Here is a 144179-nt window from a genome sequence, read left to right as displayed (position 1 = left end):
GCTTGTGGCATTATCGTCTTGGACATGTCAACAAGAAGCGCATAGCCCAACTCCAAAAGGATGGAGTGTTGGAGTCATTTGACTTAAAATCGGATGACACGTGCGAATCTTGTTTTCTTGGAAAGATAACCAAGTCACCTTTCACTGGTACTTGTGAAAGAGGTGAGGGTGTGTTGGATCTCATACACACCGATGTGTGTAGACCCTTCCAATCCGCCATAAGGGATGCTAACCGCTTCTATGTAACCTTTACCGATGATTATAGCAGATATGGATATATCTACTTAATCAAGCACAAGTCAGAAACCTTTGAAAAGTTCAAGGAGTTTAAGAAAGAAGTGGAGAATCAATGGGCAGGAAGATAAAGATGCTCCGATCCGATCGAGGTGGTGAGTATCTTAGTATCGAGTTCCGCGAACATCTTAAGGAATGTGGAATTGTTTCACAATTGACGTCGCCTAGGACACCGCAGCTGAAGGGTGTGGCTGAGAGGCGCAATCAAACCTTGTTGTACATGGTTCGTTCCATGATGAGTCGAGCTTTATTACCTATCTCATTTTAGGGGTATGCCTTAGAGACTTCCGCCCATATCCTTAATCTAGTCCTAACTAATAAGGTTGCCAAAACACCTCACAAAATGTGGACAAGGAAGATTCCCTCGTTGGCACATATCAAGGTTTGGGGCTGCGAGGCTTTTGTAAGACGAGAGACTCACGACAAGCTCGAACCTCGCAGTGAGCGTTGTATTTTCATCGGCTACCCACAGTAATCCTTTGGATATTTGTTCTATAGACCTAGTGAGAACGTGGTCTTCGTAGCACAAAGGGGTGTCTTTCGTGAAAGAGAACTCATATGCCAAGAGGATAGTGGGAGGAAAATTGACCTTGAAGAGCTTCAAGAGTTAATCGATGAAGGAACCTCTAACACCAGCAATCAACCTGAGGATGAGACTCCTGTTGAACCAGTTGATGAGTCATTACCTCTTCGACATTCCTCTCAAGTTAGGATGGCACCAGAGTTTTATGGTTTTCATATTACTACGGAAGGTGATACGTTTATCAATGATAGTACACTGGTAAATTTGGATGAGCCATCTAACTACAAGGAAGCCATGGCCGGCCCTGAGTCTGCTAAATGGAAAGAGGCGATGCACAACGAGATTCAGTCCATGTATGACAATCAAGTTTGGAACTTGGTTGAAAATGTACCAGGTCGTATGATGGTCGGGTACAAGTGGATCTTCAAGAAGAAGACCTACATTGATGGGAAAAAGACCGACATTGATGGGAAAGTACACACATATAAGGATCAATTGGTTGCGAAGGGCTTTACTCAAACTCCTGGTGTTGACTATGACGAGACCTTCTCACCAGTATCGAAGATTAAGTCTATAAGGGTTATGGTAGCCATAGCTGCGTTTCATGATTATGAAATATGGCAGATGGATGTCAAAACCGATTTCCTTAATGGGAAGTTGGCTGAGGATGTTTACATGAGTCAACTAAAGGCTTTTGTAGATGCGAAGTACCCTAATAGAGTGTGTAAGCTTGAGAAATCTATTTATGGATTAAAGAAAGCATCTCGCAGATGGAATCTTTGTTTCGATGAGAAAGTCAAAGAGTTTGGATTTTGGAGAAGCGAGGATGAGTCCTGGGTATATTTCAAAGCTAGTGGGAGTATAGTTAGCTTTCTGGTATTGTATGTGGATGACATACTACTCCTTCGAAACGATGTTCTAACCTTGCAGGAGGTTAAGTCCTGGCTTGGGAAATGTTTCGCTATGAAGGACCTCGGGGAAGCTGCTTACATTTTGGGGATAAGGATATTCAGAAATAGGAGTAAAAGACTAATAGGACTTAGTCAAAGTACCTACTTGGACAAAGTGTTGAAATGTTTCAACATGGAGAATTCCAAGAAAGGAGAATTGCCTATCCAGAGCAATACCAAACTGACTAAGACTCAGAGTCCGAGTACCGATGCCGAAATAGCATAAATGAGTCTAGTACCATATGCTTCCACCGTTTGCTCGATCATGTATGCTATGACATGTACTCGCCCTGATGTGGGTATTGCTTTGAGCATGGTTATTCGATATCAAGGGAATCCTGGTAGAGCACAATGGATTCCAGTAAAGAAAATTCTTAAGTACCTGCGGAAGATTAAGGACTGGGTCCTTACCCTCGGTGGGAGTGATGACTTGAGAGTGACAGGGTATAGTGACGCCAGCTTTCAGATTGACAGAGATAATTTCCGCTCTCAGTCGGGCTGGGTATTTTCCCAAAATGGAGGAGCAGTAACTTGGAAAAGTTCCAAACAGGAGACTGTAGCTGATTCAACATGCGAATCAGAGTACATAGTAGCAAGCGAAACATCTAAGGAGGTGATATGGCTAAAGAACTTCATCGGAGACCTTGGAGTTGTACCAGCTGTAAAGGAGCCAATGGAGATTTTCTGTGACAACGAGGGTGCGGTCGCCTTAACCAAGGAACCAATGGATCATGGCAGATCCAGGCACATCGACAAAAATTTCACTTCATAAGACATCGAGTAGAAGAAGGACTCCTTGTAGTGAAGAGGGTATCGACAGAGGATAACCCAGCAGATCCCCATACGAAGGGACTGAGTAGGGTTAAGCATTTGATGCATGCTAAGAGCATTGGCCTAAGGGACGATATTAATTTTAGTGATTAGACTGGCAGTTAGAAACTTGTAATAAATAAATGTAATTGACATTTGATAATTAAATAATAAAGGTTTTATTTATAAGTAAAGCTTACTGTCTTCTGTCAATAGTTTATTTTGTGTTTCACTTTTGCATGGTTTCACTTCTAGAATAATAAGATTATATAAATTATCCACAGTCAATCATACTTTGGAAGTAGGTACTGAGGTTAGACTGTCATGAATTGGTTTGTAGATTGTCTAAAGTGTTTAGACATAGCAAAAGTTTCCTACAACATTCATGAATGCTCCTGAAATAAGATTTGAGTATTGGATTAAACCCACGCTCACATGAATCACTTCATGGAATTTATCATGAGTGATTGTGAGACGATAATATCGTATAATCTTCAAACCAAGATATATGAGTTGTTGATTACGAGTTGGTTGCGCATTGACAGTACGAAAACGCATCAGTAACTTGATGTTATAAGACATTTTGTTGTGTATAATTTAACAAGTAACTAGTACAAGCATATAAGTCGAAATTTATCTGTTCCTTTTACCCTAAGAGGATTAAAAGCGATATCTTAGGCCCCTCGATGATTTTGTTCTGACTTATGTGTCGGGCCCGGTCAGGACTCAATTGATGTGTTCAATTAAATTCTATGTCAAACAAATCAGAAGTCGGGAAACAAACTGTTGGACAATGAGTATGACTTTATTCCATGTCTTTCTCCACACGATATCTTGAAGAATAGAGGATTATATGATCCCTTATCTAAAGGAAGCGTCATTGACTAGGTCCGTGTTCGACAACGGCTTTTGAGAGCTACGATTGCTAATCGGATTTTGAAGTTACATTGGCAGTTATAGTTATTAGACTTATCCAAGTGGGAGACTGTTGGATTAGGTGTCTAAGCCCATAACTATAATTGGAATGTACTTGACCCGATAGTAGCATGATCCTTTTGGGTTGCCTTCACTGGAGCAATTTGATAGGATGGATATTTGAGAAAGAGGTTATTTGTGATTTATTAATATACTATATGAATAATATATTAATTGATAAATCATATTATTTAATTGGTATTGATCAAGAATTAATTTGGAATTAATTTAGTGATCAAAAGAGACTGATTAAATTTACAGGGACTGATTAGGTAAATCAATAATATTTATAGTTTGGGCTAATGATTTATGTTGATTAGGGATGGGCTAAACCTATATGAGAGTCCATGAAGGTTTAATCCAAAGGGCCTATGAAATGTGAAGAGTCATCGTGAATTAGGGTTTGCATGGGAGAAACCCTAGGAATTACACATTATAAATGTAGCACCTAGCTTCCCAAAATCGGCCTATCTCTTCCAAGGTGGAACCCTAGCCGATTTTTTGCTTCATAACCTCTCTCTCACAAGCCTTCTTTTGCTTTTGGTGTTTGTAACACATTAGAGGTATCACACTTGAGGTACTAAGCTCTTGAAAGGCCAAGAACTACAAGCTACAATAAATAGGTATTCATCTAACTAGTTTAAATGTTGTATATCTTCAATTGCATGCTAGCTAGGGTGTATGATTTGGATAAAATGATATTGCATGTATAACTTGAGAAAACTTAAATCCAAAGCATCTAGGGTTGTATGTGCACCACAGGATTGTTATAGTGCTCAAAACCCATCAAATAGAACTCCTTGAATTTATAAATTTTCCTTTCTACACGCTGAAGAAGACCTTATAACCAACATCACACAATTGACTGCTTGAGATGAGATTATTTTGAAGGCCTTCAACATAAAACATATTCTTCAGATTCATGGATTTGAATTTAATTACACCAAAACCTTTTGTTTCTCCTTTGTTGTTGTCTCCATAAGTAACTATAGGGCTATCCTTTTTAGCATAATCATCTAGAAGAGACTTAACTCATGTCATATGTCTTGAGCATCCACTATCTAAGTAGTTGATATGCTCCTGACCATGCAATGCTTAGTCAAATAGTTAGCACTTGTTGACCCATTTTGCAATGGGTCTATTAAGATATAAGAGATTATAGCATTCATCAGGAAGGCAATTTAAGGAGTTTTTCTTTTTGATCCATTTGTTATTTCATGAAATGATATTATCATCACATTTGGCATTCTCTTTAAAAGTGCACTCACTGAATTTGTGAGAGGAGTCTTCGCATCTATAACATACCCTGATTCCAAAGTTTTGTTTCTTTAGAATTATAACTTTGGTTTCTTTTAACATTCGACTTCTGATGAGTGGAATCATGTTTATTTAATTTAAAAGCTCTTTCTTTTGTTCTAGAACTAGGTATACTATTGATGGTGCAATGAGAGGAGACGTTAGTGCCAGAGGATAGTGAATGACAATCAACTTCAAGATCACTAATAGTGCAGCGATGAAATTCACTAAGAATTTCATTCAATGAGTGAATTTCACCATTAGAAATGTGAAATTTCAGCAAAACCTCAGTCTTAGGCAACACATAATCACGATTAGGAGGTTGTTGAGAAGGATCAAGAGCAGAAAAGTGAGATTTACATTTGGTGTGACCATTAGAATCAGTTATGCAATATTTGTCAATCAAGGTTTGATTTATAAAAGAGTTACTAACAGATCTAGTTTTAAAGTCATTTTCAAGATCACCAACATTATAAATAATTTGTTCATTTTCAATACGTTTAAAAATAGAGACAAATTCATCGATATTACCACCGAGAATTTTCTCACACTGATCAGGAATCTGAGCATTAGTTATTTTAGTTACTTTAAAATGAGAATGCCCTATTATTTATAATAAGTTGAATGTTTTTCGCACACTCATCAGATTTTTCCTTTTTAGTGAAGAAAAATTTATTTGATAGTGAGAGACTATCATTTTTTTACTCAAATGAGAGAGATAATTTTCAGTGGCAATAAGCTTTTCTTTTAAAGATTTCGTCTCAGATTTGAGAGTAAATTTTTCTTGATTAGAGTGAAAAAGATCAAGACGCAAATAATCGAACATATCAACCTTTTCTTTTGAAGAATATTTAAAATAACTCTTAACTTGATACATGGAAGAGGAGTCCCAATCTTGAGCCTTTGATTCTATTGCAACATAAAAGATATCAACATCGAATGTGTTGGATTTGCTTTGAGAATCATCAGTGTGAAATTCATCGATGCGAGCCATTAGATATTTTCATTTTGGCTCCTCATACGAGTAACTTTTCCAGCATCTAATTAGCCGACTCACAGTTTTGGACCAAGCGATAAATGTGATAAAGAAGAGAGTTTCCTATGGCAGTTCTTGCCTTTACATCTAAGCTTATGAGTCTTATGTCCTCTTTACTGTAACCGAGCGTTGGCTTCAACTTCAATGCATTAATGATTTCAATCATATCATCATCCATGATCTCGAGAAAAATCATGGCTTGAGTCTTCCATGAGGCACAATTTTTTTCATCGAAAACATGAATCTTGTTTGCAAGAGAGGATTTAGGGTTGTATTGGGATGAAGATGACATTGTTCCTTGAATATATCAGTAAGCCCGCTCTGATACCACTTGTAGGTTTGTTTGATCAGATACAAACAAGATATAATAAAGAAAAAAAGAAGAAGAAAATTATCACAAATATTGTTTTCACTAAGAAAATTTATCACCAAGAGAACGAGTGCACAAAGCAATTGGCACTAAGCCATCACAAAGACCTTATTAGGGTTTTACCCTAATACATGATTATATACTAATCTGTTCTTGTGAATCCCTTTAATTAAGGGATTGATTCTAATCTATTCTAAATATGTAAACTGATTCTTATAAACAAGATATCAGATCAGTTATTTGAAATACAATATAATACTATAATTACATACAACAGAAAATACAACTGTATATAACATCACATGTTGGTGTTGGTACTTGAAGTCTTGCATTGATGCTGTCGCTGGTGGTCAGCATATGAGAGTATTTTGACTCATTAGATCATCAGGATTGACCTTATAGGGGAGTACTGTCCATTTATGGTGAGGGTACTACAGTAGGTTCTGCTTTTTGTTTTGCCGTCGGGGATATACAATGTCTTCAACATGGGTGTCTATGTTATCTTGCGTATGTGGTTGACATGCGGGCCAAGGGTAAGAAGTCAGTCTTCGATGTCCCGGTTGTGCGGTAGTTTCCCAATGTTTTTCTATATGATCTACCTGGGATGCCTCCCGAGAGGTAGGTTGAGTTCAGGATCGATCTGATCCTTGGTGCTGCCGTGATTGCGAAGGATCCTTATCACCTTGCTGTAACACCCAAAAATTTCAAGCCAAATTTGAACTTTTTTAAAAATATTTCAAACCATTTAAGTCATTACAACTTTGTTTTCAAAATGTAAAACATCAGAGTTTTCCCATAAACATAAACAAAACATGAGGAGTTGTACGATCATGCCTTCGCCTTGCCACGATCCCCTGATGTACCTGAAACAATACACTGAAACTGTAAGTCTGAGACTTAGTGAGTTCCCCCAAAATACCGATACACATACAATCCTCATAACCATGTCAAGAATATCATGACATAACAAACTAAACAACATGCAATGGGTCCACAACTTATAGACTGGATTACCAGTGGGCCCACAGTTTGAGTCTGGATTGCCTTTCGGGCCCACAGCTCACATCTGGCTTGCCATCGAGCCCACAGTACGAGTCTCCCTCAGCTCGTATCTGGAATGCTCCCGGGTTTGTTGGTTACCGCACAGAGCAGTATCACCTCAACCCATCCCACATAATATATCATCATATAATATAATCACTGAGCATGCAGATAAACATATAACAAAACAGGTAGTCCTACCAATCTACCTAACTGGCATAACTACTAGCATGCAACACTAATCTCATACTCAACGTACTAACACTGCTAGGATAACATATCCAATGGGCCGGCCTTGGTGCCTTAGACCCCTTAGTAAAGTGAGTTAACTCACCTCATAAGTAGTGCTGAAATACTGCAGATCCCTGACTGCTGTCTCACCGGAAATCCCGAACTGACACATATTAATAAATACTAGGTTAATACCCAATATTACCCCCTTGATTGAGTGTCCTCATAACTCATTAAGTCCATTCCCTTTTTGTCGGGCCAAAACCCCACACCAAGTCCTTTACTTGTAAGTCCATATCCACAAGTCCATTGTTGGCCCAATTTACTAAATTGGGCCCAACCTCCTTATTGCGACTAACCCCATGATTCACCAACACTAATTAACCCAAAACATCTTATTTACAAAGTCCAGCAAAGGCCCAAATCCATTAGTCTATAAACAGCCCAAAACCAGAAACCCATTTGTCAATGGCCCATCAGAGGACGTACGCGGGGCGTACTCCTCTGGGTACGTGGGGTGTACTCATCCAAATCGCTGACCACCATCGGGATGGTTGACCCAGTATGCTGGGCATACTGAATAGTTTGCCAAATCCTTATTAAGTGCTTAATGGCTTAAGCACTTAAGCCCAAACTTCATATCCAGAGGCCTAACATGCCTAGGATCCATAAAGTCGTGAACTTTATCGCTTTGGTCGTCCATAAAGTTCTAAATGCTTGGTATTAATCCATTAAGACCTTATCCTTCCATGCATGGGACACAATCAGCTAATGGGACCTCATTTTTATCACTCAAGGTCCCTTCAAGAGTCCAAAAGGATGGTCTTTTACGCCCAAAACACAACATGCACTACCTAGTGGTTTTTGGGACAAGAAATGGGTCTCTTAAAGCAAAAACGGAGAGATCTAAACATATAAGCACAAAGTTTGAAACTTTATACCTTCTGGAGATTCTTGTGCATGAAATAACTTCAGATCTACAAGCTTGGTCACTTCCTTCAACTCTTTGATGCAATGGTTTCCTCTTAAACACTCAAGAACACACCCAATAAGCTTAAACACACAAAGGAGAGGCTAGGGTTTGAGAGAGACGAGTTTGATCTGTGGAGGTTGAGGTAAGAGAGGTGTGGGTGCTCATCATGTTGCTTAAATAGGCCTCAAAGCCTAAATATTAGGGTTTCATCCAGTCATTAGTACGCCCAGCGTACTCAAGTGTACGCCTAACGTACTAAGGCGGACCTTAATACGCTTAGCGTACCCTTAAGTACGCGCGGCGTACTCTCATTTGGCTCATGTTGCAAATTGGCCCTTAATCTTATTTCAGCTCTTCACTTCCAACCTCCAAGGACTATAATGACAAGGAAAATAAAGAAGAGGGTTCTGTAATACCTGCCAAATCTCAGGATGTTACAATTCTCCCCCACTTGACCTAGACTTCACCCTCAAAGTCTGTTGCGGCAAATAGATCCGGGTAATGCTCCCGCATATTGTACTTGGGCTCCCACGTCCACTCGGACCCCCCCGATGCTCCCACTGTACTAGGGATGAGCAATTTGTCCTAAATCCCGATCCCGTACCGATACCGTACCGGAACCGGTACGGCGGTATCGAACCGTACCGAATTTGAAAATATGGGACGGTACTAGTACCGAAAACCGGTACCATTCCCGGTACCGGTACCGGTGATGTTAATTCGGTTCGGTACTCGGGATTGACTTTCGATAAAATTCGGTTTTCAGGAAATCGGGGACGGTACGGGTCGGTACCGGTTCCGTCCCATGCTCATCCCTACACTGTACCTTCACTAAAGGTATCACCTTGTTCCTTAGAGCCTTATTCTTCCTCTCTAGAATAGCCACATGCCTCTCTACGTAATTCAGGCGCTCATCGACTTGAATGTCATCCAATGACACTACTGACTCCTGATCCATGATGCACTTTCGCAACTGCGACACGTGGAAAGTGTTGTGGATCCGACTAAGCTCCTCCGGTAACTCTAGCCTGTAAGCCACCTTGCCAACCCTGGCAACAATCCTGAATGGTCCAATGTATCGGGGACCCAATTTCCCTCTCTTCCTAAAGCGGATCACCCCTTTCCAGGGTGAGACCTTCAGGAGCACCATATCACCCACCTGGAACTCCAACTCAGATCGGCGTCTGTCGGCGTAACTCTTCTGCCGACTCTGCACGGTCTGCAGTCGCTGCCTGATCTGCTGAATCTTCTTGGTAGTCTGTAAAACTACCTCCATCCGTCCCATCACCCTGTGCCCAACCTCACCCCAACAAACCGGGGTGCGACATCTTCGCCCATACAACAGCTCGAAAGGCGGGGTGCCAATGCTGGAATGGTACCTATTGTTGTAGGCGAACTCTGCAAGGGGTAGGTGGGAATCCCAGCTCCCACCGAAGTTAATGACGCACGCCCTCAACATATCCTCGAGGGTCTGAATGGTCCGCTCACTCTGGCCATCGGTCTGCGGATGAAATGCCGTACTAAAGTGCAGCCTCGTGCCCAATTCCTCATGGAACTTCTGCCAGAACCGGGAGGTAAATCTAACATCTCGATCGGAAACAATAGAGATCGGAACCCCATGACGAGCGACGATCTCGCAAACATACACGTCGGCCAATTTCTCGGCCGAAGAACTCTCCCGTATAGCCAAGAAGTGAGCACTCTTGGTCAATCAATCCACGATTACCCATATAGCATCAAACCCCTTCGCCGTCCTTGGCAGTTTGGTAATGAAATCTATGGTGATCTGTTCCTATTTCCACATGGGAATCTCTAGGGGCTGCAGCATACCATGCGGCCTCTGATGCTCGACCTTGACCATCCTACAGGTCAAGCACCTCTCGACGTACCAAGCGATTTCTCGCTTCATGCACGGCCACCAGTAGCTCAAACTCAAATCCTGGTACATCTTGGTCGCCCCGGGTGAATAGAGAAGTGAGACTTATGAGCCTCCTCCATGACTATCTGTCTGACCCCACCAGATATCAGAACCCATACCCGACCACATCGGGTCAATAATCCCTGGCTATCCTGCACAAACTGGGTGTTCTCACCCTTGATCCTCTCCAATTTCCAGTTCTCCGGTCGCATGCCCTCAACCTGGGATCAAACTCACAAGCGGAGAATCCACTGCTATCCTCATACATATCGTTGGGGTGGAAGACCCAGCTGACTTGCGGCTCAAAGCGTCCGCAACCACATTCGCTTTACCGAGGTGGTAAAGGATCTCGCAGTCGTAGTCTTTGACTACATCCAGCCACCTGCGCTGCCTCATGTTCAGGTTTGGCTGATCCATGATGTGTATCAAACTCTTGTTATCCGTATATATGGTACAACGAACCCCATATAAGTAATGTCTCCATATCTTGAGAGCGAACACCACCGCTCCCAGCTCCAGGTCATGAGTAGGATATCTTGTCTCATGCGGCTTCAGCTGCCGCGACGCGTAGGCTATGACCCGACCTCTCTACATAAGGACCGCCCCCAAACCTGTGATGGATGCATCATAGAATACCACAAAATCCTCAACTCCCCCTGAGAGTGTCAAGACTGGAGCCTCGTATAAGCGCTGACGGAGGGTCTCAAACGCCCTCTGCTGCTCAGGGCCCCACCAGAAATCCACCCCTTCCTCGTCAGACGAGTGAAGGGTACCGCAATCTTGGAGAAATCTCGAATAAATCTCCGGTAATACCCGGCTAAACCCAGAAAACTCTTGATATCCGAGGGAGATCTCGGCACCTCCCACTGCATGAATGCCTCGATTTTGGCCGGATCGACCAAAATCCCCTCCTGGTTGACGAGATGTCCGAGGAACTGGACCTCTCGTAACGAAAACTCACACTTCGAGAACTTGGCATACAACCGTTCCCGTCTCAGAAATCCCAACAACTCCCTGAGGTGTTCCTCGTGCTGCTCCCGAGTCTTGGAATATACCAAGATATCATCAATAAATACAATGACTGAGCGATCAAGCATCGGTCTGCAGACCCGATTCATCATATCCATAAAAACTGTCGGCGCGTTGGTGAGCCCAAACGGCATCACCACAAATTCATAATGACCATAACGAGTCCGAAACACGGTCTTCTCCACGTCCTCCCCCTGACCCGTACCTGATGATATCCTGACCTCAATTCTATCGTGGAAAACCAAGATGCACCCTCAAACTGATCAAAGAGATCATCTATCCTCGGGAGTGGATAACGGTTCTTCACCGTTAACTTGTTCAATTCCCTATAATCGATGCACATCTGGTGCGAACCGTCCTTCTTCCTGACGAAGAGGATTGGTGCTCCCCATGGAGAACTGCTAGGTCGAATGAACTGCTTGCCCAACAGTTCCTGCAGCTGTGATGACAGCTCCTGCATCTTGGGTGGCGCCAACCGGTACGACGCCTTGGCGATAGGAGCCGCACCCGGAACTAGGTCGATCCGGAACTCGACCTGTCTTTCCGGAGGTATCCCTGGCAACTCCTCCGGAAACACATCTCCAAACTCCCTGACTACTGGAACCTCTGAAACTGAAATCGGGTCCCTGGCTCGCGTATCCACTACATACGCCAGAAAACGCGTACACCCGTTCTGAATATACTGTCGAGCCCTGGCAGCTGAACAGAACCCTGATCCCACTCTGGTGCCCTCGCCGTATACCATCAATTCTCCCCCACTTGGGGTTCGAACTACCACCCGCTGGCCCTCACAATCTATCATGGCACCGAATCGACTAAGCCAATCCATCCCCACAATCACACACACTTCCCCCATGGGAATAGGAATCAAGTCTATCGGAAAGGATACTCCAAAGATCTCCAACTCGCATCCTCGGTAGACTGAAGAAGCAGAAACTACGTGTTTGTTGGCGATGGAGACTCGCAACGGACACTCTAGCTCACCCACTGGCACACTAAACTCCCTACTAAAAGCCTGAGATACAAAAGACCGACTCACCCCCGAGTCAAATAAAACCAATGCATGCAAAGAGTTCACTAGAAACGTACCTAAACACAGGTACAGCAGATAAGCATAAAACAGATATAATAAATGAGATAAAGATAGAAACATACCAGCAACCACATCTGGTGCTGCCCTGGCCTCCTCTGCCGTAAGCTGGAAGGCATGCCCCTGAATCTTTGGAGGCTCAGCCTTAACTGGCCTCCCATCTGCAATCCTCAATGTAGCCGACACTGGAGCCTGCGCCGGCCTGGCCGCTAGCAACGGGCAGTTGTCCTTCACATTGCCAACCTGATCACAGTGATAACATAACCTCAAACTCGGAACCGGGGCGGCCTGGCGACAATCCTTCGTATAATGCCCCTCCTTGCCACACCTCTGGCACCCACTACCAGCTCGACAAGCCCCAAAATGACCCTTGCCGCACTTTCCACAAGTACGACTCTGCTGTGCCCCGGTCCTATAGTCAGCGGTCTTAGACCGCTTTGGCGCCGGCTGCGACTGCGTCGGGGCCTGCCGCTGCTCCCTCATCTGCAGCTCAATCTCCAACTCACGCCGCTTAGCGGCCTCCTGCAACTCCAAAAGAGTATCACAACGCTAGGTAGACACAAACTGATGGATGTCAGTCTTGAGCATGCTCAGATAACGGGTCATATGAGCCTGCTCAGAAGCAAACTCCGGGTAGAACGTCGCCCTCTCTGTGAACATGCGGGTGATCTCCGTCACTGACTCCCCCTCCTGCCTCAAACTTAAAAACTCATGTGACAGCCATTCCCGCTCGACCCGTGGAATGTATCGGGCGCGGAACATATCCCTGAAATGCTCCCAAGTAACCGCAGCTCTCTGATCATCAGTGTACGACCCAGTCGCCAATCTCCACCAGTCCTTGGCCCCGGACCTTAGCAGGTTCAGAGCACACCTGACCTTCTGGTCAGTAGGACACGAGCAGGTAAAGAAACACCCCTCCACATCTGAGATCCACCTCATAGCCTTGATGGGATACTGCATCCCATCAAAAGTAGGGGGCTTCGTGTTATCGAAGTCCCGGTACTGGAAGCCCCCATGACTCCTCCCCTGCCGCGGATACAGCTGAAGCAGCTGCTGCGCAGCCGTCTCTGCAAGGGCTGCATAGCGCTCATCAAAGTACTCAACCATAGCGGTCTTAATAGACCCAAACATCTCCGGCAGCTGTTCCCGGAACATAGCAGCAACCTCATCATGCAGGATCTCTCGAATCCTAGCATCCAACTCCTCTGTACCCATCTTCACCACAGGCCCAGGTGCTATTGGCCCCTTATGGCCTTTGTCTCCTGCTCCCGATCCTGAACCGGATCCCGTCACAAAGCGTCTCGTCATCACCATTCTGAAACATACCAATCGATATCAGAGAATCCACATAATAACTGGGAACCAACTCCCGACTATACCCTAGGGGTTGTGACTTCCTTGCTATGCGTATGGGTCCTGTGCTTTCAGTAGTAGGGGCCCACACTACCTTCCACACCTACCCATATTTGTCTCATGTATCACCACAACACCCTAACAATACACATAATCATAGCGATCGCTCAATCCTCACTCCTAGAGGAATGCTAAATATCTTGTAACTGGCCTACCGGCCTCACACTACTCACTCATCCATGAAATTTCCACCAACCCTGCAGCATTAGTGCATGCTAAGCATACATAACGCTGGACCCTATAGACTTTCGAATATCTGACCCTACCCTAAGCCCAATCAATAAGAACAGAACATAAGGCCAAATTAAACATTCTCAGGCTATAAGGTCTTAATTACGTATAGCCATGATACATGCACAAGTAACTACAGTAATGATGTTAATTTCATATAAGAAGACCCTAGGCTAGTAGGCATCATGTAATCAGGCAATTCTATCATGCAATTTCCTGAAGATCCCTAGCCTAGTTCTAGCATGCTGTTCTAACATATCACATAATCAATTAACGGTATGGTATTTTGGTGTCTACTTACTGGCTCCGACTGATCGTACACCCTGCATCCTCCTTTACTCATTTTGAAAACCATTTAAAACCATTTTGAAAATTTTTTCCTCGATTTGAGACTGGATTCCAACGAATGTTCCTCCAATTCACTCAAACCAAGGCTCTGATACCAACATGTAACACTCAAAAATTTCAAGCCAAATTTGAACTTTTTTAAAAATATTTCAAACCATTTAAATCATTACAACTTTGTTTTGATAATGTAAAACATCATAGTTTTCCCAGAAACATAAACAAAACATGAGGAGCTGTACGATCATGCCTTCACCTTGCCACGATCCCCTGATGTACCTGAAACAATAAACTGAAACTGTAAGTCCGAGACTTAGTGAGTTCCCCCAAAATACCGATACACATACAATCCTCTTAAGCATGTCAACAATATCATGACATAACAAACTAAACAGCTTGCAATGGGTCCACAACTTATAGACAGGATTACCCTTGGGCCCACAGTGTGAGTCTGGATTGCCTTTCGGGCCCACAGCTCACATCTGGCTTGTCATCGAGCCCACAATACGAGTCTCCCTCAACTCGTATCTGGAATGCTCCCGGGTTTATTGGTTACCGCACGGAGTAGTATCACCTCAACCCATCCCACGTAATATATCATCATATAATATAATCACTGAGCATGCAGATAAATATATAACAAAACAGGTAGTCCTACCGATCTACCTAACTGGCATAACTACTAGCATGCAACACTAATCTCATAATCAATGTACTAACACTGCTAGGATAACATATCCAATGGGCCGTCCTTGGTGCCTTAGACCCCTTAGTAACGTGAGGTAACTCACCTGAGTCACCTCGTAAGTAGTGCTGAAATACTGCAGATCCCTGACTGCTGTCTCATCGGAAATCCCGAACTGACACATATTAATAAATACTAGGTTAATACCCAATATTAACCCCCCTTGATTGAGTGTCCTCATAACTCATTAAGTCCGTTCCCTTTTTGTCGGGCCAAAACTCCACACCAAGTCCTTTACTTGTAAGTCCATATCCACAAGTCCACTATTGGCCCAATTTACTAAATTGGGCCCAACCTCCTTATTGGGCCTAACCCCATGATTCACCACCACTAATTAACCCAAAACATCTTATTTACAAAGTCCAGCAAAGGCCCAAATCCATTATTCCATAAACAGCCCAAAACCCGAAACCCATTTGTCAAAGGCCCATCAGAGGACGTACGCAGGGCGTACTCCTCTGGGTACGCGGGGCGTACTCATCCAAATCTGTGACCACCATCGGGATGGTTGACCCAGTACACTTTGCGTACTGGATTTACGCTGGGCGTACTGGATAGTTTGCCAAATCCTTATTAAGTGCTTAATGGATTCAACACTTAAGCCCAAAATTCAGATCCAGAGGCCTAACATGCCTAGGATCCATAAAGTCATGAACTTTATCGCTTTGGTCGTCCATAAAGTTCTAAATTCTTGGTATTAATCCATTAAGACCTTATCCTTCCATGCATGGGACACAATCAACTAATGGGACCTCATTTTTATCACTCAAGGTCCCTTCAAGAGCCAAAAGGACAGTCTTTTACGTCCAACACACAACATGCACTACCTTGTGGTTTTTGGGACAAGAAATGGGTCTCTTAAAGCAAAAATGGAGAGATCTAAACATATAAGCACAAAGTTTGAAACTTTATACCTTCTGGAGCTTCTTGTGCACGAAATAACTGCAGATCTACAAGCTTGGTTACTTCCTTCAACTCTTTGATGCAATGGTTTCCTCTTAAACACTCAAGAACACACCAAATAAGCTTAAACAAACAAAGGAGAGGCTAGGGTTTGAGAGAGACGATTTTGATCTGTGGAGGCTGAGGTAAGAGAGGTGTGGGTGCTCATCATGTTGCTTAAATAGGCCCCAAACCCTAAATATTAGGGTTTCATCCAGTCATTAGTACGCCCAACGTACTCAAGTGTATGCCCAGCTCACTAATCCTAACCTTAATACGCTTAGCGTACCCTTAAGTACGCGCGGCGTACTCTCATTTGGCTCAAGTTGCAACTTGGTCCTTAACCTTATTTTAGCTCTTCACTTCCAACCTCCAAGGACTATAATGATAATGAAAATAAAGAAGAGGGTTCGGGAATACCTGCCAAATCTCAGGATGTTACACTTGCACCGCCCGAGATGCAGGATTTATCCTCTCAGCTCTGGGATCTATTAGGGAAATACTTTATATGGCCGAGTAGCTCGCCATGGGGAGCACCAATCCTTTTTGTCAAGAAGAAGGATGGTTCACACCGAATGTGCATTAACTACCGGCACACTAACATGGACTTGTGAGAAGTGGCAAAGGTCTAAACAATTGAGACTATGATTACGGCATCCCTTTTCATAGTTCTAAAATTGTTTAGACACACATGTGAGCTATCTAAGAGAGGTGTATGATTTTGATAAAGTTTTATCAAAACAATCTAGTATCAGAAATCTGAACTTTGGTAAGAAAGTCAGCTGATTTCTGAGTACATGTCAAAGCTAATGGGAGCATAAGTGTTATGCTAATAATCATCATGTTAGTGGGAGCATGATAATTATGACAAAGGTTGCAAGTTAGCAATGTTAATTATAGAAAACAAAAGTTTCAATTCGTGAGGTTGCAGGGGTTAAAAAAGTTGTTTTGCTATAATTAAGGGAGAGGAAATTATACTTCATTTCAATTCTAAAAGCTTAGATTGAGATTTTAATCGTATTTAATCAAGGATATATATATGAATTTCATGTTGGAGTGGCTCAACATAAGGAAATTCTATATATGGGTCCATTATTTGCGTTCTAAAATTCGATTATGATTACGACATCCCTTTTCATAATCTGAATTTTGAGAACTTGGCAAATTGAAATGGAAATATTATAGCAAAAGACTGGTTTAGTCTTTATGTGAGACATCATGAATCGTGTCCTATATGCTTCGGATATAGGATCGATTACATGTGCTATATTCATCCTTTCTAAAATTTTCCAAATGCCTGGGGCATTATGAAGGGAAAAGGTCTAGAATTGGATATGACTAAAATGATTAAGCAATTGTCGAGGACAATCTAAGGTTTACCAAAGATTGGTTGCTCAAGGACAGTTGGAAGTATAATGTTAATTCTGGAAGGACCATATTGACATAATATGTAAGGAGGCAACTCTTGTTCAGAAGTGATAGTCAAAATGGAATATGGAAATGTTTCAAAGTTAGAAACTATTCAATCTATGTAAGATTAGGAAACTTAATGAAAGAAGGATGTTTCCAAGGAGCTGATCTCCTTTGGAATGCTCTGTAATGATTGTTGTCAAGTCTTTCTGACTTTGTGCATACTCATTAAGAGGATCAATGCATATAAGTTTAGAATCTAACAGATTTCAGTAAATGGCATGAATTTGGAATTCTTGCATTTGCAGTAAGGATTTGGGACTGTGAAAAGAGGATCATTGGAGTGATGTTCAATTGATCTATTTTACAAAGTAAAGATCATAGACAAACATAGTATGCATACTTGGTGTATGGCACGACTAGTGTTTAGAGAACATAGTGTACATGCTTGGAGCATGGGACAACTATTGTTTTAAATTCAAGTATAAAGTTGATAAAACCGAAACAATGAATAATGAGTAATCAGTATGGTGATAAATAAAAGTGTTTATTTATATTCATAGGGTTTGATACCATATTTGATTCATTTATTCTTGTGTTTCACTTTGCATGTTTTGACTTCCAGAATAACTAAGTCGCTCTTCCTGAATGATTAAGTTATTCAAACCATCCACAGTCGGTCATATGTTGGAAGTAGATATGAATGAAGACTGTCATGGGTTGGTTTGTAGAGGTCCAAGTTGGTGGTCAAAGTGGTGCTACAACACTCATGAGTGCTCATAAGTTCTGAGTATTGGATTCAACCCGCGCTCATTTGAATCACTTCATGGATTTTATCACGAGTGATCATGAGACGATAATATCTTATATTCTTCAAACCTAGAGATATGAGTTGTTACTATGAGTTGGTAATACATTGATTGCACGAAAACGCATTGATAACTCGATGTTATAAAACGTGCCTTTGTGTATGATTCAACAAGTAGTAGAACAAGCCATATGAGTCGAAGTTTATCCATTCCTTTTACCTTCGGGATAAAAGCGATATCTGTGGGCCCCTCGATGATTTAAAGATGATACATGTGAGTGCTTGGCCAAGCCAGGACTGATTTGATTTGTTCAATCAGTCAGTCATCATGAATCGGAAATCGGGAAACAACAAATGGACAGAGAGAATGATTGATAATCCATGTCTCAGTCCATATGATATCTAGAATGGAGGAATATATGATCCCTTATCTAATGGACAAGTCATTGACAAAGGTCAGAGTTCATCGACAAGGTCAGAGTTCGATAGAAGCTTTTGAGAGCTACGATTGCTGATCGGTTCCTGAAGTCATACGCAATAATAGTTTTAGACTTATCCAAGTGGGAGACTGTTGGATTAATGTCTAAGTCCATAACTATAATTGGTAAGACTTGACCCGACCCGGCATGGTCCATTTGGGTTGCATGGCATCATGCATTTGGATAGACTATAATGAGAGAAATAACACTTAAGGTTGGTTAATATATTATAAGTTCTAATATATTAATAAGGTTATTTAATTAGTAATGATCAAGAATTAATTTGGAATTAATTAAGTGATCAAAAGGAGACTAATTAAATATATGGGTTGATTGTATAAATCATTCATTCTTATATATGTGGGCTTGTGATCCAAGATTCCTTATGTTGGACTAAGTCCATGGGGTGACCCATGGATACTCCATGGAGGTTAAAATCCATGGAGCATAAGGAATGGGTAAAGTTATGAGTTACATGGTGTAACCCTAATAGCCACCATATAAAAGAATCCCATGGCTCAAGAAATCGTGCACTAATGTGTGAGTGTGAGGGCTAGACGATTTCAAGGAGTGTTCAAGTTTCTCTCAAGTTATTCCAAGTGTATTTGGTGTTGTGTGAACCATTTGAGGTGTCACACTTGGGGCACTAGGCACTCAAGCTTCATGAAGACATTCTACATCAAAGAGGTATGTATTCTATCTTGTTATATTTATTATTTTGTATGCTAGATTAGGATAATACCTTGGATGTTCATAATTGTATGTATAATAGAGAAAACATAGATCCAAGGTATTTAGGGTTGCATGTACACTTAGGAGTGTTAGAATGCTCATAACCCAACAGTGGTATCAGAGCCTAGGCTTGTTTTCTTGTTATACTTGCAAAAGTAGCTGAAAAATCGAGTTGGATGCATATATTCGATTGTTTTGGCTGGAATTGGACTAGGAACATTACCCTAAGATGTTTTTGGACTTATAAACTTGTTTTTGATGTGGTAATGTTCATGCTAATCCAATTTCTAAGATAATTGTCATGATTTCAAGATTTGTATTAGTTTGTATGTTCATGCTAATTTCTTGAAGATTGATGATTTGAATTATCTTGTTCTTATGAGGTTCTTAGATTAATAGAAAAGTTGTGTGAAATAGTTGTTTTCAATCCATTTTAATCTAAGAGTTGATTCCAAAGTGTGTTTTTGTAACTTGTCCTCAAGTTATATGAAAAGTCACATTTAAGAATCATAAAACTCATAAAAGTTGGCAAAGGTTACAAAATGAAGAGTCTCTTCATTAAATTAAAAAAAAAGTGTAACCTTAATTAGTTCCATAACTTATGAGTTTAAAGTAGTTTTAATTAAAAAAAAAAAAAAACTCTTCAAGTTCCATAACTTGAGGACAAGTTATGGAAGACTTTAAACTAATTAATAAAAAAATAACCTTTTTTTTATTGTAACTTATGGAATTAATTAGTTTTGAATAGTTTCAAAACTTGCCCTCAAGTTTTGGAATTTGAAAAGTTTTCACTTATGAATACTTTAATTCCAAGTTAGCCCTTAGAATTTTAAAAGTTAAAATTCAACCCTTATACTTTATAATATTATAAGTTAATAATATTTATATATATGTATAAGAGTAAAGTCAGTCTTACCGTTAGTAGGCCTCATTCACGAAGCCGGTCTATAAGGGGGGTATAAGGTTACTGCCTATAAAATGGCAGTTTAATGGGTGTCCACTCTCACCCACCGCTTCCTTGACTGGTGGAGGGTCGTTAGCCGAACGGGTAGGACAAGGACTATAATTCTCCTTTCATTAAAAGTATTAATGATAAATACTAAGTAACTAAACTCTTATTAATACCCAATCTTAGTTACTTAGGAAAATGTGAATTTGGTGCTAACCCATGAAATTACACTTTGCACTTTGCTTAAGTCGTTAGTGGAGCGTGTGTGGTTAACCGACACACTAACCTGGACTTAACAAGGTAGGCAAAGGGTAACTTAATATTTATCATAGTATCGGTGGAGCGTGTGTGGTTAACCGGCACACTGATTAAGGGGTAAATATTAAGGGTACCAAGTATATTTGCATGGTTATTCACACCTTGTTTTGTGATCCTCGGCATCCCAGTCACAAAACCTGAAGGGCACACTCGAGATTGAAACATGCCTTTGAACAGTTCAATGAATCTCAAAGATCTAGGACTTTCAAATCCAATTAAAACCTAATAAATTATTTCGTTTTTCATGGTGGAAATTGGTGAATCGTCATTCACCTACCTTCAAATATTTTATAGCTTGGATTACGTCATCCCTCTTCTAAGTTATAAAATAGTTTGTTGGGTCCTAGCCTTAATATTTCATATTGGGTGTCATATTAAGGACTTTAAATCAACTATCTTGAATATCTCCCAAAAAGATGTCTGGTCTAGACATTTATGATCTTCCCAAATCTCTTGAAACAAGCTTTCCTAAATGAAGATGATGTCCCATGGATATCATACTTCTTTCACCTCCTCCAATTATTCTCCCTAACCCACAAGTTCCTAAAAAGTTTAAGGTCACTCAAGCCCTATTGGCAAGGCAAGGTCTAGGTGTGATCACATCTTGGAGATGTAGTCACATATTGACAAGCCGGGAGAGTTGGGTGTCAAAGTCTTGAGAAAGTTGGTGGCTCAACTACTTTCTAAGTCACATAGTAAGTTCTTTTGGGAATCCTATGAAACAGACTAAGACAAGACCCTTAATGATCTTATCTATTTGCTAAGATCAACTTCCTAAAACGCTATGGACATTGACAATGATGACATTGGATATCCAGTAAAGCTCTCTCTTCCCAATGGAAAGGGATCGGCCATAGTCAACTCGGTTGACCCAATGGTAAAGAGAGAGGCGAAGTCTGAGATAGTCCCATTATCAAGGGTCCATAGGTAACTATTGCCAAAGGAAGGGGCATTGGTTATGAAGCTGCCAAATTTACCTAAGGATGTTAAAGTCAATAAGTTTGGCTCTACTTCAGGTAAAGTCCATTGTCTAACTCTATTAAGTACATGCTGATTCTGATCGCGAAGATGGATTTCAATCGCATGGTTCGGAGATCAGAATTTTGGGCTATTACTTAAGAGTTATGATATTTATATTGCTTAGGAATAGATAACAACAAGGTTTTCATATGGATTGTAAGGATAAGTTTTTCCGCAAAGTTTTAAAATAAAAGAAAAAGGTTTTGATTTTTTATTTATTTTAAGTATCCTTACAATGGCATTTGTGAAAAGTTGTTGCTTATAAGATTCCATTGATAGCAATATTGGAAAAATGGATTTGATTCTTTCGGTTGTGGTAGTGTCTAATATTACCAAATAAGGAAAGATTCTCATCACCCAAGGTTCAATTGGACCGAAACTTGGAATCATGCAAGTTGTATAGTATGATGAATGAGAACTTTCAGCTTGGAAAATTAAGACTAATTCCTTATGTGAATAAGGAAAGTACTAAGGATTTGGGCATGAATAAGGAAAGTACTAAGGAAAGTACTAATTCCTTATGTGAATAAGTTCTATAGTATGATGAATGAGAACTTTCGGCATGAATTTGGAATTCTTGCATTTGCAGTAAGGATTTGGGACTGTGAAAAGAGGATCATTGGAGTGATGTTCAATTGATCTATTTTACAAAGTAAAGATCATAGACAAACATAGTATACATACTTGGTGTATGGCACGACTAGTGTTTAGAGAACATAGTGTACATGCTTGGAGCATGGGACAACTATTGTTTTAAATTCAAGTATAAAGTTGATAAAACCGAAACAATGAATAATGAGTAATCAGTATGGTGATAAATAAAAGTGTTTATTTATATTCATAGGGTTTGATACCATATTTGATTCATTTATTCTGGTGTTTCACTTTGCATGTTTTGACTTCCAGAATAACTAAGTCGCTCTTCCTGAATGATTAAGTTATTCAAACCATCCACAGTCGGTCATATGTTGGAAGTAGATATGAATGAAGACTGTCATGGGTTGGTTTGTAGAGGTCCAAGTTGGTGGTCAAAGTGGTGCTACAACACTCATGAGTGCTCATAAGTTCTGAGTATTGGATTCAACCCGCGCTCATTTGAATCACTTCATGGATTTTATTACGAGTGATCATGAGACGATAATATCTTATATTCTTCAAACCTAGAGATATGAGTTGTTACTATGAGTTGGTAATACATTGATTGCACGAAAACGCATTGATAACTCGATGTTATAAAACGTGCCTTTGTGTATGATTCAACAAGTAGTAGAACAAGCCATATGAGTCGAAGTTTATCCATTCCTTTTACCTTCGGGATAAAAGCGATATCTGTGGGCCCCTCGATGATTTAAAGATGATACATGTGAGTGCTTGGCCAAGCCAGGACTGATTTGATTTGTTCAATCAGTCAGTCATCATGAATCGGAAATCGGGAAACAACAAATGGATAGAGAGAATGATTGATAATCCATGTCTCAGTCCATATGATATCTAGAATGGAGGAATATATGATCCCTTATCTAATGGACAAGTCATTGACAAAGGTCAGAGTTCATCGACAAGGTCAGAGTTCGACAGAAGCTTTTGAGAGCTACGATTGCTGATCGGTTCCTAAAGTCATACGCAATAATAGTTTTAGACTTATCCAAGTGGGAGACTGTTGGATTAATGTCTAAGTCCATAACTATAATTGGTAAGACTTGACCCGACCCGGCATGGTCCATTTGGGTTGCATGGCATCATGCATTTGGATAGACTATAATGAGAGAAATAACACTTAAGGTTGGTTAATATATTATAAGTTCTAATATATTAATAAGGTTATTTAATTAGTATTGATCAAGAATTAATTTGGAATTAATTAAGTGATCAAAAGGAGACTAATTAAATATATGGGTTGATTGTGTAAATCATTCAGTCTTATATATGTGGGCTTGTGATCCAAGATTCCTTATGTTGGACTAAGTCCATGGGGTGACCCATGGATACTCCATGGAGGTTAAAATCCATGGAGCATAAGGAATGGGTAAAGTTATGAGTTACATGGTGTAACCCTAATAGCCACCATATAAAAGAATCCCATGGCTCAAGAAATCGTGCACTAATGTGTGAGTGTGAGGGCTAGACGATTTCAAGGAGTGTTCAAGTTTCTCTCAAGTTATTCCAAGTGTATTTGGTGTTGTGTGAACCATTTGAGGTGTCACACTTGGGGCACTAGGCACTCAAGCTTCATGAAGACATTCTACATCAAAGAGGTATGTATTCTATCTTGTTATATTTATTATTTTGTATGCTAGATTAGGATAATACCTTGGATGTTCATAATTGTATGTATAATAGAGAAAACATAGATCCAAGGTATTTAGGGTTGCATGTACACTTAGGAGTGTTAGAATGCTCATAACCCAACAGTGGTATCAGAGCCTACGCTTGTTTTCTTGTTATACTTGCAAAAGTAGCTGAAAAATCGAGTTGGATGCATATATTCGATTGTTTTGGCTGGAATTGGACTAGGAACATTACCCTAAGATGTTTTTGGACTTATAAACTTGTTTTTGATGTGGTAATGTTCATGCTAATCCAATTTCTAAGATAATTGTCATGATTTCAAGATTTGTATTAGTTTGTATGTTCATGCTAATTTCTTGAAGATTGATGATTTGAATTATCTTGTTCTTATGAGGTTCTTAGATTAATAGAAAAGTTGTGTGAAATAGTTGTTTTCAATCCATTTTAATCTAAGAGTTGATTCCAAAGTGTGTTTTTGTAACTTGTCCTCAAGTTATATGAAAAGTCACATTTAAGAATCATAAAACTCATAAAAGTTGGCAAAGGTTACAAAATGAAGAGTCTCTTCATTAAATTAAAAAAAAAGTGTAACCTTAATTAGTTCCATAACTTATGAGTTTAAAGTAGTTTTAATTAAAAAAAAAAAAAAAAACTCTTCAAGTTCCATAACTTGAGGACAAGTTATGGAAGACTTTAAACTAATTAATAAAAAAATAACCTTTTTTTTATTGTAACTTATGGAATTAATTAGTTTTGAATACTTTCAAAACTTGCCCTCAAGTTTTGGAATTTGAAAAGTTTTCACTTATGAATACTTTAATTCCAAGTTAGCCCTTAGAATTTTAAAAGTTAAAATTCAACCCTTATACTTTATAATATTATAAGTTAATAATATTTATATATATGTATAAGAGTAAAGTCAGTCTTACCGTTAGTAGGCCTCATTCACGAAGCCGGTCTATAAGGGGGGTATAAGGTTACTGCCTATAGAATGACAGTTTAATGGGTGTCCACTCTCACCCACCGCTTCCTTGACTGGTGGAGGGTCGTTAGCCGAACGGGTAGGACAAGGACTATAATTCTCCTTTCATTAAAAGTATTAATGATAAATACTAAGTAACTAAACTCTTATTAATACCCAATCTTAGTTACTTAGGAAAATGTGAATTTGGTGCTAACCCATGAAATTACACTTTGCACTTTGCTTAAGTCGTTAGTGGAGCGTGTGTAGTTAACCGGCACACTAACCTGGACTTAACAAGGTAGGCAAAGGGTAACTTAATATTTATCATAGTATCGGTGGAGCGTGTGTGGTTAACCGGCACACTGATTAAGGGGTAAATATTAAGGGTACCAAGTATATAGTATGATGAATGAGAACTTTCAGCTTGGAAAATTAAGACTAATTCCTTATGTGAATAAGGAAAGTACTAAGGATTTGGGCATGAATAAGGAAAGTACTAAGGAAAGTACTAATTCCTTATGTGAATAAGTTCTATAGTATGATGAATGAGAACTTTCGGCATGAATTTGGAATTCTTGCATTTGCAGTAAGGATTTGGGACTGTGAAAAGAGGATCATTGGAGTGATGTTCAATTGATCTATTTTACAAAGTAAAGATCATAGACAAACATAGTATGCATACTTGGTGTATGGCACGACTAGTGTTTAGAAACCATAGTGTACATGCTTGGAGCATGGGACAACTGTTGTTTTAAATTCAAGTATAAAGTTGATAAAACCGAAACAATGAATAATGAGTAATCAGTATGGTGATAAATAAAAGTGTTTATTTATATTCATAGGGTTTGATACCATATTTGATTCATTTATTCTTGTGTTTCACTTTGCATGTTTTGACTTCCAGAATAACTAAGTCGCTCTTCCTGAATGATTAAGTTATTCAAACCATCCACAGTCGGTCATATGTTGGAAGTAGATATAAATCAAGACTGTCATGGGTTGGTTTGTAGAGGTCCAAGTTGGTGGACAAAAGTGGTGCTACAACAGTCATGAGTGCTCATAAGTTCTGAGTATTGGATTCAACCCGCGCTCATTTGAATCACTTCATGGATTTTATCACGAGTGATCATGAGACGATAATATCTTATATTCTTCAAACCTAGAGATATGAGTTGTTACTATGAGTTGGTTATACATTGATTGCACGAAAACGCATTGGTAACTCGATGTTATCAAACGTGCCTTTGTGTATGATTCAAGAAGTAGTAGAACAAGCCATATGAGTCGAAGTTTATCCATTCCTTTTACCTTCGGGATAAAAGCGATATATGTGGACCCCTCGATGATTTAAAGATGATACATGTGAGTGCTTGGCCAAGCCAGGACTGATTTGATTTGTTCAATCAGTCAGTCATCATGAATCGGAAATCGGGAAACAACAAATGGACAGAGAGAATGATTGATAATCCATGTCTCAGTCCATATGATATCTAGAATGGAGGAATATATGATCCCTTATTTAATGGACAAGTCATTGACAAAGGTCAGAGTTCATCGACAAGGTCAGAGTTCGACAGAAGCTTTTGAGAGCTACGATTGCTGATCGGTTCCTGAAGTCATACGCAATAATAGTTTTAGACTTATCCAAGTGGGAGACTGTTGGATTAATGTCTAAGTCCATAACTATAATTGGTAAGACTTGACCCGACCCGGCATGGTCCATTTGGGTTGCATGTCATCATGCATTTGGATCGACTATAATGAGAGAAATAACACTTAAGGTTGGTTAATATATTATAAGTTCTAATATATTAATAAGGTTATTTAATTAGTATTGATCAAGAATTAATTTGGAATTAATTAAGTGATCAAAAGGAGACTAATTAAATATATGGGTTGATTGTGTAAATCATTCATTCTTATATATGTGGGCTTGTGATCCAAGATTCCTTATGTTGGACTAAGTCCATGGGGTGACCCATGGATACTCCATGGAGGTTAAAATCCATGGAGCATAAGGAACGGGTAAAGTTATGAGTTACATGGTGTAACCCTAATAGCCACCATATAAAAGAATCCCATGGCTCAAGAAATCGTGCACTAATGTGTGAGTGTGAGGGCTAGACGATTTCAAGGAGTGTTCAAGTTTCTCTCAAGTTATTCCAAGTGTATTTGGTGTTGTGTGAACCATTTGAGGTGTCACACTTGGGGCACTAGGCACTCAAGCTTCATGAAGACATTCTACATCAAAGAGGTATGTATTCTATCTTGTTATATTTATTATTTTGTATGCTAGATTAGGATAATACCTTGGATGTTCATAATTGTATGTATAATAGAGAAAACATAGATCCAAGGTATTTAGGGTTGCATGTACACTTAGGAGTGTTAGAATGCTCATAACCCAACAGTGGTATCAGAGCCTAGGCTTGTTTTCTTGTTATACTTGCAAAAGTAGCTGAAAAATCGAGTTGGATGCATATATTCGATTGTTTTGGCTGGAATTGGACTAGGAACATTACCCTAAGATGTTTTTGGACTTATAAACTTGTTTTTGATGTGGTAATGTTCATGCTAATCCAATTTCTAAGATAATTGTCATGATTTCAAGATTTGTATTAGTTTGTATGTTCATGCTAATTTCTTGAAGATTGATGATTTGAATTATCTTGTTCTTATGAGGTTCTTAGATTAATAGAAAAGTTGTGTGAAATAGTTGTTTTCAATCCATTTTAATCTAAGAGTTGATTCCAAAGTGTGTTTTTGTAACTTGTCCTCAAGTTATATGAAAAGTCACATTTAAGAATCATAAAACTCATAAAAGTTGGCAAAGGTTACAAAATGAAGAGTCTCTTCATTAAATTAAAAAAAAAGTGTAACCTTAATTAGTTCCATAACTTATGAGTTTAAAGTAGTTTTAATTAAAAAAAAAAAAAAAAACTCTTCAAGTTCCATAACTTGAGGACAAGTTATGGAAGACTTTAAACTAATTAATAAAAAAATAACCTTTTTTTTATTGTAACTTATGGAATTAATTAGTTTTGAATAGTTTCAAAACTTGCCCTCAAGTTTTGGAATTTGAAAAGTTTTCACTTATGAATACTTTAATTCCAAGTTAGCCCTTAGAATTTTAAAAGTTAAAATTCAACCCTTATACTTTATAATATTATAAGTTAATAATATTTATATATATGTATAAGAGTAAAGTCAGTCTTACCGTTAGTAGGCCTCATTCACGAAGCCGGTCTATAAGGGGGGTATAAGGTTACTGCCTATAGAATGGCAGTTTAATGGGTGTCCACTCTCACCCACCGCTTCCTTGACTGGTGGAGGGTCGTTAGCCGAACGGGTAGGACAAGGACTATAATTCTCCTTTCATTAAAAGTATTAATGATAAATACTAAGTAACTAAACTCTTATTAATACCCAATCTTAGTTACTTAGGAAAATGTGAATTTGGTGCTAACCCATGAAATTACACTTTGCACTTTGCTTAAGTCGTTAGTGGAGCGTGTGTGGTTAACCGGCACACTAACCTGGACTTAACAAGGTAGGCAAAGGGTAACTTAATATTTATCATAGTATCGGTGGAGCGTGTGTGGTTAACCAGCACACTGATTAAGGGGTAAATATTAAGGGTACCAAGTATATTTGCATGGTTATTCACACCTTGTTTTGTGATCCTCGGCATCCCAGTCACAAAACCTGAAGGGCACACTCGAGATTGAAACATGCCTTTGAACAGTTCAATGAATCTCAAAGATCTAGGACTTTCAAATCCAATTAAAACCTAATAAATTATTTCGTTTTTCATGGTGGAAATTGGTGAATCGTCATTCACCTACCTTCAAATATTTTATAGCTTGGATTACGGCATCCCTCTTCTAAGTTATAAAATAGTTTGTTGGGTCCTAGCCTTAATATTTCATATTGGGTGTCATATTAAGGACTTTAAATCAACTATCTTGAATATCTCCCAAAAAGATGCCTGGTCTAGACATTTATGATCTTCCCAAATCTCTTGAAACAAGCTTTCCTAAATGAAGATGATGTCCCATGGATATCATACTTCTTTCACCTCCTCCAATTATTCTCCCTAACCCACAAGTTCCTAAAAAGTTTAAGGTCACTCAAGCCCTATTGGCAAGGCAAGGTCTAGGTGTGATCACATCTTGGAGATGTAGTCACATATTGACAAGCCGGGAGAGTTGGGTGTCAAAGTCTTGAGAAAGTTGGTGGCTCAACTACTTTCTAAGTCACATAGTGAGTTCTTTTGGGAATCCTATGAAACAGACTAAGACAAGACCCTTAATGATCTTATCTATTTGCTAAGATCAACTTCCTAAAACGCTATGGACATTGACAATGATGACATTGGATATCCAGTAAAGCTCTCTCTTCCCAATGGAAAGGGATCGGCCATAGTCAACTCGGTTGACCCAATGGTAAAGAGAGAGGCGAAGTCTGAGATAGTCTCATTATCAAGGGTCCATAGGTAAATATTGCCAAAGGAAGGGGCATTGGTTACGAAGCTGCCAAATTTACCTAAGGATGTTAAAGTCAATAAGTTTGGCTCTACTTCAGGTAAAGTCCATTGTCTAACTCTATTAAGTACATGTTGATTCTGATCGCGAAGATGGATTTCAATCGCATGGTTCGGTGATCAGAATTTTGGGCTATTACTTAAGAGTTATGATATTTATATTGCTTAGGAATAGATAACAACAAGGTTTTCATATGGATTGTAAGGATAAGTTTTTCCGCAAAGTTTTAAAATAAAAGAAAAAGGTTTTGATTTTATTTATTTTAAGTATCCTTACAATGGCATTTGTGAAAAGTTGTTGCTTATAAGATTCCATTGATAGCAATATTGGAAAAATGGATTTGATTCTTTCGGTTGTGGTAGTGTCTAATATTACCAAATAAGGAAAGATTCTCATCACCCAAGGTTCGATTGGACCGAAACTTGGAATCATGCAAGTTGTATAGTATGATGAATGAGAACTTTCAGCTTGGAAAATTAAGACTAATTCCTTATGTGAATAAGGAAAGTACTAAGGATTTGGGCATGAATAAGGAAAGTACTAAGGAAAGTACTAATTCCTTATGTGAATAAGTTCTATAGTATGATGAATGAGAACTTTCGGCATGAATTTGGAATTCTTGCATTTGCAGTAAGGATTTGGGACTGTGAAAAGAGGATCATTGGAGTGATGTTCAATTGATCTATTTTACAAAGTAAAGATCATAGACAAACATAGTATGCATACTTGGTGTATGGCATGACTAGTGTTTAGAAAACATAGTGTACATGCTTGGAGCATGGGACAACTGTTGTTTTAAATTCAAGTATAAAGTTGATAAAACCGAAACAATGAATAATGAGTAATCAGTATGGTGATAAATAAAAGTGTTTATTTATATTCATAGGGTTTGATACCATATTTGATTCATTTATTCTTGTGTTTCACTTTGCATGTTTTGACTTCCAGAATAACTAAGTCGCTCTTCCTGAATGATTAAGTTATTCAAACCATCCACAGTCGGTCATATGTTGGAAGTAGATATAAATCAAGACTGTCATGGGTTGGTTTGTAGAGGTCCAAGTTGGTGGACAAAAGTGGTGCTACAACACTCATGAGTGCTCATAAGTTCTGAGTATTGGATTCAACCCGCGCTCATTTGAATCACTTCATGGATTTTATCACGAGTGATCATGAGACGATAATATCTTATATTCTTCAAACCTAGAGATATGAGTTGTTACTATGAGTTGGTTATACATTGATTGCACGAAAACGCATTGGTAACTCGATGTTATCAAACGTGCCTTTGTGTATGATTCAAGAAGTAGTAGAACAAGCCATATGAGTCGAAGTTTATCCATTCCTTTTACCTTCGGGATAAAAGCGATATATGTGGACCCCTCGATGATTTAAAGATGATACATGTGAGTGCTTGGCCAAGCCAGGACTGATTTGATTTGTTCAATCAGTCAGTCATCATGAATCGGAAATCGGGAAACAACAAATGGACAGAGAGAATGATTGATAATCCATGTCTCAGTCCATATGATATCTAGAATGGAGGAATATATGATCCCTTATTTAATGGACAAGTCATTGACAAAGGTCAGAGTTCATCGACAAGGTCAGAGTTCGACAGAAGCTTTTGAGAGCTACGATTGCTGATCGGTTCCTGAAGTCATACGCAATAATAGTTTTAGACTTATCCAAGTGGGAGACTGTTGGATTAATGTCTAAGTCCATAACTATAATTGGTAAGACTTGACCCGACCCGGCATGGTCCATTTGGGTTGCATGGCATCATGCATTTGGATAGACTATAATGAGAGAAATAACACTTAAGGTTGGTTAATATATTATAAGTTCTAATATATTAATAAGGTTATTTAATTAGTATTGATCAAGAATTAATTTGGAATTAATTAAGTGATCAAAAGGAGACTAATTAAATATATGGGTTGATTGTGTAAATCATTCATTCTTATATATGTGGGCTTGTGATCCAAGATTCCTTATGTTGGACTAAGTCCATGGGGTGACCCATGGATACTCCATGGAGGTTAAAATCCATGGAGCATAAGGAATGGGTAAAGTTATGAGTTACATGGTGTAACCCTAATAGCCACCATATAAAAGAATCCCATGGCTCAAGAAATCGTGCACTAATGTGTGAGTGTGAGGGCTAGACGATTTCAAGGAGTGTTCAAGTTTCTCTCAAGTTATTCCAAGTGTATTTGGTGTTGTGTGAACCATTTGAGGTGTCACACTTGGGGCACTAGGCACTCAAGCTTCATGAAGACATTCTACATCAAAGAGGTATGTATTCTATCTTGTTATATTTATTATTTTGTATGCTAGATTAGGATAATACCTTGGATGTTCATAATTGTATGTATAATAGAGAAAACATAGATCCAAGGTATTTAGGGTTGCATGCACACTTAGGAGTGTTAGAATGCTCATAACCCAACAGCATCGTGGTTTTCCAAGATTGATTTGAGTTCTTGTTACCATCAGATGAAGTATAGCTAGAAGGATATACATAAGATGGCCTTTCGAACTTGATACAGACATTACGAATTCGTGGTGATGCCTTTTGGGCTCACCAACACAGTAGCATCATTCATGAATCCCATGAACCGGTTGTGTAGGTCTATGTTGGACCGATATATGATTGTTTTTATCGATGATGTCTTCGTCTATTCTAAGACCAAGGAGCAGCATAATAAACATCTGCGTGAGCGCCTGGGAGTTCTTCGGGTGGAGAGGTTGTATGCCAAGTTCTCCAAGTGTGAGTTATGGTGTTGTGAAGTCCAGTTCTGGGGCACCTCGTCAACCAGGATGGTATATTGTTTGACCCATCCAAGATTGAGGCGGTTATGTGGTGGGAAGTTCCGAAGTCTCCATCTGAGATTTGGAGTTTCCTTAGGCTGACAGGTTATTATCGGAGATTATCAGGGATTTCTCCAAGATTGTGGTTCTTCTCACTAGACTAACTAGGAAGGATGCCACCTTCTGTTGGGGACCTGAGTAGCAAGAAGCGCTTAAGACTCTTCGACGGAAGCTTTGTGAGGCGCCGATGCTTACCCTCCCCAAAGTAGTTGAGGATTTTGTTGTATACTGTGATGCATCGATCATGGGTTTGGGTACAGTACTAGTGCAGAGGGGGCATGTGATCACTTACGCTTTAAGGCAGTTGAAGCCTCATGAGGTGAATTATCCTACTCATTATCTAGAGATGGGAGCAGTGGTTTCACTCTTAAGATTTGACGCCACAACCTATATGGGATTCGTTGTACTATTTACACGGACCACAAGAGTCTTAGATATCTGATGGATCAGCCCAACATGAATATGAGGCAATAGAGGTGGCTTGAGGTAGTGAAGGACTATGACTGCGAGATTTTGTACCATCCGGGTAAGGCCAACGTGGTGGCCGATGCACTGAGTCGCAAGGTGGTTAGTACTCCAATTCAGGATGTATGTTTGAGGATGACAGTTGTGACTCTACTTCTGCAGATGATTAGGGTTGCACAGTCGGAGGCCATCAAGGAGGAGAATTGGAAGAGCGAGCGGGTGGTCGGTCAGATATTATGATTATGATGGTCGGGGATTTTGGATGCTGCAAGAAAGGATTTGGGTGCCTTATTTGGGCGGGACCCGACATATTTTGATGGATGAGGCACACAAATCGAGATTTTCTATTCACCCATGCACGATGACGATGTATCACACTCTGAGACATACTTACTGGTGGTCATGTATGAAGAGAGACATAACATGGTTCGTGGAGCAGTGTTTGACCTGATAGAAGTTCAAGGCGAAGAATGAGCGCCCTCATGGCAAATTGCAGCCCTTGGATCGTTTAATGAAGAGTGCTCACTTTCTAGCCAATCGTGAGAGCTCTCCTACCGAAAATTTGGTGGAGATTTATGTTTGAGAGGTGGTTGCTCAACATAGTGTACCCAGTGACATTTTAGTACTGCTTATCATCCACAGACAGATGGGCAGAGCAAGCAGGCCATTCAGACGCTCAAGGATATGTTGAGGGCTTGCATCATAGATTTTAATGGGAGCTAGGACTCATACCTTCCCTTGGCTGAGTTTTCATACAAAAAGCCATCATGCCAACATTAGTATGCCTCCCTTCGAGCTTCTTTATAGGAGGAAGTGTTGGACCCCTATTTTTTGGAGAGAGGTTGGGCAGAGATTCATGGGGAGCATGAAGATAGTGCTTAAAATGATAAAGCTTATACAACGGTTAGACAGAGGTTGCTGACGACCTAGAGTCGTTACAAGAGTTATGCAGACCGGCGTCGTTCCGAGTTGGAGTTCCAGGTTGGGGATATGGTACTCTGAAGGGTGTCATCTTGGAAAGACATTATCCGATATAGGAAGTGGGTCAAGCTAGGCCCTAGATGTATCAGTCCTTTCAAAGTTGTGGCTAGAGTAGGCAAGGTAGCCTACCGGTTGGACTTGCTAGAGGAGCTTAGTTAGATTCATAGCACCTTTCATGTTTCCCAGTTGCGGATGTGTGTGACCGATGAGACAACGATAGTACCTTTGGATGATATTTAGGTCGATGACCATCTAAATTCTATTGAGTGACCGGTAGCGATTATCGATAGGAAGACGAAGACGTTGCGTAACAAGGTCGTGGACTTAGTGAAGGTTTAATGGCAACATTGGAAGGGTTCTTAATGGACTTGGGAACCCGAGGAGGAGATGCGTACCCATTACCGTAAATTTTTTAGCCTGGCCACGGCATGGCATTGGGAGTGCGATGACGTGGCACTATACTGATGAGAAATGCGCATCCGCGATTGGCCACGTCATGGCGTTATATTTTCCATGGCGTGGCAACCGTTTTGGTCTTAAAACCCCAATTTCGGGATTGGTTCCCTATTTAAGGTCACTAACTCCTAGGATTGCTTCATTTGGTAGCCTCCACCCTCTGAGTTCGAAATCCATCCAAACCTTAGCCTCCATTTGTGTTATTAGTGCGTGAACTCCATCCTTGTGCAGTTTGAAGGAAGAAGGAGCTCTTGGTGTTGCTTAAGAATGTGGTTTCAGCTTAGATCCATCATCTTCATCTCATTTATGACTTATTGGAGGCATAAAGTTGATGAATTTTATAGATTATAATAACAATGTGCTTGCAGAATTTCACTTAACATTTAAGGGCACACATGCAACCTAAAGGATCTATGTCTTAACACTTTGAATGTAACATCCTGATGATGAGGTATTTCCAAATTAAGCCCTAAGCATGAAAATTTATTGTATTTAGCCCTTGTGTGTGAGAAATGTTGCAAAATAACCATAGTGACATTTTTGTAATATTTGGCCTGATGTCACGTACGCTGGGCATACCTAGCATACGCAGGGCGTACGTGCATGATTCCTAAACCCTAATTTTTAGGGTTTGGACCCTATTTAAACATCCTTAAGTCCCCAACCTACCTTCTTTCATCAGCCTCCAACCTACCTTCGTCCCCAAACAAACCCTAATCCACTTTTGAGCACTCTTGAGCTTTATATGTGTGTGTGTGTGTGTGTTTTGGCTACTTTGAAGGAGAGATGAAGAAGAGAAGATCATCTTAGAGGAGTAGGACTCTTTGGATCCAGAATCTCATCCCTATTTGGCATCATTTGGAGGTAAAAAGCTTTGAACTTGATGAAACTATGCATAAATCTAAGTTAGCCATGAAGTTTGTGTCCTTTTGGTCCCATTAGTTTTGTATTTTGAATATGAGCTACTCCAATCCATTTAAGTTGTCCTTTCAGACGTTTTGAGGTGTTTAGAAGCATAAAAATGTATTCTTGATAATTTCTTCCCTTCCATACATCAGTTACAAGGTCATAATGGGTTAAGTGGTTAAGTTCTTTAATGTTAAGCATTTATTGGCCATCTAAGACCATAACGTTGGAAACTTTATGGTCAAAGACGAAATTTGGGGTTTGGATTTGGTTTTGGACGTAAGGACTTGATGTATTAAGCTCTTAATGAGAGAAGGGGTTGACCAGCTGTGTACGTTGGGCGTACCAAATGGTACGCTGCACGTACGTGGTCAAGGCCCCGAATTCTGTGTATGCCCAACGTACTCGGTTGGGTCGACTCGACTGATTTGTTGACTTTAACCTTTGACCAAGTTTGAACTAAGGGCATTTTGGGTAATTTTAGTGGTATTTGAGATAGGTCATTATTTGGTGTTCAGGTGACCAGTTGATTTATCATTCGGAGTTGTGTTCTGTCAGATATCTTTTTCGACTGAGAAGTGAGTTTTCCTCATAGTACTCATGGGTCGAAGGCACCAATGTCGGCCCACTAGGTTATGTATATTGGTTGTACGATAGTACTATGCTAGTATATGTCTGATTAGTAGATCTGCATGATTATCTGTATTTGCTGGTTTGGTGTTTATGTTTATCTGTTACATATGTCTACATATTGTGGTTGGGTTGGGGTGGTCCTGCTTTGTGCTGAAGGACAAGACACCTGGGGCGGTCCGGATAGGCTGTAGGACCTAAGAGGCGGTCCAGTCATGTCGAATGCCCGAAGAGCGGTCTGGATAGGCTGTAGGCCCTGCGAGGCGGTCTAGTCATGCTGAAGGCTCGTTGAGCGGTCCAGTCAGGCTCAAGGCTCATTGTTGCATACTTTGTTTGTTATGTAGTGTGTTGGTACTTTGGGGGAACTCACTAAGCTTTGGCTTATGGTTTTAGTTTATTGTTTCAGGTACTTCTGAGGATCGTGGTATGCTAGGGATCTACAGGAATTGCATGATAGAATTTCCTGATATGTGATGCTTGATAGCCTAGGATTATTTATTGTATGGAATTGACACATTATTGTAGTTGCTTAGTGTATGCATCATAGTTGTATATAAATAAGATTCTATAGCTTGAGAATTTTTGGTTTGGCTTTATTTCCTGTTCTTTTTTGATGAAGGGATTAGGGTAGAATCAAGTATTCGACTGTCTATAGGATCCAGTGTTATATATGATTAGCATACGCGAGTGCTGCAGGGTTGGTGGAAGTTTCATGGATGGGTTATGTATGAGCGGCAGATTAATTGAGGAATGTCTAGCCATTCTCTAGGGAGTGAGGATAAGATGTATGCATATCCTAGTGTGTACTATTAGGGGTGTTGTGATGATCTTTTGACACAAATACGGGTAGGTGTGGAAGTTAGTATGGGCCCGTACTACCAGAAGCATAGGACCCGTATGTGTTGCAGGGAAGTCACAACCCCTAAGGTTTCGTTATTTAGAACATCTTATATGGTATGAAATGTGTCTTGTCTGATATTTTCTGGTTTATTTTCATTATGTTGCTCACGAGGGATCAGGTTCAGGAGCCAGAGCGGGCAGCCAGGATAGGTCAGGGTTGAATGAGGATCAGATTAGGGAGTTGATTTTTGCTGAGGTTGTTACTGTTGTCCGGGGATCAATATCGGAGTTGTTTGGGTCTATCAAGACTGCCGTGATTGCGCTTTTTGATGATCGTTATGCTGCAATTTCTGAGCCTGCTGACGTTGCAGCTACCACGGCTGTTGCAGCCGCCGAGGTTTGTTGAGAGAGAGCCTTCCAGTACCGGGACTTTGATAATACGAAGCCTCTGGTGTTCGATGGAGTTCAGGATCCGATCATTGTGATGAGGTGGTTATCCGATCTTGAGAGGGTTTTCTATACATGCTCCTACCCTTCTGACCATGAGGTCAAGTTCGCCCTAAACCTTCTTGATCAGGGGTGAAGGACTGGTGGAGATTAGTGAGTGGCTTGTACACTCCATAGCAGAGGGCTGTTGTGACATGGGAGTAGTTCTCTGATATGTTTCACATGAGATATGTTTCGTTGTTGGGGAGGGAGAGGATGGCCCACGAGTATTTGGATCTGAGGCAGGGGACTTAGTCGGTGACTGAGATCACCAAGATGTTTACTGAGAGGGAGGTCGTGGGGAAGCGGGAGATTAAGATCGAGCTCCAGGAGAGGGAGTGGAGGCAGGCTCCGATGCAAACGCAGCCTGCGGCGAAGCAGTTCAAGGGTGCTGATGTGAGATCTGGGGGTCATAGGGGCCGCATTTGTGGAAAGTGCGACAAGGTTCATGATGGTTCTTGTCGATCTTCTTTTGGGTGCCACAAATGTGGAAAGGAGGGGTATTATGCCAAGGATTGTCGCTAGAAGGTCCCTGTACCGAGCACCAGGATATTTTGTCACTGTTAGCAGGTTGGCCATATTAAGGCCAACTGTCCCTTTCTCACTGCGGGACAAGCGCAGGCTCCAGCACCAGTTACATTGAGGATCACATATGGGTGCCAGGGTAGGGCAGAGCCCCTGAGGGCTCAAGGTCGCGCTTTTCAGCTCACAGCAGAAGAGGCCAGGGTGGCACCGTAGGTCGTTACTTGTATGTTTCCATTTATCATCCTGTCAATTATTTTATGGTATGCTTATGTTTATGCTTCTGATAGGTACCTTCTCAGTGAATTCTTTGCCTGTTCTTGTGTTATTCGACTCGGGTGCGAGTCGGTCCTTTGTATCTCAGTCCTTTAGTAAGAGTTTCGATATGACCCTTCGAGAGCTTCTGGGAGTGTTGAGGCGAGCTGGACTGTATGCCAAGTTCTCGAAGTGTGAGTTTTGGTTGCGAGAGGTCAAATTCTTTGGAAATCTCGTTAACCAAAATGAGATTTTGGTCAATCCGGCCAAGATTGCGGCCGTGATGCAGTGGGAGGTCCCAAAGTCTCCCTCAGAGATCAGAAGTTTCTAGGGTTTATTAGGATATTATCAGAGATTTATTCAGGATTTCTCCAAGATTGCAGTACCCCTCACCCGTCTGACGAGGAAGGGGGTGGATTTCCGAAGGGACCCTGAGCAACAGGTGACATTTGAGACTCTAAGATATAGATTGTGCGAGGCCCTAATGTTGACCCTCCCCGAGGGTGTTGAGGATTTTGTGGTGTTCTGTGATGCATCCATCATGGGTTTGGGTGCAGTGCTTATGTAGCGTGGGAGAGTTATTGCTTATGCTTCTCGACAGCTGAATTCGTATGAGTTTCGCTATCCTACTCGCGATTTGGAGTTGGGGGCAATAGTTTTTGCTCTCAAGATTTGGTGGCACTACTTGTATGGGGTTCGGTGTACTATCTACATGGATCAAAAGAGTTTGAGCTATCTTATGGACCAGCCGAACCTGAATATGAGACAACGTAGGTGGCTTAACGTGGTCAAAGATTATGACTGTGAGATTCTATATCACCCTGGGAAAGCGAATGTGGTCACTGATGCTTTGAGTCATAAGATGGATAGGTCTGCTATTGGGAGTCTATGTATGAGGATATCGATTGACTCTCCACTTCTTGATCTGATTAGAGAGGCTCAGGCCGAGGGAGTTTAGAAGGAAAATTGGAAACATGAGAGTCTCAGGGGTGAGGTTGACAGGTTTGCTACTGACATTCGGGGGTTATTGACCCGATATGGACGTGTTTGGGTGCCAGATTTTGGTGGGTTCAGACAGATTGTGCTGGAGGAGGCATACAAGTCTAGGTTTTTGATATACCCCGGAGTCACCAAGTTGTACTGGGATTTGAGACTTAGCTACTGGTGGACGTGCATGAAGAGGGATATAGCATGGTATGTTGCGAGGTGGTCAACCTATCGGATGGTGAAGGCCAAACACTAGAGAACTCATGGCAAGTTATAGCCACTGGAGGTTCCCATCTGGAAGTGGGAACATATTTCTATGGATTTCATCACCAAGTTACCCCGAACAACTTAGGGGCACGATGTAATTCAGGTGATAGTAGATCGGTTGACCAAGAGTGCCCATTTCTTAGCCATCCACGAGAGCTCATCGGCGAAGAAATTGGCCGACTTATACGTGCGTGAGATCATTGTTCGGCACGGTATTCCAGTCTCCATTATATCTGATCGATATGTTAGGTTCACATCTTGTTTCTGGCAGAAGTTCCATGAAGAACTGCATACGAGATTGCAGCTCAACACTACTTATCACCCGCAGACGGACAGTCAAAGTGAGTGGACCATTCAGACACTTGTGGATATTTTGAGAGCTTGTGTCATTGATTTTGGTGGGAGTTGTGACTCCTACCTTCCTTTAGCTGAGTTCTCATACAACAACAACTACCGCTTCAGTATTGGTGCGCCACCTTTTGAGCTCCTCTATGGGAGGAAGTGTCGCACCCCAGTGTGTTGGCAAGAGGTCGGTCATAGAGTCATGGGAAGAACTAAGGTAGTTCTTCAGACGACAGAGCTCATCCAGCAGATCAGACAAAGACTTCAGATAGCTCAGAGTCGACAGAAGAGTTATGCCGACAAGCATTGATCTGAGTTAGAGTTCCTGGTCGGAGACATGGTTTTACTGAAGGTATCTACCTGGAAGGGTGTAATAGGCTTCAGGAAGACAGGAAAGTTGGGGCCCCGATATATTGGGCCATTTTGGGTGATAGCCAGGGTTGGCAAGGTAGCGTACATATTGGATTTTCTTGAGGAGCTTATCCAGATCCACAACACCTTCCTTGTGTCTCAGCTTTGGAAGTGTGTGGGTGATTATTCTTCGATCATTACTTTGGAGGATGTTCATGTTGATGATCGTCTAAATTACATTGCGAGGCCGGTGGCGATCTTGTATCGGAAGACAAAGGCTCTGCGCAACAAGGTGGTAACTTTGGTCAAGGTTCAGTGGTGACATCGGAAGGGTTCCGAATGGACTTGGGAACCCGACTCTGAGATGCGGGAGCATTACCCGGAGTTGTTCAAAATAGCGGACTTCGTGGATGAAGTCTAGTTCAAGTGGGGGAGAATTGTAACATCCCGATGATGAGCTATTTCCAAATTAAACCCTAAGTATGAAATAATAACAAACAATAAAGTTTTTGTCCTTTTTGCCCTATATCTTCAAACTTGATGAAACTATGCATATATCTAAGTTAGCCATGAAGTTTGTGTCCTTTTGGCCCCATTAGTTTGGGATTTTGAGTATGAGCTACTCCAATCCATTTAAGCTGTCATTTTAGACATTTTGTGGTGTTTAGAAGCATAAAAATGTAGTCTTTATAATTTCTTCCCTTCCATGCATGAGTTACAAGGTCTTAATGGGTTAAGTAGTTAAGGTTTTTAATGTTAAGCACTTATTGGCCATGAAAGACCATAAAGTTGGAAACTTTATGGTCAAAGACGACATTTGGGGCTTGGATCTAGTTTTGGACGTAAGGACTCGATGTATTAAGCTCTGAATGAGAGAATGGGATGACTAGGTGCGTAAGCTAGGCGTACCAAATGGTACGATGTGCGTACGTGGTCAAAGCCCTAATTTCTAGGTCAAGCGGAGTAACCCCCTCATACAAATGAGTATGCCCATTTTACTCGGTTGGGTCGACTCGGCTGGTTTGTTGACTTTGACCTTTGACCACGTTTGACCTAAGGGTATTTTAGGTAATTTGAGTGGTATTTGAGATAGGTCATTATTTGGTGTTTACGTGACCAGTTGAGTTATCATTCGGAGTTCTGTTCTGTCAGATATCGTTTCAGACTGAGAGGTGAGTTTGCTTCACTATACTCGTGGGTTGAAGGCACCAATGTCGAACCACTAGATCATGTATCCTGGATGTAGGATAGTACTATGCTAGTATATGGCTAATTAGTTGATATGTATGATGATCTGTATTTGCTGGTTTGGTGTTTATGTTTATCCGTTACATGTGTCGACATATTGTGGTTGGGTTAGGGCGGTCCTGCTTTGTGCTGAAGGCCAAGACACTCGGGGCGGTCCGGATACGCTGTAGGCCCTGCGAGGCAGTCTAGTCTTGCTGAAGGCCCGGAGAGCGGTTCGGATAGGCAGTAGGCCCTGCGAGGCGGTCCAGTAATGTCGAAGGCTCGTAGAGCGGTCCAGATAGGCTGTAGGCCCTGCGAGGCGGTCCAGTCAGGCTGAAGGATCATTTTTGCATGCTTTGTTTGTTATGTAGTGTGTTGGTACTTTGGTGGAACTCACTAAAGTTTGGCTTAAAGTTTTAGTTTATTGTTTCAGGTACTTCTGAGGATTGTGAGAAAGCGAAGGCCTGATCGTTTTGGGACACTCTGATATGACTTTACTTTTGAAACAATGACTCTTTTTGTAAATAATGATGATTAATGGTTGATTTTAAAATAAATGTTTATGATTTTTGGTGTGTTACATTGAATGTAACATACTATGAACAGCAAAATAAATTGAACCCCAATGAATCCCTAGTATAATCAAATTACAAGAATTAGGGTTACATACCTTTGCTTTGTTGTAGTAAACAAATTACTTCAAACTCCTTATAGAAAACCTTGGAAAGCAAGCACTAGAAACCTCGTGCCTCTAATGTCTCACACCCAAAATCTTAGAAACCCTAGAATGAAGAGGAGAGAGAGAGAGAAGAGAGGTATAATTTTCGTTCCTAAAACTTATAAGAAGAGCATGAACGAAATTGAGGTTATAAGGGGTCCTATTTATAGTTTAGGTAACTTAGGGACAAAGAAAGATTTGAATAATTAAATAATATATTTAATCCCCATTCAAATCTTTTCCTTCTCTGCATACATGAGGCTACTAGAAACCCTAAGGAGGATCCCAAAACCGTCCACCCCTTGGATGATTCTAGAATTGCTTCTTTTGTTCAACTATTGAACAATTATAATTCACGCCTTGCACTTTTAATTAATACCACTTAATCCCAAATTAATTCCAGATTAATTCTGATTAATAATCAATTAATTCTAATTGATTTCTTATTAATTTATTAATCATAAAAATTAACAAATCAATTATATAACAACTGCTCTCATGTTATTTATTAATTACATAATAAATTAACATATCAATTATCTATTTCCAATTAATATATTAATCACATAATATATTAACAGATTATTTATCTCTCTTTCTCCTAATATCATTTCTAGCTATTTCTGGTTATAAGGGAACCCCAAAAGGAACTTTGCTAATAATTCAAGATTATATTAATTTAGTTATTGGCTTAGACACCTAATCCAACAGTCTCCCACTTGGATAAGTCTAGAACTAAATTACAGGTATTACTTCTATATCAAACAATAAAGTGTGCTTTCCAAAGCAACTGTCGAACTCTGATCCGATCAAACATTGGTGCTAAGATAAGTGATCAAATATTCCTTTGTTCTGCAAGATATAGTATGGACTTGAGACATGGATCATAATCAGTCTCTTAGTCCAAGATTCTGTTTCCCGATTTCTGATTTATGACGACTAGATTCAGACTACTAATTGAACACATCAATTTAGTATGGGCAAGGCCTTGCACATGAATGTCGACATCAAATCATCAAGGAGCACAAATATATCGCTTTTTCTGCTAGGGAAAAAGGAACAAATAAATTTCGAATCATATGCTTGTGTCTTTTGCTCACCAAATCATGCATGATACTACATTTTATAACATCAGGTTACTGATGCGTTTACGTAAAACCAATGAACAATCGACTTGTAAATTACAACTCATATATCTCCATTTCAAGAATATAATATATTTTCGTCTCAGAATTACTCGTGATAGAATCCATGAAGTAATTCTCTGAGCGTGGGTTTATCCAATACTCTAAATTCCCATTTACTAAGTACTCATGAACATTTTAGCAATCTTATTGCAATGTCTAATCTCGATAGACAATCCACAATTCAATTCATGAGAATCTTAATTCACTACTTACTTCCAAAAGTATGAGCGACTGTGGAATTCGAATAATCAAATTATTTAGGAAGTAAAATGTAATGCCCATGTTTATAGGCTAGGCATTAATATTGACATGATAGTCTAGGTTAACCTTTGTGACTCATTTTGGAGAAATGAAAAGGAATTATGTGAATATTATGTGTTTTATGTGTTTTATGCTTAATTATTAGGGTTTAATTAATTAAGACTAAAAATGAGCGTCGAAAATAAATATTAGATAAAGCCGATATTTATTAAAAAGTTGTAGTGGTCGTGACAAGGATTACGGATATATAAAGAATGCCGAAATCCGAGTTATAACGAAGAAGTTATGACTTGTCGAAGTTTCGCGACAAACCGGCACGGTGCCGAGTGTCGTAAAAAGTGAGTTTTTGATAAACTAATTTTTGGCCTTAGTGATCTAAATGAAAGTCATAGTATTCGTTAAACCGAGAAGTTCGATAAAAAGAACGCCCAAATCTGACTTCGTATGAGGAAGTTATGATTTTTCGAAGTTTCAGCTTAGCAGTAGACAGCTAAAAACTTGAATTTTAGATCGAGTGATTTTTAGCCGACACGACCTGAACGAGAATCGAAGGTCTCGTCATTTGTAGCACAACGGTAAAAAGACAGACGAAAACGGACGTCGGATGAAGAAGTTATGAATTTTTAACGGATTTCCTGTCCCGGTCTGTTAAAAATAATAATATAAAAATTAAAGTCAAAATTAGCCAACGAAGTCTAACCGAACGTTGTAGAGCGTAATTTTACCTACACGTGCATATAAAGAACGTTAAAAACGGAGCTCGTATGCGAAAGTTATGAATTTTAGAAGTTTTGGTGCGAAAACCAAGAAATTTCGCATAGGTGGCTTCGGCCACGTCACCTTCGCTTAGAACATGCCACGTGTCCGAAATATGGCTGAGTCATCCGAGCTGCTGAGTCATCCTAAGTGGTCCACTAGGAGTCCGACGCGTGTCCCATTCCTCGTGTCTGAGTCTCGCAGGAGGAGCCACGTCCGAAGCCTCGGACTAGACCGCGGTCCAATCAGAGGCCGACACCGAGCCCCTCGCACGCGCAGCCCATGTGCGAGCCACCTGCGCACCCTCGCCCAGCATCTGCCACGCACCCTTGCCTGCTGACTCCTCCCTTCTAAGCCGACCTTCGGACCCCTATAAATAAGAGGGCATGCGAGCCTTCTCGGCTACATTTGTGAAATTGCCACTTTTAGCCCCTTTTTCCATATTTTCTTCATCTTAACATCCCCCAAAGCCCCGGTATCGATTATAACCCCCGGAATACGCCACGAAGAGCCCGAGAAGCCCGGAAAATTTATCTTTTCGATTTCGAAGCCCGACCCTCGCAGAGCCCGGTTTCTGAATAAAACTCCCGGTTTTATTAGAAACGAACGTTTTAGGAAACGAATTGCTGCCCGATTTTCATCAAATCAAGTGAGTGTATAGTCACCTTCATCTTACACCTAGATATGAAGTATTTTATATAAAATAAGTGCTACGTGTAATTATATTAATTGTTTAATTGAGGTGACTGTTGAATTGATGTTTTATACAAGTTTTAAATTGTATATGTATTTTTATCTACTAATATGTTGGGTAAAACATGGGTAGATAGTTGGTGTGTGATAAAATGATGAGAGGCCTATTGAATAAACCATGGCGACTATGAGACGTAGTGCCTATTGTATAAACCCTGGTGACTATGAGACGTAGTGCCTATTGTATAAACCTTGGCGACTATGAGACGTAGTGCCTATTATATAAACCCTGGCGACTATGAGACGTAGTGCCTATTTTATAAACCTTGGCGACTATGAGACGTAGTGCCTATTGTATAAACCCTGGCGACTATGTGACGTAGTGCCTGTTGTATGAACCTTGGCAGTGATGGACTTCGTGCCTATTCCTTAGGTTGAATCCTTAGGAATGAGTGAGATTTGATTCTTAGGGTAAATCCTTAAAAAATAAATAAGATAATGGGGATTGGGTAATTGGGTTGATTGTTTGATGTTTAAGCATAATAAATTATTTATTGTGGGTTGAAAACCCTATATGCTCACCAGGCTCCCAAGCCTGACCCACTCAGTTTGTTTGTATCACAGGTATCGATACGAAGTTACTTTACACTAAGAGATTAAAAGAGATGTAGATCACTAGTGTAAGTTCTGTTTATGCTTATGTTTCTGTATTGACGATGACATCCCAATGGTTTAAGTGAATAAAATACATTTCTTCATAAATGATTTGATAATATAATTATCATGTTTTTATGGGAACAAATTCCGCAACACCTTTTAAAAGGATTACTCTGATTTTATTTTAAAAAGCATAAACGAAATCGGTCTTTTCTGGCCGAGAAATTAGGGGATGTCACAGTTGGTATTAGAGTATTAGTTTAAGCGAACTAAGAAATTGTAGGATTTCTAGACTTAAACTTAGAATGCTAAGTGATGATTGTGAGATGAGTGTCTACCATATTTTAGACACGAGCACTAGTTTATTTTAGGAAAGATGTCTAAAATGTTTTTATGTGCTAAATGCTATATGTTTGCCATATATGCCATTATTTGTTCGGATCTATGGTCTGTTGCCGACCGGATCTGGAAACCTTATGTGTGCAGGATTCTAAGCGTACGATTACGATATTAGAACTAACATGTAAACGTTTCGGAGTGATAAGGGAATTTAAATACCTATCGAGGGTAAAGACCTAAATTCGCCTTATTCGGTATATAGATTATAATGGCAAGAACTCGCAGTGGAGTTGCAAATGCAAACGGAAACAGGAATCAACAACCTCAACCCCAAGTAGTTCAGCAAGTACCTGTTGTAGGAGTTGCACCTGAGCCAATGACGATGGCTGGGGTACAAGCAATTATGCAGATGATGTTAGATCGCCAAATGGAGGAGACCAGACGATTACTACAACAGAATAGGGAAGAAACTACGATACCTGTTGAACAGCCCGTATTGAATGAAGGGCAATCAGTAAGAGGGAACTACAGTGGGACTCTTGGTCAATCCAACCCACCGATAGTTAGACAAAACAACCAGGATGGAGGAGTTGATGGACGCGGGTGCAAATACAAAGATTTCATGGCATCTAAACCACCGTGTCTATCTGGGAGTCCGACACCGGTGGAAGTCATGAATTGGATCTCCGAAATGGAGACGATGTTTGAAAGCTGTGAGTGCAGCAACAAACAAAAGACCGCACTTGCAATTCCTCTGTTGAAATATGGTGTGTTGAGCTGGTGGAAGTTACTAGTTGATTCGATGCCCAAGGGGGAAGCTAGCAAGATTTCGTGGGAAGAGTTCGTGGTGCAACTGAAAATGCAATACTGCTCTGAGCAGGATCTTCTGGAAATCAACAATGAGTTCCAGAATCTGAAGAAGGGAAGAATGAGCGTCATCGAGTACACTACTAGTTTTACAGAAAAGATGAAGCTTATTCCCTATCTAATTCCAACTGAACTCTACAAGGTTAACAAGTTTGCCCATGGTTTACCAGCAGACTTTGGTCCGATAGTCAAACAAGCAACCACTCTGAAAGCCGCCATCTGGGCTGCTAAGAATGTCGAGACTCAGATAAGAGAGAAAGGTTTGGAGAGAGCTGAAGTTGGAGAGAAAAGGAAGCATGAGGGATCTTCAAAGATCATCAAAGAAAGCAAATTCTCAAAATCTGGAGGAAGAGATGAAGCTAAGTGGTGTGAGAAGTGTAAAAAGAAACACTTCGGGAAGTGTAGCGAGGAGATGACTTGCTACAAATGTGGGAAGACAGGGCATTACGCCAACAAATGCGCATCTAACAAAAAGGTGTGCTACGAATGTAACGAAGAAGGGCATATTTCTAGAGACTGCCCAAAGAAAAACACACCGCCAAAACCAAAGGCATTCCAAATGATCCTTAATGAAGCAGATGGAAATATAAGGGATCAGGAGTAAGGACCTTATATTCCCAAAACTAAGACATAAAGTAGTAATGCAGTTAATAACTCGTGGTGTAGCCTATTAGAGGCGTAGTATAGGGTAAACTTGAACCTCTGTGTAATTATTTCAAGAAATAATATAAACCCTGGTTTTGTCATCTAATGAATTGAATGACTATGTGAAATTCTTGTATGGTGACTTGGAGAACTGCGAGACAATACTTGGGACGAGTATGAGTAGGTGTGAATGGTAGTAGAGGCCTATACTACCGGAAGCACAGGACTCGTACTTGGATCAAGGAAAGTCACAAGGTTACCAAGAAGCTAGAAATTGATTCCGTTATTATTCGAGTACTTCATTACCTTCGTTTCGGTAATGACTAAGAAGATGATTGTTATTCCGACCCTAGAGGTCATATCAAATTGAGTCCGACTACGATGAGTTTGTTACGTGGTTCAGAGAACCAAGTTCGATGTAGTAGTTGACTTAAGCCGAATTGAAGTAAAGGATGTTAGCAGCTCAAGATCGTCAAAAGAGCTATGCTGACAAGAAAAGACAACCGATATCATTCAAAGTTGGAGATTCGGTTTTACTTAAAGTCTCGCCATGGAAGGGACTTATAAGATTTGGTAGAAGGGGAAAGTTGAGTCCATGATTTATTGGACCATTTAAAGTTCTTCAGAGGATCGGGAATCAAGCTGACAAGCTAGAATTACCGGAAGAACTGGAGGGTATTCATAACACCTTTTATGTGTGTTATTTGAGGAAGTTCACGGGAGATGTGCCCGAAATAATTCCAATTTCTGAATTAAGGTTGGATGAAAACAAGAGGTTAATTGAAGAACCTGAGGCAATCATTGACCGTAAGACTAAGAAGTTGTGATGCCAAATGGTCGATTTAGTGCTTGTGCGTTGGAAACATACGAATGGGCCAAATCTCACCTGGGAAAAAACGGAGAGTGACATGATGAGACGCTTCCCGTATTTGTTTGCTGATGTGTGATTCCGGGGACGGAATCATTCTAAGGGGGAGAGAATTGTAATGCCCGTGTTTCTAGGCTAGGCATTAATATTGAAATGATAGTCTAGGTTAACCTTTATGACTCATTTTGGAGAAATGAAAAGGAATTATGTGAATATTATGTGTTTTATGTGTTTTATGCTTAATTATTAGGGTTTAATTAATTAAGACTAAAAATGAGCGTCGAAAATAAATATTAGATAAAGCCGATATTTATTAAGAAAGTTGTAGTGGTCGTGACAAGGATTACGGATATATAAAGAATGCCGAAATCCGAGTTATAACGAAGAAGTTATGACTTGTCGAAGTTTCGCGACAAACCGGCACAGTCCCGAGTGTCGTAAAAAGTGAGTTTTTGATAAACTACTTTTTGGCCTTAGTGATCTAAATGAAAGTCGTAGTATTCGTTAAACCGAGAAGTTCGATAAAAAGAACGCCCAAATCTGACTTCGTATGAGGAAGTTATGATTTTTCGAAGTTTCAGCTTAGCAGTAGACAGCTAAAAACTCGAATTTTAGATCGAGTGATTTTTAGCCGACACGACCTAAACGAGAATCGAAGGTCTCGTCATTTATAGCACAACGGTAAAAAGACAGACGGAAACGGACGTCGATGAAGAAGTTATGAATTTTTAACGGATTTTCTGTCCCGGTCTGTTAAAAATAATAATATAAAATTTTAATTCAAAATTAGCCAACGAAGTCTAAACGAAAGTTGTAGAGCGTAATTTTACCTACGCGTGCATGTAAAGAACGTCAAAAACGGAGCTTGTATGCGAAAGTTATGGATTTTAGAGGTTTTGGCGCGAAAACCAAGAAATTTCGCATAGGTGGCTTCGGCCACGTCACCTTCGCATAGAACATGCCACGTGTCCGAAATATGGTTGAGTCATCCGAGCTGCTGAGTCATCCGAAGTGGTCCACTAGGAGTCTGACGCGTGTCCCATTCCTCGTGTCTGAGTCTCGCAGGAAGAGCCACGTCCGAAGCCTCGGACTCGACTGCGGTCCAATCAGAGGCCGACACCGAGCCCCTCGCATGCGCAGCCCATGTGCGAGCCACCTGCGCACCCTCGCCCATGTGCGAGCCGACACGAACGTTTTAGGAAACGAATTGCTGCCCGATTTTCATCAAATCAAGTGAGTGTATAGTCACCTTCATCTTACACCTAGATATGAAGTATTTTATATAAAATAAGTGCTACGTGTAATTATATTAATTGTTTAATTGAGGTGACTGTTGAATTGATGTTTTATACAAGTTTTAAACTGTATATGTATTTTTATCTACAAATATGTTGGGTAAAACATGGGTAGATAGTTGGTGTGTGATAAAATGATGAGAGACCTATTGAATAAACCATGGCGACTATGAGACGTAGTGCCTATTGTATAAACCCTGGCGACTATGAGACGTAGTGCCTATTGTATAAACCCTGGAGACTATGAGACGTAGTGCCTATTATATAAACCCTAGCGACTATGAGACGCAGTGCCTATTGTATAAACCTTGGCGACTATGAGACGTAGTGCCTATTGTATAAACCTTAGCGACTATGTGACGTAGTGCCTGTTGTATGAACCTTGGAAGCGATGGACTTCGTGCCTATTTCTTAGGTTGAATCCTTAGGAATGAGTGAGATTTGATTCTTAGGGTAAATCCTTAAGAAATAAATAAGATAATGGGGATTGGGTAATTGGGTTGATTGTTTGATGTTTAAGCATAATAAATTATTTATTGTGGGTTGAAAACCCTATATGCTCACCAGGCTCCCAAGCCTGACCCACTCAGTTTGTTTGTATCACAGGTATCGATACGAAGTTACTTTACACTGAGAGAGTAAAAGAGATGTAGATCACTAGTGTAAGTGAGTGTAAGTTCTGTTTATGCTTATGTTTCTGTATTGACGATGACATCCCAATGGTTTAAGTGAATAAAATACATTTCTTCAGAAATGATTTGATAATATAATTATCATGTTTTTATGGGAACAAATTCCGCAACACCTTTTAAAAGGATTACTCTGATTTTATTTTAAAAAGCATAAACGAAATCGGTCTTTTCTGGCCGAGAAATTAGGAGATGTCACATAAAACTTGCAAAGTGAAACACAATAATATACTAATCTCTATTAATTAATCACCATAATAAATACAAATTTATTCATTGTATAATGTTTTGAGTAATCAACTCACCACTTGAATTCAATAACATCAGTCATGCCATGTTAAGCACATACATACTATGTCTCTCTACGGTCCTTCCTTTGTGAATAGATTGACTGAACACTACTCCAATGATGCTCCTTTCACAATTCCAAATTCTTGTCATTGTCTAAAATGTATTGGAATTCAAACCTTACATGCATTTACCTTCCATAATGTCAAGGCTTCAAAGTCACAGAGACAGAGCCAACAATATTACAGAATGTTCCATTATAACTTTGTTATTAGAAACAATTCCATGGTAATGAAGTTTCAAATTCAAGGTACACTCCTTGAACACTTCTCCTGCATTAAAGTTTCCAATTCACATATAGACTTAATAATCAACTCTCATCATGGAAACATTTCCATATTCCCATATGACCATCAATTTTGACTAAAAATCATCTCAATCTAAAACATGTCACTATGGTCCTCCCAAACAATATCATACTTCCAACTGTCCACAATCAACCAATCTTCAGTAAACCTCAGACTATTCTTGACAGTTGTTTAACAACTCCAGTCACACAAAAATTCTAATCCTTTTTCCTTTCAATGTGGAAATATCAGAATAAGTAAATATTATAGCATATGTAATCAATCCTGTATCTGAAGCATATAGGACTCAATTCATTATATCTGATATCTATTCAATATCTTGCTATAAAATTTCCATATATGGAATTTCCTATTTTGAACCATTTCAACATGATATTCACATATGTCTATGACTTAGTTCTATCAAACTATACAATCTAGAATTTCACAATCGAAACAAAGTATGAGTGCCCTTTCCCTTAAGTCTATCATAATGAAACAAATCCCAAACTTTGAAGTTTGCAAATTAAGAACTTTGTTCCCTACGAACAGTATATGTAATATTAGCATAACAGTTATGCTCCCATTAGCTTTGACATGTACCCAAAAATCAACTGGACTTCTATAAATTAATACTCTTGACTTTCTTACCGAAGTATAGATTTCAGTTACATAATGCTTTGATGAGTCTCCAACTAGACTTCTTAGTCTTATACACTTTCATTGGGTAGCATACATGTGTGTTCAAACCCTTTCATAACTTACAACTATAAGTCTTTAAAAGTTCAAACAATTCCTTTCCATTTCTCACAATTCGAAATATGATGAGGAATGCTGTAATCATATTATGAATTTGAGAATGCAATTAATACAAGCAATATCCATACTGATCTTTATCAGATCTTTAAAATCTACTAGCAAAAGTGTTTCCTCATAATCATTCTCATGAATTAGCGCGAAAAATTTGTCACCTAGATTTTATGGTGCATAAGTTCCCATCCATGTGTATCTATTATTTCCATGCTACAATCATAAGACAAGGTTTAGGACAAAATCAAATTCAAATTTATCTTTCCTTTCATGGACCGAACTTCACTTATTCTAAATTTCTTGCCCTCTAGTAGCACAAGGGCCTACTAGTGCTTCCGTGTTGTTAATCAGCTCACCCATATTGTTCAATGTACTTTTACTGACCAATGTGCTTTGATTTTGTAGTCCAATGAAAAACATAGAACTCATAAGCATTGCCAACTCAACTGGAAGGTGCACAGAAATGAGAAAGGTTCAATCAAACACAACTGGTTATCAACCTCAGGTCGCATGCTAGTGATAACTAAAAGGTTTATTGTCGGTTGACTCTTGAAACTCTCAAGATCAATATGAATCCCACTTACTTATTGACATATGAGTTTTCTCTTAAATAACATTCCTTTGACGAGCTAAAAACAAATATTCAAAAGTTTGTGTGGATTTCGGACAAGAAAACACTTCATAGAATTGGTCTCATTTTGTTTTGATGAAAACATCATAATTCCAAATCTGAATGTGCTAGAGCAAGAAAACATTATTACTCCACATTTCACAAGGTGTTATAAACCTTAGTTTGAAATGTGTTTCTAGATATGATTATAGTAACTAGAGTATGGCTCTAAAACTTGATTTTGGAAACGAAGTATGACCCATCCCTTGATTGAACCATTCAATAATACCCAATTCCTCTTCTTAGTCATACAATTGTACTAAGATATTCTTCGAGGATCAATTGTGATATAGTTCCACAATCATAAAGATGATAATAAAACATGATGCAAAAGTACTCTCCTTTCCTTTCACAGATTGGATAAACTTTTATCTTTTTGCCTAATAGATTCTTCTCTTCATTATGCTATTCTTTGAAAACCTTTTCAAAAGTAGTAGAATTATGTTCAACCTTATGAACAAAAACATATTTACTGAAACATCATAAAATCATGACGAATAGAGTTATCGTCCTTTGTGGTGGATCTGGAGAGTCAATATCAATATGTACTAAATCCATTGGTCCTTCACTTGACTCATATAAATATGTGATCAATGAATTAGTTATAATTTTCCAATGAATAAGATTCTCATACACTATACAATGCGAATTGTACAACACCAAGTATCTGTCCAAATGGTGATGAGATTTCTTTTCACTTGGTTAATTATGACAATACCACACATAATATTATAAGAATCAAATCCACAATTAATATTACTAATATTAGAAACATAACCAACACTTTCATAAATGTCATTGCAAGGAAATATGAATAAGGCAACCATATAAAGCAAAATTTCACTTTTATTGAAAATGAACGAAAAATTGGAACTTGTCCTTACAATCCAAAAAATGAAAAACCATGTTTCTAGACATCTCATAAGAGTAATAGAAATCTATTAAATTATCCTAACTCCTAAGTAGTAGCTCCAAATTCTGATCATCAAACCATGTGACTGAAGTCTATCTTTCACGATCAGATTTGGCTTAGTCTGCTTAAGCTTCCTTCTTTCTCTTAGATCCTAAAATAACATCAAAAGGTGATCATCACATTATGTATTAAGAGCCTATGAATAGGAACTTGTTAAAACAATGGAGTTAGATAATGGATGTACCTGAAACAAAGTTACACAGCTTGACTTCACTATCTATGAGATCTCTCAGGTATTTTGGGCAGCTTCGCAACCAATGACCATTCAACTGGCAATATAAAAAATGGTCTCTTTTCTTATTTAACATATGATCAAATTGTTTGACCTTGGACAACCCCTTTCCATTGGGAAAAGAAATCTTTTCTAGACCACCATTGTCACCATTGTCAATGTCCATGGAAACTTTGGAATCGTACCCTTTAAACACCTTTGCTTCAGATGCGCTCTTAAGCATTTCTGCTTCCGTAGCAATCAACATTTGGGTCAGATCAATTAGGGTCACGTCGACGTTCATCATACGAAAATTCTCAATGAACTATTCGTATGACTTTGGAAGCGAAAGAAGAACCAAATCAATGGCCTGCTCCCTTGGGAAAACAACACCCATTCTATTTAACTTGTCAATGTACGATTTCATTTCCACGACATGCGCACATACAAAATTTCCATCTTGATTTCTACATGCCAATAGTGCTTGAGTAGTTTTGTACCTTTCAACTCGAGGAAAACTTGACGTTGGGAGAGCCACTGGAGGAGGAGGTGGAAGAGTTGAAGAAGCACGATGTACATTTCCGCCTCGAAGAAGAGAAAACATTTTCACCTTGATTAGAAAGTGGAAGATCATCTTCAGAAGGAAGAGGAAAACTATTTCCAAAGGAACGAGGAAGATCATTATTGTCTTGACTTTACATATATAATGGCAGAAAAGAGAATTCAAGTTAGTTGATTTTAATCCCTAATTATTAACCCATAAATTTTAAATTAAGGCTAGGATCCATATTTTCGATTTGAACTTTGAAGAGGGATGTCGTAGTCAAATTCGAATCTATTTTAGGTAGGTAAGGCCTATACTAATTTCAATCTTATGAAACTCCTAGATCTTTTAAGATTCATTGATTCTTATCAATGACATGCTTAATCTCGGATTATGCTCTCACTTTTGTGACTGTGATGCCGAGGATCACAAACGAGATATGAATAACCATGCAAACCCGCTTGACAACCTTGATGACTTTTACCATCTCACATTGATGTGTCGGTTAACCTCACACACTCCATCAACAATGATAATTTTCAAGATGTCCATCATAACTCTTTATAGTCCCTATTAGTGTGTCGGTTAACCACACACGCTCCACTAACGACATATAAAACATAATGTGCGATTTCATGAATAAGGATAAATTTCACATTTTCCTAAAGTAACTAGGGTGAGATTTTAAAAATAGTTTAGTTACTTTATATCATTATACTTATTAATGAGATTATGTCCTATCGAACCCGTTCTGCTAACGACCCTCCACCAAACAAGGGAGCGTTGGGTTAGAGTGGACACCCATTCAACGACCGTTTTATAGGCCGTTTCCTTATACCCACTTATAGTTCGGCTTCGTGAATGAGAGCTGAGACATACTAGTGATTCGACTGACTTGTCTTATACATATAGTAATTTATCTTATAACACACACACACACACACACACACACACATATATATATATATATATATATATATATATATATATATATATATATATATATATATCTTGTAAAAGTTCTTTTGAGGAAACAAAATAAAAAAGTTGTTTTTAAAAAGTGTTTTGGTAGTATTTTTTGACTTTTGAGTGTGATTTAGTTTTAAAAGTCCAAAAGTTATAAAAAGTCACAATTTCTTGACTTTTGAAAACCCACTCTTTTTTTCTTTACAAAAAGTTATTTTGAAAAAAACTTTCGCATCTTCCAAACATCTTTATAACTTTTTAGAAAAATTAAAAGATAAAAGTCATTTAAAAAGTATTCCCGAACACCCTCTTAGTTTCATAAATTTAAATTATTATAAACAATAATATAACATAAAATAATATTTTGTGGAAGAAGGTATAATGGATCTACCATTTACATGTTAAATAGGGGAGGGAGTGATTCTTGATTGATGATGACAGCTCTTAAATTAACAAAAATCAATAAAATAATAATAATAAAAAGGCAGAAAACATGTCAGGATGAGTACAGTGTGTGATGTTTGTAGGTCGTGGAAGGTTGACCTTATTTTATGGTTGACGGGATTGGAATAGGACCACCCTCTCATATTTTATATCATATCTTTTTTCCTTTCAAAACCTTCATGAGGGTCGAGGGTAAGAAAGTAACAAGTTTTATAAAATTTTATAATTAAAAAATTATTTGTTATTTTGTTTACAGCTTTCCTTTTTGTTCTCTCTATAAGCAAGTTAAGAACATGAATCATGATGTTAATGTTTTAAAATTGCTCCAGATTAACACTTTATTATATACTAATTTTTGATTCAAATCTCATGTGTGTGCTAATAGTTTGTTCGGAGTCATGTTTGTTTGTCAAAATAATTTTATCATAAAGTTTTTTAAAGCTGCGTAAACGTTTTGCATGAATTTCATTAGTTAAGTAATAATTTCCTTTTAATTGTTTGGGATTATAAAAAAGGCCATTTATGTCCAACGATGTTGCATTCATTATTGTTTTTAATGGATTTTTCTATCGTTGCATCTCAAAGTTGATTTATGGAAAGTCTTTTAAATTTAGTTGGGTTTTCATCTTTTATTTATTTTTATTTTTTGCTTTTAGTTGTAAGTTTGTGTAGCTTGAGTGATTAATAGTATTGTAGCACAATTTTTTTATTTTTATAAAACAATTTTAATCGTGTTGTATGTATGGATAATACGTTTGACACTTAAAACCAAAGTACGAAACCAATAGGAACAATGGTCTTTACCACCCTCATTAATCCATGAATATTTGCTACCATAAAAACAAATTTCATAAAACCCGTCATTGAAAATGAATATGTTGAAACACTTGAAAAACGAAGTTTTATTGAATAAATTGACTTCTATTCTTGATATAAACAGATCTGGTAATCAAATAAATAATCTTATTTAAACATGATGTTCGATGTTGAAAATGAATATGCTAAATCGGTTATAAGTTTGTAACTAGATAAAAAATATTGTTACTTGAGATATAATTTAACTTTCGACAAATAGATTCTGTTGCGTAAGAAGAATTGAGAGAGAAGAAATTGAATTTTCTCATTAACCAACTATTACATCTCTACCTTCTATTTATACAAAGAAGAAACTAAGAACGAATCTACGAGCCTAACAATCTGCTCTAACGACTCTAACCGGTTATTACAATAATTAGTAATTGTATCCACAACTTTGACAAGTTGACACTTCTAACCAAATATATAAATATTGTCCCAATATCCCCCTCCCATCAAGTTGGACTCTTAAAAATGTTTTTAAAAGCCATTTTGGATATAACAGGCTGCAGCTTGGTAAAAGGAAGAGGCTTTGTAAAAATCTCTACTAATTGATCGCGCTCGGAGGTATGGATATGCATGAGTTTGACAGTTTTGTCCAATATTTTGTCCCTTATGAAATGACAATCCACTTCAATGTGTTTGTCTGTTCATGAAAAATAGGATTATTGGCTAATTGAATTGCAAAGTCATTGTAACAAAAGACAAAAGTAGGAGTAGAACATGGAAACCAAAATCCTCCTTAATAAATAAAGATCTTTTTGCCACATGTCACATTCTTATTTATTTTGCCACATGTAATTTTGTAGTTATTTTAAATTAATTTTTATTCCACATGTCATTTTATGGTTTTTTTCATTTTGTTAAATTCTACATAATATTTAAATGCAATAATAAATGTATATCAATTTCATTAATGAACTTTCCTTCTAATTTCAAAATTACTAAATTAAAGATTCATTAATTTTTTTTTTATTTATTTATATAATTTATTTGTTTACATATAAAAGAGAAAAAAATAACTTAAATTTTTATAATTCAATATTTTCTTACTTTTCTTATAAATTCAAACTTTTCAAATATTTAGAATTTTGTATTTAATTTTTCTTTTAAATAAACACATGTAATACATGAGTCTCACACCTACTCTTTCAACAAATGTCTTAACCAAATAAGTTCTAAAGTAACAGAACCCAAATCCCGATATTCAGCATCTGTTGAACTTTTGGAAACAATGCATTACTTTTTAGACCTCCATGATTTTAAAGAATCTCCAAGGAAAACACATATCCCGTTACAAACCTTCTAGTATCCAAACATCCAACCCAGTCTGAATCACTAAAGGCTTTTAATTGTAAAGAAGGTCTAGCTGATAAAAATAATCTCTATCCTGGATTATTTTTCAGAAATCTAAGCAAGTGGTGAGAAGCTTGAGAATGAGATTTTCTTGGTTGTGACATCCCTTGACTTGATCTATGAACAACATAAGCAATACCAGGTCTTGTAATTGTGAGATATAACAATCCTCCAAAAAGTATTCTATATTGTGAAGGATCTTCCAAAATTTCACCTTCAAAATCTAAAATTTTTGTTTAGGATCCATAGGGTAAGTAATTGGTTTTGCACCTAACATTCCTGCATCTTGTAATAAATCAAAAACATATTGTCTTTGTGAAATAACAATTCCATCTTGATTTCTTGCAATTTCCAATCCCAGAAAATGTTTCAGATTACCAAGATCTTTAAGCCTGAATTAAGTACTTAAACTGGATTTGAGATTTTGAATTGCAGCCATTGAGGAGTGCGTAATCACTATGTCATCAACATAGACAAACAATGCCACAAAATCAGTACCCTTTCCTTTTGTAAAAAAATGAGAAATCAGCCTTAGACCGAACAAAAACCTTTTGAAATTAAGAAATTGGAAAATTTATCATCCCATTGTCTGGATGCTTGTCTTAAACCATAAAGATACTTTTCCAATTTACATACTAATGGAGCTTTAAGACCTGATGTGTTTTTAGGGACACAACCTTGATATAAATGAATATAAACCTCTTCCTCCAAATCTCCATTTTAAAAAAGCATTATTGACATCCAACTGTATTAATGGCCATGATGTTTGAGCTACTTGTTAAGAGCATCTTAACAGTGACTAATTTTGCAATAGGGAAGTAAGTATCAAGAAAATCAACTCATTCTTGATGATTAAAACCTTTTACAACCAAATATGCTTTGTGTTTCTCTATAGAACCATCTTATTTTCTTTTATTTTGAATACATATTTACAGCCTAAAGGTTTTTTTATCTTTTAGTAATAGAGCAACTTGCCATGTGTTATTTATTTCCAAGCTTGTAACTCCTCATTCATGACCTGAATCCATTTAGGAATTTGAGCAACTTCTTTATAACCTGTAGGTTCAATTTATGTACAAAAGAGCATAAATGTATTTTTGATATGTTGGAGACAGTTTATCATAAGAAAGCACATCAGAAAGGGGATATTTGGCAGAATAAGGGGATTAAGATTGTAAAAGATTACAATGATAATCACGAAGATAAGAAGGAGGTCCTCTAGTTCTTGTGGGCATTTGAATGGGAACAAACTGAGGAGCTTCATCAGGAAGGGCATTTTGGTTATTTTCTAGATTTTGAGGTTGAGGAATGTGTTGATCAAAAATTGGGGCAGCAAGAGTTGGTAAAGTATGAATATTGAAAGGATTATGATGTGATTTATTAGTAGCATGTTGAAAAAGTAAATATCTTCATGAAAGAAAACATCTCTAGAATTGTAGATTTGTTTAGTTTCTAAATCCAACAACTTGTAATCCTTCATACCCAAAGGATAACCAATAAAAACTGTTGCACATGCCCTTGGTTGAAACTTCTGTCTATGGGAAGGTAAAGTGGAAGCAAACACTAAACAACCAAAAATTCTAAGAGAAGGTTAATCTGGTAATCTACCATACAAGTTTCGGTAAGGAGAAATATGCCCAATTGACTGTGATGGAGTTATGTTAATGAGAAAAGGGTCTGTAAGAACACATTCAAACCGGTAAATAGAAGGAATATAAGCTTGATAGAACAAAGCTCTTGCCACATTTAATAAGTGTTGATGTTTCCTTTCAAACACAAATTTTTGTTGTGGTCTTTCAACACATGAGAATTGGTGTAAAACTCCTACCTTCTAAAAAAAATCAGTAAAATGCAACTCCTTTGCATTATCAGACCTGAAGGATTTAATATTTGTACCAAACTGTCTTAGAATCATGCTAAAAATTTGACGAATGACTGTTTGAGCTTCACTTTTATTCCTTATCAAATAAATCCAGGTATACCTTGTGCAATCATCCACAATAGTTTTAAAATACCTAAAAACTTGATGAAAATTGATATGATATGGCCCCCAAATATCACAACGAATCAACTCAAAAGGTGTATTTGAGATATTATTTTCAGAAATAGAAGGTAACCTTTTCTGTTTTGCAGTAGGACAAATAGTACAAGGATTTGAAATACACTTTTTTTTCACAATTCAACACATTGTCTAAACATTTCATTTTATTAAAAGAAGGATAACCCAAACGTTGATGCGATCTTTGTGTAGTAACAACATCTTTATGAGCTTGAACTTCCTCAACTTTCAACATGTAAAGTCAAACCATTACTTAACCCTTTCCAATCACACTCTTGTTGGAAATATGTTTGATAATAACATGATCATAGTACAAATTTACCATTAAATCATTATGATTATCCGTTAAAGAAGTAACAAAGACCATATTCAACTCAGATTGAGGAACAAATAAGACATCTTGTAATACGAACTGATAATTCAGTTTGACACTTCCCACCTTTTCAACTTGAATAATAAGTTGAGTTGGTAATCTAATTCTAGTGATTGTAACAGATCTCATGGTGTACAACATGTCTTTGTTATTACATACATGACTTATGGCTCCAGAGTCAAGAATCCAAACTTTAGATTTAAAAATACCTTCATTCAAAGTAAGAATGAAATGATTACCTGCTGGGGTATTTTCAGAAGAAACAACATTAACAGATGCAAGCATTCCAGATAACATTGCAATGATTTGTTGACATTGCTCATTGGTCAACCCAGTCATAACATCATTGTGTCACAACTAGCATTTTTAGCTAGGAAATTCTATTCTCATGTAAACATCATCTATTGTAAGGCATGTACTCTAAGTGATAATCATACTCTATGCTCAATCAAAACCATCCATTTGAATCCAAACTCTTGATTTAAGTTCAAAACCTAATACAATACATCTCATATGGATTGAAAACCCTAGAAATCCCAACTCAAGCTAATATGGACTAAGATCCTCTTATTGGGCCTAATAGACCAATAAACTTTCAATTTAACTATTTTGGGCCAAGGAACTCTAATTGGGCTCTAATTGAACCCACATTCATGAAACTAAAACATTTTGGGCCATGTGGGCCTAGAATAGTTCATATAATCTCTAATGGGCCATGTTGGGCCATAACTAATTTCATTAGCCCTAATGGGCCATAAAATCAAACTCTTTCATCTTATTGGGCCGTGAACCCTCATAAAGGCCCAATGGGCTGAGCACCATCCATTTGGGCCTCATAATATCGAAATCAAGCATGAAAGGCCCAAACTACTTCTCTTTTCTTCTCTTCTTTCTCTCTCTCGGCCCAACAACAATAATACCAAAAAAAGAGAAACATTAACTAACTAATACCATGACACCTCACTATTATTTAGTGGTAATCCAAGAAGTAACCCACATGTTTCTAGGTGTAAACCACCATACACTAACCATTTTTGGGTCTTCTCCCCCTCCCTCTCTCTACTTACGACCAAAGATCCCACACACCACCCACACTTCTTTCATTCTCAACCATCAAAAATCCTTTAGAGCTCTCAAGAGAAATTTCATCTCCATCCTTCCAAATGTTTCGTGAGTTGTAAGTGTGTTTCAAGAAGAATTCATCAAGAACTCATCCATTGTGGTAAGATCTTACAAATCCAAGTGTATTACTTCATCTTTAAACTCATTCACTCCTCTTACATCAATGTTTTCGTGCATCATGCTTCTTAGAGCCATCTAAGTCCGAAAATCCTCCTCAAGAAGCTTCCTAGGGCCGAGATCTACTCAATTTATCACCAAGAACCAAAAACACCAAAGCAATGTGAGTTCATACCCCTTGATTTTCGGTTTTACTATGTTTTGGGGGAGGATACAAGTTGATATGTGCTAGATCTATGTATTTGTGCATGTTTATGTGTGTTCTCTAAGTTATATATTTGTGATTTTGTGAAGAACTTCATAGATCTCGACAATATATGTAAACTAAAACACTTTATACAACTTACCCTAAAGATAAAAGTGTTAAACATGTTAAGGATGTTGGAAAAACTAAATAAAATCTTGTGAAGGGACCATTTTTGACAAATAAACAAAAATAATGGGGTTTTATGAAACTTACGGTTTTACATGGACTAAAAGAGTCATATATACACAAAAATGGTTCTTTATGATAATCATAGTTTTAAAAGGGCTAAAAGTGTTAAATTTCGTATAAAGGGCCTTAATATGGGTCTTCACGGTTTTGTTGGGCCAAATTTGTAAATTTATGAGTTTTATGGGTTAATTTGTCATTTAACACAAACTTGAGCCAAAAATGTAAATTTACGGTTTTATAGGCTGAAAACGTCACTTTATTAGGATTTGGGCCTAAAATGTTATTTTTACAAAACTTGGGCCGAAAATGTCATTTTATCTAAAAAGGGGCTGAAAATGTAAATTATATATATAAATAGGCCGAAAATGTAAATTTTATAATAATGGGCCGAAAACATCAATTTATATTTACTTGGGCCAAAAATGTCAACTTATATACAATTGGACTAAAGATGTAAATTTTCATGTTTATTGGGCCTAACATGTATAATCCATGTTATTGGGCTTTAGTGGCCCATTTACATGCTTATTGGGCCTGGATTATACATTACATGTTTATTGGGCCTTAGTGGCCCATTTACATGCTTATTGGGCCTGGATTATACATTACATGTTTATTGGGCCTTAGTGGCCCATATACATGCTTATTGGACCTAAACTATACACTACCTGTTTATTGGGCCTTAGGGGTCCTTCTACATGTCTATTGGGCCTCGTACATTCATATACATACTCGTTGAACTTTTCAAACATAAAACGTACCCGGAAAAACATTATGCCTAACATGATACCATATTCGCGTAAACACAGTTAAGGATCTAGTGAGACATGTCGGTTGACACCTCTAGAGTGTACGATCGTAGCCTGTAGTTATAACCAGAGTCTCCTGCAGGGAGAGCGAGAGTTTGTGTATAGATCTATATGGGGTGACACCCCACACCTGAGCTGTTCGCTACAGTTAGACTAGGCCAGTCTAGGTGACAAACCTTACCGAAATCAAGTCGGCGCCTAAGAACGCCACGATAGGCGAATTCGTCATAATCAAGTATGGTTAAAACGGCTCACCTAGGGATCCACTCCAACATAATTTTATGGAACACTTGTAAAATCTTGTTGATACCAAAACGTACATACACTGGTATTCAGTTTTAGGTTTGAGATCACAACACTTTTATAAACAGAAAATATAGGATTTTCTGGGGGCAAATACACAGCTAAACAATACCTTTTCTTACAACAGAAAATACAGGTTTTTTATCTGGATTACATTTTTTTATATATACATTCCAAAAACAGTAAACACACATGCATTTATACTTGATTTAGACACATTACTTTCAAACTACTTTACAGAAAATATCGGATTTTCTGGCGATTTACGAATAATGCAAAACTTTTGATTTAAACATGCTTATGAACTCACCAACATTATATATGTTGACATTTTCAAAATAACTTGTCTTCTCAGGGAATCATTAAGCGGAAAGGTCGGCAAGAAATGTGGAATTTGTTATATTTTGTTATCATCATACATTGAACATTTTGGCTTGTATTTTATGATACTATACTTGATGTAAACAATGTTGGTTGTATTTTGATATGTATGATGATGGTGTTGTCTTGCTTCAATTATATACATTGTGATGATATTACAAGATGAAGTCATGCGTAAGCCCCCGGACGTTTTCCGCCGTCTGGTTCGGGGGTGTGACACATTGTTTTTAGAAACATTTTAATTTTGAACTTGACTCCCTCCAATATCAATGGTTTCACTTTCAACATTGATCTTTGAATTTTGACCTTGAAAATTGGTATGATAACCAGGTGGAAAACCATAAAGGTGATAGCATTTTTTTGGGTATGACTAGTACGCTTACAAATGAAGTGAAATAGAGATAATTATGACTTTTGTTATTATTGAAACTATTTTGATTAGAATTATGATTTGGAACCTGAACTTTATTGGAATTCTGATTGAAATTAGCATTGGATCTGATATTGAAAGCCATAACAAAGTCATTTTGTTGACTTGCATTCACATCTCTTTGTCTTTCTTCTTGAATTAGTAAAGAAAAGATTCTATTGACAGACATAATTGTTTCCATTAACATAATTTGACCCATAATATTAGCATAACTGTCATTAAGTCCCATTAGAAAACCCATCGTTTGATCAAGATATCTAGCAACATTACAAGTACATTGAACGTTGTAATTAGACAGTTCTTCCCAAATCATCTTGAGTTTAGTGTAATAAATGCTGACAGAATCATTACCTTGAGTAAGATTCATGAGATTCCTTTTTATTTGAAAGATATGAGGTCCATTACTTTGTTGGAACCTTTCACGTAATTCCTTCCACATGGCTGAAGCTGTCTCCAGATAAATGATTGAAGCTGAAATCTCGTTAGAAACTGCTTTAAGTATCCATGAAATGATGATATTATTGTTGCGTAACCATAGCTTCAATTTTTTAGAATAAGTAGCATCTGATCGTGGAATCGAATCATCAACAAACTTGAATTTGTTCTTAGACAATAAAGCAATCTTCATAGATCGACTCCAAGAAGCATAACTCTATCCTGTAAGAATATGAGATACCAAAATTGATCCATGATTATCTGAATGATGGATGTAGTATGGATCATTCAGAGATGTTTGTTCAGGATTTCCATTATTTTGTGGATTAACTGTGTCTGTCATTAAAAAAAATAGAACAAGAAGAATCGAAAACAATTGAGAGAAGAATTGATGTATGTACACAATTAAATTCACCAAACAAGAATGAACAGGATGATTTCAAAACTATGAAATCATCAAATTGAATCAAAGAAGCAAGATAATATTTAAACAAAAGAAATCATCAACTGAAAAAAAATGTGGAAAAATTATGCATCAACTGAAAAAAAATGTGGAAAAATTATGCTCTGATACCATGTTGCATAAGAAGAATTGAGAGAGAAGAAATTGAATTTTCTCATTAACCAACTATTACATCTCTACTTTCTATTTATACAATGAAGAAACTAAGAACGAAGCTACGACTCTAACAATCTGTTCTAACGACTCTAACTACTTATTACAATAATTTCTAGTTGTCTCCACAACTTTGACAAGTCGACACTTCTAACACAAAATAATAGATTCCTTATTTGATTAAAGGCTTATAATATAAACTTTTAAACAATGAATTCAATATACATTTTAAAATTTATTCGATTAGGTGCTTATAATATAAGCTTTTAAACATTGAAATAAAAAAAATATTCTGTAACATAGGTGATACTTTCTTAGCGGAAACTCCGACACACATAAATATATTATAAATATCTTATTTTATCGTATTGTGTCAGTATTGACAACTTCGGAGCTCTTTAAAATGTATGTCATACTCCTCCAAAAAGTTCAAGCAGGTCTTATGACAAACTAGACATATCTCATCAACTGCAGATAGAGGATCACTAGGCAATACTTAAGGATGGTATGATAGTTCATTGGAGACATATGCGAGCATAGACCATTTATAGGGATAGACATGAGAAAATCTTGTGCATGTGGTGCTCGTAGACAATCAAAAAACATATTTTTTTTGTAACGCTCATTTCAAAATGTAAATCTATAACCTGAACAATTTTACTAAAGAGAACACTCATCAATGCATGTTATTCTTTAGATGGGACATTCTCCTTGTTAGCGAATACGCCAAAGTCGAAGCTCGAAATAGTATTGCAGAGACAAGCCAAAGCACAAACATAATCAAAATTCATAACACATATGTCATTGTCCCGTAAGATGTGGTTTTATACCGCAAAGTATATCCACATACCCAAAACCTAAAACAAGTCCGCATTGGATGTCTCCAAAGAAAGGACCTCCATAAAACACCACGTCCTCAATCGACCTGCATAATCCTTTGTCAAGGAACCATATCGCCTCATCCATGTATATAAGTCGACATGTCCTCAAGCCAAAGAAAAGTTGGGCAATGCCCATACAATATAGAAACAAAAAGAGCTCACTTTATGGGTTACCTATACATGGAAGAAGACGCATAAAAGAGACAACATTGAAACTATCTTCATTTCTAACCTACTAATAAACCACGCATATCTATTAACAACCTATAACATCTAGTTTTAGGATGTTTCTAATTTCAGGATATCGGACCATAAATCACTCAAATAAGGATCTTAGGCTTCAAGGGGATAAATTTTAGACCTTAGTAGATGTTGATAATGTTGGTTAAGTGATTTAAGACTTTGAATTGTGGTTTGGAGGTAAAAGGGGTAAAAAGGGAAAAGATGATATTCTGGAATCCGTGCATTAATTAATAAATTAGTTCTCGAATGTTTTTAGTCAAAACTAATTATATAGAACCATAGGGCTTGTCAATACATTCACATGTATATAAAGATCACCGAAATAAAAGTTAGAACAAAGAAGTTATGACCATTTGAAGCTGAAATTGAAAATCAGAATTCAGCGGACGCGCGGGGCGCCCTTAATGAGTGTGGGTCTCTGACCCAGTGGGTTGCGTGTTTCAAAGGTTTTTGAGGCACTTAAGTTTCATTATCCCCTAGGGTTTGATTAGTTTTAGCCTCCAACACCCCTAGATCATTCTTTGAGCGAAACCCTATCCTCCTTTGAGTCAAGTAAGCTTATACTCTCTCATTGAACCATTTTGGGTGCACTTTGATGGTGATTTGATGAAGAATGAAGATCAATAAATTCTTGTTGGTTGCAAGGGGTGCTGTTTCAAGTTTGGATCCATAAAGTTCACACTTTATCTATATTTTTGTAAGTAAAAGCTTCAAACATTTCTTTCTAGTTGTTAGATCTTGCGAATCATCCCTTTTATGCACTTTTGTTCCCATTTTTTATGGTGAGTTCGGAGTTAAGATAACTCCAACTCCTTTTGAGCACTTAGGATTGTTGAGTGGACCATTTAGACTTGAAAAGTTGGCATCTTGTGCATGCTCTTTTACCCATGAATGTTATTTTGGTCCTTTTGGTGCATTAAAGTCTAGATCTTATAAGTTTGTGGCATTGTTATGGATAAATATGGAAATTTTTATCCATCTTGACATCATGTTGTTGCACATCTGAAAGTTGGATGCTTTGGACTTAATACATTATGTTCAAAGAAATGCATTCTTGGACTTTTTAAGACTCAAAGTTTAGATATTGTTTATTATGAAAATGCTTAATGGATAAAGTTGGAAACTTTAACCATATAGACCTTATGGGAATTTAGATCTAGAATTTCAGGTATTGACTTAATGGATTATGTCATTTAACCCTTTGGATTAAGTCAGGGTGCGACACGCCCTTCCTTAGTATGATGCGCTTTTGGGGTTTTATGACGTGCGCTTGATTTTGAGCTAGATCTCGTATGTTTTGTCCTTTAGTGGGTGTTGGGCGCCCGTGGGAGGGTTCGATGCGCCTGTTTCCCAAAGTGGTAACTTTGACCATTGATCGTTGACTTTTGACAAGTTTGACTTTTAGTCAGACTTTTATAGAACTGGGTAGTTGACTAAGGAATGGTCTCGGTTTGGCATTCAATAGCTTGGGTTAGCTGTTTTTTTTTGTTGAGGCGGATGTTGAGCTTATGTTGAGTGGTTCATGTGAGTTTTCTCACTATACTATGTATGATGCTAGATTCTCTTATTGACTCTTACATGTATGTTAGGCGGGGCCCGTGATGTGGGTGCGACCCAATATAAGGGCGGGGAACACTAGTTATGGAGGTGGGGCCCGACGATACGTATGATATGTAGTATTTTGGAGAACTCGCTAAGCTTGGTGCTTACGATTTTGTGTTTAAATGTTTCAGGTACTTCTGGTTCTAAATGGAAGGGCCCGACCTGGTCGCTCCTCATCCCCTAGAGTTTATTTATGCATTATTTGTTTTGGTTTACTCTGATGTTTGAGTATACATTATATATTGGTTGGCTTTGAACACATGATTGTATGCTTTTTTGTAATTTAAAAATGAAAATTTTTACTAGTATTTTTTGGTCGTTACAAGGTGGTATCAGAGCCTTGGTTTGAGGGATTTGGGCACATACTTTTGTGTGCCTGAACTCAAACTGAGAAATTGATAAAATCTTTTAAAATAAATCGCTTTTCTAAAAAAATGCTTTTACAAAGAAAAGGGGTGTGATGCATGCAATTAGTCGAGCTCAAGTAAGTAATTCTCAAAATACCCATACATGAATGTTATGCTTTAGTATGTTATTATGTGAGTTGCATGCTAGAATAGGGCTAAGGATCTTATCAGGATTGCATGATTAGTATGCCTTTTAGGAGACATGCCTTGCTTCCTGTTGGATTTCTTACTCGAATGACGCTTTCTTTATGTTATGTGAAACCTAAATTGATATTAATTAATTATTAAATGAATACGTTAGGTTGCATACCATAAAGATCGAATAGTTTTATAATGCTGGATTTAGCCCTATTGTGTAGCTCTTGTTTGAGTCCAACCGTTGTAGAGAAGCATATTAGAATGTGCTAGTGTGGTCACTTGCGTATGAGAAATCCTAGAAGGAGAATCTCGGAAGATTAGCGGTGTGTACTCATTTGAGAGTAGGTATATGTGATTGGATTGATTGGTAGTGGTCATGAGTAGTGACTTGGGAACCTTGATTTAATTCTTGGGACAAGTACGGATAGGTTTGAAAGGTAGTATGGGCTTGCACTACGGAAATCATAGGATCCGTACCAGGATCAAGTAGAGTCGAAAAGGTTTCTAAGGAGATGGTTATGGGTGGATAGCATGGTTTGGCACCATGATTTGTTACAGTGTTTTTTTTGTTTCTTGGTTATGGTTGTTCAGGATGAAAACGAGTCTCTCAGTTGTTTGGGCCTTAGTGGCCATGATAGATTGGGTATAAACCGTGTAGACGTATGTGATTTAGATGATTCTAAGGTCTCAAGGGCTTTGTTCGAAGTAGTAATTGTTTGAGTCACTGGACTCAAGTAGGAAGTGAGTATGATGATCGACTCAAGGATTGCAGCCTCAGGCTGGGTAGTCGGCCGACGACTTAGGATGTAGACTCAATGCATGATTCGTGAGCGGGTGCAGGTACTACTGAAGTAAGAGACTAAGGCTCTGGATACGCACTGGATGGACTAGATAATTATGGTTGTGACGACAAGTGTAGGAATGAGCAAGAGGGTTGTGGTTTGGATGCCTCGAGATATTTTAGATAAGGTCAAGAGAGTCATTTTTGTCAAGACCATACTGGGAGAGATCAAGGATATGCTTTCTTTGAAATAATTAAGGTCATGTTCTAGATGATTATTTCATGTAATCAGGAGAGGTGATTTGAGGCAAGAAACTTCTGTTGTCTCTGGTGTGTACCAAATATTAGAGTGATGCCTCCTGTATTATGTTGATTTTGCAAGGAATCGTCAGATGAGAATTTGAAGGTGAGGTGTGTGGTTAGACCATGTGTGGCAACTAGATAAATGGTGCTATGTTGGGACTTCCAGAGTTATTTCTTGTGCATCTGCATGGGATTCTTATTATTCAAGGCGGTAGTGATAGGGAAAGTTTTAGAGGTCTCCATCTAACATTCATAGTTTCCTTGAGTCTGGCTAGTATTTATCATAAGGACCGTCTTATGTTGTGTTATGCATTCTTATTGTCAGGGTTGGTATGTATCTGGTTTAGCCGGTTTGAGGTTTGGTTTCTTGGAAATATCACTTGGTGGTAGTTCGAACCCGAAGTAGGGGGAATTGAGTATTCTAATAGAAGAATCTACATACTGCTCGATTTTGTGGTCTTAGAACAATGGGTTAGAGGAATTTGCAGGTCGGATATGTTGGATTTTAATTAAAGTTATTTGCTGTATAAGAGAAGGAAAGTAGGCTACCATCAAATCGCTCATGATTAGGAAGTTTTATTGTTGTGTTTCTTAAGGATCCATTGGAGTCCTTCATGGTCAAGGAGAATTCACGGATTTGTCAGACTTCAAGCGCAGAGCAAGTTGTCGTCAAGCTTATGTCTTTAGGGACGCATGTGTTGTGCTCACATCAGAAAGTTGTTGGGCAAGGAACTCGTTGTGGTTTGTAGTTCCTTTCAGAAGCGCCAAGGATCTTGATAGAGGAGCGTTTGAGCTACTTAGGTTGTGAATCGAATATAGAGAACACGGTTAGATCGTGGTATGGTTAAGTTATCTTTGATCATGATTGGATAATGGTTGATATGTTGATCAACTTTAGGGTTTGGTATGTATATTTCTGTATGGGATTCTTCAGTAGTATACAAGATCGTTCTGTTTAGTTTTTCGATTAATTTTCAATTGTTGGTTATTCTATTCATCGTCAACAGATATGGTTGTTCAAATGTTTTGAGCTATGTTAGTTGAAGGTACAGTTGGTACGTTGACCTTTCGTCAATTTTTGTAAGGTGTATATCTTGGTCTCTGGGTATATGTATCCTCGATTGTTCGATGTGGAATTATTATTCATAGCGGGATCGAGTTTGACAGTTGTCCTTGGTTTTTCGAAGTTCGTATGTTGGATCGGCGTTGTTCAGTTTCTCAAATGTGACCTTGGATCTACGCAAAGTCGAATTTTGAGATGTCGTGTTGCCAGGATTAGTATTTGGATTGATCCGATCATGGTTCTGACAACATTTCTGGATAATTTTGGAATCTTCCTCTGAATCTAGAATTTTTATCAAGTTAGCTTCGTATTGGTAGGATTTGTTCAGTTTCAGTTAAGGTGTGGGATCTTATTTTGGTTGTTCATGAGGATGTTTTTGTTAGCGGTTGAGGTTCTTCTAACATGGTTATGAGGACTTCCGGTGGATTGAATAAGATAGCCTGAGATCACTTGGTTAGGATTTTAGGCACGGTTCTCGTCTAATTTATTGCTTTTGGGTTAGAACACACGTTCAACTGTCTATCTTATTTTCTGGTCACGTGCAATCACGTTGTCATCTGGTCTTGCGACAGTAGCAGTCTAGACTGCAGTGGGGTATGCGTACTATTGAATTCTATGGATCTTTATGTGGTTGACTAGTGTTGGGAGGGATGTTGATTGGGGTCATGTAGGTCGGTAGGATAATGGTCGTGTGTCTATAGGCCCACTGAGGTGTAGGTGGTGATTTTTCATGCCCGTGGTTGGATGATGACAAGATCGGTGTTGAGTCGTGAGTTTCTCATGCTAATGGTTGGATGGTGTCATGACGAACCGTGAACCATATGATGGGTTTTGAGCAAAAGAACATCCTATGTGCACATGCAAAACCCTAAAGCTTTGGATCTAGGTTTCTCTATTGTACATGCAATTTATCCAAAGCTTGCAAACCCTAATCTAGCATACTATGAAAAACGAGATCTATAATAAAACAATTTTAGATGATACCTTTAAATACTTGCAAGAATCTTCAATCTTCAAAAGCTTAGTATCACAAGTGTAATACCTCTAATGGCTTACAAACACCAAGGCAAGAAGATGATTGAGAAGAGATGATGAGGAGGAGGCACAATTTCGGCTATAGTAACTCTAGGGTTTCTTCTGGTAGACGAAATCTATAGCCCTGGGGTCCCTTAAATAGCTGAGCTGCTAGGATTTCAGTTAAAACCCTAATTGGATGACTTAGGCCCTAAGCAGCTTCAAGAACCTTCTGGAATAAGGCCCCTTGGTCAAAATTAGAGTGGGCTTCCACTCTAAATTTCGTCCCCCCTTATATCCATAAGGATTCACAGCCCAAAATCAATTATCTTATAATTGACAGTTCCAGTCCCCCTTATTTAATTAATCTCTTTTAGCCACAAAATTAATTCTTAATTAATTATTGACCAATATTAATTAAACTATATGATTTCTCTTTTAATATATTATTCATATAATATATCAATAAATCATAATAACCTCTCTCTCTCTCTCTCCATAAATCATCCTGTCCAGCTGCTTTAATGAAGGCAACCCAAAAGGACCATGCACAACTGGGTCACGTACATACCAAATATAGTTACGGGCTTAGACACTAATCCAACAGTCTCCCACTTGGATAAGTCTAGTAACTATAAATGCACGTACGACTTCAGGATCCGATTAACAATCATAGCTCTCAAAGACACTGTCGAACTCTGATCTTATCAGTAACATGTCCTTTAGATAAGGGATCGTATAGTCCTCTGTTCTAGATATCACGCAGACAATTACATGGAACATAGTCATACTTATTGTCCAGCAGTTTGTTTCTTGATCTCTGATTCGTTTGAGATAGAACTTAATTGAACACATCATTTCAGTCCTGACCGGGCCCAACACATAAGTCAAACCAAATCATCGAGGGGCCCAGATATCGCTTTTACCATCTTAGGATAAAAGGAACAGATAAACTTCGACTTATATTCATTTACTATTCACTCATCGAATCATGCACACCAATGCGTTTTATAACATCAAGTTACTGATGCGTTTAAGCATTATCAATGCACAACCAACTTGCAAACAATAAACCATATATCTAGGTTTCAAGACCATATGATATTATCGTCTTGCGATCACTCGTGATAAATTCCATGAAGTGATGCCTGCAAACATGGGTTTAATCCAATGCTCAAATCTTATTCATAAGCACTCATGAACGTTGCAGCAAACCTTTGTTATGTCTAATATACTTTAGACAGTCTACAAACCAATTCATGACAGTCTTCTTTCATATCTACTTCCAAAGTATAAGCGACCTTGGACTGTTCGAATAATCTTATTATTCAGGAAGTCAAAACATGAAAATTGAAACAATAGGTAAAAAATCAACACAAGACAGTAACTTTACTTATAAATAATACTCCTTTATTTATTCATCAAATGTTAAATACAATTTATCTATTACACGTTTCGAAACTATCTCATCTAAACTAATATCGTCCTTTAGCCCAATGCTCCTAGCGTTATGCAAGTGCTTAACCCTACTCAATCCCTTCGTAAAGGGATCTGCTGGGTTATCCTCTAACCATACCCTCTTCACTACGAGGAGTCCCTTTTCCACCCGATGTCTAATAAAGTGATATTTCTTGTCGATATGTTGGGATCTGCCATGATCCCTCGGTTCCTTGGTCAAGGCAACCGCACCTTCGTTATCACAGAAAATTTCCACAGGCTCCTTTACAGCTGGAACAACTCCAAGGTCTCCGATGAAGTTCTTCAACCATATAGCCTCCTTTGACGCTTCGCTCGCTGCAACTTAATCTGATTCACACGTTGAATCAACTACGGTCTCCTGCTTGGAACTTTTCCAAGTTATTGCTCCTCTATCTAGGGTAAAGACCCAGCCTGACTGAGATCGGTAATTATCTCGGTCTGTCTGAAAACTGGTGTCACTATACCCTCCCACCCTTAAGTCATCACTCCCACTGAGGACTAGAAACCATTCCTTGGTCCTCCGAAGGTACTTAAGAATATTCTTGACTGCGGTCCAATGTGCTCTACCAAGGTTCCCTTGATATCTGCTGACCATGCTCAAAGCGAAGGCCACAACAGGGGGAGTACAAGCCATAGCATACATAATCGAGCCAACTGCGGAAGCGTAAGGTACTCGACTCATTTCTGCTATCTCGCTCTCTGTACTCGGACATTGAGTCGTACTCAACTTGGTATTGCTTTGGATCGGTAACTCCCCCTTCTTGGAATTCTCCATACTAAAACGTTTTAGTACCTTATCCAAGTAAGTATTTTGACTAAGTCCTATTAGTCTTTTACTCCTGTTTCTCACTAACCTTATTCCCAAAATATAGGCAGCCTCTCCGAGGTCCTTCATAGCGAAGCACTTCCCAAGCCAGGACTTAACCTCCTGCAGGGTCGGGATGTCGTTTCCTATGAGTAGTATGTCATCGACATACAATATGAGGAAGCTAACTATACTCCCACTGGCTTTGACATATACACACGACTCATCCTCGCTTCGGAGGAAGCCAAACTCTTTGACTTTCTCGTCGAAACAAAGATTCCATATGTGAGATGCTTGTTTCAATCCATAAATGGACTTATCAAGATTACACACTCTATTAGGATGATTTGCATCGACAAAACCCTCTGGCTGACTCATGTAAACATCCTCAGCCAACTACCCATTAAGGAAAGCGGTTTTGACATCCATTTGCCATATTTCATATTCATGAAATGCAAGAATGGCTAGCATCACCCTAATAGACTTTATCTTCGCAACTGGTGAGAAGGTCTCATCATAGTCAACTCCGGGAGTTTGAGTAAAGCCCTTCGCAACCAATTGCGCCTTATAAGTGTGTACTTTCCCATCCATGTCGGTCTTCTTCTTGAAGATCCACTTGCACCCGACCGTATTACGACATGACACATTGTCAACCAACTTCCAGACTTGGTTGTCATACATGGACTGAATCTCGCTGTCCATAGCCTCTTTCCATTTTGCAGACTCCGGGCCTGCCATGGCTTCCTTGTAGCTGTTAGGTTCGTCCAAATTTATCAGTGTACTGTCACTAATAAACATATCCCCTTAAGTAGTAATATGGAAACCATAAAACTGGGGTGGAACACTAAACCTTTCGGAACGTCTAAGAGGTAATGACTCGTCAATCAGTTTAACAGGAGTTTCCTCCTCAAGCTGAGCGCCAGTGTTTGAGGTTCCTTCATCGTTCGATTCTTGAATATCTTCAAGATCGATTTGCCTCCCACTGTCTCCTTGGCTTATGAGTTCTCACTCTCGGAAAACCCCTCTCCTCGCAACGAAGACAACATTGTCACTCGGTCTATTAAAGAGATAACCAAAGGAATTCTACGGGTCGCCGATGAAAATACACCGCTCACTACGAGGTTCGAGCTTGTCGTGAGCCTCTCGTCTTACGAAAGCCTCGCAACCCCAAACCTTGATATGTGCCAACGAGCGAGCTTTCCCTGTCCACATCTCGTGAGGTGTTTTAGAAACCTTCTTTGTAGGGACTAAGTTAAGGATATGGGCGGTAGTCTCTAAGGCATACCCCCAGAATGAGATAGGTAGCGAAGCACGAATCATCATGGAACGAACCATGTCTAGCAAGGTTCGATTACGCCTCTCAGCTACACCATTCAACTGCGGTGTCCTAGGTGGCTTCAATTGCGAAATGATTCTGCATTGCTTGAGGTAGTCATGGAATTCAAGACTAAGGTACTCTCCACCTCGATCGGATCGAAGCATCTTGATTTTCCTGCCCAACTGATTCTCTACTTCTTGCTTAAACTCTTTGAACTTTTCAAAGGTTTCTGACTTGTGCTTGATTAAGTAGATATACCCATATCTGCTTTAATCATCGGTGAAAGTCACATAGAAGCGGCTCGCATCCCTTGTCGTGGATCTAAAGGGCCTACACACATCGGTGTGTATGAGATCCAATAAACCCTCACCCCTTTCACAAGTGCCAGTGAAGGGTGACTTGGTCATATTTCCAAGTAAACAAGACTCACACACGTCATCGTCCCTAAGGTCTAATGACTACAAGACTCCATCCTTGTGGAGTTGGGCTATGTGTTTCTTGTTGACATGTCCAAGACGACAATGCCGCAAGCATGCTTTATCCAAACTATTGGAAGAATCGATACACAACACATCATTTCCTAAATTGTCTACAACCATCACAGTTTCATATATTCCATTACAAGGAAATGCTTCAAAATAGAAAACACCATTAAGAAAAGCATTAATAGAACCTTTTTCATTATCAAACGAAAATCTAAATCCTTGTTTATATAAACCATGAAAAGAAATGATGTTTCTAGCCATTTCTGGCGAATAGCAACAATTATTCAACTCTAGTCCTAACCCACTACTAAGCACTAAAGAGTAAACTCCAATCTTGGTGACAGACGACGGTCTTCTGTTCCCCATGATCAATCTTATCTTCCCGTTCTCCACATCCTTATTTCTTCTTAGGCCCTGCAAATCAGAACAAATGTGAAACCACATCCTGTATCAAGTACCCAAGAAATAGCATGCGATGAGTTGTTAGATTGAATAGTGTAAATACATGTGAAGGACGGCTTGATCTTCCCATCCTTGATTTCTTGCAAGTACTTCGGGCAGCTTCGTTTCCAATGCCCCTTCTCATGGCAGTAGTAGCACTCTGCATCCTTCGGGTTGGAGGTGGATGCAGCGGGACCAACCTTGGTTCCACTAGAAGAGGATCCATCATGGGACTTTCCCTTATGGTGGCTTTTGGAAGGAGCCTTCCTCTTCTTACCCTTCCCCTGCCCAATTGCCAAGACGAGGGCAGCAGTAAGAGTTGATGCAACAGATTTATCCTTGAGGTTGCTCTCAGCAGTCCTCAACAACCCTTGAATCTTGCTCAACGTGACCTCCTCTTTGTTCATGTGGTAGGTCATGCGGAACTGGTTGTAGCAAGGAGGTAAGGAGTGAAGAATTATGTCAATCGCTAGCTCCTCATTGAAGTCCATATTTAACTTCTGTAGGTGGTCAACATATCTTTTCATCTTCTGGAGATGAACAGTGACAGACTCTCCGTCCCTCATCTTGGTAGTGATCATCGAAGTGATGATATCGTACCTCTCCTGCCTCGCGCTTTGATGGTACCTATCCATCAAATCTTGATACATCTCGTAGGGGTAGATGTCCTCGTAGGACTTTTGGAGTTCTGCCCTCATGGTGGCGAGCATGATGCAATGGACTTTCGTAGCATCTCATTCGTGGGCCTCATAAGCAGCAATCTCCTCGGGAGTAGTAGTCTCTAGGTTTACTTCCTTCAGCTCCTTGTCGAGGACATACTCCTTGTCCTCGTAGCGAGTAACCATTCGTATGTTGTGGATCCAATCATTAAAATTGTTTCCATCGAAGATTACCCTCCCACACAATTTCATGAGTGAGAATGAGCCGGAAGAGTTCGAGCCTTGAGCGTTATTTGAGTTCGACATCTGAAAAGGAAAAGAGACAAAGTTTGATTAGATACGAATCCCCAATTAAACTCCCAAATGAGAAATTAGGGCTAGGATCCAACAACATTATTTAGAACTTAAAAGAGGGATGCTGTAATTTAAATTGCAAATAATTTAAAGGTAAGTGAATGACGATTCACTAATTTCCACCATGAAAAACAAAAAAAAATTTAAGTTTTAAATGTATTGAAACTCCTAGATCTTTTGAGATTCATTGAACTTTTCAATGACATGTTTAAATCTCGATATGCCCTTCAAGTTTGTGACTGTGATACCGAGGATCACAAACAAGGTGTGAATAACCATGCGAATGTACTTGGTGCCCTCGATGTTACAGTTACCTAATCAATGTGCCGGTTAGCCACACACGCTCCATTGATCTATGACAAAAAACGAGTCACCCTTTGCCACCTTTGCTTAGAGCCAAATTAGTGTGTCGGTTAACCATACACACTCCACTAACGTCTTAGCAAGGGTACAAAGTGTAATTCCATGGAATAACATAAAATTCACATTTTTCCTAAAGTAACTAAGATTGGGAATTTTATAAAAAAACATTTAGTTACTTTATTAATCATTATACTTTTAATGAGGAATTAGGTTGCCCTATCCTAGCCGTTCGGCTAACGACCCTCCACCAATCAAGGAAGCGGTGGGTGAGAGTGGACACCCATTAAACGGCCATCTTATAGGTCATAACCTTATACCCCCTTTATAGATCGGCTTCGTGAATGAGGCCTACTAACGGTAACACTAGCATTTATCTTATACATATATAATAATTACTCTTATAATATTATAATAGTATAGGGTTGAATTTTAAACTTGTAAAGCTCTAGGGTTTGGAATTTAATTATTTCAAAATTAAACTTTTAATCAAAAATTTAAATTCCAAAACTTGAGGGCAAGTTTTGAAACATTTCAAAACTATCTAGATCAAAATTCAAATAAACAATTAAACAATTAATTTGGTGATTATCTACTTTTGACCTAATCCAATTGCATGCAAGATAATTGATCAAATAATTCAAATAATTAATATTTATCAAATAAGGTAATAATTATCTAATTAAATGACAAATATCTTTTATTTTGACAACGATAATCATATAGAATCAATAAAATTCGGATTTTATTAATTAGAAACACTTATGGTAATTATCCCAAGTCAAAATAAGCAAAAATCCCGAAATCCCCTATGTCTGACAGCCCGACTCGCCGAGCCCCTTACAGGACTCGCCGAGTTCATCCTACTCGTCGAGTACCTCATAGGGATCGACGAGTCTGTCAAGCAGATATCATAAAATTCGTTTTTAAGCAATGAATAACTACACCATGCATCAAATACAGTAGAAACCAAGCAAGGCTCTGATACCACTGATGGGTTTTAAGCAAAAGAACATCCTATGTGCACATGCAAAACCCTAAAGCTTTGGATCTAGGTTTCTCTATTGTACATGCAAATTTATCCAAAGCTTGCAAACCCTAATCTAGCATACTATTAAAAACGAGATCTATAATAAAACAAGTTTAGATGATACCTTTCAATACTTGCAAGAATCTTCAATCTTCAAAAGCTTAGTATCACAAGTGTAATACCTCTAATGGCTTACAAACACCAAGTCAAGAAGACGATTGAGAAGAGAGGAGGAGGAGGAGGCACAATTTTGGCTATAGTAACTCTAGGGTTTCTTCTGGTAGCCGAAATATGTAGCCCTGGGGTCCCTTAAATAGCTGAGCTGCTAGGGTTTCAGTCAAAACCCTAATTGGATGAATTAGGCCCTAAGCAGCTTCAAGAACCTTCTGGAATAAGGCCCCTTGGACGAAATTAGAGTGGGCTTCCACTCTAAATTTTATCCCCCCTTATATCCATAAGGATTCACAGCCCAAAATCAATTATCTTATAATTGACACTTCCGGTCCCCCTTATTTAATTAATCTCTTTTAGCCACAAAATTAATTCTTAATTAATTCTTGACCAATATTAATTAAACTATATGATTTCTCTTTTAAATATTCATATAATATAGCAATAAACCATAATAACCTGTCTCTCTCTCTCTCCATAAATCATCCTGTCCAGTTGCTTTGGTGAAGGCAACTCAAAAGGACCATGCATAACCGGGTCAAGTACATACCAAATATAATTACGGGCTTAGACACTAATCCAACACCATAATGGATATGAAATGAGTGGATGAGACCTTTGCTCTTGGTTCCTTATTCTTCTTGGCATATTTAGGAGATTTAGCAATATGGTGTTGCTAGTGGTCGACAGGTTTGGGTCGGTCATTTGTAGGACGTTGACTTGTTTGATTAGTCATTGTTGTTTATCGGCAGTTCCCCGTCGAGATTCTTCTTTGTGGATTCTTGTTCGTTTTTGTGAGAATGTTTTCGTGTGAGTTAAGATATCAGTGATGTAAAGTGTTGTACGTCTCTTGGATGAATTGTCAAATGGTTGTGCACCTAAGCTGTTATGGGAGTTTGGATGCCACCCGAGATTTTGGCATAATTTCCAGGAAGTCAAGTGTGTACTTGAGGTCTTTTTGGCATAATTTCCGAATCTTGATAGGTTGATATTCACAATTGTAATGTTTTGAGTGTTCGTTCTACATATTTGGTGGTGTTCCTAGTCAGGGACTTTGGGTGGATATGATGGATGGATGATCATCAATCTTTAGATATGGTTTCTTGAAGTCAGACTGATGGATTCCCGGTCTTGTGTAGTATATTAATGGATTTGGTTTGTAGTTGCTGTAACACCCCAAAATTTTCAAACTTTAAAATGCTATGGTTTTAACAAAATCATTACCAGTATTAACCCACATTTAACAAAAACCGGTCCCATAAAACATTTATTATTAAAACATTGGGTGTTACCATTAAGCATCATACAAACCGTAGCAAGCAAATAAGAATTACATCAATAAAATACATAAGGAACTTAACAAGTTCCACTCCATTCTCTATCTCATTACTTCTACTTCCATCTATCATCTTTCTCTTTGAATATAACTTAGGATACATGGCATTAAAAAGAGATATGTAAGACAAAAATGTCTCGTGAGTTACGTGGGTTTGAGACCCAAAACATTTCAAGCATTTACATGAAAAATCATCTCATTCATATCATAACATAGTTTTAGACCATAAACCTTTTCTAGCATTTTCAAGGAAAACTCCTTTCATAGATATCATAAATTTCATTTCATATCTTAATATGTCATTTTAAACGACATCATTCCACGTTCAATTCTCTTTTATAATTAAGCGCTAATTTTGGTATTAAATCATTTCCCTTTTACACTTAGGTCCTAGCAATATCCCGAAGTCTATACGAATGTGGAAAGAACAAAATCAGTCCAACAAGGTATCATTTCCGTTAGGACATCTATCTCGCGAAGGGGAGGCGCCACCCCGATATATTCCTCTATATCCCGCTATGGGGACATCATGGCTCAAGCAATATATTCCTTTCATTAATTTCCAATTCTTTTCATTACTTTCCATTTTTTGTCATTACATTCCATGATTTACACATTTCATACGTTAGTAATACTCATTTCAAAAGTATAGCATCTATATTTCAAAACATTTCAAACACATTATCATAACATATGTTCTTCCAAAACGTTCTTTTCTTTCAAAAACATTCTTGCCTTCAATGCATTCTTTCAAAACTTTCTTTCCAAAAGCATTTAACACTTTCATTTTAAAAAGTTTCATATATCAAAACATCAATATTTCATTATCGTAAAAAACATTTTTCCATGTACCCAAAGTGGGAAAATTCCAACACATACTCACCTTAATCACAAGAAGGTTAGCTAGTCCTCTTCTAGTTCCTTTCCTTATAGTAACACTCTCAAACATGACCTATATAATACGGATATAAGTCATTAAAATGACCAAAATACCCCTTAAAGGTTCCATTACTAAATTTTATTGCTTCATACTATTCTTCATGAAAAATTAAGAAGGTAGGAAAAAACTGTGCGTAAATCTGAGTCAATATGCAAAAGTTATGAAGGAAAAAAGAAAACCTCTAATAGAGACTTGCACAGACCATGGAAATTAAGGCATTAATCTCCACGGGACGTGTTTCCATGTATGCATACACAAAAAACTCGATTTTTCTCAAAATAACATTTTACTTTGCTTAGTTCTTGAAGACCATTTTCCAAATCACTTCGTACCATTTATTTAGGTTCGCACACATGATTAGGAGGTATTTTATCATCTTAAAACACCCCACTTAATCCATTAAGTGATCATTTAAACCCTTAAGGATATATTGATCCTTAAATTCCAAAAAAAAAGGTTAACTATACTAGTTTCCAATTACACCTTCTAAAACTCACATAGTTTGTTCATAATTCATTGAACACTCATATGAAAGTTTTCAAGTATATAAAACCACCATTAATCTCATTGTAAGTAGATAAAGTAACTATGCAATCATCAATTCTATTCCATGATTCCCAAATTTCCATTTGGGCCAAAACAATTACTAGGGCTAAAATTTCACTAGCATCCTTTCATGTTAATGTTCCAATATCATCTCTAAAGTGTCGATTCATGTTCATGAAGGTCATTCACTTCTAATATGTCAATCATCATGTAGTTATCCCTAGATTCCCCAAAATACCCTTATGGCTAAATCTTCCATAACTTCAAGTAGATAACATTCAAGCCTTCGCTTATTTTCATTCTAATTATTCCAAGAGTATCCATTCATGATTATGAACTTCGTTTACCCATCAATTGCTCAACTACAAAGGATTCCATTAGTTTCATCATATTGTCCCCAAACGCATTTCAATCCAAGCTTATACATGATTCTACCATCATGGATGAATTTGAGCATTCTAATTGGATTTATTGGCATCAAGCATCATATAGGTCATTGAATCCATTCCAATTTAACATATAAACAAGAAATCCCTAATTTGGATTTCTAGGATTCATGAGGGTTTTCACCCAAATCCTCAAATCCATGAATGGGATGATTGGATTGACATTTGGATCATCAAAACTACTCAATGGAGGTTAGAAAACCAAACCCTAACCATCATAACAAGCTAAAATCGACATTGTGATTTCCCCCAGGTCATGAATTCGAATTTGAGAGCTAGTGGAGAAGAGATTCTACCTTAAATGATCTCAATCCTTTGTTGTAACTTCAATCCCTTGATAGATCTTTACTTTAGCATGAAATCATCTCCAAAATCATCATATTCTTGGACCCAAACTCTCTCCATCATGAAATGGTTGAAGTAGGGGAGGGGTTTGACCCTATAATCCCGATTTTACAAATTAAGTCCCTTAAGTTTGCACCTTTTGACCAAAACTACCCAAATCCCAATATTTTCTATTTTAACTTAAGGGTGTACATAATAAGTCATTCCCTATCCATTACATAGATTTAGTAGTCTATTTCCCATTAAATGAGTTAACCCTTTGGTAAAACATTTTACCAAGCACTTCTAGTCCCTTAACTTTTAAATGTTGTTATTTAAACCCTTTTCTTTCTAATCTTCATATCAAATAACAATATTATCATTGCTTAATGATTTAATTATTTTAATCGTCCTTTATTTAATTACTTAATTAATTTAAGACTCTAGTCTTAAACTTAGGATGTTACAAATATCTACCCCATAAAAGGATTACATCCGCGGAATTGCATCACGTGCAATCTCATTAGAAACCCTTCCCATTAATTTTCAATTTCTTCGATAACCATATCAACTTGGTCAATTTGTCACATTTGTAATCCGCCTAATAATCAATAGTACACAATTAGGGGTTAATACCCTCTCGGACACTTTTACCCTTTTGTCCCCTTTTTGAACTTTTACAAATCACTCTAACAATGATATAAAGTATTTTAAGACATATAGTCTCATCATGGTCCAACAAAGTTTAAGGCATGTAAGAAGCCTTATTGAGTCCTTTCAATATTTAATCCATCATTTGACCGTCTCCTTACTTAAGTATTCTACATTGCCTAAGTATATCCTTTCGTGCTTAAGCAAGCCACCATTATTTCTTTATTTTCTAATCCTGTTAGCAAGTCATTACCAAGACATAGCTTCTGAAATATCTTTCCTTCTTGTCCTTTTTAACCTCCTTATGTATCATACTCTCAAGCCAACATAGTATATTCAACTTGACCTGAACAATTGTCAAAAACATGATTTGCATGGTCTACATACTGACATCTCATACAACATACATGAAAAAAATGAAATGGTACACATACCATTTCATTTCTATTACTATAATCATAGTTAAACCGTTGTTGGGTTTTATACTTAATAACTCTTCATGACCTCTTATTTCTATACTTTCTTTTCTATAGGTCTTTATTTCTAAGTCATAATACTAACACTTTACCTTGAATATATATTTCCAGCTCATTTATACTAATGATTTTTTCCTTATGCATTAACCTAAAAGACAACTAAACCATGTATATTTCTATAAGTCTTACACTTTTGTACCAATAATTACCATACCATCCAAGTCCATGTCTGTTGCCCGCCTTGTTCATATCTTATTCATTCACTTTAACTGTCGTGTCATACCAAAATCTCATTTCATGAGTTAACACATTTCTTAGTCCTGCAAGCCTGAGCATGCCATGACAAGAAGATCTAAACCATATGGAGTTGTTTCACCTCAGCTTTCAAACTCTTGTTGGGGTCGAATGATCCCGTCACATGTAAGTTAATTCCCCCCAGCTATCTACCCCTTGAAATAAATGAAGGCATTTATTTAAAGTGTAAACCATAAAATGATCCTCATCATGTAGCAAGATATTTCATTTATTTATTCATGGAAACTTATCGTCTCACACTTACTCTCTATGGACCTCGAATTCCACCTTTGTATTTCACAATTCAGTGCATACATCTTCTATCATACTTTCATCATCCACATGTCCTTAAACGTTGTTGTTAGAGTAATCGACTCTTCCATTCACCACATCATTATTTGAACTTCACAAGTATCACCATACTTTACTTCTTACTATTTCATGTTCCTTATTTAAAGATACATAACCATATTTATATTGATTTATTTATGCTTTCTTTAGTCACAGTCAAGTGGCCTATAACGATCTAAGTCAAAGTTTTATCCTCTATATGAACTCATAACAGAATATCTCATTATCACAAGTCTACCCGCTCTTCGAATCCAGATTAGCAACAACATTCAAATCTTGTACTCAGTTTTACTTAAGCATGTTCGGCCCCTATCATCAGATTGCAAAACTTAGAAGCTATAAATCTTGTATCCTTGGTTCGTTCATGTTACCCATAATTCTAAGCAACACGTTTTGTTCTTTTTGGATAATGTGTTCAAGCCAATAACTAAATTGATATAATCTTGAAATAAAAGCAAAAGTCCTTTTGGGTTGCCCTCATAACCAATAACTAAATAGAATGACTTTTGGAGAAAGAGGTTGTTTTGTTAAATTATTATATGATTAATAAATTGTAACAAATGATTTATTAATATATTATATGATTAATATAATAATGTGAAATAGTTATAATTAATTAAGAATTAACAGAAATTAATTGGAATTAATTTCAGGTTAATTAGAATTAATTGGAAGTACAAGGACTAAGTTGTAATTGTTCAATAGTTGAACAAGAGAGGGATTCTATAACCCTCCTAGCATGGCTGGTTTTGGTCATTGCTTTAGGGTTTCTAGAATGCTCCTTGTGGACAAATGAGGAGTTGGATAATTGTAATATTTGAAATAATATTATTATATTCAAATTAGGGTTATTAAAGGTTCCTTATCAGCTACAAATAGGACCCTTAGGGTCTCATATTTTCTTCTACTCTTCCTAAGCTTCATAGAGCCTAAATTTTCCTCTAGCCCCCTCTCTCCTCAAGTCTTCAAGTTATTAGGGTTTTGGGTACAAGCCATTAGAGGTATCCAAGCTTTTGGTGCTTGCTTTCTAAGGAACTCAAAGGAGATTTTGGTTGATTAATTACGACATTAATCAAAAGGTATGACCCTAAACCTTCTTGTAATTTCTATTATACTAAGGTTTCATAGGGTTTCTTGATATTCATAGTTAGGTGCAATCAATAGAGAAAACATAGATCCTTTCTAAGTTGCATGTGAACTTAAGTATTTAAGAGATTTTTCTGGCACATGAATTTTTATAACCTAGAAAACCCATTAGTGGTATCAGAGCCTAAGTTTTCTATTTGATTGAGCGTATAAATGAATTAATAAAAATTAGGGTTTATTGAAATTAAACCCTAAAGGCTTAAATTTCGATAATGGTTAGGGTTCTTGAAACCCTAGCCTCCACCCTTGTTTTCAAAAATTTGGGAGGATCCCTTAGGGTTTCTAGTTTCCTTAATTACAGTTTTAAATGTCTTAAAATTTGTATAATTAGCACTTGGTAACTCTTACCCTTTTCGGAAATTAGAAGGGTTAAAGGATTATGATTAAATTTGAATTATTTTATTAATTGTTAATTGAAGATAATTATTTAATCCATAATAATTTAAATATGAATTATTTTATTACTTTTCTAATTGAAGATATTTATTTAAATCCCTAATGATTTAAATTAAAGTATAATTGGTAAATCATTAATTGTTTAATTCGAAAATTAATTTTAAACCCTAGTATTTTGAAAATTTTAAATTACACCCTATACTATATATGATTACAAGTTTAATATATTATATGTATAAGACAATTAGTCAAATCATTAGTAGGCCTCATTAACGAAGCCATACTCTAAGGGTGGTATAAGGAAGCGACCTATAAAACAACTGTTGAATGGGTGTCCACTCTCACCCACAACTCCCTTGTATGGTGGAGGGTCGTTAGTCGAACGGGTTTGATATGATATAACTTCTAAAAATATGATACCATAAAGTAACATAACCTTTTATAAATCCCAACTCTTGTTACTTTAGGTCAAAATGTGAATCGTATGTTAATCCATTAATACACACATCACTCTTTATAAATCTTTAATGGAGAGTGTGTGGTTAACCAATACACTAATTTGGGACTATAAAGTTGGGTCGTTTACCAATACATCAATTTGAGATGATAAAAGACATCGAGGTTGTCAAGCGGGTTTACATGGTTATTCACATCTTATTTGTGATCCTCGGCATCCCAGTCACAAATTTGAAGAGCATAATCTGAGATTAAACATACCATCGTTAAGATTCAATGAATCTTAAATGATCTAGGAATTTTATGTTAGAATGAAATTGGTAAATTTGTGTTACCTACCCTAATAATTTCACAATTGGATTACAATATCCCTCTTCTATGTTGTGAATTGTATTTTGGATCCTAGCCTTGAATATTGATATTGGGTTAAAATATTAAGGAATAATATCACTAACTAAAAACTATGTCTCTTCTTATAGATGTCTGGAAATGGTGATCTCACTACTAGTCAATCCTCCCCCTCTTACTCAAACTTCTCACTACTCTCGATTCTGTCAAAGGAGAAGCTCACTAGTCCCAACTACATACATTGGATGAGGAATTTGAAGATGAATCTTCGATACGAGGAAAAGAATATTTCCTCGAAAATCCTCTTGTTGAAATCGATCATTCTACCGTTACTCCTGAGGAAATTGCTTCCTACAACAAACATTCTAATGATGTCACTAAGGTTGCTTGCATCATAGTGGCCACTATGGCACCTGAGCTATCCAAGCTCTATGATGACTACTGACCATATGAGACGAGCCTCAAACTTGCTGGAAAGTTCTACAAGAAGGCGATACAAGAATGCTACGAAGTGGTCAAATTTGTTATGGCATGCAAGCTCAAGGAAGGAGAATCTGTTTGTGCATATGTACAAAAGGTGCAATGGTACGTGGAGCAACTTCAGAGGCTCAATGTGTTGTTTGATGAGGAGTTGGTCATTGATATGGTCCTCAAATCTTTGCCTACTAGTTATGATCAGTTTGTTCTGACTTGTCATTTGAACAATACGGAGACGACATTGACCCAACTCCATAACCTGTTGCAAACTTTTGAGTCGGGGATCAAGAAAAATCATGCCCCTTCTACAATAAGTGCTCATGTCCTGGCCATTAGATATGGAAAAGGGAAAAATAGAAAGGCTCCTTCCTAATCCAACAGGAGAAGGAAGGCCCATGATGGAGGGTCTAGTAGTGCTTCCAAGTTGAAGCCCCACTTTGACGTCCCTGTGACCAGTAATCCAAAAGAGGCCACTTGCTTCCATTGTGGCGAAAAGGTTCATTGGAGAAGAAGCTGCCCTAAATACTTGTAGGACTTGAAAGATGGAAAAATTAAGGCGTACTCTTCAGGTATTTACACTACTCAAGTTAATAACACACAAATTTCTCATTCTTAGGTCCTTGACACATGATGTGGTTTCAACATTTGTTATGATTTGTAGGGGATAAGAGAAAGTGAGGAAGTGGAGCATGGAAGCTTGAACCTGATCATGGGGAATAGGCTATCTTCATCTGTTACCAAGATTGGGACTTATGAACTTATTTTCGGTAGTAGTGTTAGGGTTAATTTGATTAATTGTTGTTATTCGTTGGATATGACACGAAACATTATTTCATTTCATGCATTGTTCAGACAAGGTTTTAGATATTCATTTGATAATGATATTCAATCTATTTCTGCTTTTCATAATGGTGTTTTTATGTTTAAAACTTTACCTTCTAATGGTGTGTATGAAACTGTGACTTGTGTGGATAACCTATGAAATCGTGTGTTTCATATTGATTCGTCTAATGGTGTGGACAAGGCATGTTTGTGGCATTGTCGTCTTGGGCACATAAACAAGAAACGCATCGCCCAAATACAAAAGGATGGTGTGTTGACATTATTTGATCTTAGGACAGATGATGAATGTGAATCTTGTCTGTTGGGCAAGATCACACAATCACCTTTTACTGGATCATGTGAAAGAGGTGAAGGATTATTGGACCTAATCCATACGGATGTATGTGGCCCATTTAGATCCACCACAAAGGATGTTAATCAATATTATGTGACATTTATGGATGATTGTAGCAGATATGGTTATATCTACTTAATCAAACATAAATCAGAAACTTTTGAAAAGTTCAAAGAGTTTAATCACGAAGTCGAGAATTAATTAGGAAGGAAGATAAATATGCTTAGATCTGATAGAGGTGGTAAGTATTATAGTATCGAGTTCCACGACTATCTCAAGGAATATGGAATTGTTTCATAATTGACTCCTACCAGAATGACATAACTCAATGGTGTGGCTGAGAGGCGTAATTGAACCTTGTTGGACATGGTTCGTTTCATGATGAGTCGATGAAGGTTTGTGTCGATCGGATACACTTAAAGTAAAAGAAATAAGAACAAAGTTACTAAGAAATTAAAGAACAGAATAGTAAATAACACAGAGGATTAACCAAATTGTCTTTCACCAAGAAAGGGTTTGCCCCAAATACAGTCACAAAGACGATTACGACACTAAGTCGTGGGGTTTACATTAGGGTTTCACCCTAATGTTGAATATATACTAATATCTACAAGTATATCCCTTGATTAAAGGGATTGTATCTAATATATACTAAGAACCAATCTTTATAACAAAGATATTGGATATGCTATCTATTCTATACTTATATGTATCATTACCTAACATACAAATGATTACATAGAATAACTATCTTCATGCTGATGCTGATAGACTTGAGATGCTGACGTTCATGGCGATTTAGACGCTGACGCTAACAGTTAGCGTATTGAATGTTTGACTCACTAGATCATAAGGTGTGACCTTACAATCTCCCCCTATCTGATGATGTCAAAACTAATCTTCTTCTTTAGTTTCATTAGAAAACCATTGTAGAACTTGTCAGCTTCTTTCAAGATCTCAGGCTTAACCCATATGAATTCATCAATTTTAATCTCTTCCAACCTTTTACTAAGATCCAGAGATATCAGCACACAATATCCTCTTTCCAGTTCAAAATGACTAAGTCCTTCCATGAAAAGATGAAATAAATGTTCAGTGGGAGCAGCAGAAAGATCATCAGTGCGTTGAAAGCATATATGATTTTGATTGTCAAGATAGAAAATTATGTGCTCTGGTTCTTGAATGAACATGTATTGAACTAGGTCAACACCCACTGGTAGTTCATTATTGATGTACCTAGTGCCATAAGGAAGAAGAAACTTGGTATTGTTGGACTGTCTGGGAGTGCCTATTCTTCCGGAGGAATATGTTCTAGATGGACCAGCTGATCGCACAAGGTTCAACTTCTTGACTTTGTTGAGTAGCTTCCGAATTGCCAACTTTACCTCCTGAGCATAAATACACTTGTGTTTGTCAATAATTTCTTGAATTTTCATCCACTCTCTGTAGCCAATTTTGACTAGCTTACAGGCTAATAAAACTTCAATGTACTCATACTCAGTCTTCTACCTAACCAACTAAAGCTTTAGAGACTCATTCCTTGGTTTGGTGCATCTCACCCTTATAATGGGATTAGGCTTTATTTTACATGTCTGAACGTTTCCAAACTTCTTTCTATTGATCCTGTCATTTAGCTCTGAAATCTTGTGTTGTTTTTCCACACTGTTATTGAAGAGTTGAATTTTCTTGACTTGATTATTAGTTCTTTGAACATTAGCACTTTTATCAGTTGAAGCAAGAGCTTAAGCAAGTTTGGCAGACACACGTTCTCATTTTCTAGCTTCTTTATTTTGTCGAATAGCAACATTATTCTCTATCATGATTTCTCTTACTTTATCAACAATATATCCCATACTCTATCCAGTTCATTCAGATAAAAAATGAGCTTGCTTTTCTTGGAAGGAGGAGGTGGTGAAGGATCACCAACAGCAGAAGAACTTCCAGCTTCATCATCATGAGCTCCCCCTGAGAAGAAAGCCTTCCTCTTTCGAGGATTTGGCTTATCATTATCATACTCAATGTAACTATTAGTTACTTGAGGAATCTTCCCCTCAAATTATAAATTAGGGTAGATAACATTCAAAGGAACAACATGAACAACAATTGGTGGCATGAATCCAAGATCAAGAAACCCTTCATAGTCATTTTTCTCTTATTGATCGCCAGTGTATGGAATGGATTGATCATCAGTTGTTGCATCAGTATTTGGAATCTCAAAAACAACAATTTTATTTTGAAAATCAGCTTCAACCTTTCCTGTTTCAGACATCTTAGACTAATATAGAGTTGTTGCAATCACCACCATTTACATTTGATGATCTGGTCTCTCTTGATTATTCTCCCCTTTTTGGCATCAACAGATTAGGGAGGAGAACCAGGAGGTGGTAAAGGAGTACTAGGAGGAGGATGAGATGGTGGAGGAGGATTTGATGATGGAGATGGAGGTGAAGGAGGATTATCACCTGGAGAGTTTGGTGGGGGTGTCATCAACAACCATATCATCAACATCATCATCAACCAAGGCCATAAAGCACTTCATATCAACCACATCCTTATCTACTTTAGTCAACATTTTTCTCAGTGATTGAGTTAGCTGCACAAATAGAGAGAGTTGAGAAAGCACAACAGTTTGAATGTTGGAGTTGGATCTTCCTGATCATCTTTATGAAAAGCAACAATATTAATAGGTGTTGGCATAGGAGGAACAGTCTCAGCTTGAGGAGAAGGAGATGCTAATATTGGAGAAATCTCATCTTGGATTATTGGCTCAACGGTTTCCCCTAGAGGTGGGGTGCAGCAGGTAGGGTTGATCCACATTGTAAAACATCATCCGAAAAGGGAGTGGATGAAGAGGTGGATGAGAATCGAATGTGTTTGTTCATCATTGGAGGAGAGTTCATTCCCTGAGAAAAGTCTTTTCCCTTATCAGCAACTGGTTCATCATTATCAGTGTCTTATTCAGTATCATCCTCAATATTCTCTTCATCAGCGTCTTCATCAGTGCCTTCTTCACTATCATGCTCATCATTCTCTTCTTCAGATTCTGAGGATTTAACAACGTAGGTGTTGAGAGAATTTTTTTTGAGAAACACTTGAACAAACGTTAGTACAAGGTAATAGTTGCGGAATAAGTTAATCCCAAGGATCAAGTTAGCTCAACAATAATAAGTTAGAAGTGTTAGATAGTTAGTTGCGGAAATGTAAAGGAAATATAAATGACAACAAGTTATATCAAGTAAACATCAAACTGATTCGTAACAAGGTTTGCAGTCAAACACGAGTTAGTAAATGTGAACAGTTTAAGATGAAGAGGATCTCGAATATTAGATAAGATGGAGATATGAGAGAATCATCTTTGTATTTAACTGAAAAGTTCAAAAGATCGTGAAAGTGGATACAATTACATGAAGAAGGGAGTCTCTATTTATAGAGTCCCAAAAAGTTACAACTGAAATAAAAAATTAATACTCTACTGACTTAATTGACCATGCAAGGTTCACTGGATAAAGCTAAGTTAACACGGTAAGTCACTTAACGTAACTAAAAGGTCTTTATCATTCTTCACTGCGGTAGTGGTTGCGGTTCACTACGGTTCACAAAACAACTTCTACAACTTCGGTAGACAAACTACAGTTGCAGTAGCATCTCCAATTGCGATAGACAAAACAAGATTATGGATCATTAAGTTTAAGAGGGTCACTTTTTGTATCAACAATTTCCCCCAAAGTGACCTCTTCACTTGTTGAGTTTTAGGAATATGATAATGATCCAACAGAACTTCCTTAATTCACACAGCCTCTGGATTCTTCGGGTGATTTCAAACTTCACCTCTTCATCTGTATTCTTGGATCTCTGAACCGCAACCAAGGTGGTATCCAGTTGCTTCTTGGTCAACCTATGCATTGCGGTTATAGGAATGAAGTACTTAAGATCATTGTTGGTTTTCTTGTATATTACTCCTAACTCCGGATAATTCGTTGCTCCGAGTGACATGTCTTCATAACCTACAGTAAAGCTTGCTGCTGGCTCGAAGTCTGGAAAGTTGAACTTCTTGGCGAGGATAGGGTGAATTTCGGCATCCATTTTCCTAAAATCGCATACTAATGCCTTGAGAAATTCACTAGCTTTTTCACACGCAATCTTCATCTTCAGATGTTTTTCGGCTTTGACTTGAAAAACTCTTGCAATCAGAAAAACTTCTTCTAGGTTCATGCAGGGGAAATCAGCCTGCGTTCTGATATAGCCATCTCCTCTCGTGGTGAGGGTATACTGAACAAAATCAGTCTTCATGAACTTGCTCACTTTATAATTCGTAACCCCTTCTAGTCTGTCGTTGGACCAGATCTTTTCAAAGTTAGTACCATGCTTGGCATGAAACTGATTTAAGCATTCGAATTCAAGGGGGAGTCTTTGACCATCCTGAAGGCTGAGATCAAAAGGCTCAAAAACAGGGAAAAACTTGGAGTTGGGAGAGATTGGAATGTCCCAGTATCCATCAAATGGAGGTTTAAAGTAAGTTAGGATTGGTCTATAATCGTCATCTAGAAGCCTTCAGGTAGGGTTTACCCAAGAATTGATTAAAGACTCATCCATGGTTGTATCAAATCCATATGCCCTCCATATTTGTTCATCAAACTTCGCGACCCTCCAGTCTTGTTTTCTTTGAAGAGTGGCCGGTGAGTCATTTGAATGATCCGAGGACATTATGGGTTCCAAATTTCTGAATTGAGGAAGAGTCTGATGTGGAGATTGATGAGGATCTTGTTTGCAGTGGAGTTTGTTGTGGAGATAGTTGCGGAGTTGGAGGTTTGTCTTGTTTTTTTGGAAGGAGTAGGTTGGATTCTTGGAGGAGTTTGATGAAGTGAAGGAGTTTTTTAGTGTGTGGGGCCTTATTCATGATGGAGATGTCGAGGAGTCTTACTTCCCCTTTTTGAGGAAGTAACAATCTGTTGCTCCTCAAACCACTGTTTAAGTCCATCAATTCTTGAAAAAGTTTCATTAAATTGGGACTTCATTTCTTTACAGAGCTACTGGTTGTTGGGAATTTCTTTGTTGAAAACTAATTGATAGATTTCCTTCGTAAGCCGTAGGATCTCATCAACAGTCGAGTTTGCAGTTAAAGATCTCCGTAAGCCGTTGATGGTGGTTTGTAGAACCGCAAGGCTGGATTTGTAGGAATTATGAGTTTCTTCGACCAACTTGTTGGAGTGAATGGATTGTTTTTCAAGAGAAACTCTAAACTCGTCCTTCAGAGTAGTAATTTCCTTGATGAGCTTCTCTGCAGTTGAGAGGAACTCCTTGTGATCAACAGTTCGGCAATTATCCAAATCTCGAATTCCCATTTCAATCTTGAGACTAACTCTTGGAGCAAGCATCCTTTCCCTGGTTTCGAGAGTTTCCACACGTTCCACTAGAGATTGCGATGTAGGAACTTCAGTATTCTGTGGTTCTTTAGTTGTGACTGCGGCCAGGATCTGATCGACTTTGGCCTGGAGACTGAGAAACTCCTTTGTTGATACTGCGATCTTCTTTTTTTCTTTGCTTTTGGTTTCGGTGTGGAGTGTTGAGATCCACTCGACTCTTCAAATCCGATCAATGTCATCTTCCAGATCAATGTCATCAAATCCGAACATTGGGCCTGAGCTTACTCGATTGCGGTGTCGTCGTCGTTTTAATCGGGTTTTTCTTCATTTTGAGGGGTATTTAATAGACCAGCACCACCTTCATGACTTGGGCTTGTTGAACAGTTGCTTCCATCTGGGACATCCATTGCTGAATCTTCAAGATGTCGTTAACTGTTTTCGCGTTGTTGAATGTGTCTGCCCAATATTTTTCTACAGTTTGAAGATCCTTCTCTTTTTGTTGTTGTAGTTGGACTTGTTAACCTTTCCTTGCTTGAACTACCCTTTTAAACGCTTCAAATTTCCTGATTCTGGACTCAGTACTTGGACGGTATCGACTCCATGAATCATCAGTGTTTTATCCGTCAAATCCTTGTCGCGCCGAGGTGTCCCTCGGGTTCGTGGTTCCTAGCACAATTATGCTCCCCACGCCTAGACCACTTGTAAGTAATGGCGGTGGAATTGGATTTCATGCGCTTCCTCGGTCTCCTTGACCTGAAGTCAAGTATGGCCTCGGCTTAGTTCTGGCTAGGGCTGAAGAAGTGCCATGCGGTGCAACAGGTGTTTGCAGTGTTTGTGTAACACGAATAAGAATGGAGTTCAACTTCTCAGGATCAAAGAAGTGCAAGTGTGATGCCCTGGAGACCTTAGAGTGACTCGAACCAATGTGATGAAACAGATACACTTACTATATCTGAGTGGTGAGATTGGGTGTGAACGGGTGAGCTTGCGGTGGCTCCAATGACTACCAGAGTCTTTTGAGAGACTGCGGTATTAGTTGTGGTCCGCATCTGGCTTTGACTGGGGGTAAGTTTGAGTTTCTTTCTTCTGAAGACATCTCCAGATCTTGAAGACTCATGAGGAGTGTTATCTAAAATATTTACTGGGGGGTCTTGATTTTTAGAAGGAGAGACATGAACCGCAGCAAAGGATTCTATGGTTTTGGACTTGCGTTTCTTAGAGGGATTAACTCCCTTTTTCACAATGTCAATTGTGGTCTTCCTAGAAATAACAAGAGACTTAACTCTTTTGGGTTTGGGCTGAGCAGATTGGTCTGCGGTTGGGGGGACCTGAGTTGCGGTAGTAGGAGGAACCTGTGTTGCAGTAGGGGCTGCGGTAGATTGACTCGGTCTGGTCGGGGAAGAGTGGTATGGGGCAATACCACTCTTAGCCACAATATGGTCAGCTACCTCAAGGTTCGTGAGTCCTAAGGACTCCAAAATATACATTGGCAAACATCTAAGTGGTTCGAAAATAGTTTGATCTTTAGAGGCTGTGTACCTTCTCAGATCGCGAGTTGAAAACAATCTTCTGTCGTTGCCCATATCCAGCTTTTCCTCCTTGTGCAAATCAAAGAGGCAAAGTGACCAGAAATGAACAAAAGTAAGCTTGATAGCATCTTCTCTTAGAGCCTCCTTGGGAATGTATTGCAAAAAGTCATCCCACACGATTTGACCATAGTTCACAACATTCCCTGTGTAGATACTCCAGATGAGTTCCAGGAGCTTGATCCCCATGTTTTCAGTTCCACCCGTTCTTCCTGAAAGACTTCTGATGATGAAATGGCATACAAACTGCAGGATGTTGATTCTTCTTGAATTCGCCAATTCCTTTGAGTCTCTTCTGGTAACCCATTTGGTACAGAGTAGATACCACATCATTTAGGCTTGGAGAGTAAAATTTCGTCGAAGGAAGAACCCTAAGATTGATTGAACGCAAAAAATTCTCTTTTGTGAGCACCACCAGTGAGTCATCCACCAGATTGAGATGAACTTCTTGTAAATTGTGGCTTGGCCGGAAAGCAGAGAAACCACACTTGAACAGAACCGCCAATGGAACAACTTCAGTGAAAGCGTTAAACGCGCCATACAGTGGGTGTTTTGGGAGGAACTTGATCATCAATCTTATTGCGACGTTGTAGGAGGGATGATCTTCGAAGATGGCCCTGAAGTTGCTTGATAGGATAGATGAAGTTTGATCCTTGATGGTGGATTCAGAACAAGTTGGGCGAGTAGACCCTGAAGCTTTTGATTGCTTCCTTGAAACACCAGACTTCACCATTATTGCTAAAAAAGTTTTTTGAGAACTTGAAGAAAGGGTTTTAGCAAGAAGGTGGAGAAGAAGAAGATCGTCGAAGGGATTCAAATAGCGTAAAAGCTATCTTGGGAAGAATTGGGGGTTTTTATACCACCGGATTTCAAAAAATCATTGTAATAAATTTAATTACAACAGTTAAAGTTAATAACCCTTGGGGTTTTACCATTATCAGCCATAATTAAAATAAATCAAAAATAAAATGTTTCCAGGAAAAGAGGAACATTTATTGCATTAAAAATACCATTATGACACGCCGCCTAAACGTGGGGTTGAGAGTCGTTTTATCCATTGTGAAAAATGGGGAAGTAGAAACGGACTTGACATCCAACGGGCGGGTGATATGACTGGTTGAGGAAAATATTTATTATAAGATTTCGTTTATGGGAAAAACGATTCATTTGTTTTTATCCAAAAAGGAATCTGATGAAGGAAAGTCATTTGAAAGAGGACTGAAACCGTTATGTGCGACAAAATGAATGTTTGACAGAATGTTTTTATTAAATTCCATTAAATAGCACACAATGTTATTCACAGCGTTTATGAAGTTATGATTGTGGGATCATTTATTGCAACAATGGTTGGATTCAGGTGACTGCGGTAGAAAGCAGTATGACTGCGGTAGCATTAGTTGAAAGAACACTTGATTATGAAGGCTAGAAAGAAAGGAAATAAAGGACCCAAAGAATATATTGATCATATGTGATTGCGGTATACTAGGTATACTGAAAATAGATATGAGGAATATATTATTCTAGAACCGCGGTGAAGAAAGTGCTTCAATAGTTTTAATTTGAAAAGAAAAGAAGCAATTCCTTCACACTAGGAGACCAAATGTGGTCTACGGTAGCTACCAATTCAAGAAGAATTGCGGGTCGGGGTTCATCATTCCTAGCATTCCAAAAAACCATTTAATTATTAGAATCAAGTGCCTTAGTAAAAACATTAGCTATTTCTTCGTGTGTGGGCACAAAAATGAATTCGATGTTACCCTTGAGGACGTGATCCTTGATGAAGTTGTACCGTAGTTCAATGTGCCTCGTCTTAGAGTGGTGAATAGGATTATGAGAAATCACTATAGCACTCTCTGAACCACATTAAATTGGTACCCACGACATTTGGTAATTGTAGTCCATGAGTTGAGTCTTCATCCAAAGAACTTGGGAACAGCAGCTGGCTGCGACCACATATTCTGCCTCTGCGGTAGACAAAGAGACACAATTCTACTTCCTTGAAGACCAACTAACTAGTCTTCCTCCTAAGAATTGGCATCCACCCGAAGTACTTTTACGATCTAATCTGTATTCTGCATGATCCACATCTATGAACGCTTGAAGGCTGAAGTCATTTCTCGCAGGGTACCAGAGGCCTAACGCTTTACTTCCCTTTAGATATCTAAGGATTTGCTTGAATGTGGTCAAGTGAGAAACTTTAGGGTCAGCTTGGTACCGAGCACATAAGCCTGTTGCAAAGACAATATCCGGTCGACTTGCGGTGAGGTACATCAACGACCCAATCATTCCTCGGTAGGTTTTGTGGTCAACTAACTCTACGGTAGGGTCAGCTGAAATCTTGTGTCCGAAGGCCATCAGGACTTTGGCTGAGGAGCAATTGTCCATTGAGAATTTGTTCAGCAGTTCAGTGGTATATTTTTCCTGATAATTGAATATCCCTTGAGGGACTTGTTTCACTTGAAGTCCTAGAAAGAAGTTGATCTCTCTATTCATGCTCATTTGAAATTTACTTGTCATGAGCTTTGCAAAATCATTCACCATACCCTGATCTGTTGATCCGAAAATGATATCATCTACATTTATTTGGACGAGCATCAAGTGATTACCATTTGTCCTTCTAAATAACGTGGGATCAATCACACCTATTTTATATCCAGACGTGACAAGAAAATCAGAGAGAGTCTCATACCTTGTCCTTGGTGCTTGTTTAAGACAGTATACAACTTTCTCCAGCTTGTAGCAATGGTTTGGAAATTCTAAACTCTCAAAGCCTAGAGGTTGTTGTAGGTAAACTTCTTCCTTCAGTTCTCCATTTAAGAAGACACTTTTTAAATCCATTTGATGCACTTTTATGTTCTTGTGTGCCGCATACGCTAAGAAAATGTGTATTGCTTCCATTCTAGCTACGGTGGCATATGTTTCATCATAGTCAACGCCTTCAAGTTAACGGTGCCCCTTAGCAACTAGCCGAGCTTTGTTTCTCACCACCGCACAAGACTCATCAAGCTTGTTTTTATATACCCATCTTGTACTGACGATTGTGTGACCTTTTGGCTTCAGTACCAGCTTCCATACTTTATTCCTCTCAAACTCAGCTAACTCCTCTTGCATTGCGGTGATCCAGTCGGGCTCCATGAGTGCTTATTTTATAGTTGAAAGCTCGACTGAGGATATGAAAGCTGCATAATGGCAATGGTCAGTTAAATCATTAGAGGATCGAGTTTGGATACGTGCGGATGGGTTTCCGATGATTTGACCTGGTGGGTGATCCTTCGTCCAAATATGAAGACGAGGTTGTTGGTGATCTGCAGCTGCAGTTGAGGGAATATCTTCAATGTTAGAGGACTCTGTGGTTGGAGAAGGTAGTTCCCCCTCGACTTGGGAGCAGCCCGCATATGTATCTTGGACTATAGGAATTTGAACTGCAGCTGTTGAAAGAGGTTCCCCCTGAATTGAGGATAGGAGTTCCCCCTAAATCGAAGATGGTTTCCCCTGAACCAATGACATCGGTTCCTTATGGATTTATGAGTGAGTGATAACCCTTGAATCTGATCTTGTGTCAATGTTCTCAACCTCTTCATCCTCAGAATCTGAAGAAACATTTGATTGAATAGTGACTCTACGGGTAGAAACCGGAGCTGCGTCTTCTACTACTGGAACCTCGCTGGTTGCTACTTGATCTGGAGTTGAACTTTCCCCCTCAAACATCGAGGTAGAAGTATTGAGTGACAAATCTTCAGACAAGGTTGGACCAGATACCTCAGCATGTTTTTTTTGGGCTACCGAGGACACTAGGATTTCGGAGAGATGAGCTGTCTCTGTGGGATCAAAAAGATCATCATAGTTGATTTCAACTATGTTCAACGGACCCAAAGAGGCCGGGATATCACTTTCCAGGATAGCTTTTGTTTCAGTTGACGGAGCAGTGTTGCGGACATAATAGTCATCAAATTTGACATCGAATCTTTCAACTATCAGTCTTGTACGTTATAACATACAAGTTATTCACCTAGTGTAATTATCGTATTTTATAAGCTTGTTAGTGAATATTATTGAATATTATATGATTTTGAACGTTGAGCTGTAACAAGATAGTTTTTACGAGATTTGAAGTAAAACTATGTTTAGAATCATTCGGAAAATAGTGGAAGTCTTATGAGATTCCGATCAAAGGTCAACTATTGAAATTAACGAAAATATAAAGTTGGAAATAAGTAAAAATAATGTTATTGAAATTTGTAGATTATCTCTTTAGAAAAATTTAGGCGAAAACCTCAGCGAAATCCGAGTTATAACGAAGAAGTTATGACTCATTAAAGTTTCGCGACAAAACCGACACGACGCTATATGACGTAAAAAGTGAGTTTTCAATAAACTAATTTTTAGCTTTAGTGATCTAAATGAAAGTCGTAGTATTCGTTAAACCGAGAATTTTTATAAAAAGAACGTCAAAATCTAACTTCGTATGAGGAAGTTATGATTTTTCTAAGATTCGGCATAGCAGTACACAACCCGAAACTCGAAATAAAGATCGATTAATTTTTAGCCGACACAACCTAAACGAGAATCGAAGATCTCGTCAATAGTAGTACAACGGTAAAAAGACAGACGAAAACGGACGTCGGATGAAAAAGTTATGAATTTTTAACGGACTTTTCCTGTCCCGGCCTTTTAAAAATATAATATTAAAAATGAATTCAAAATTAGCCGACGGAATCTAAACGAAAGTTGTAGAGTATAATCTCACCTACGTGTGGATATAAAGAACGTCAAAAACGGAGCTCGTACGCGGAAGATATGAATTTTTGAAGTTTTAGGCACAAACTTCGAGGAGGTCGTACGCCCAGCGTATTACGGACGAAGGACACGTATCATGCAGGTTCAACACGTCCGAGGCTCGGGAACCGAACATATTTCATGCATCACTCTACACACCGCGTACTATATTACGCTCAACGTAGAGCACCGCTACGCAGTACGCCCAGCGTACCGAGGAGTTACGCCCAGCGTATTGCGAGGCTTCGGCCACTATAAATAGAAAGCGAGGTCTTCCGGTTTTTGTTTACAAAATTGACTCTCTTTCACCCTCTACTCTCTCTCAAATTACCCTAACACCCCCTGGAGCCTAGGGAACTACCCCAACACTCGAAGCAAGCCTCGGCGCACCAAAGACCCCGCGAAAATAATATTTTCAGTCAAAACTCTGCCCACACAAAGCCGGGTTTTCAACTAAAATCCCCAGTTTCGTCAAAGAAAGTCATTTTTAGAAACAAAGTGCTGCCCAAATTATCATTTTATCATTCGGTTATTTCACGGTGAGTTCAATATAAGGACAATTATATGTTATGTGTTATATGTTCAATGTGCTTTCTTGTGTTATTCTGGTTTTATAGCGTTGATCATGTAGAGCATGTCTCGTATCACCTTTTGTATTGGCTTTGAGCCTTTGACCATGTAGAGCATGTCTCGTATTATTCTGGTATTGGATTTATGCCTTTGGCCATGTAGAGCATGTCTCGTATCACTTCTGGTATTGGCTTTGTCCCTTTGGCGATGTGGAGCATGACTCGTATCACTTTTGGTATTGGCATCAGGCTAGGTAGGGCTGAAAGCCTGTATATTCTAGCAAAATGATAACCAGAAATCATTTATTTCCTGTGCCACTTGGGCTGAAGTCTTACTGATGTATATCATGTTGAAATTGTTGAATCTTATTGATCGTAAAACTTTGAATCAAATCATTGGTTGATATGGAAAGCCTGTCGTATGATACACATATGCCTTTGTTGTTCTTTGTCCCTCTTTGCTCCTGTCATATATATATATATATATATATATATATATATATATATATATATATATATATATATATATATATATATATATATATATATATATATATATGACATAGCGTTATATTGTAACTGTCATTGAACTCACTAAATGTCACCCGCTTATCCCTCTCATTGTTTAACTATTGCAGGTGATAAGCATCCAGAATAGTAATATATTGTAAGAAGATGTAGAATAGTTAATATTATCACTTTTGTACTTAGTGTATAAATTCCTAGGAAGTTATGAATATGCATGTAGCATGTTTGGAGTAATAATATTGTAAAGTTTAGAGAAGGGGTTCTCACAATCATGATATCAGAGCAGTAGTTTAAGCGATCTAAATCCCACGGATTGGTATTTAGACTTAAACTATTGGAAGTTCAATATATGAATGGATTCATTATAAGTATATGGATACAAACCATAGGAAAGACTTAAGTGAAATATTAGGTAATGATAAATCCTAATATTCTAAAATACTATATTACTCCAAATTTTCAGAACAATGGCTGAACAGGTGAGTAGCCATACACCAGATGTGGGTGGAGATCCTCAACCTGATGAAGTAAATACTCCAGTATCCCCTCGTGAGGAGCGACTTGTGGATAAACTTACTGGTGTTATTCGGCAGACTCTTTAAGAACACAAAAAGGATAATGATAAAGTTAAAGGGAAAGCCACCGTAGAATCTTCAAAAGGGGAGGCGAAACGTCCCTCATTCAAAACTTTCAAGAGTAATGGTGCTACAGAGTTTTCAGGTGTTCTTAATCCCATTGTTGTTCTTACATGGATTCAGAACACAGAAAAAGTATTCCGTATTTCTCATGTGGTTAATGAAGACAAGACTAGTTATGCTTCTGCAATGCTCATCGGAGAAGCCTTAGTCTGGTGGGAAGAAACATTCGAAGCTCTCAACGAGTATGACCAGGATAATTTATATTGGGAAATGTTCAAAACTCACTTGCTAGGAAAGTACTGTCCTCTAGACATGAGGAGAAGATTGGAGAAAGAATTCATCGAGCTTAAACAGGGAGGAAAGACTGTGAATGATTATGAAACTCAATTCAAACAAAAAGCACGGTTTGCTGCAAAGTATATTCCAACTGAAGATGATAAAATTCAGTTATTCCTGGAAGGACTACGGTATGAAATCCGTGATTTCGTGGTTAATCGGGATGTTCTGTCATTTGATAAAGTTGTTGAGTATGCCCGAAAGCGCGAGCATGACTTAGAAATACGTGTTGCCACTCTTTCTATTCTGAAGCATCCACGTGTTGATCAAACTGTTCATGTTTCCTCTATTCCATCAGCTCAATCCGTTCGATCTGATCCCGGCAAACAAGTGCAATCTCATAATACCTCTTGTGGCCGCGGTTGGTCACAATCTTTTTCTCTTCAGTCACCATCGTGTCGAAAATGTGGAAAGAATCACCAGGGCCAATGCAGAATAGAAAAAGAATCGGTGATCTGTTATGGATGTGGAGAAATGGGCCACATGAAACCTGTTTGCCCAATAAATAATGTTACATGCTTTGCTTGTGGTGTTACTGGCCACAGGAGGCGTTTCTGCCCTACTCTTACTAGTCAAATGGCGGGAAGTCAAGCTTCTGTTCAACAACTGGTAAATACTTCAACTAAAAAGGAGGAGGTGCCAAAAGATAAAGGCCGTGCATTTCAGATTACCACAGAGGAGGCACGCGGAGACCCGAATGTTGTGACCGGTACATTTCTCGTCAACTCTAGACCTGCTCACATCTTATTTGATTCTGGTGCCTCAGATTCTTTTGTGTCTAATGAATTTGCGCGTTCTTTTCAAATTTCTTGCTATGCACTCGCTCAACCATTTCATGTAGATACAGCGGGAAGTGTATCATTACTTGCTGATAAAGTCAATAGAGATTGTGTCATAGAATTTAAAGGTTATAATTTTCTTGCTAACCTGATTCCTATCTCCTTGCCCAACTTTGATATTATTTTCGGCATGGATTGGATGTCAAAGAACCGTGCAGAAATCATGTGCTATGAAAAGATAGTACGCATTTCTATCGAAGGAAAGAATCCTATTTATTTCTACGGTGAACAAAGACTTAAAATCTTAAAAATAATCTCTTTCCTAAAAGCTCGTAAATTTATATCGAAGGGGTGTTCTACTTATCTGGCCTATACAGTTGATATCTCAAAAGAGGGGAAGAAAACTATAAAGGATGTTTCCGTTGTTAATGAATATCCTGATGTTTTCCCCGACGATTTGCCTAGACTTCCTCCAGACAGGCAAGTAGAATTCCGAATCGACCTTATGCCTGGTGTTGCTCCGATTGCAAAGACTCCTTATCGTCTTGCACCAGCTGAGATGAAGGAAATGATGATTCAACTGCAGGAATTACTTGACAAAGGCTTTATCCGACCGAGTACCTCTCCTTGGGGTGCTCCAGTATTGTTTGTCAAGTATAAGGACGGATCGATGCAAATGTGTATTGATTATCGCGAGCTAAATAAGGTAACTATCAAGAACAAGTATCCACTACCTCGCATAGATGACTTGTTTGATCAACTTCGGGGTGTTAGCAATTTCTCAAAGATTGATTTGAGGTCTGGCTATCATCAGTTGAAAGTACACGAGCAGGATGTACCGAAGACTACTTTCCGTACTCATTATGGGCATTTCAAATTCCTTTTCATGCCATTCGGTTTGACAAATGCTCCTGCTATATTCATGGATATGATGAATCGGGTATGTCGTCCAATGATCGATAAATCTGTCATTGTATTAATTGATGATATTCTAATATATTCCAAGTATGAAGCTGATCATGCCATTCATATTCGTGAAATATTAGAACCTCTTCGAAAGGAGAAATTATATGTTAAATTCTCAAAATGTGAATTTTGGCTTCGTCAAATTCAATTTCTCGGCCACGTGATTTCTGGTGACGGTATATCAGTAGATCCTACCAAAACTGAAGCCATTCAGAATTGGGAAGCGCCTCGTATTGCTTCTGAAATTCGCAGTTTCTTGGGTCTGATGGGGTATTACCGGAGATTCATTAAAGATTTTTCACGTATAGTTATACCTCTCACAAGTCTTACACGAAAGGAAGCAAAGTTCGAATGGGGTGAAGCTCAAGAAAAAGCTTTCTCAACTCTAAAAGATCTTTTGAATCATGCTCCGATCTTATCACTCCCAGAAGGTGATAATGATTTTTCCGTGTATAGCGATGCTTCAAGGTTGGGACTCGGTTGTGTGTTGATGCAGCGTGGTAAAGTAATAGCCTATGCTTCAAGACAACTGAAAGAGTATGAAAAGAATTATCCCACCCATGACCTCGAACTCGCTGCAGTAGTATTTGCCCTAAAACTTTGGAGACATTATCTTTTTGGTACAAAATGCTAATTGTTTACCGACCACAAAAGTCTCAAGTATATGTTCAGTTAGCAAACTTTGTATAAGAGACAACAGCGAGCCATGGAGCTGATCAAAGACTATGACTGTGAAATCTTGTATCATCTTGGAAAAGCCAATGTAGTTGTCGATACACTTAGCAGGAAGGTTTATCATAATAGTGTGTGTTATGTTATTACCCACACTACCGTAATGTTCACTATTCTTGATGAACTAGAAAAATGGCAAGTAGAGGCCTTAAAGCCAGAAAATGTGAAGAAGGAAGGGATGGTACATTATGCTAATATTTTACTTGATGATCCAAGTGGACTGAAAGCGTTTGAGAATCAGCTATGGATTCCAAAGATTGGTGGATTAAGACAGAAGCTTTTAGATGAAGCCCATAAGTCTAAACTGTCAATACATCCTGGTACAAGTAAAATGTACTATGATGTATGGGCTGATTATTGGTGGCCTGGATTAAAGAGAGACATTGGAAGATACGTACAGGAATGCTTAGTATGCTTACAAGTCAAAGCGGAACACCAAAAGCCATACGGGAGTCCAGAAGGTATTAATGTGCCCATGTGGAAATGGGAGGAGCTGTCAATGGATTTTATTACCAAATTGCCAAAGAGTGCGAGACAGAATGATAGCATTTGGGTAATTGTCGACCGACTAACTAAGAGTGCACATTTTCTTGCCATGCGTGAAACAGCTCCAATGGAGAAATACGCACAAGTATACTTGGATGAAATTATTGCGAGACATGGTGTACCACTAAAGATTATTTCCGATCGTGATACTCGCTTCACTTCTCATTTTTAGGCGAGTATGCAACGTGAATTAGGATCTCGAGTTGCTCTCAACACAACTTATCATCCCCAGACAGATGGTCAGACGGAGAGAACAATCCAAACAGTAGAAGATATGCTTCGTGCATGCGTCTTGGAGTTTGGTGGTAACTGGGATAAGTACTTACCTCTTGTCGAATTTTCATATAATAACAGTTACCACACTTCAATCAAAATGCCACCATATGAAGCACTGTAAATGCCGTACTCCATTATGTTGGCGTGATGTAGGACAGAAAATCCTTGGAGGCCCTGAAATGATTCAAGACACCACTGACAAGATTCAAATTGTACGAGAAAGAATGAAAGCAACCCAGGATCGACAGAAGTCCGATGCAGAAAGGAGGAGACGACCCATAGAATTCTAGGTGGGTGATTTCATAATGTTGAAGGTATCCCCATGGAAAGGAATTATGCGATTCGGGAAGAAAGGAAAACTAAGTCCTAGACTTGTTGGTCCTTTCAAAATCATCCAGAGAATTGGTAAGCAAGCGTATCGTTTGGAATTGCGCGGAAGATTTGGTAGGTATTCATGATGTGTTTCATGTGAGTTACATGCGTAAATGTTTAAGCATATATGATGAACCAGTCCCGTTATCCGAGGTGAAACTGGATAATAAATTAAGATATGTAGAAGAACCTAAAGAGATCGTAAACGAAAGAACGACTAATCTACGTAATAAAGAAGTGAAGTTGGTGCTTGTCAAGTGGAAACACCATCGAGTCCCAAATTATACTTGGGAAAATAAGAATGAGATAAGAGCGAAATATCCCCATTTGTTTAAATTGTTGTAATTTCGGGGACGAAATTCTCAAAAGGAGGAGGTATTTGTAACATACACGTTATTAACCTAGTGTAATTATCGTATTTTGTAAACTTGTTAGTGAATATTATTGAATATTATATGATTTTGAGCGTTGAGTTCTAACAAGATAGTTTTTACGAGATTTGAAGTAAAACTATGTTTAGAATCATTCGGAAAATAGTGGAAGTCTTATGAGATTCCGATCAAAGGTCAACTATTGAAATTAACGAAAAATAAAGTTGGATATAAGTAAAAAATAATGTTATTGAAAGTTGTAGATTATCTCGTTAGAAACATTTAGGCGAAAACCTCATCGAAATCCGAGTTATAACGAAGAAGTTATGACTCATTAAAGTTTCGCGACAGAACCGACACGACGCTATATGACGTAAAAAGTGAGTTTTCAATAAACTACTTTTTTGCTTTAGTGATCTAAATGAAAGTCGTAGTATTCGCTAAACCGAGAATTTTTATAAAAAGAACGTCCAAATCTGACTTCGTATGAGGAAGTTATGATTTTTCTAAGATTCGGCATAGCACTACACAACCCGAAACTCGAAATAAAGATCAAGTCATTTTTAGCCGACTTTTCCTGTCCCGGCCTGTTAAAAATATAATATTAAAAATGAATTCAAAATTAGCTGACGGAATCTAAACAAAAGTTGTAGATTATAATCTGAACTACGCGTGGATATAAAGAACGTCAAAAACGGAGCTCGTACGCGAAAGATATGAATTTTTGAAGTTTTAGGCACAAACTTCGAGGAGGTCGTACGCCCAGCGTACGTCGTACGTACGCCCAACGTACTACGGACGAAGGATACGTATCATGCAGGTTCAACACGTCCGAGGCCCAGGAACCAAACAGATGCCACGCATCACTTTACGCGTCGCGTACTAGATTACGCTCAGCGTAGAGCACCGCTACACAGTACGCCCAACGTACCGAAGAGTTACGCCCAATGTAATGCGAGGCTTCGGCCACTATAAATAGAAAGCGAGGTCTTCCCGTTTTTGTTTACAAAATTGACTCTCTTTCACCCTCTACTCTCTCTCAAATTACCCTAACACCCCCAAAGCCTAGGGAACTACCCCAACATCCGAAGCAAGCCCCGACGCACCAAAGACCCCGAGAAAATAATATTTTCAGTCAAAACTCTGCCCACACAAAGCCCTGTTTTCAACTAAAATCACCGGTTTCGTTAAAGAAAGTCATTTTTAGAAACGAAGTGTTGCCCAAATCACCGGTTTCGTTAAAGAAAGTCATTCTGTTATTTCACGGTGAGTTCAATATAGGGACAATTATATGTTATGTGTGATATGTTCCATGTGCTTACCTGTGTTATTCTGGTTTTATAGCGTTGATCATGTAGATCATGTCTCGTATCACTTTTAGTATTGGCTTTGAGACTTTGGCGATGTAGAGCATGTCTCGTATTATTCTGGTATTGGATTTATGCCTTTGGCCATGTAGAGCATGTCTCGTATCACTTCTGGTATTGGCTTTGTCCCTTTGGCCATGTGGAGCATGACTCGTATCACTTTTGGTATTGGCATCAGGCTAGGTAGGGTTGAAAGCCTGTATATTCTAGCAAAATGATAATCACAAATCGTTTATTTTCTGTGTCACTTGGGCTGAAGTCTTATTGATGTATATCATGTGGAAATTTTTGTATCACATTGATCGTAAATCTTTGAATCAAATCATTGGTTGATATGGAAAGTTTGTCGTATGATACACATATGCCTTTGTTGTTCTTTGTCCCTCTTTGCTCCTGTCATATTGATATATATATATATATATATATATATATATATATATATATATATATATATATATATATATATATATATGACATAGCGTTATATTGTAACTGTTATTGAACTCACTAAGCGCACCCGCTTATCCCTCTCAATGTTTGCTTATTGCAGGTGATAAGCATCCAGAATAGTAATATACTGTAAGAAGATGTAGAATAGTTAATAGTATCACTTTTGTACTTAGTGTATAAATTCCTGGGAAGTTATGTAATATATAAAACTTTGTAAAAAAATCTTAATAGTTGGTTTGTATCCAGACTCTTGTAAATTATATTATGAATATGCAAGTAGCATGTTTGGAGTAATAATATTGTAAAGTTTAGAGAAGGGGTTCTCACATACGTCTAATGAGAACCCTGTAGGCCACCTTATTAGTTGAGTAGCCAAGAAAAGTGCCTTCATCTGGTTTCGGTGCAAATTTGTTAAGGTGATCCTTGTTATTGATCACAAAACATCTGCATCCAAAAATATGGAAGAATCAGACATTGGGTTTGCGGTTGTTGAGACCCTCATACGAAGTCTTGTTAAGACGTTTGCAAATGATGCTTCGATTTTGAACAAAGCATGCAGTTGCCACTGCTTCTGCCCAGAAGTAGAGAGGAAGGTTGGGAAAGTTTAACATCGGTCTAGCTGGTTTGACCAATGTGCGATTTCTTCTCTCTACTACTCCATTTTATTGCGGTGTGTAGCGAGCTGAAAAGTTGTGACTGATGCCCTTGGAAACCAAGAAACTACTCAAGAGTCGATTAGTAAATTTCTTTCCAGTGTCACTTCTTATCCGTCTGACTGGTAGCTTGATTTGGAGTTCTATTTCTTTTATGAAGTTGATCATGATCTGCGGTGTGTCATATTTGAGTCTCGGGAAGAAGACCCAAGTGAATCGAGTAAAGTCATCAACTATAGCCAGAATGTATTTCTTGTGATGAAGATTGGTGAAATTCTTGACCAAAAATTTCATTTTTAATTACGTAAATATAAAAACCAGTAAACTGAAAATATCAACAGTGTCATCCCATATCATAATCAAAAACCAATATCTCGATAATCAAAAGACGTCATAACAAAACAATGTCAGAGTACAACTCCCAAGAATCTCATAATGCGGAAAACCATAGTGTGATGTGTTGCGATCATGCCGACTTCTTTCCTTTTGAAGAAGAAGTACCTGAAACCAAAACTGAAAATCGTAAGCACGAAACTTAGTGAGTTCCCACATCATACCACATACCATACAACAAATACATTGCCAAGCATATCTAGGTGTCGGCCTCCCCTTCGGTCTATTTCATCCAGATACTGCCGAGCATATCTGGGTGCTAGTCTCCCCTTCGGTCTATTTCACTCGGATACTGCCGAGCATATCTCGGTGCTCGCCTCCCCTTCGGTCTATTTCAACCGGATGTTGCCAAGAATATCTGGGTGCTGGCCTCCCCTTCGGTCTATTTCAACTGGATACTGCCAAACATATATATCTGGGTGCTGGCCTCCCCTTCAGTCTGTTTCAACCTGATATTGGGTCTATTTCACCCCTACCACTACCACATAATAACATAGCAAATAAGCACATAATTCAAAACAGATAACGGCATACCAGAAAATTATCACAAAGACAGTCATCTCTACTATAAACAACTACTAGTGGGCCGACACTGGTGCCTTCGACCCACTCATATAGGGAAGGTAACTAACCTCAACTGTGTATGCTGAAATCGTACTCCTCGGCCGGCTTGTAACTGCTCTCCCTAAAGCATAATAAATTCCCTAATCAGTCATTGGGTCCAAATAGAACTCCCTTATGGCCCAAACTTCTACTTCATGTCCCAAGGCAAGGTTTCCAAATCCTTGGCCTATTCGGCCTCTTTCTCCCAAGGACCAACTCCTAATTAAATTAAGGCCCAAGTCCATTCATTTGAGTTCCAAGGCCCAATAAGGCCCAATACTATATATCCTAGGTCTAGGCCCAGAAGCCTTACTCCACAGTGGGTCATGAGGCCCAAAAACCACGTTAACCACTCTGCATGCGTACGTGTGGCGTACCTGGCACGTATGTCCGGCGTACGCTGGCCTTGACTAGAAGACCCGGAACGCGCAGCGTACTAGGGGTACGCCCAGTGTTCCTGCCAGTCACCCTAACGTCCTTCTTTTGACTTAATCCATTAAGTCCTAATGTGCAAAACATAGATCCAGGTCCTTTAAGACATCCTAAACCATAAAGTTACAAACTTTATGTCTTTGCAAGCATGGATGGGGGTTACGACATGATTTAAGTCCTTAAACACACTTTGTGACCATCTAACACTTCCATGGTTGTGGATTAACCATCAAGGCCCAATTTTTATGACTCTAAATGCTTCTAAGAGCTCAAAAGGACTGCTCTTATGGACTGGAACTACCAGAACACAAGAAATCTCAACTATGGAGTCAAATGTCACATAAAACACCCCAAAATTACAACTAAACATGCAATGGTCAAGTTTGAAGCTTGATACCTCAAATGAGTTAGAAAAGATGCTAAACGTCTGGATCTACAAGCTCCTCCCATGTTCTTGCTCCTTCTAACTTCTTCTTCTTCAAAATCACCCAAAAGTGCACCAAATTAGCTCACAAAGCATGCAAGAGGTTTAGGGTTCGATTTCTACTCTTTAAGGACTGTGGAGGCTGAGGGAATGAGGTTTGGGATGAAGTTAATGTCTTTGTATATGGTGAAAACCCTAAAATTTAGAGTTTGCAACTGGACATGTTACGCCCAACGTACGCAAGGCTCCCCCTGCTTCGCGCCTCAATCGTGTACGCTGTGCGTACACTATGTACGCCCAGCGTACGACGCTTCTCACATATTACACTATACTACACTTTAATTTAATAGAAGGGAAATACCTAGTGACTCGGGTGTTACAACTGGCTACGGTAGATGGACCGCAGAGATCAATATGAAGTAGCTCTAAAGGTTCAACGATTGAGGAATTGACAATCAGAGGATGACTTCCCTTGGCTTGTTTTCCACACTCACAAGATGAGCACAACGTATCGTTACTGTACTTTAAGATTGGGAGACCACGGACTAGTTCTTCGGTGACTAGGTTGTTAATGTATCTGAAGTTGAGATGAGCTAGTTTGCGGTGCCACAACCAACTGACTTCGGATACTGCTTTTGATCAATTAGACATCCAAGGGATACATTGTCCCTTCGGCTTTGGATTTTATCAAGCAGGTGTTTCTATCATTCATCATTATGTAGCAATATTCACTATCAAATTCAACCCGATGACCAGCTTTGCATAGTTGGCCCACGCTAATCAATTTATGCTTGAGGACATCTACGTAAGCGACCTTTTGAATTGAGAAACTTCCCGTGGTCAACACACCGTAACCTCTGATGATTCCATTTGCATTATTTCCAAACGTGGCGTGTCCACTGTTACAGATTGACCTGAAGTCGCGAAGGTATTCTAACCTTTCGGTCATGTGCAATGAGCAGGCACTATCAGTTAACCATTCCTCTTCTTGTTCCTCCTTGCACATTGCCTGAAACTTAAATGGTTAGTTTGGGCACTCAAACCAGTTTGGAGCCCGGGAAAACATGTGAAACTTTCTTACCGGATGCATGCACGTGGGTTTTAGGAACAGGTTGCATGTCAATTTTTAAACCTAGTCCTGGGTGTTTCACGACTTTTGGAATGTTACGAGGTTGGATGGGACGAGATGTTTTTAGATGATAAAATCCAAAGGAGAGATTTTTCTCGTTTATCCAGACACCGTACTTGGGCAACGGTCTGAAGGGTGTGGTTGGAGACTTGTGACCGGTCCTTGAATGATGTTTGGTTACAGTGCCCTTGAGATTTGAAAAAGCTTTGGCACGTGAATTACTCCTAGGTTTTGACCTGATTACAGATTGATGTGATTTTGAAGGTTCAGGAGTTAGTAAAATACCTCTCCACTTTGGATCGTTTAAGGAATATTTTTGAAAAGATGTGACTTTCCTTTGGAATTTTACAAGAGTGTTTGAAAAGGTTTTTGTCACTGTACATTCCCTTTTGTTTGATCCTTTGACAGCCGTATTTTTTGTAATATTTATGGCAGCAATGGGTTTTTCGAAATTCTTATGATTTGAAAACTTGGCTTGTTTGAAATTTTTGTTTTTGAGATCAGTATCCCGCTTTTTACCTCGGGACCTGAGTTCTTCTTTGAAAGCCAATTTTGCTTGCGTCTTTCGGGACCTACAATCAGAAATATTTAACTGCGGTTTCTTGAAAACCTTTGAATGACTGTGAAAAACAAGGACTTGAGTCATCTGAAACAGAAATTTTAGGACTCTGTGAACATTGGCCAAATTCAAAATTTTCAATTGGTAATTCATGAAGAATGGGCTGAATAGTCATTGTGCTTTTGACTGCGGTATGTGGTGCGGATGACTGGACTACCGCAGAGTATGTCAAGGATGGTTTTTTGTTGGGACACTTTATGGAAGGCAAGGATGGACAATTTACAACTAACTCTGGTCCTTCCACCATGATTTCTTCATCTACATTTGAAGATGACTGAGAATCGGGACAAATTTTGCCAATGGTGGGTAATTGATCACTTGGATTACCCGAGGATTTGGGAAGGATTTTATCAATGACACAGTTGTTACTTAGTTCATGAAGTCTACCGAAATGACATCTTATGTCTTCTGGGAATGTTTTTTCATTAACTAGGTAATGAAAATCACGTTCCGGTGGGACATAGGGACGTTCAACATTGAAACGGGGAGTAGAGTTCTCTTTGGTAGAGTACCCATTAGACCATCCCCAGTTGTAAGTATTGTCTACGGTCCCATTGTTAACTAAGTTTTCAATTGCTTCAGATTCATTAAAAAGCTATTGTATTAATTGATTCAAACGCACAATTTCTTTCCGGGCAAGATCTCGTTGATTTAGAGCAATATCTAACTGAGTTTCATTCAACATCCTAGCATCCTTTTCTAACAACAAATCCTTTTCTAGCATGGCAACCTTAAGTCTCTTATCCTCAAGTCTTCCTCTCACATGATATAGCTCTTGGGATGCTATATTCTTTTCATCTACTGCTTTGTTGTAGTCTGAAAGGACGGCATCACACATGTCATTAAGTCTTTCTAAGTATGGTTCACAATCATGCATGCTGAAATTATTAGAATGGATCATGATTTTTACCTGTTCGACGATGCTGAGGGTGCCGTCTTTGGCCATATAGCAGTAATTCCTTTTCAAATCCGTCGATCCATCTTCTTCAGCAGTTGCAATCATGCAGGTCTTCCTTTTTCTCTTGTTGTTGTCAAATTCTTCATCTTCATCTCCGGATGACCACACTTGATGATCCCTCTTCACTTGAGCAACGTACGATCTTGCTTTTTCCTTTTCTTCCATATCTTGGGCCATTCTAAGATAGAATGCCTTATCCTTAACCACATTTTCTATGCAATCTTTAGCAAATTGATTTTCTTTATGGCACTTGTGACAAATAATGACTTCATTTTTCTCTTCAGTTGAGGTACCGGAGTCAGATGGTTTATTGGACTGCGGTGCCTCTTTGGAATGATGTGCATTCTGTGGTTGCGGAGGATGGTGTGGGTTTCGGGGATATCATGAGTGGTTATTCTGAAAATTGAAGTTGCGGTTATAGGTGGTTTGGTAAACTGCTGATTTTTACGAAAGGATGGTGGTGGTAGTCGGTTGAATTGTTGGCTAACCAAGGCAATGACATTCTGGAATTCTTCTTCGTCATCGATTTCAGCATCAGCTTCTTATGACTGCGGTGGGTTGTCATAAGATAGTGGGTAGGATGATTCTATGGGATATGAGTACTGTGGAGTTTTGACTTGAGGGGTTTGAGCTATCAGGGCGAGTGGTCCACCCAGGTCTGCACAATCTTTCAGCACAGCTGATTCTTGTGCCTGAAGTTCTCCGTATAGCTTGAATAAGGACAACGTATGAATCTTTTTATCCCCTTGCACAATCATATTTGCGGTATACCAATGTCTTCCCAAACCATTGAGAACTACAGGTTTGTTTCATGATTGCTTCGAACTGTACCCGCATTTGATAACTTCGTGATGATGAGATTGAATCGTTTTAACGAGTCGTCAAGACTTTCAACGGGTAGAGCTTTAAAGTTGTTAAACTCATTGAGAGCAGTGGTGAGTTTCTTATGGCATCATTTTAACGATTCGTCCAGATCTCCTTAGCAGATTTGCAGTTGATGATGATGTCAAAATTATCTGGAGCAACACCGCAAGAGATTTCATAGAAGTCTATGGCATCATTTTCTATTTTGTCAAGATCATCTTTGGTTGGTCGATTCATTGCGGCCAGACCTCCACCTAGTCGTGCTTGAGCACCATCTGCTTGAACAGGAGTAAGAATAGGGACATGGGGTCCTTCTTCCACAGATCTACACACGTCTCTTCCGATCCTCTTAAGATACCTTTCCATTCTTTGGGACCAATGGTGGTATTCATTTGCAACAAGTATTGGTGCTCTGTTCGAGCCTCCAACACTGTTGCAAAACATTCAGTGATAAAGCTTGGTCCATATTTCCTTTGTTTTTTTTGTTTTTCAAGAATAAACTTTAGTGGTATAGAAGGTTTTTCAAAATTAGAGTTTTGTTTAAAAAGCAACCACTTTGGCTCTGATACCAACTGTTGAGAGAAAAACTTTTGAGAAACACTTGAACAAATGTTAGTACAAGGTAATAGTTGCGGAATAAGTTAATCTCAAGGATCAATTTAGCTCAACAATAATAAGTTAGAAGTGTTAGATAGTTAGTTGCGGAAATGTAAAGGAAATAAATGAAAACAAGTTATATCAAGTAAACATCAAACTGATTCGTAACAAGGTTTGCAGTCAAACACGAGTTAGTAAATGTGAACAGTTTAAGATGAAGAGAATCTCAGATATTAGATAAGATGGAGATATGAGAGAATGATCTTTGTATTTAAGTGAAAAGTTCAAAAGATCGTGAAAGTGGATACAATTACATGAAGAAGGGAGTCTTAATTTATAGAGTCCCAAAAAGTTACAACTAAAATAAACAATTAATATTCCACTAACTTAGTTGACCATGAAAGGTTCACTGGATAAAGCTAAGCTAACACGGTAAGTCAGTTAACATAACTACAAGGTCTTCATCATTCTTCACTGTGGTAGTGGTTGCGGTTCACTACGGTTCACAAAACAACTTCTTCAACTTTGGTAGACAAACTACAGTTGCAGTAGCATCTCCAATTGCGGTAGACAAAACAAGACTGCTGATCATTAAGTTAAAGAGGGTCACTTTTTGTATCAACAATAGGGTTTGTCAATCTATTTTTACATCCTCACAGTAATATGCAAATCATCCTCGGTAGGAGAAATATTAATGATCTTTGAGGTGAGGGCAGGAATTGGAATGATAATCCCATGACTTTCAACTTACCCTTCCTTACGAGATTAAATGAGTCCAAGCCAACGGAGATAGGGAACATACACTGGATTCTTGTTTCTGGTGATGCAATCAATCACTTGATCAAGAAAAGGTTGAGAAACAGCCATCCTTTTGGTGTACAAAATAGAAAATAAGATCCTTTGATCAAATGGATTCATTTGATCCAAACTCCCAATCTTGTGTCCAAGGCACTTGCCAATGACACCTATTAGATACTTCCATCCAACACTAAAACACTGACGAATAGTGTTTTTGTATGGATCACGAGTGGTGCCCGGAAGATTAAAATTATACCATAATTTTCCACGAACGGACTTGCGCTTTTTTTTTCCGAGGGAGTTTCAAAGTAATTTTCTAATCGAGGAAGACGAAGATGTGACATCCCCATTTTCACGGCCAGAAAAAACTGATTTGTTCATGCTTATTTTAAAATCAGAGTATCCGTTTTGAAGAAATAATATTGCAGAATTTGTTCCCAGAAAACACGATAAAGATGTTATCAAAGCATTTCCGAAGAAATGTATTTTATTTACAAGCCTTATAGTAATTAAACTAGTGGCTTAAAACTCCTTGAATCTCTCAGCAGAATGTATTATTATTATCGCTACCGGTGATACAATAAACTAAGTGGGTCAGGTTGGGAAACCTGGTGAGTACATAGGGTTTTCAACCGACAATAAAATAATTATTATTTTTAATCATCAAAGAATTAACCCAATTTCTCATCCCTATTATCTTCCTTATTCTTAACAATCTTCCCTAAGAATCATTTATTCTTCATTCATTCATTCCTAAGGATTGTCCTAAGGAATAGACACGAAGTCTAGAATAGTCTGTGGTCGTCATCTATACTCTGCTAGATGACTGGATTATCGTTAAGGTCAAGGCTTCTCATCATCTATATCATCTTTCATCTCTCATCATTCATCTATCATCTTTACCCAATATATTTATAGGTATAAATATACATATACAGTTTAAATCACGTAAAACAGGTATAAATCGTTCATCTTGCATAGATATCAGGAACACAGATAATAAGCACATATAGCATGTATTAAATACTTCATAGCTATGTGTAAGATGAAAGTAACTATGCACTCACTTGATAAAGTGACGACTCATAATTCGGGCAACACTTCGTTTCTAACAATTTTATTTTCCTTAGTCGAAACCTAGTATCATTATTACTAGATTTTAGTATAATATTTATTGCGACTAATTATTAGTCTAGATCCATCATTAACTCGGAGTCTACGTCATGATTTATCAAGTAAGGATCAGTCAGGCAGGACAATTGGGAGGCAGGACCATTTCGGCATATAGCTTTTCTGAAATCCAACAACCAAACCTAATGTGACCATTCTAGACACCTCTCCCATAAGTAGATCAATCAGTATAACGACTTTGAATCACTGATAAATCCTGTTTATAGGTTCACAATAATGATAATGAACTTAAACATAAGTTATACTTACAGAAGGGTAAGCATAACTCACTTACAAGGGGGTTTAGCTTGGAGCTGGGCTCAGCAGGGGCAGAACTTATGAGCTGAAAGCTCTTCTTCTTGGAGACTTCTGGCGCTGCAGGCTTCGCCTCTAACAATTGTGAAGTGATAGGGAAGAGGAGAGAGGGTTTGGGGGTATTAGGAGAGAAAGAATGGTTTTGGTGTGAAGAAAATGAGAGATTTGTGCCTCTATTTATAGGCTGTCTGGGGCCTCTCACATCGTGAGACATGCCTCTCACGTCGTGAGTCTGGCGTAGGCACCAAGGCGAAGCCTGGTGCTGACACGTGGCACTGGACGCAGGTAAAACAACTAATTCTAAAAAATTCATAACTTTCGCATACGAGCTCCGTTTTTGACGTTATTAATATCCACGCGTTGATATTGAGAAGATATACAACTTTCTTTTTGACGCCATTGGCTAATTCTCGACCGATTTTAAATTTAACAGTCTGAGAAGATTACACTGTTAACGACCGTGTAAAATTCATAACTTCTACATACGGACTCCGTTTTCGACTTTATTTTAATCATTTAACTCCTATTAACAAGATATTCAATTCTCATTTAGATCATTTTGGCTAAAAATTGACCGATCTAAAATTCGATTTCTAAGCTGTATACTATTATGGCAAATCTTAGAAAAATCATAACGTCCTCAAACGAAGTCAGATTTGGACGTTCTCTATATGCACGCTCTCGGTTTAACATATACTACAACTTTTGTTTAGATTTCTAAGGCTAAAAGTATATTATCAAAAATTCACTTTTTACGTTACGCGGGGCTGTGCTGGTTTTGTCGCAAAACTTCGACGGGTCGTAACTTTTTCGTTATAAGTCGGATTTCAGCGTTCTTTATATGTACGGAATCCTTGTGACATATACTATAAATTTGGGTAAGATTATTTATGCTAAATAATCTTCCATCAAAAAGTCATTTTTAACGCTCATTGTCTCTAAATTGACCAGCCCGAATCTGCGGGCGTTATAGAAGTGCAATTCGAAAATCATCCACATCAATAGTAATCTTATATTGACCATCTCCAATGGTTCCAATAATGGTTTGAACATCAAAATTAACAGAGCATGAATAGTAGAACTTACATACTTTTTTAGCGTAGAATGGGTATGGGAAGTCGTAGAATGCATATCTAAGAGGACAATTCTTGACATAGTCGACAAAATCTTCGATTCCTGAGTTTGCGAACTGCTTTGGGATATCATCAAACAATGCTACATTTTTTGCTTGAATGATGATAGGAGAATCAGGGGCATGAGGGCCTTTGACGACATTAGCGCTGGGGACAAACTCGTACAGAGATTTTGTCATGGTTAAATCTTGAGGAAGATGATGGTTGAGAGAGCTTTTTTCGAAAGTGAGAGAGCCAATTTCTTAGATAGCTTGTAAAAGTGACCTAGGACGAAGTATTCCCAATTTATATCAAAAAGTTTCTTCCTTTTTACATAATCATGATTGAAGAGATTTGCGCCGTAAAAATCTCGTATCCCAAGGAATTGATAGACCTTTTAATCGTCATCCAAAAAGTTACCATTGAGATAAGGAAATTACATCAGTGAGACATGGCATCAGCGACAATAAACGTCATCGTAAGTGATCATTGTGTAGCTTGTAATGGTCACCCAATAAGTTTGTGATGCCTCCTGACAGTGTGGGCTTAAACTACCATTCACTAACATAGTATTGTGAGATCTCATCAGCGTGTGGTTTCATACACTGACTCATTAATCACTTTTATTAGAAGAAAAAGGGCAAGAGTGGTATGATGTGTGTAATACATTCTGGTATGAAATGTACCTATCGAAAAGAGTGTCGAAGTTTTAGCAGTGTATGGCTAATAAAGTGAATCATTAACTTCTTAATAGAAGAATTATTGGAAGAGAGTGGGTAGGTGCGTGTAATACATCACGAAAACTGATATACCCATCGACACCGATTTTTCGAATTCTCATCAGCGTCTGGTATCATACGTTGAATCATAAAATTCTAAAGAAGAATTTATGGAGAGAATGGCTTGATGCATGTGATAAGCTGTGGTGTTTTAACGTAACTAGCGGCATAGATTTTTCAAGCTCTCATCAGCATATAGTACATTACGTTGAATCATAAAGCTTTAAAGAAGAATGTTAGGGCAAGAAGGGGTTGGTGCGTGTGATAGCCTACGGTACATAAACTAACCATCGGCATGGAGTTTCAAACTTTTATCAGTATATGGTATATTATATTGCATCGTCAAGTTTTATTAAGAAGATATTGTTGTGTCAATTATGTTTTGTACTAGAATAGTCCATTTTGTAATGGGTTGGGCCTGTCCCCCCGGTCTTTAATGTTTATAGGGTTAGACTATATAGAGTGCATGCATGCACCGTATTAGGGTATCAATTGTATTGTGCCCTACTTTGCCTTTACATTGGAAGTTCTTCATCGAGCTCTTCTAAGGTATTTGTTTTTAATCATTCGACACAACTTCAATCATTGTTTTCTTGTTTTGATTCATATTCCAGTTTAGAATCTATCGATTTATTAGTTTTTTCTAACAATTGGTATCAGAGTAGGAGATTGTGTAAACCATACGCAACTCTTCTGTCGAGTGTTATTAGGGTTTTCCACTTTTACTGGATCAGTTCTTGACGTCTACATCGTTTTCATCGATTGTAGACGTTGGATCTTGATCTTTATTTCGCCCTAAACTCGATTATCGTTTTACACATCTGATTCTTTACAGGTTTAAGTGAATCAACAACATGCAGCCTGAAGATCCACACACTCTATCATTTAATCTTTCTAGCAGCATCGGATCTACTACGAGGATCCCTATCCTCTTCCCACAAGACAATGAAGTCTGGGCTCTACATTTTGAGGACTATGTTATGGGTATTGAAGACCATGGAACGACAATTTGGCAAGCCATGACACAAGGAACGTTCATGCACATAGGAACCAGGAGAGTCATCAAAACTCAATCCGATTACAATACTCTTCTTCTCGATGTTAAAGACATTCCTCAAGATGAGAAGAATAAATTGTTGAGCAATGTCAAAGCTATAAGAATAACAAGGATTGCTCTACCACCGGACACCTTTCGTCTGGTGAGTTCCTATGATACAGCCAAGGAGATCTGGGATAGGTTACGAGAGCTCTACTCAAGTGATGCAGATTTGGAGCACTCTATTCAGACGCTACTTCTTTCAAAGTTTGGTGCCTTTGTTCAGAAACCAGAGGAGAAGCTTGATCAAACATTCAATCGTTACAACCATATTTTAAGTAGGATGATGAAACACAAGATAAAACATGAATTCATAGAACAAAAGGTCACATTTATGAACGGTTTGCGGTCAGAATGGAAAGCAGTGGTTTTGACTGTAAAAGCTCGTGAACAGTTTAAGAACTATTCATTGGAAAATCTAGTGGGAATTCTTGGGTCTCATGAAGATGAAGTGAAAAATGAAGGGAGGGTTGTTTCTGGAATGGGACCTTTGGCCCTGGTTGCGAAGGGCAATAAGGTTGTAGAAGAAGAAAATTCAGAGTCTGATCTCTCTGACTGCGAACTTACAAAAGAGGAATACGCTCCAATGGTGTCAAATCCAAGAAAGTTTGCAAAGTAGAACTTTGGATGCTTCAAGAATAAGAACAGAAAAGGCAATTACAGTTCAAATAAGGTAAAGGATGAAAGCCACAACAACTCTTAGAACAATGAAGTGAAGAAACAAAACAAGCCGGTGGGAGATTCTGGCTATGACTGCAATTATTGTCATGGCAAGAATCATTTAGCAAAGGAGTGTATGTTGAAGAGAATGAATAAGAAGAAGGACCACGAAGATAAAGATGAAGCTCACTATCTTCGGAAGATAGAAGAACTTAGAAAGAAGAAGAACGCTTACAATGCTAAGCCTACTTTGATTATGCAGGAAGATGATGACAAGTTAGGAAGAGTTGAAGTCTGGTCTACTGATTCGGAGGATCAATAAGTTCGCATACTTACACATGGTGAGTGCTTCGTTGCGAAGGCTAAGATCCCTGAATACGAGGGAAAGTGCATGATGGTTTGCAATAACATTTCGGAGCAAAAAGGATACGTTGGTGATGGCGGCAAGACTTCAGACAACTGCTTCACTGCGAAACCAGTCTCAGAGCATATCAGCGAATGTGAGAGAGTAATCAGCAATGTACATTCTATTCTCGAATCTCTAAATATTTCTGTCTCTCGGTATGAAACTGAATTAGATGATTTAAAATTTACAGTCTCTAGTTTCAGTGATAGTCTAAAAAGAACCAGTTTAAGTAATACTAACTTAACTTATCAAATCAGCAGGATAACATCAAAGAGTGAAGAGAAGCAGATGTGGATTGAGAAGTTAGAGTTGGATTTTTCTGGGTCTAGGAATGATTTGATTTACTTGCAGCGAGACAATTTAGAGCTTTTAAAACAACAAAACATTTTCTGTTTAATTGCTAAACATCTTTATTTTAATATTACTTAGCTGCATATTTACTGTGAAATAGGGAAGAATATACATAAAATGATTCTGCCCTTTCTCGAATTGAAAGAGGACGAAATTGATGCAGACTGCTACAAATATGAATCTATCGTTTCTTCTGACGATGTCTCCGAATCTTACAAAGTTGGACTAGACAAAATTTAAGCTTATATTCAGTCCAAAGAACATAAAGATATGTTGAACAACTTTTGAGTGAAAAAGATAAAGAGCATATTAAATATGATACTGTATAGAAATTTGACTCATTGTACCCCAAATTAAGTTCAGAAAATACTCTTGATGTTGAAAATGTATCTAAATTTGATGATGAAAGTGACATGAGTGAAATCTCAGTAGAGGATGAGATTGACTGTTCTGAATTTGTAAAAAGTGAAACTGAACCAAACAAAAATCTAATTTCTGAAAACTCTATTGAGTATGTTCTTATTTCTAAAAATAGTGGTTCAAAGATTTTAAAAGAAAAAGCAACAGTTTTTCCAAAGGTTCAAACTGTCCCGAATCAGGTTTTCACAACTTCTGGACTAAACAAGAAACAAACCTTAGAATTATCGTCCCTTGTGGAAGAAGACAATGTTGATGGGTGGGATGAGTACTTTGGTCCTCTCCTATAGACAATGCAGATGAAACCAAAGGTCTTTCCGAAATGCGAGTTGTTGCAGCCTACTGCATAGGAGTGTGTTGCTAGGTGGTGCATTGACAGTGTCCAGTGGATAGATTTTTCATACTATGCTAATGTTTAAGTTACGGTTTTCTTTGTTAATGTTTTAAAACAATTGTCTTTTGAAGATGTAGCAAAAACAAGTTTATCCTTCAGAACAACATTTTGTAGAATATTATGATATTGTACAAACATCACTACAGGTTTTTTAAATAAAAGGTATCATACTGTTGGCTACCCTTTTTACTAGTATGTCTACTCTTAGAATGAACATTATTTTTTCCACTTGACTTGGTCCTACTTGAAGATTCACTTTTTGTTGACTCTGCGGGAAACGGATCGTCACAGTTTCTGCTTGTGTGACCAATCCTTTAGCAACGACTACATTTTTTCTGAATCGGGCCTTCACCTTGGGATGGGATACGGTTATGGTTTTTTGGTCGTCCGGCTTGTCGTTTGTCCACCAATGGTGGCAAAAAAATCATGGCTTCATCTAATTCTTTGTATTCAGTTGGAACTGGTGCAGGAAACACAACCTCTTCATATGTTAAACAATATGTTTCCATTATGAAGTACGATGACACCCATGCACTGCAATGTTGATATCTCAGTTCCTTGAATATCGCCATAGCATCAGTACAAGGTATACCCGACAATTGTCATTTCCCACACGTGCAGTAACAATTTTCGAAGTTTACTATGCCATTTTTCATTTGGTCAGTCACCTCATATCTGATTTGATCAATCCGTTATACCCGAAAAGTAGAGGATTTGTTGATCCTCCTATCAATGACCTTATTAGCATACTCAGTAACATCTTTTTTGCTTTCAGCTATAACGAACATTTACATATACTTTGTCATGCATAGTAAATTACACTAAAATTATCATTGAACTATTACAATATAGGGAAACACTTACCTCCAATATTACGTCACTGGCACCACCATTATTGCATAGTTGCTCGAAAGAAATCAATCAACATTGCTATCCGTAGTTTCCTTGTGTCTCTTGGTGACGTATTGAAGGACTCAGCACTGTTTGATGTCATAATATTGTACCGCATGACTTTTCCCATCTCTCATTACTGATTTTGTGTAGCCATGTTTCACAATCATTGTTTAGTGCATGACGTAGCCTGCTCAAGCTTTCTTTGAAATAAGACTCTCGATATGCGTTTGCAGCCTCCCAAAACAAAATCTATGTTCTCTTTTGCTTGTCGATCTTTGTTCTCATGTTCAACAACAAATGGCAACAAGATAGTATGTGATATGCATTCGGGAACATAGATTGAATGGCCATTTCAATTGAATTGGCTCTATATGATATGATAGCTAAATACGGCATGTCCCCAATACATTCTATGAGTTTTGATAAAAAACCAAATATATGGCTCTCCACTTTCAGTTTTCCCAACACTAAATGCAATTGGAATGATTTGGTTATTACCATCCATGCCTACTGCTCGGAACATGGTGCCAAGTATTTCCCTTTAAGGTGTGTGCCATCATTGATAATAATAGGACGCAAACATCTTTGAAACGCTCGAACCTAAAAAGTAATTAATAATCTAATTAAAGCAAACGCATGTGTATGAACATTAAATATAAAGAAGTAGGTATATAAAATATATTACCACGCATCCTATAGCCATGAAAAATATTCTAATTCGTTGTCATCACTCGTCTTTATATGTGTAACCGTCCCTGGATTCTTCTTCTTCAAGTTGTAACAATATATAGGTAGTCTAAGAAAGCTTTCTTCAGGGGTCCCTCTCAATAGATTTAGAGCATACATAATAGCATTCCATGCTTTCCAATATGAAATATGTAACACTCTAAAATTTCAAACAAACTTTTCATTTTTAAATCACATAAAATCAATACTAGATTTTCTCAAAACCACAATGTATCAATGTCAAAAACTCAATTCAACAAAACAACTGATAGTATCCCAGTGTCCTCGACATAGTCTCGAACAGGTGTGTACAATCAAGATGGCGTCTTCCCGCGATCCTGAGAAGTACCTGAAACACATAACACACAACACGGTAAGCACAAAGCTTAGTGAGTTCCCCAAAATACCACATACACAAATAATAAGCCTCTCATGGCTATAACTCGGCATAGACCCTCCGGTCTCATGCGTCTCGGTGAGGACCCTCCGGTCTCACGGATCGGTGTGGACCCTCCGGTCATGTGTCTCAGTGAGGACCCTACGCTCTCATAGCTCGGGTTGGACCCTCCAGTCCTATATCTCGGTGAAGACCCTCCGGCCTCACAACTCTGTTTGGACCCTCCGGTCCTAACTGAGTAAAGCATAGAATAATATAGCATATATCACAAAGACAAAATGCATAATATCACATAACTCATAATAAGCACATAGAACCCTCCGGTCGATAATTCAAACAAGACCCTCCGGTCACACACTATTACCACTCATGTAAGTATAGTGAGAAGACTCACCTCGAAAATAAGCAAGTAGACCTAGTACCCCACAAACAGTCTAGACTCCACGAACATAATATAATTATCTCTAATAAGCAATTTGTAATAACCACTTCGAGATTCTAAGCTAACTCCCCCACTATATATCAAAAGGGTGAAAAGACCATTTTACCCCTCCATGGTCTCCAAGGTCCACAGTTGACCAAACCCTAAAAGTCAATGAAAGTCAATGCTCAAGTCAACAGTCCATGTTGACTAAACTCGTCGAGTGCATCTATGCGACTCGTCGATTTCCTTCGCTTTCTCTGAAGTATCGGGAAAATTCAACTCAACTCGTCGAGTTGTCTCATCAACTCGTCGAGTTGTAGCGCATCCAGTCTATCGGGGAAAACCCTAGCTGACTCGTCGAGTTGGCTCATGTACTCGTCGAGTCCCTCTAGACCAATTCTCATTCAGACGATTCTAAGCAGAAATATTGTCCCAAACTCTAGATCTAGCCTCCCAAGGCTGATGTACCATGTAAAGCTGCAAGCTTTACGTCCATGCAAGGCATCTATGGCTCGAAATGCCATAATGAGCTCTATATGGGGTTTAATGCATAAAAGCTTGTCACTAGCTTGATAAAGTTTGGATCTTTTGGCTCAAAGGACCTCATTCAGTCCAGATCTGATGTTTCACTTCATGTCATGCTCAAATGACTCAATAACCAAAAGATGGATGGGAGAAAGCCCTAAAACTCCCTAGAAAGAGATCTAACAAAAGAAATTATCAACTTGGTAGCTTTTTACCTCCAAACAGAAGCAAACACTGAAGAACACTGGATCCAAAAGTCCCTCCTTGTTCCAAGCCTTGTTGCTCTCCAACCTCCTTCCAAAAGTGCACTAAAACACACAACATTAGCCTCTTTTTCTCTCACATAAGGTTATAGCTCGATTAGGGTTTCTCGCAGAGTGTTAGGGTGATAAGGGAGGCGGAAATTGAGGCTTAAGTTCCTTTAAATAGGACACAAACCCTGAAAATTAAGGTTTTCTCACTTAGCACCTACTCATCGAGTTGGGGTCCTCCAACTTGTCGAGTAGACTCCAAAATTCACGCGGCCATTAACTCCTCTACTCGGCGAGTTGGGGCATCCAACTCGTCGAGTTGCTCTGAAATTATGAATGTAAATTAATTAAATATTATACGTGGGAGTCGGGACATTACAAAATACGTACACAAAGACGGTCATTTAAAGTTTGTTGTATCTGCTTCCCCCGCAACATATTACCGGTACTATTAGTTAATATGCACTTCAAGAAGTGACCCAATACCTTTTTGTTGGACTGGTGGTGACGGGGACGTAGTTGTGTGTTTGAGAAAGTGTGTTTCTCCGATAGTTTAACCACTTGAAATGAATCAGTAGTATTATGTTTTATTTCCCTAATATGTCAGTCACAATTATCCATACATCAAACAGCTTCAAACCTGTCTTTTGTAGATTTTTTCACTTTATATTGGAAACCTTCACTAACACTTTTCAGTCCTAAATTACGCTTAAGTTCTTCTTTGTTTTTAAAGATTTGGAATAACTTAATATGGTAATTATAGTTGTGTGTTGTGGCCCCTTTACGATTTTTTTGAGCTAATTTGTGTAGTGGTAAAGGATTAGGCATACCCCAATTGGTGGGTTGTGTTTCTTCAGAATCGGAAAAATAATAAGGAAACTTTTCCTATTGTGCTTTTCGTGGTTGTGGTAAGGGATCCTTTTCCTCTTCACCATCTTCATGATTATCCCCATCAAATTCAGTGTAACTCTGAAAATGTTCCACTGACTCTCCATATGGAACTATATTACCATCATCAACCAACATCATTAGTTTTGTCTCATCATTCACAGATTCATCAACATCAACAGTAAGGTCATCCTGAAAAACAGCCTTACTTTTAGATCTATAATCACCCCCATGTATACGGTCTTTGTAAAAAGGAAAATGGGTGGTTCTCATAGGTAATAAATTACAAATTCGGTTACTTCCAGTACCAGAAGAACCATTTCCAGAACGATTTTTCCCGGGAAATCGATTAGTACCACTATCGATAACATTATTAACAAAAAACAATTGTACTGTGTTGGGAGGCATAGTAGTAACAAAACTAAGAAAATATCTAACATCATTATCGTCAATAATCTACATAACTATATTTGGTCCAGAACATTGAAAAGATAAACGAATTTGATTTGTGTGTAACCTAAACTTGGAAGCAACCAACATAACTAACCCAACGAAGTTGATATAATTGATTATATCTACACCAAATCATGTGTAATCTAGAGCAAGGTACTGCATACATCCGTAGGTACGCTGCCATTGCCCTCCAACAGAAACTGGAACTCAGAAAAAAATCGTATACATACTCATTCCGGATGTTTTTGGAAAGTATCGAACACACAAATATATTAAAAACACAAATGTATTGCATATTTGGAAGAAAACATAGAAAAACCATAATTCTATCTCTCGAGAACACCACTCCGGAATGTACGGCCGTTTCGGACGTTAGTCCGGAATACACTTTTCTATTCTGGAAGGTACGTAGTGTGAGATTCCGGACCTCATCCCCACCAACCGGCAACCAGTCCGAAACAATATCATAAATACTCTGGAATATCATATTCTGGAGCACATCTCCGCAACAAAACATCGTGCTCCGAAATATGGTATTCATGATCAAGTGGTCATTTTCCAAAAAAAAAATTATTGGTTTTTTTATTAAAATTGTTGTTTATAAGGGTTAGAATGATTTGGTTAATAATGTTTCATTAATTAAATGCCACCATATGGCCCTTGGGATGAAATTTTGATTTGTTTGTCAAATTCAAGAGATGTTATGGGAAACATCTCCTATGCCCTAATGTATAAAGTCATACAATTATAAACATTCACCAATATATTACCATTTTAATGAACCTTTATAATTTATTTGACCTTGAAAACATACTCTTGTGTCTGGACACTATACACTATCAAGTTGTTCTTTTTTTTCGCATTCTTCACATTGTTTTTCACACCATGATCTTTGGTTTTTCTTTTGATCTCTCTAGTCTAGCAACTGTTGATGAATACAACCGAATGTATGTTTGCTTATATATATATATATATATATATATATATATATATATATATATATATATATATATATATATATGTGTGTGTGTGTGTGTGTGTGTGTGTGCATGTGTGTATACACACACACGTATGTATGTATATATATATATATATATATATATATATATATATATATATATATATGTGTGTTGTTAGAGAAAATCTTATGACACTTGTCACGACTCAGAATAAATCTGATGCCACTTGCCAAGTTCTGATGACCCTTATTAGGAAGTAATGTAGATAACACACGAAACTAAAAGCACACAAAGACACAATATTTATGTGATTCGATTAAGTTGACCTATATCCACGGGTAGGAGGGGAGTATTTTTATTCATAGAGTTCTCAAACAGAGATTACGAGTATAACCAATAGAGATTCATCCTACTCACTAATGATACAAAAAGACACTACAAATGACTTAGCATGCATCCCTATTTATACTTGACGGATCATACCTAAAACCCTAATGGTCCAAGCCCATTATCCCATAGGCTCATGAAAGGTGTCAACCAATCACAATCTGCCATGCACTATCTTCTGGAACATTCATCTTTGTCATACAACCCAAAAGTATCAACATCTCACATGATGGAGCATCATAAGCCATAGTGGCGCATCATGAACACTAATGGCGCTTCATCCATCATGGTGGAAGATCTTACTCCAAAATGGTGCTTCTACCTCCAAAATGGCGCTTCTAGAACCATAGCGGCGCTTATTCCTTCAAAGTGGCATACCTTGACAATGAGTGGTGCATCCACATTATGGATGGCGCTTCTATAATGGCACTTAAAGAATAAAATGGTGCTTCATGATCATAGATGGTGCATCCATGCACCACGATGCTCTATTCCACTTCCAGGTGATCCAAACCCCCTTTTAGAAGATTCGTTCCTTGGTCACTTTACTCGTTCCTTTATCATGAGATCCACTCCTTTCTCATATGATGCATTCATTTTTCACATGCTCCGTGAACCCCAAAAGCTCCATTGAGTTCCAAGTGCTCCATTGAACTCAAATCCACCATGTGAATGCTCCAAATACTCAAGTCACATTTAACAATATCCAACTTGACTTGAGCATCCACTAAACTCCACCTTAAACAAGAACTTCCTCTCCCTTCCTGCCATCAAGCCCCGAAAGGGCTTACCTTTTGTGAACATCAACCAAGTCCAAGCAAAGCTTGAAATTTTCCGTGGGTAACGACCTTGTCACCATGTCTTCTGGATTCTCCTAGCACCAGACTTTTGAATGCATAACCTATCATAGAACATGATAGGTTTCTCCACCTTTAAAATAAGATTCTAAACAAGACCAACCACCAATGATCTTCTTATCTCCAGATCAGTTTCATGGTCCAAGCCTATCATTCCAACCAAGTCTGTATGTCGTGCATTGGCACCATACACCATAAAAATATCAAGTGTTCCCTTCAAGTGTCGCGGGATCCACTTGACCACTTCCCAGTGAGCTTTCCCCCGATTACCTCGAACTGCCAAAGAAGTGCCAACATGTTTGGACTGATCACGATAGAACGACCGCAATGCTTTCCCAATGTAGTGAGAAATTTATAACCATCATGTTCTTTTATCACTCCAAATCTTCATCCTTGTTATCTTCTTTTTCAGCTCCTAAATCGTTCATCATAAGCTAATTCTCCAGAAGCTTCTTCAAGTTGTCTTTCCTGGCACCAACATCACAAGACACTTCTTCCCTGGGTTGCTTAACGAATTCCTCATGACTATGGTGTTCCACGCCACCCTGTTGTTTCTCATTTATCAGAAAACTATGTGGGGTTTTTGTTTTAAACTCCACTTTCTGGCTAGCACCCCGACCATTCCCTGTAACACTTGTATTACCTCCTCTATGGTTACACATAGAAGATTCAAAGGTCACATCTATGCTATTAATGAATTTTAGCGTCTCTCTTTCTTCTGTACACCACAAACAATGATCTTTCCTTCCATATGCATATCCTAGAAATATGCACTTTATTGCACTTGGCTCCAATTTACCATAATTTACACGATAGTAACCAGGGAATCCAAATATTCGTAAACCAAAATTCTCATAGGGTTTCCCAAACCACACTTTTTGAGGAGTCTTACAATTAATGGCAGTTGATAGAGCTATATTCACCAAATAACAAGCAGTGTTGGTTACTTCTGCCTAGAAATGCCCCGATAAATCAGCAGATAATTGCATACATTGAGCATGCTCCACCAATGTTGGTTCATATGTTCTGCCACTTTGTTTTTCTGTGGTATTATCCATGCACTGCGATGCCTCATTGTACCTTATGTTTTGCAAAATTTTTCAAACAAAGCCTTGCAGAACTCCAACCTTTTTCCTGTTTTGAGCAACCTAACATGGTTGCCAGACTGTTTTTCAACCATCGTCTTCCACTCCTTGAACTGCCCAAATACTTCATATTCGTCTTTTTTCTTCAGAAAGTACACTCAGGTCTTCCTTGAGTAATCATCGATAAAAATCACAAACTATTGACATCCACCATGGGACTTCACAGGAGAGGGATCCCATAGATCTGAGTGAACACACTCGAGGACCTCCTTGCTTGAGTGTTGAACCAAACTGAACTTTACCCTACGTTGTATCTCTTGAACACTAGCTTTACCAAGTTTAGCATTTCCTATTGCATCTCCACAAAACAACCACTCTCGCTCATATGTTCCAACTTATGATGCCATAAATTTCTTTCATCATCATATTCATATTTCCCTTCATAACTACAAGAGAACCCTTGGAGACTCTTAACCAATTACCTTCTCCAGAATACTTCAATTTATCCTTCGCCAAAGTGCCCAGAAAAATCAAATTCATTTGAAGTTCCAGAACGAACCATCAGTTCGGTTTCCTGACTATAACATCATGCATCTTGATCTGCATTGTGCCATTGCCCTTGATACTGTTCACCCAATCATCATTGATCTTGACTGTGGCATTCCACTCTTTGAAGGATCTGAACCAGTCACGATCACATGTCGTCTGATAGGATGCTCCAGAGTCCAAGACCCAAGCATCATCAAAACTATATGTACATACAATAAAAACTTCACCATCATCCCCTTAATCAGAATTTACTTGAACCACCCCAGCGTTGTTTTTTCTTGGTCCAACATCATTATTCCCTTTCTTTAGCAATGTATAACCTCTTCTTAAGTTTCCCTTTTCCTTACAGTTATAACATTTAATGTTAGCTTAGATTCGGAACTTGACTTCCCTCTGTTACCTCCACCTCTATCTGATGTTCTTCATTTTCCTTTGAACAAACCGGAAACGAAAACTTCTTCTCCAATTGAAACCTTTCTTTTCAGTTCCTTGGACATCAAAGAATCCTTCACATCATCCACAGTGATCATTTTCCTACCGTAAAACATCGTATCAACAAAATTCTCATAAGAATTCAGCAATGAACATAGGAGGATAAGTGCTTGATCTTCATCTTCAATCTTTATATTCACACCTTGTAAATCCAAGATGATCTTATTGAAGTTATCCAGATGATCCTTCACTTGGGTGGTTTCCAACATCCTAAGAGTATACAAACCTTTCTTCTGATATAGCCTTTTCTTTAGAGAATTGTTCTGATACTTGTCACACAATTTCTCCCAATGCACAGATGCACTCGTTTGATCCACGACCTCTCTTAGTACTTCGTCTATCAAACTCAACAGAAGACCGTTATGTGCTCTTGCCAAAATAACCATCTTCCTTTTAGCCGCCATATCCTTTGGTAGTTTTGCTTCTTCTTCCAATGCCAGCTACTCATCCTTATTGAACCATAAGTGCCTTCATCTTCAACTTCCACAAAGAGAAATCATTTGAACCATTAAGCTTCTCCTAATCGAATTTGTAAGATGCCATCTTTAATCAATAGAGTGCCAACCACAACTTTGATACCACTTGTTAGGGAAAATCAGACAATACTTGTTAAAACTCAGAATAAATATGATGCCACTTGCCAAGTTCTGATGACCCTTGTTAGAAAGTAATGCAAATAACACACGAAACTAAAAGCACACAAAGACACAATATTTACATGGTTCGTTCAAGTTGACCAATGTGTACAGGAAGGAGATTCATCCTACTCACTAAGGATACAAAAAGACACTACAAATGACTTAGCATGCATCCTTATATATAACTGAGGGATCACACCTAAAACCCTAATGGGCCAAGCCCATTCTCCTATAGGCCCATGAAAGGTATCAACCAATCACAATCCATCATGCAACAACTTCTGGAACATTCATCCATGTCATACAACCCATGATCATCAACAATGAACATGATAGAGCATCATGAGCAATAGTGGCGCATTATGAACACTAGTAGCGCTTCATCCATCATGGTGGCACATCTTCCTATAAAATGGTGCTTCTCTCTCCGGATTTATGGTTGTAGAACCATAGTGGTACTTCTTCCTTTAAGTGGCATATCTTGACAATGAGTGGCGTATCCACATTATGGGTGTCTCTTCTTCATCCGTAATAGCGCTTCTGTAATGGCGCTTCAAGTATAAGATGGCACTTCATGATCATAGATGGCACATCCATGCACCAGGATGCTCTATTCCACTTCAAGGTGCTCCATACCCCCTTTCATAAGATCCGTTCCTTTGTCACATGCTACATGAACCCCAATTGCTCCATTGAGTTCCAAGTAATCCATTGAAATCAAATGATCCATATGAATGCTCCAAATGCTCAAGTCACACTTAATATATATATATATATATATATATATATATATATATATATATATATATATATATATATATATATATATATATATATATATATCAGTATTGTAAAAATTCAGAACAGTATATATATATATATATATAGTAAAAATTCCGAATAGTCCTCGATTAGTCCATAGGTGGTATGCGACTGACTAGAGTCCTAACAGTTAATCCATGCTTAGACAATGAATAACGCTATAGAAGCCGATTAACATTTAACACTTTGAAGAATTTCTATCTCAATAGAAACTATTTTATGGATGATGTGTTGTATTCATCATATTAACCTATGTTGTTACGACATTCGTGGTATTTACCAACTTCTTATACAATAACAGCCGTATTTAATTTTTTAAAATTTAACGAATCTACAATTTAGGGTTTCGACTAGTCACTGACTAGGCTGACTAATATCTAGTCGGTAGTCAACCGACTTAGTACCGCCTATATACTCCCTATGGGTACCTAAAATAATACAAAACTAAATAACACATTTTTTTTCAATGTAATACATGCTCCATGCCTTTTCATTATTGAGAACAAACATGCTCCATGGTTGGACTAGAAAATTACCGTGATGTCGAGTGTAACGTCCCGATTTTCAATATAAACTTTTTCATTTTTATTTATTCAAATGTACCAGAGTACAAAGCTTAGTAAATTCCCCAAAATACCAGATACCACAATATATATACTATGCATAAACAAAATGGCTCATGACCTTTCACCGATCCACCAATAATACACATAATGGTGTTTAGCATAAAGTTGGTACGCTCATTGGCCTTCAATATAAAGTTGGTCTGCCCCTAGGCCTTCAGCATAATGCTGGTCCACCAAAGTCTATTGGCCTTCAGCATGAGGCCGGTCCGCCCTCAACTCCCACGTAATAAATCAATACATATTTAGAAAACAAACAGTTCCATACAACATGCAACTAACTAAGCTGGTCAAATTGCCTAATAGCATACTATAATGCAACTATATCCTAACATACAGAGGATACATACTGGAGTATAGAGTGTAGTTAGAAAACTCACATGGAAAATTACTCAGATGATTAACAGTTACCCTTCGGATGGTTCAACTGGTGAGCATTTTGCCTAACAAGCATTAACCTATAATACTATAGCTTATTAGTCCCTATGGCAATCTGGTAATGGATGCTAGATATTTTCACTAATTCCAATGAATACCGAGAGTTCTAACAAAAAAGGATCAGCCAGGCAGGACAGTTAAGAGGCAGGATCATTTCGACATATACCTTTTCTGAAATCCAACAACCAAGACAACGTGCCCATTCTAGACACCTCTCCCGTAAGTAGATCAATCAATATTATGACTGAAATCACTTATAAATATTATTTATACATTCATAACAACGCATATGAATATAAATATAAGTTACACTTAAAGCATAGTAAGTGTTGTCTAACTTATATAGATTCCTATTGAAAAGTCTAAAAGTTGTGGGCAGAATCCCAAATCGAAAGCTCCTTTTCGTCAGGCCCTCCAACGACTTAGAGTCTCGCTAAAACACCTAAATACTAAAGATATTTCGGAATTGGAAGTAGGGATTTTAGAGGAATTGCTCTGGAGGTGTGAGGGAAAGTGAGAGCATTCACCATTTATTTATAGATGATTTTGAAGAGGTGTGTGCCGCACATACTTACTACACGTGTCGCACACTACGGCGTTGTCTCTCCTATGCCTTGCTGCCATGTGTCGCTCTTCCTGTGGACCATGCCTCCCTTCTGGAAGTTGTGCGTTCCACACGTACGAGATTTAATTTTCTTCTAAAAATCGTATATTTCACATACAAGCTCCGTTTTCGACGTTCCTTATATCCACGCATAACTATCGACAGGTACTACAACTCTCATTTAAGTTGCGTCGGCTAATTCTTACTTTATTTTTTATGGTTTTAGACTGTTAAAACCCATATAAAAATCATAACATCTTCATATGACATCCATTCTCGACTGTCTTTATATCGATGGGTTCATATTCATGAGATCATCAACTCTCGTTTGGATTGTTTTGGATAACAATTAACCGTCGATTCCTGGTTTGGACACTTCTGCGGTGAAACTTCGAAAAATCATAACTTCCTTATATGAAGTCATATTTTGGCGTTCTTCACATTCACGCTCTCGGAATTATGATTACTACGACTTTTATGTAGATCGCCAAAGATAATAAGTACTATGTTTCTACTTCGAATTTTATAAACAAACGGTTTATATTAATTCTTATTGAAGAGTGAAAACGGGGTGTTACAACTCTCCTCCACTTACAAAGATTTCGTATCTGAAATCCTACTCCTAACACACTTAGGCGTCATTTTATTGGAGTCTATCGAGGTCAATTCGTGATCTAGCTGACTTTGAAATATCGATATTTCCCATAGAACTTCGTTTTCTATCTTAGACGTGCTCCCGAACCCCTCACGAAGATTTGTAAAACCAGGAATTTGTCAGTCTGAACTTTTGGAATTTATACTTTACGACTTATGATCGCCTTCAGAAGTAAAATATCGATTTGTTCCTTTGACTAAGAATAATGTCGACTCGTTATAAAATGATTAACTATGGAAATTTATCTACGAATCTTAAAGGAATCCACTTTCCTGGACATGCCTCTAAAAAGGCTTATGGTATGTCCTTAAAACAAAGACAAATCTAGATCACAAGGCTCTAACTACCCTACTTGTATCAAGGTAGAACTATTTTTCCGAGTAATTCGTTTCTATACTTACGTACAACACATCGTGATACTATCCAACTACTAGGATTACGATGCCAGTTCGCTCTCGTCATCATCCCCATCGGGCCTGAAAACTCACGATCAACGCTTCGGTGGTCTTAAAGACTTCGAATAAGTTCGTTCAGTTAAGAGTCATGTTAGTAAGATCGCCTGATTAGCTTTTTAAGGGTCAGTTCTCCCCCACTTGGGTTCGACCCATCATTTGTTGTTGTTCGTAATTAACTGAAGTCCAAGCCGGATTTTCTTATGTAATTCGTAGCTACTTTTGAATTTCAAGAAACTCATGATTGTCATATCCAATGACTTCCGACATTCTCATCGTATCATTAATGTACAATGCCTACTGTAAGTGGTCTCCTTGTATAGCACGAACAAAACAGAATAAGGTCGTGACAAGCACAACATTGTCTGGAAACGTTCTAATGCACACGCATGTCTAAATGGTACAAGTGGGTATTACTAAAATAGTCGAACTACTAGCAACAACGACGGTTGTTGGGTCCACTCCATCATTCCTGTTTCTCTAGGATAATCATCTTTTCATGTTCCAATTGTCCCTCTTGTAACGATCCTCCTTACACCTCTAAATCACTTGGGTGCAAGCGTACGAAATGTGCCTTTCTATACTAGCTACAAAGATCACATCGTCCCTAGTATCCTTTGCGAGAATCAATAGGTATGACCCTATTCGCTGAGGGTGGTGTTTGAACCTACACATGTTCCTTCATCCTCCAATGGACCTTCATTCCCAACTCTTTAGTTATACACTCAACTTCCAATGGACATACACACACACACACACGTTCCTTCCTCACTCACCCTATGATGGGGTTTCTATCACAGCTACAATATCAGACTGAATGATCATATCTTGATGAGCTTTTTTTTGTAAAAATAGTCATACGAGCTGAAACCTTGTCTCTATGAGATAGACCATAGTATGGATGGCAATTTCCATCTCCCTTATCCTTCCTATGCTAACAACTCGATCCTTCCTCCATGGGTTTACATATAACCACACCACAATAGGTAGTAACTGCACGGTCCTTATCGAAGATTGTAATCCTCCTGTCGTTCCCCTTGATCACTCATTCTTACATAACTAAATTTGGCACTATGTCGGACAAGGTTCTCAGAACCAACCCACTTATGCAAATCTACTTTATACGGAGTCAATCCTTCCTGGCCACTTGGGCCTGAACTTAGAGCCACTTTCCTAGAGATGACCATTTAACAGGCAATGACGTAAATAATGCGAAATAAACTTATAGTGTTAGCCACATTATCTACGCAACTACTAGTTCCTTAGCAACTTTGTGACTCTTCCTGATCCAAGTGCGAGTCCTGTGCTTTGGGTAATATAGGCATCTACTACCTTTCACACATACTCATACTTGTCCCAAGAATTTCCTCGTAATTTCCAAGTCACTTCTCAACACTACACCCAATGAACACTAAACATTTATGTGTCGTATGAGCTCATAAAACATATTTTACTATACTCTGGTAGGAGTTTGCAGCTCTACCAATTCGCTATCAAGCACACACTATACTTCCTAGACTCTTCTTCTAGGATTCCTTCCACTTCACCTTGCTATCATCCGAGGAAGAACTTTTACCAATATTAACTAATTATCGGACGAATACAATTACATGTCGCTTAAATCAAATAGCTTGTCAACTGAAAGATCTGACACTACAAAGGTTAGACTCAAACAAGAGTTGCACAATAGCGCCAAATCAAACAATCTAAAACTATTTAATTATAGGGCATGCAACCTAATGTATTTGTCAAATAACTAATTAATATCAATATAAGTTCTAAGCAGCAAAAAACAAACAAATCTCTAAGCTATAAGGCATCTTAAGTATAATCCAATTCTAACTTGCAATTCCTGAAAAGATCCATAGCATACGTAGTAGCATGCATTTCTACCGGCTCATATGTCAGCAAACATAACAAATATGGATATTTTGGGAATCATTTTTCTTTCTAAGCTCTGGCTGACTGTACGCATTGCATTCTTTTGTTTTATATTGCCTAATAGCATACTACATGGCAACTATTTCCTAACATACAGTGGAGACATAGTAGAGTATATATTATAGTGAGAAAACTCACCTAGACAATTACTCAGATGATTAACAGTTATCCTTCGGATGGTCCAATTGAAGAGCATCGCGCCTAACGAGTGTTAACCTATAATACTATAGCTTTTTAGTCCATATGGAAATCTGGTAATGGAGGCTAGATCTTTTCACTAATTCCAATGAATACCGAGAGTTCTATCAAATAAGGATCAGCCAGTCAGGACAATTGGGAGGAAAGATCATTTCGACATATAGCTTTTCTGAAATCCAATAACCAAGCCAATGTTCCCATTCTAGACACTTCTCTCGTAAGTAGATTAATCAATATTATGACTGGAATCACTGATAAATCTTAGTTTTACATTCATAACAACGAATATGCATATAAATATAAGTTACACTTAAAGCGTAGATGTGTAGCCTAACTTACAGAGATTCCTAGTGAAAAGCATAAAAGTTGCGGGCAGAATCCTGACCCGAAAGGTTCTTTTCGTCGGGCCCTATGACGACTCAGAGTCTCGCTAAAATTCTTAAATACTAAAGATATTTCAAAATTTGAAGTAGGGATTTCAGAGGAATTGCACTAGAGGTGTGAGGGAAAGTGAGAGCATTCACCATCTATTTATAGGCGATTTTGAGGAGGTGTACGTTGCACATATTTACTACGTGCGCCACACTCTACGGCGACGTCTCTCCTCTGCCTCGCAGCCACATGTTGCTTTTCATGTGGTCCACGCCTCCCTTCTAGAATCGGCATGTGTTGCGCGCGCCATGTGTACGAGATTTAATTTTCTTCTAAAAATCGTATATTTCCCATACGAGCTCCGTTTTCGACGTTCTTTATATCCATGTGTAGCTATCGAAAAGTACTACAACTCTCATTTAGGCTTTGTCGGATAATTCTCACTTTATTTTAAATTTACATTTTTAAAGGGCTTAGAATGTTAAAACCTGTATAAAAATCATAAATCCTTCATACGACATCCATTCTCGACTGTATTTATATCAACGGGTTTATATTCATGAGATCTTCAACTCTCGTTTGGATTGTTTCAGCTAACAATCAACCGATTTGAATTTCGATCCTTGTGTCGCACATGGCTCTGCTGAAAGTTTAAAAAATCATAACTTTCTCATACGAAGTCAAATTTATGCGTTCTTCACATGCATGCTCTCAGAAATACAATTACTACAACTTTTATTTAGATCACCAAGGATAATAACTACTATGTTTCTACTTCGAATTTTATAAACCAACATTTTATATTAATTCTTACTAAGAGTGAAAACGGGTGTACATCCGATAAACCAATGCTCCAATATGCAAAGAAGACACAAATGTATGACATCATTCTTGATGTGTCGTACAACCTAGGGATCTTAAAACAGTCTATTAATTCACTAATATACAACAAATATGAAAGAGCCAACTCAGGTAAGCAATATGTTGTAAACTTGCTAACAACATCCTAATGCAAAAATGTAACACTCCCACATGGTAACCCAGAGACAAGGTAGAACTCTCAACATATGTTGGACAAGTAATCAATCTCCATGTATTTTTAGGATATATAAACACACCATAAAACATGAATTTATAAAGAGGGTCGTATAAGCAGTAAAAAGGGACAACCTCTCCCATGTTTATTTTGCAAAGTGAACCGTTGCCTATATGGCCAACAAGGTTTGATAATAACATTATTAAAATAATATGTTTGAAAATGTGGCTATATATTAAAACAATGGGGAAAATACAGTTACACACTTTCTGTATATAGTTTCATCTCCGTGAATCATTGAGAACACTTCCAAACATGTTTTTAACGAGTGTATCAACGTAAAACTCACGTGTGAGACTAATTTCAAAAATTCATTATTAATTTCAATAACGTGCAATATTGTTCTTCAAAAGGTTAGTAAATTTATCTAAAAAATTGAATATAAGACGGGTCAAACCAATCAACTAGCAAAACTGGGCTTTTGACTTTATTAAAGCAGAGAAGCTCGCCTTCTTGTTTTCCAAAAGCAAAAGTAGGTTGAATCGGGAGGCAAAAAACGATAGCGATCGTCAATCATTGTTTGTCGGGACAATTTTCACTTGCGCTTTATGGTATAACTAGGCGGAAACCCACGCGTTGCGCAGAAATAAAACTATGATAAATAAAATTATGACAAATATATTGTGTTGATTACAATAATATAACTATATCATTGATACATATATCGTATTAGAAATATTTATATCATTATTATTAATTTGGAGTTAATATTTTTTATACTAATAATTTCATCAAATTCTTTCACCTGCGCATTAGTTTTGTTGATAAGTTATAACACAACAACAAAAAATAAGTTACAAGAGAAAATTAAAAATTAAGAAACAATATTAAAATGACAGATAAAAAATCAACTTTAATAATAGAAAAAACAAATGATACGTTTCAATTAGCAACTAGAAAATTAAGAAACAATATTAAAATGAAAAAAGAAACATAAACTCAAATAATAGTAAATAATATGTAAAAAACAAAAAAAAAGTTTAACATGAAAAAAGAAAATAGAAAGATATACATAATAATAATCTACTTGACGAAAATTCATATTATTGCTTTAGTTCTATCTCATAAAGTATAAATTTTATGTCTTCTTAGCTCTCTTTTCCCCGATCTTAATTTTAAAATTCTAACAATCTAATATATATATATATATATATATATATATATATATATATATATATATATATATATATAGAAAAGTTCAATAGAGAACCATTATTAATCAAGGAACCAATGCAAAGCGTCGAAATTTAAAGCGATCAACGGTAAAAGAAAGGGTTGTAAACTTTTATAATGGACGCACATGTACCTGATTATAACAAAACGCACTTCCTTTTTTTCAGTTAAAATTTTTTTTAGGCCAAGGTTTTTATCGAAAAAAAAAAACGAATATACCATTGTTCACGATTTTTCGTCCTCTTTCCATAGAGATCAATGATGATATATAAAAAAACGAACTTTTTTTTTCGAAAAAAATCCACTTAATTTTTTTAGTTTTTTCAATATTTAAGTTTATTTTTATCAAAAAAAAAACTAATTATACCAAAAATATTAATTTTTTGTACTCTATTAATAAACATCAACACCGATTAAAAAAAAAAGAAAAAACTCGAACAGTGTAGATTCACACTCTGAATCTAAACTGTAAATATTTCAATTTTTAACATTCACAATATAAAAAATCTCGAACAGTTCAGATTCACATTGTGAATCTGAATTACTATTATGCACACTGTGAATCTGAGAAGGTTCACAAAAAAAAAAAAAAAAAAAAAAACCTCGATCAGTGTAGATTCACACCGTGAATATAAACTGTAAATATTTCAAATTTTAACATTCACAATGTGAAAAAACTCCGATCAGTTCAGATTCACACTGTGAATCTGACTTATTGTTATACACACTGTGAATCTGAGGAGGTTCACAATGTGAATCTGAACAGGTTTACAATATGAATCTGAACTGAAATATCGTTTTTTTAAACATTAATATGAATCTATGTTTAAAAAGTACAAAAAATATGAATTTTGATATATTTATTATTTTTTTTCTATAAAAAATAGACTTTAACTTTTTTCATCAAAGAAAATGAAGTGGGTTTTTTTCGAAAAAAAAAATTCGTTTTTTAGATATCATAATGGATCTCTATAGAAAGAGGACGAAAAATCGTGAACACCGGTATATTCGGTTTTTTTTCCGATAAAAAACATGGTCTAAAAAAATTTTAAACGAAAAAAAGTTGTGGATTTTTTGTAAAGGGTGGATTTTTTGGTATAATCCGGTGTGTGCGTCCAATTTAAAAGTGTACATCTATTTCATTGGCCGTTGATCGTTATGATTTCCGACGCTCACGATTGGTTCCTTAGCTCCTTGGTTAATTATGGTTCTCTATTGAACCTCACCCTATATATATATATATATATATATATATATATATATATATATATATATATATATATATACACACACACACTAACTAAATCAACCGATTAAAAATCATAAGTTACAAAAACTTTTTAGTTATAATAATTAATTAGTTGAAATGTAAAAAGTTTTATTATTAAAGTATTATTTAACACAATTATAAAAAGTCTTTATTACAATCATTATTAAAAAAACTAAAGAGTCATTCCAGTTTCAAATGTACGAAAATCAATTATTCTTGTCTTTATTATAATATTTATATAGATATGCACATTGAACACAATTATTTTGTTAAATGAGAATAAAAGTTGGTTAAGACCAATTTTTTTTTTTTTTGAAAAGGCAAATAGGGAGTATATTATAAATAAGAGAGCACTTAGCAAGGAGCTAAGGCAGTAACAAAATACAAACAGAGTCCAGAGACAAATAGAACAAAATTGTATGAAAGAAAATACATAACTATGAAATGGAAAGGGGTGAGCAGCTCTAGTCAACCTAATTTCCATAAAACTCCTTACCCCTATGCTTACACCATAAATATGATGTAGCAATTATGTTATCAGCAATTCTTGTAGCCGAGTACCTTGCCTTCTTGAAGTGTATATCATTCCTTGCTAACCAGGCACTCCAAAGAAAGCAGTAAAAGATGGTATTGATAATTTGCCTTTTCCTGGGACAGTTCCCCCATGTAGTTGCATGATCCAGAAAGTCAATGACCTTATCAAACTGTCTGTAACTTAAACCAATCCATTTGAAACTAAAATCCCTCACATTACTTGTGTATTCGCAATTGACCAACAGATGATCAACGGTTTCAGTTACCTTTTCACATAGAGGGCATAGTTATTGAATAGGATACCCTTTTCCTTTAACGATTCTGCCACCGGAATTCTCCCTAATGAGGCCCTCCAAACCCAGCATCTAACCTTGAGTGGAATAACCTTATCCCAACAGACTACTTTTCCACCGTTGTTCATTGTTTTGGAATCAATTAAGCTATGAAACCTCTTAACAGAATAATCACCATCTGAGGTCAAGTTGAAATGGAAGCCAAACTTAGAAATTGGCTTACTACTCAAGCGCTTGAAACTCCGATACAGTTGAATTAGTTCATGTAGTGAGGTCGCATCTTGTGGGTCCTGTTTCCACTTCCATTTGAATCCTATGGAAGATATGCGATCATTCACTCGACATAGCTTGCTTTTTTCAAGGGAATACAAGGAAGGAAACCGTGATTGAAATGAAACTTCTCCACACCAAACATCTTTCCAGAACATGATGGGATTACTCAATCTAGGAACAAGAGAGAATATTTGGTTCTGATAGATGTTTAGTTCCGACATGCATTTGATTGATTTGGCAACATTGCTCCAAGCACCTGGTAAAGTTTTTCTGGCTATGTAATTGGCAGGCTTACGATCAAGGTTATGAATGTTGGTAATTACTTTATTCCAAAGCTTTTCCCTGCTATTTAAAATTTTCCACCACCATTTGGTAAGTAGGGCTATATTTTGAGCTTTGAGAGTGTCGACTCCTAGACCACCTTCTTTTATCGAAGTTGTGACCTTTACCCAATCCACCCAATGTATCTTTTTCTTATCTTCACCACCGCCCCAAAGAAAGCTACACTTGATCTTTTCAAGAATATCAAGAACCCCATTGGGAGCCCTGAATAATGACATGTAGTAAGTGGGAAGGCTATTTAGGACTGACTTGATCAAAGTGAGTTTACCACCGAAAGATAATGATTTTGCTTTCCAAGTTGAGAGCCTAGATCGAAATTCATTGACGACTGGATCCCATTTTTTAAGAGACATATTGGCTCCTACAGGTACACCCAAGTATATGATCGGAAAGGAGCCCGTCTTGCATCTTAAAACCCTTGCCATGCGAGACAATTCATTGGTATTGGTTCCAATTCCAACTAGCCTGGACTTAGCAAAGTTGACTTTGAGTCCTGAGGAGATATGGAAACATTTGAGTATTTGGGCTAAATTTCATATGCTTGATGGCTCACAAATGCCTGCAAAGATGGCATCGTCGGCATAGAACAGATGCGAGATGGTGGGCCCATTGTGAGGAAGTTTGATACCATGAATTAAGGATTTATCACAGGTGGTTTTGATGGCAACGTTTAAACCTTCCATTGCTAGTAAAAACAAAAATGGAGATAGAGGATCACCTTGACGTACCCCTTTTGATATGGAAAATTCATCTGTGGGCGCCCCCGTTAACAAGTATAGAAGCTTTAGAGGATTTAAGACATTCATGGATCCAACTTCTCCAAGTCACACCAAAACCAGTTTGATCTAGAACTGAATCGAGATATCTCCAATTAACAGAGTCAAAAGCCTTCTCAAAGTCCACCTTCAAAATGGACGCTTTTACTTTGTTCTTTTTTGCCCAGGAATGGATCTCATTAAGCATTAACGGACCATCTAGAATATGGCTTCTGTAACACCAGTCAAAATAGGTCAATAACAATCACATGTGATTATACCAATCATGTAATGTGATTTTGTTAAACTAGTAATGTGATAAACTTACTATGTAATTCATGTTAAAGTATGAACTTTAATACATAATTTATGATACAACTCAAATATGAACTTTAATACATAATTTATGATACAACTCAAAGTATACGTCCATACGATTCCAAAGTTATAGAGAACGTCTAAATCTGACTTCGCGTGAAGAAGTTATGATAAACCCTAACACTATAAATCTCTATAATAAGAGGAATTTAAAATTGACTTGGAATTATCGATTGGAGTCTAAAAGAAATTTGTATTACTCGGAATTACCTACACGTGGATATAAAGAACGTCAAAAACGGAGCTCGTATGCAAAAGTTATGACCTTCCGAAGATGCAGCTGTCTAAGGACATGACACGTGGCAGAAACACGACGTGGACATTAATTCCACGACGTGGAACGTGTCAGGGACACTAATCGGGGATAGAAAACACGTGTTAAAGCTACGGGGTGACTCATGGAAGTCCACGACATGGCCATATGTATTCCACGACATGAAATGGCCCAGAACAGCCTATAAATAGCGATCAAAGCTCATTCATTCCTTACACCTTTTCCTTTCATTCTCTCTCGTTTCCGAAGGCCGTTTCCCTTCCCGAGCCTGACAAGGACGAGCCTCTGACCGTTTAGATTCTATAGATCACGCTACTAGGGTGAGTTTCACGGCCCCACTTTCTAGTATTTTCGGGGGAAAACACATGCTAAATATTGTATATACGTTACTATTATGTCTATATGATAGTATATTAGTATCAACGTAGATAGTTATATTAACCGGGATATAGTTGTTCTAAATATAATATTTTGAATATATACAACTATTATCAACTCGTTAGCATGTTCTTGTATTAATGTAGATCTTGAGTTATACTTAGGATTCTATATATATGTTGTGTGCGATATAGTTCCGAAGTTATATTTGGAAGTTCTATATGTT

This window comes from Lactuca virosa, chromosome 3 (genome assembly GCF_052849685.1).
Source record: "Lactuca virosa cultivar CGN04683 chromosome 3, Lactuca_virosa_CGN04683_v6, whole genome shotgun sequence".
In the NCBI taxonomy this organism is placed as follows: Eukaryota; Viridiplantae; Streptophyta; class Magnoliopsida; order Asterales; family Asteraceae; genus Lactuca; species Lactuca virosa.
Note: the sequence above shows the minus strand (reverse complement) of the source record.